This window comes from Acinonyx jubatus, chromosome F2 (assembly GCF_027475565.1).
Source record: "Acinonyx jubatus isolate Ajub_Pintada_27869175 chromosome F2, VMU_Ajub_asm_v1.0, whole genome shotgun sequence".
NCBI lineage: Eukaryota > Metazoa > Chordata > Mammalia > Carnivora > Felidae > Acinonyx > Acinonyx jubatus.
The window spans coordinates 40,898,445-41,042,183 of NC_069394.1; the positions used below are offsets into that span (position 1 = coordinate 40,898,445).

A 143,739-nucleotide genomic window follows, 5' to 3' on the forward strand; every position below is an offset into this window, starting at 1 on the left:
TTGCCCTTAATGCAGAAGTAGTACCTGCTCTGGTGTCTGGTGGCAGGCATGAGATGACTCCCCCAACCCTCTCCTCACGCCTGAGTCACTACAATTTATCTGATTGATCAGGTTTCCTTAAAAGATTCTGAGCACTCGCTTTTTAGAATGTGGTTCCAAGAGCAAGCACTGCTGGGCCCCTTTATCATTCCCATCTTAGAATTAAGAACCTAAGGGAGAAAACTGGGAGGAAAAAAGATGAAAGCAAAACTATTTTGAGAATTTGCCAAATGGCGAACTTTTTCACACCCCTCTCCCCCCAGCCTTTCCACAGAGGGTTGGTTTGAATCTAAACACTTCAAAGCTCTTTTGATATCTGTTTTCTCCTCCTCCATATAGCCCCCACCACAGAGAAATGGAGAAAAGATCCATATTTCGTTGTGGGGCCTTGGAATTAATTTAAAGCAAATATTTCCCCTAAAATGTTTCAATCCACAAAATGAGATTGTTTTTCAAGCTTTCATTTTACTTATTCTGTTTCCAACATGTTCTAGTGGCAGCCTCATGTGTAAACTATTGTGAACATATTAAATTAGAAACACATTTTTTATTGTTATCTTTACCTCTCCAACTTTTAGTCTTCCCTAAAATATCTTGTGACCTCTGTGGTACCACAACCCTGTCACATAAATTTTATGTCCCTTCCTCCTTAATTAGCCATGGTTACAGAGCAGCAATTATGTGGTACAGAATAGGGAAATCTCAGTATTTCCTCTGAGAAAGGGTTAAATAGACAAATATTTGGATCCGATTCCCCTAACACCTTTGAATTAATTGGATTTGAGGCTAAAAATAAATTACTTAATAGGTTAAAGTGAGGTAATGTTGAAAAAACTGTGTGAAAGGAACTACAAAAAATAAAAGAGCTTCACCATGAATAGTTAAGAGCATCTTGCAAAGGGAGGAGAAAACAGGTGGTTTCTCAACTTGATGAACACACTTCAGGACGTTTGCCATGTTAGCCCTGACACACTGACTGAAGATGTTGTTAATACTATCATCCCTTAGGGTAAGGGGTAAGCATATTTATACAACAGAAAAGGAAAATGTTCCTTCTCTTGGGGAATTTGACAGCCTCTTTAGCATTCTACTCTAAATCTAGAGTTGCTTTCTTCCTGGGAGATGAACTGAGCAAATAAAGGTGCATACTGGGGCAGGAAGGAGATGGATGATTTAGGGAAATCAGTTTAAGGAAAAACTGCATCTTCTATCTCCCTCTTGGAGATTCACTACATTATTAGCATGTCAGAGACTCTGAAAAGTCCTCCAATAAAGAAATTTATTTATATCTATTTAAAGCATAATTTCCCAAATGTACTTGACCATGAAACTCTTTGTATATCCACTAATAGCTTGCAGAACTAGGGTTCCTTAGAACACATCTGAGGAAACTGATCTAGGACTATTTATTGTTTTCTCATGTTTTGGTGTTAATGTTCCACCCACGAAAATAAATCTCCTGGATTTGGTCCACAAGTTTAAAGTCTTAGGAGAGGGTATAGGAGTTTGCTCTTCTAGTTCTCGTGGTGTTTTGGAAGGGCAATCCTCCCCCTAGCACTCTTGAAGCATGTTGGTGGTGGCTGATCTTGGCTACATCTCAACACAAGCATCAATACTGGTCTATGACAAATCTCTTCTCAACCTGGGCCACCACACCTGGAGTTGCTACAGAATATGGAAGAGGTGTTATGTGTGTAGACTCTGGTGTTAAACTGACTGACTTCAAAAGCTCTGCTCTGTGTTGATCATCTATGTGCCTCAGTTTCCTCACCTGTATAATGGGTGACAACATAAGTCTCTACCTTATGAGGCTACTGTGAGAATACAATGAGTTAATATAGAATTTTAGAATAGCTACTGGCACATAATTTGTAGAAGGATGAAAGAACACAACAAGAAATATGGGAGAGGCTGAGAGACAGAGAGGAAGAAAGAAAAAGGAAAAGAATCACAGACGATGTTTGGAGTTCCGGACATCCAGGGAACAAACACGGAAGGACCAAAGTCATGGAGAGAAATGGAACAGCTCTTTAATAGTAGCAGGGCAAGCCCACGATTCTTAGCGCCGGGTTCTCTGCCAAGCTGAGCTGGAATCTATACTTGAACACCAAAAAGGGCCGCCTCCTTCCTTTCTCACAGACCTAAAATAACTTTGTCTATAAAGCAGATATGCCTATCCTACCAGCTGAAGCACAGACACAGAGAGAGAGAGGACTTAGCCAGACCATGGAGGGAGCCAAGCCCAATCAGTCCTACCCACCTGTGGAGGACAGAAGAAAAATACCTCATAAATATGAAAGAGATGCCACACAGATGCAAGACAAAGTAGGCTAAGTATGTACCCTGTCTCCAGGACTCCAGTTTAGGATCCGCGCTATGGGATATGGACCGTAAAGAAAAAGTAATACCTTGCACACTAAATCTGTGAGCAATTAATCAGAATACTACCAAGATATTTACCAACTTATCAATGTTTACAGAACAGAAATGTATTTCTATAAGTTACCTTTTAAAATTTGGAATGTCCCCGAATCCCCAATAGCAGCATAGCTATACCAAAATTCTGGTCTTGGAAGTGTAAAAAAGTCCCAGGTGGGAAGGGAGGGGAAGTGGGGAGTTCTCAGATGGTGAGTGCCTCTGCCATAGCTGCCCCTGGGACATTCCCTTACCCCTCAGAGAGATGCATCTCTCTTCTCCCCTGGGCCACCTTTTCCCACTTTCCTGGTTACTGCCTTCTTACATCTTTTGAGGCCCTGTCTTCAGCTTTTGTCCCTGCAGTTCACCAGAGGGACATGGTGGAGGGGAGGGAAGAAATGGGAATTAAAGAACAGAAAAATAAATACTGAATGTTGGCAGAAGAGTAAGTTCCCATGTTGCTGGTAAATTCTCCACTATCCCTCTTCCCATCCACAGCTGGTTTTAAGACTTTCATGCTGGCTTATTTGTTCATTAAAAATCACAACTCACAGACAGAAAATTGCTACATCTTCCCAGAGCCAGTAGGTGGATTCTCAGGAATATTTCCTCTGATGACTAAAAGTGCTCTCCAATATTGTGACAGGGTGAGGTTTCCAAATGCGATGACCATGATCTTTCTTTTCTAATTCAAATTAACAGCTGCCTGGAAGGACCGCAGAATACAGAAATCTGTGCCTTCACTGCCAAGAGTCACCACAGGGCTACTCTATACATTTTCTATGCTGAGTATACATGTTCAAGTCTCAGATGTGCCAGTAAAACCCAACGATCCATAATTGAGTCCATGGCCCTCAGACCCCTACCACGTACAAGGGGTCTCCCAGCCAGTACTCCAAGTGACTCAGTCCTGTCTTAAGGCACTGACTAGGCCTTGGGTTACTTGTGACTAGGTAAAGCTAGCTTTGGCAAGTGTGTCCAGATGTTAAAAACTGCATACAGTTCTCAAATCAAGAAATGGCTGTGGGTGTCCGACTAGGTCATCCATGTACAATCTGAGTGTGGGCTCCCAGTCAAGCTGGCTCTCATTCTGTGGGTTAAAGCCCTTTCATTTCCCACATCCTCAGTGAAGGAGATTTTCATCCAAACAGGCCTGGGAATCTCGAGTTAACTATCATTAGATTCCTTCATCACAACTCACATGGATTTAGCTGTGTTGGGCATCCCTCACCAGGCAAAATGTAGCTCAGGAGTACCAGGGCAGCTGAGTCTCTGGGGCAGGAGGTATGGCTCCACTCAACGCTGGGAGGAGTCCTGCCCATGCTGTGGCACTCCTCCTGAAGGACATGTATGAAGAGCAGTGGGCAAGGCTAGACCTTCTGTCACTGCAGCCACAACAGGGGCTGGAGCAAAGCCCTTGCTCACCAGAAAATGAGGAAAGACAACCACCCTTGTCACACTCAGACCCCAGGTTCTCACTCTGCTAGACCTGGGTCATATATTCTGTAACTCTCAGTTTAAAATCCTAGGAGTGGCTCTGGCATGGATCATCTAGTGGATCTGACCCGGTCACCTCCCCTCAAATGACACCCACGTGCCTTACCCCAGCCCTTCTCGAGGATTTCAAGGTCATTTACCTTTCTGTCAGAATGGACACTTAGAGATTCTATAGTGATACCTCCTCCTATCCTGTGAAGCAGCTGGAGTTGCTCTCGCTAAAAAAGGGGGAAACCAAAAGTAGTATCTGAGAGGCTCCCTCTCCCCATTCCAGTGTACTATCCTATTATAAAAGGTTTTGAGCCCTTCCTCTTTCTCATTACGCAGACAAGTAATTTTGATAGGGTAATCAACCTCAGATCATCTGTCTGACAAACATAATTGCCTCCTGTTGGCAGGTACAATGCCTTACTCATCAATATATCTTCAGCCCATAGCACAGTGACTAGAACATTTAGATGCTATATAAACATCTTGAGGGGCACCTGGGTGGCTCAGTCGGTTAAGCATCTGACTTCGGCTCAGGTTATGATCTCGGCGGTCCATGAGTTCGAGCCCCACGTCAGGCTCTGTGCTGACAGCTCAGAGCCTGGAGCCTGTTTCAGATTCTGTGTCTCCTTCTCTCTCTGACCCTCCGTCTGTGTCTCAAAAATAAATAAACATTAAAAAAAATTTAAACATCTTGAAAATGAATGAATGTTATTTCTTCTGACACATTTTTTATTTAGTTCCTGTAAGAATGAGCATAAACTTCTTTGCCTAAACCTTTATACTTCTCTTGCCTAGGTTCATGAAGAGTCTCCTCTGCACATCTAAGATTGAATTTGTCTTCTGAATCCTACTTCATTAAGTTAGCATGTTAGCTATTGACTCCAGCCTCTTCCTTAACCACCATCTCCAATTCCTCAATCTGTTCTATAGTCTCAAATAAGACTTCTCAATAAGTCTCAAGTCTGTCCACTTCTTTTCATCTGCTCTACCATCGCCATAGTCCAAATCACCTTCATTTATCTCCTGGCGCCCTGCAAAAACCTCTTAACTAGACTCCCTGCCTCCAGTGTTACGATCTTGTTCAAGTATAAATCTGGCCATGTCACTCCTATGCTTAAAATAGTCTAATAAGAGAAAGATATTGAGGGCTCTGGAAACATGGTAACCTGAGTAAAATGTCCATCTCAGCATTCCCAGAACTACTTGCTTCTCCAGCAGCAGGCAGGTGCTGAGACTTGTGAGAGCTTGAACCCCAAAAAGTCCCTTCAGACAGAGCTGCTGTAGGATTCCCTTCCTATTTGATTGGACAGTCCACAGCAGAACAGGGTTGGTGGCTTGAACCTATGGGTATAGAGGAAGAGCTTTTCAGTCAGGGATTTGTGGAGTCCAAATACATCCGGCATTTCCTCAAAGGTGACTTCATGTGCTTGTGCTAAGTCTTTCAGACCCTTCCAAGGTCAAGATAAGGAAAAAAGGTATATAAACCTTCCCTTCTCCTGAGCTGAGTAAAGGGAGACCACAGGAATTTCTTTCAGGTCTCTCATCAGAATGCTGACATCTGCCTTTATACTACAACTTATAGGACCATAAATTCATTGGCTTTTCACCTCCTATAGGATTCCCACCATTCAGGACACTTCAACAACCAGGCCTGAGTCCTAAAGAGCGGATAGAGAAAACTTAAAACCCATCTGAGAGGCCCTAGCAACCAGAGAGAAAGATCAGGTAATCAAAATGAATTCTCAGTGAAATAGAACTGCTGGAGAAAACAGATGAAAACTTGAATGGAAAATAAAATTAAAGAAGTTTAAAGAGACTTTACTAACATAAGTTTAAGATCCCTCATTGGAAAATTTTATTAGTTGAATTAAAGGAGAAGATGAGCATTAAGACTCTAATCAGTGCTCTGAAACTAAATGCAACAAACACTTAGAAATACTGAACAAAAATGTAAAGTAATTAAAGTATCCAATAAAAAAAAGAGAAACTGGAAACATCAGCCAGAGTTAATACGAAGTTAATATGTGTTTCTATAAGAGGAAAAGGAACTGATGGAGGAAAGGCAACCATTCAATAAAGAATAGGAAAAGATTTCCCTAAACTGTAGAAAGATCCAATTCCTCAGATTAGAAGAGTATATATGGAGTTTCAAGGCTGGACTGGCAAGAAGAATCATGGATAAGCAGGCCAAAATTCTTGAACTTTAAGGAGAAAGTAAAAATCTCAAGCATGAAAACCATTTAAAACCAACCTACCTGCTACCAGGAGGAAAAAAATCTAACTTCTCACCCAGAACCTAGGAAGCTAGAAGTTAGAGAAAAGGATCTACAGACAACTGAATGGAAGGACTAGGAATGAAGAATTTCATACCCAGTCAAGATACATTCCCTTCTCAGATGGTTGAAAAATACTAAAAACAGGAAAAGACCCAAAAAGATATATTACTCAAGTTCCCCATATGAGAAAAAAATTAACACTCTAATAAATTAATCAAAGACTTTAAGATGGGAGAAGATAAAAACAAAAACTATTGGGGCACTGGGGTGACTCAGTTGGTTAAGCACCCAGATCTTGATTTCCGTTCAGATTATGATCTCACGGTTCACCAGTGCAGAGCCTACTTGGGATTCTCTCTGCCCTTCTTCTGCTTGTGCTGTCTCTTTTAAAATAAATAAACATTTAAAAATTTTTTTAATTATTAAACAATGATCCCTGATGTGTGTGCATGTGTATAAACTTGTATCTTAATGAAAATGCATATCTCTTTGTCTAATATATACTGTACAATTTGTTATAAATAAGGATCATTGAAATAGAAGAGATACTTAAGAAGCACTATCTCAACAAAACGTAGAAGTTGAAGGTAGAGGGTGGAAAGAGGAGAAAAGCAAAAGTACTCTCAAAGGGGTAGAAAAAAGAAGTTAAGCATAAAAGTTTTCTACAGAAAAAAAGCTGAATTAATAGACTGTGGCAGTCATGGAGGTCTTACATCTTTACGAGAAAACCTCCATGAGGAATGTAATTTGCTGACAGACTCAAAGGGCTGAGAAAGAAGGGACTTAAAAATCAATACCTTTATTCTAGAATAAGCTCTTAGGAATTAAATGGGGGAAAGATTTAAGAACAAAAGCTATGAAACACAAATAAATTTAACAAAAAGTATGTAAGAACTATATGAAGAAAATTAGAAATATTATTAAAACAAACAAGATAACCACTCCCTTGGATGGTAAGACCTATTACCATTACATGTCAATCTTTCCAAAATAAGTTCCTGGAAAGCAATCTTACAATATATGTTAAAATAAACAGTATCCTTTGACTCAGTAATTCTAGTCCTGGGAAATAAAAGCACTAATACCTAAGGACAGATGCACAAGTATACTTACTGCAGCATCAGTTACAGTTGCAAAAAGCTCCATAAACAAAATGAATGTTCATAAATGGGAAACTAGCTAAACACATTGTGATACATCTACACAATAAAACAGTATATGGCTACCTAAAAAAAATGAAAAAGAGCTATGCCAGGTGACTTGGAGGGAGTTCTACAGTATTGAGAAAAGCAAAATGTAGGAAAACATGAAGATAGTGCCATCTCGATAAAAAAAAAAAAAAATCCACACCACCCAAAACTGTGTGTATATGTGTATAAAGTAGATGTTTGGATTTCCTTTATTTTGAAATACCTATTTCTTTCCCCACACTGTAACATCTCTGAGAGGAGTTTGTACCTTCTAGTCACCAAATGCCATACGGTAGTCGTTACAGCATCCTCCTTGCCCTCACATGGGCATCAAAACATGTCTGCCCACATGCAGTGGGTGCTGGGGGTTCAAGGAACAGCCCCCAAAACAACTGCACTGCTGCAGGCCATGCTGCGTCACTAAAGGCTCTTGGCACAGACGATGGCAGTGCGTGGAACAGCACGGACCACGATGTCTAGGAAATGAGAAGGAATTCCAAAGAGCCAAATTTTAACATGAAATTCCAGGAATATCTTACCCCATTTATTCCACTTACAGTTTTCTTCTCATGCGTGCAAAAGAGTGACGTCTAAAAAGAGCTAAAAGAACTAATTCAGTAAGTTTAAAATAAAAATTACAAGGGTTAAGAAAGCACTGTGGCATGGTTTAACCGACAGCATTGGTTTCTATACATAACAAAGTAATTGTGGGTCTTACACTAACAGCATTTTAAGTGAAATAGGTGGTATAGATATACGCATATTACTATCTGTACAAGATTGTGTGAGGAAAGAGAAAATTATGGATGAAATGATCCAGGATACAGACTGCCACAACAAAGTACCACAGACTGAGGCGGGGCGGGGGGGGGGGGGTGTGTTAAATAACGGTTAAATAACAGAAACTTATCTTCCCACAGTTCTGGAGGCTAGGAGTCCAAGAGCAAGGTGTCAGCAGGGTCTGTTTCTCCTGCAGCCTCTCCTTGGCTTCTAGAAGGCCTCCTTCTCACGGTGTCCTCACACGGCTTTTCTTCTGTGTGCGTATCCCTGGTGTGTCACCCCTTCCAATAAGGACACAATTCCTACTAGATCAGGGCCCTACCATTATGATAATTTAACCTTAATTATCTCTTTAAAGGCCGCGGCTCCAAATACAGTCCTATTCCAAGGTACTGGGGATTGGGGCTTTAACATCTGAACTTGAGGGGGACACAATTCAGTCCATAACAAAAAGCTCCTCGAGGAGACTTGGGAAGACAGAAGAAAGACCAAGCCAAAAAGGAAAAGAAAAAAAGACTATACTTAAAAAAAAAAAAAAAAAAAAAAAAGAAAAGGCATATATTCATAGCCACTCACATAAAATCACACATATGTGTACATAAATATATAAAGATACCAAATGATTTTTAAAACATATTCAATGGTTTCTCATTGCCCCTAGGATCAAGTCCAAACTGCAACACAGCTTGTAGTCCTTCTAGAGGGGAATTTGTCTCCCTCCCCCATCTGTTCTGTGTCCTGCTCCCTGCACTTCTCTCTGCACCAGAAGCCTCAGGCTTTGTCCACTTCCTCAGGCACTCCCTGCTTTGGTTCAAGGTCCCTTCTCAGAAAACTCTTCTCCAAATCACCCATTTTTGCTCCCTTCAGTATCCAAGTCTCAGCTGGGTTTTACTTCCCTGGAGAGGCCTTTGTTCCACCCCACTGCAGGTTTCTCCTGGTTAGTCAAACTCCCAACAGAATCCTGTGGATTCTTGTTTAAAATGCAGAAAGCCTTGTTTTGACTTCACAGCTGCTGAGTAAGACTACTGTTGGGGGGAGGGGGGAGGGGGTAAGGATTCTTCCGCACCCTAAAGTGCTGGAATCTATGCCATGAATAAGTTAAAACCCCTTGCTGTACTCTCCCATAACACTTTGAACTTCCTCCTTCAAGATCCATCTCAAATGTGACTGTTTATTTAATGCAGGAGTTGGCAAACGTTTACTATATGGTCCCAGGTAAAATTTATTTTAAGCTTTGCATGCCAAGAAGTAAAATCAAGGATTCTGTGTAGATAACCTATATGACAAAATAGAAAACAAATGTCCACAAACTTTTTAACAACATTTTTTAACAAAATTTGAAATACAAGAAAATATAATTTTTCTTATAATACAAGTCTACAAATGAGAAGAATGGAATTTTTTGTTGGAATAATATTTTGCTTACTTAGGTCAAAGTTAATGTTTTCTAAAATTATAGTAAAAACATAACCTCAACCTTCTGTAAAACTTTCTCTTCCTTCTCTGGAGCACAGTATTTGAGTGGTCATAAATCAATATCACCTTGAAAAAAAAAGTGACACAAGGTACTGCTATGGATCATCACACATGTGTACACACAATTTTTTTTTTAATACCAAAAAATCTACTCAAATCAGCTTGTAGAATTTCACCGCTCCTTTACTTGTATGCTTTCTTTGCTCTGCCAGTCAATTCACTTCCCTATCTTTCACTGGGTAAGACAAAAGCAATTTCCTCTAGTGAATATATTTTAAAGTCAGTTTTCCAGGTAAAAATGGGCACTTTTCAGAGTTAGAACTTGAAGCTAAATACAAAAGATGACTGACTACATGTCCAAAGGAAAATACAGAAAGTCATTCTAGGTCCTGACATGTCAAGGTAAGAAAAGTGTGTGTTGGCCCTCCAAAATTTTACATGATTTTTCTTTGACTATCTTCCCGACTTTCCACACATAGAGAGGTACGGTAATATCAGAAATGCATTAGAAGAAAACACGATTTCAGAGAGTAAGATAAATTTTCCTAATCATGTGGTTCAACATTCAGAAGCTTCACCAAAAACAAAAACAACATAAAAGTGTAAGAATTTGGATAGCAAAGAAAAAATACACCACTATAATAGGCAACTAAAAAGACAAATGACAATCTATAGGGCTTTTTGGAAATATATATTAATGTTTTTTAAAAAGACAAATGACAAACTAGGAAAAATATTTGTAATTTATATATAAAGAGCCTCTAAAAATGGAGAAGAAAAATTTTGTTTAGAAAATTTCACTCAAGATACAAATGGACAGTTCACAGAAAGATAAATTCAAATTACTCTCAATTATATGAAAACATGCTTAACCTCTTTTATAATAAGAGAAATGCAAATTAAAACTACAGTTACATACAATTTCTCACCTGTTTTACTGGTAAAACACCAAAACTTTGACATCCTACTTGGCTGGTAAGACTTTAAGGGAACAGACACTCTCATAATTTGAATATGGGAATGCACAATGGTATAACCTCTAAGAAGGGGAATTTGGCAATATCTAGTAAAATGTCATATGTGTTTGCCCTTTGACCCAGCCATCCCACTTATAAGAATCTCTCCCACAGAAAGACTGGTGAAGATACAAAAAAAACACACCCACAGGCTACTCATTTCAGCACTATTTGAGCCAAAATCTACAACAACCCAAAGGTTTATCAACAGGGGGCTGGTAGAAGTAACTACAGTGTATCCACCTATAGGGGTACAAGACAGCTCTAAAAAGAATATACTCCACATACTACATATACTAATGTATAGCATACCTATATAAATATACTCCATAAACTACACAGACTCTTAAACTTTGATTCATAATCCCCTTAATGTCTCCATAATTTCTCATGGTATCCCTAGGCCAAAGGAAATGCCTAATAGTTCTATTTATTAATGAAACTAATTGAACAATTTCATTTATTAATGTAAGAATTTGTTTGGTCCTGGAGTAGGGTGGAGGGAACAAAAAATAAATTAGACTTCATTAAGTATTTCTTATTTGTAGACGTGTCTTTTGAACTGTAAACATATATTATGCAAATGAAAAATAAAATTAAAACTTCTTAAAGCAAGTCTTGAAAATCAAAGGCAAAAAAAACAAGTGAATTTAACTACATATGTAGTTGGTGGCATTAACCACATGGAAAGGAATTATTCCAAGTTAGTTTAGTTAGAAAAATTTGACTATACATACCTAATAGGATATGCTCTAAGGACAAAAAGAAATGCAAATGATAACAACTTAAACTGACTTAAGTAATTATAACTTTTATGTTATCGTTTGTTTTATTCTAGTTGTCTATTGTGGGACAAAGCAATTAAGCAAGCATGATGTTATAATTGAGAACCATAATATTCAGCATGGAGGAAGCAGATACAATGTAAGACTAATGAGGTTAAGTGAAAAATTGGCAGTCCTGAATTTGAACTGGATGTATCAGTACAAACTCATAACATATTTTATCTTCAAAATATTATATGCCTTGACAACTTCTGGGAAATATGATCAAGTAGGAAATCCTAAGTTTACCTCATCCCATGGATACAACTAGATAACATCCACATCTGTGTACATAACCCAGAAAATACATCTGAAGACTGGCATAACAGACTCTCCACAGATAATGTAGAGAGGAGGTGACATCAAAGGGAATATACAGGACTGAGACACTATGAGGAGCTAAATAGACCCTCAGGACTGTCTGTGGGAGGGAGGGACACTTCACACACAGAGAAGGAAGAGGACCATACACCCACACCAGGCACTCCGGGGAACAGGGGACCCAAATGGGTAAGATGAATGCCCATAACATTTGACTTTGAAAAACAGACAGGCCTAACAATCAGTGTGGCTTAATACCTGGAACTTTAAAAATAAGTGGGCTTGGATATGGGATTGCTGGGAAAGTGAAGTCCCCACCTTAAAAAGACAGCACAGCTAACACCTCCATTGAGATACAGCACAAAAGTTTGAAAAACACCTGAGTTATATGGGAAGGAGATTTATTACTAATCTCCGAGCATGTGCTGGAAGGGCAGGGATCTTTGGGAGACTTCAAGAACAAAAGAGCTCACAGGCACCATTTCTCTCCCCCTCCCTCCAGCCTAAATACACAGACACTTGTGGGAACCAGTACAAGATGAACACCCTCCACCTAACTTGCTAACAGCACACCCCACCACCAAGTGCTTCTGTGGATCCACCCCATCAAACCCCACCAGCCTTAGTAGGAGTTTCCCCAGGCAGCTACAGGTCCCCTACCCTTATCAGACCAACGGGGAGCTTGCAAGTATCAAGTACCCCCCACCTGCTTTCTCCTGCAGACCTACCCCTACAATAAGCCCTTGGTTGGAGCCTATCCAAAGTGGTGCCAGAGGCCTTTATATGTCCACATAATAAAGGCCATATGTGAAAAACCCACAGCTAACATCATACTCAATGAGGAAAAACTGAGAGCTTTTCCCCTAAAATCAGGAACAAAACAAGGCTGTCTACTCTCACCACTGTTATTCAACATGATACTGGAAATCCTAGCCACCGCAGTCAAACAAGAAATAAAAGGCATCCAAATTGTTCAGAAAGAAGTAAAACTTTCACTATTTGCAGATGATCTGGTACCACATATAGAAAATCCTAAAAACTCCACCAAAAACCTACTAGAACTGATAAATAAATTCAATAAGGTCATAGGATACAAAATGAAAACACAGAAATCCATTGCATTTCTACACAATAAAGTAGCAGAAAGAGAAACTAAGGATATAATCCCATTTACAATTACACCAAAAATAATAAAATATCTAGAAATAAACTTAACCAAGTGAAAAACCTGTACTCTGAAAACACTGATGAAGAAAATTGAAGATGACACAAATAAAATGGAAAGATATTCCATGCTCATGGATTGGGAGAATATTGTTAAAATGTCTATACTACCCAAGTAAATCTATAGATTTAATGCAATCCCTATCAAAACACCAACAGCATTTTTCACAGAAGTAGAACAAACAGTCCTAAAGGTATCACAATCCCAGATTTCAAGATATACTACAAAGCTGCAGTAATCACATCGGTATGGTACTGGCACAAACATAGACACATAAATCAATGGAACAAAATAGAAAGCCCAGAAAAAAAAAACACACACACCCAATTTTATGGCCAGTTAATCTTTGACAAAGGAGGTAAGAATATGCAATGGGAAAAAGACAGTCTCTTTAACAAATGGTGCTGGGAAAACTGGACAGCCACATGTAAAAGGATGAAACTGGATCACTTTCTTATCCTATATACAAAAATAAACTCAAAATGGATTAAAGAGCTAAATGTGACACTTAGAACCACAAAATTCCTAGAAAACAATAGTTTCTCTAACATCAGTCATAGCAATATTTTTCTAGATTTGTCTTCTGAGGCAAGGGAAACAAAAGTGGAAATAAATGATTGGGACTAGATCAAAAGAAAAGGTTTTTGCACAGCAAAAGACAATCAACAAAACCAAAACACAACTTACTGAATGGGACAAGATATTTGCAAATGACATATCTGATAAAGGGTTAGGATCCAAAATTCATAAAGTACTTATACAACTCCACAGCTACTAACAACAACAACAACAACAACAATCATCCAATTAAAAAATGGGCAGAAGACATGAACAGACATTTCTCCAAAGACGACACATAGGTGGCCAACATAAACATGAAAAAAAATGCTCAACATTACTCATCATCAGGAAAATATAAATCAAAACCACAATAAGATATCCCCTTATATCTGTCATAAAGGCTAAACAAAAACACAAGAAACAACAAATGTTGGCAAGGGCGTGAAGAAAAAGGAACGCTTGTGCAGTATTTTTAGAAATTCAAACTGGTACAGCCACTGTGGAAAACAGTATGGAGGTTCTGTAAAAAATTATAGAATTACCATATGATCCAGTAATTCTACTGGGTATTTACCCAAAGAATATGAAAACATCAGTTCTAAAAGATATAAACACTCTTGTGTTTATTGAAGAATGGCTTACAATAGCCAAATTATGTAAGCAACCCATCTGTCCATCAATAAAGGAATGAACACAGAAGATGTGTATATATAGACAATGGAATATCATTCAGCCATTAAAAAGAATGAAGTCTTGCCATTTGCAACAACATGGATAGATCTAGAGGATATGATCACAAGTGAAGTAAGTGAGAGAAAAACCAATACTATATAATTTCACTCATGTGGAAAGTAAGAAAAACAAATGAACAACAAAAAAAGCAACGAACCACAAAACAGACTGTCAACTACAGAGAACAAACTGATGGTTACAAAAGGGAAGGTGGATTAAACAAGTGAAGGGGATTAAGAGTACTCTTATCATGAGCACTGAGAATTTACAGAATTGTTGAATCACTACATTGTATCATGAAATTAATATAACACTATATGTTAACAGTACTGGAATTAAATTAAAAAAAAAAAAAAACAGTATCTTCTCATAGCTTTGTCTACTGAAAAAGCCTAGAAACTAGGACTAACCTCAGAAATCAGCATCTCTGCACCCAGATTGGGTTCTAAATGTCATTTTCCACTAGCAGGCCCCAAGAATCTTTGCAGAAATGGATGACCCCAGGTCTGGGGCAGGAATTAGGCAAGATGAGCCTAGACTATCTTATCATTCCAAAAGACAAAAGATGCAATCAAAGATCATGTCAAAAGGACGTGGAAGATGATCCATGAGAATGACCCAAGTTCCTCATTTCTGAGTAGTAGAAGCATTCATAAAGACAAGGGAGGTGGGGCACCTGGGTGGCTCAGTTAAGCATCTGACTCTTGATTTTGGCTCAGGTCATGATCTCAAGGTTCATGAGATTGGGCTGATAGAGTGAAGCCTGCCTGGGATTCTGTCTCCTGTCTCTCCGCCCCTCCTCCCACTCATACTCTCTCTCTCAAATAAACAAACTTTAAAAAAAAGATAAGGGAGGTTTTCTGTGGACATGTTAAGTGTGGGGATCCAGTAGAGAAGGCAATATCCAGTAGGAAGTTGTATTCCCTGCTCTAAAGTTCAGGGGGAGGTTTAAGTCTTAAGGTAAAGTTACAAGGGTGCATGAAATCGTTTTTGGAGAACTAAAAAATGAGGAGGGATAATGACCAGGGACAGAAGCCTAGGAGAACGGTCATCCTTTTCTTGATGAATTAATGCACACCAACAAAGAAGGCAGAGTTTATGGGAAGGAGAAACCTATGGAATCACCTGGACTGACCCAGCCTACTTGCCTGCAAAGACCTCTGAGAGGATATGTGGCAGAGGGTAATGTGCCAGGAAGCCACTAATAAGCGATACTAGTTGGAGAAGGAGAGGAGGACCAAGAAGGATGGTGCTAAAGAAGAAAAGAAAGGAGATGGTATCAAGAAAGGAGAAAGGAACAATTACTAGTGACAGAGAGAGCAAGCAAAATGAAGAATGAAAAAGGTCCCCTGGAGTCGGCAAATAGTGGGTTTAGTCAGAGTGAATTTAGTGGAGAGATGAGGGGAAAAGAAAACATGCAGATGTGTAACCTGCCTCACAGAGGGAAATGACCAGAAGATAAGCAGATGATGTCAATATGGACAGAGGAACATGGGGGCATAACCAGAAAGCACAATCCTAAATGGAGGAAAGGACTTTACCAAAAGGTAAAAGCAATGGTTTAGAAGTACAGGTCTACATGGGGTGCCAGGGTGGTTCAGTTGGTTGAGCACCCGACTTCGGCTCAGGTCATGATCTCGTGGTTCATGAGTTCGAGCCCCAAGTGGGGCTCTGTGCTGACAGCTTGGAGCCTGGAGCCTGCTTCGGATTCTGTGTCTCCCTCTCTCTGTTTCACCGCTGCTCACGTTCTATCTCTGTCTCTCTCAAAAATAAACATTAAAAGAAAGAAAAAAAAAAGTACAGGTCTACAATCCCTTATCCAAAACCATTGGGGATAGATGTGTTTCTGTATTCAGAATTTTCCAGATTTTATAAACTTGGTAATGGAACATATAGAGTTAATACATAACACTTCATAACCAAATACCCTGATATTTCTTCAGACAAGTGTATGAATATTAACAGCAAGTAGGACAAATAGCTTCACATCAATTCAGGTCTATCTTTGTCACAAGATACAAAGAGCTTTCAGGTCAGCATTTCTTTTTTTCAGAATTGCAGACTTTATAGCAAATAAACGCTAAGGGCGGATCTATGACAAGTTTCTGCTGAGCAGATGGTGAAAGGGACATTCACTGAGAAGAATAAAGGTCCAAGTGCCCAAGAGGGCAAAATGGAACATGCTGGGAAAGGGGACAGCAGAATAAGGAAGATGGAGAAGAAAGCTCTGGGCAGTATGCAGAGAAAAGGACTCTGAATAGAGGCTTAGCATTAAGGGAAAGGAACAAGATGTCAAGGATATGAGCATGGTTGAACTGACGGCACTTATGAATGCTGAGTCACAGGAAGTATCAGGATAATGATACTGGATGATGAGTCCCAGGAAGTATCAGGATAATGAGTTTAAAAGACTACATCTTTTTCTACTTCCCAAATGGAAAACTGATGAGAGGCTCTTCTGAAGACTTCTGAAGAGAAGTCTGACCAAAGTGGATAAGGGGTCAAGAAGACTTTGCAAATCCATCTTGCTTATGGTATCACAGCTTCTGGGGATGGTGAGGGGACTTATGGCTTTATGTTTATAGCACAAGACCTCTCCCCATGTGCTAAAGGAAGAGAAGGATCTTGTATCTCACAAGTGTCTTCCAGGCCTTAACACCCCAAAATGTGGGTGCTTGCAGTCTTAGAGCTCTGCTATCCCTTTCATGGACCTAAAGAAAAAGGATTACCAGGTTCCTTGCCTTCCTCCCTAAAGAAGGTCATTCCTGAGAACCAGCAGTTCATGCTTTTAATGTACTTGAACATCATAGATTAAAGGCATGTCTTAAAGTAAACATGTAACTGTATATGCCTATGGAATGTCTTTTTTCTACCATGCCTTCAAGGTTTAACAGTAGGTATAGAGATTATATTTGGCTTGTTCTAGTAATATTTAATACACTCCCATCGGGCTGGAAAGACTCTTCAGCCTCAGCCAAAGTTTTTCCTTACAGATTCACATGCAATGAACCCCAGTCAAGGTAAATCCCTGGCCAAGGAGGCAAGAGACCATGCACGCACTGTTTGAGGCAGAACCAGACCCCAAGTACAGTCATTCCTGCCCCATACACTTCAGCAAAATGAGCAGAGATTAACAAAACATCACATTAAACCACTCAGCTCCCTTTCACAAAAGTCACGGATGGAATGAGGGGAACACAAGGCTTTGGCTCAGGCCTGTCAGGATGCTGCTGGCCAGGATCCCCCGGGAAGGTAAGGGGTTTATGAACACCTGAGAGCAGGCATGTGAGCCGGTGTTTAAGCAGTTCCAACATATCATCAAGGGCTTCAGCCAAGTTAATGAGAACCAGAGCTCCAGACCAAAACACTTATTTTGGAAATACCTATTTTTCAAAGATTTTTGCATTTTAAATTAAACCATATGAGTAATTGTATCCTAGTTTCGTAGTCCATTTTGGAAAATAAAATTCTTGTCCCCTAACTTGGAGAAGAACATCATGAATTTGCAAAAGAACAGCAGCTAGTGGGGAGGAGAGTGGGGAGGAGAGTGGAGGGTCGATACCTGGGGCCACCTGGAGGAGCAGGGAAGTAATGCCCCTGAGAAGAGTTTCCAGACCACTACCTCTTCCTCCCCCCATATATCCAAGTTCATCTTGCAGGCTGATCCTACCTACACCTTGCTTCTATAGAAGATGAGAACTAGCTACAAACTACTGAATTTTAGGCATTCGAAATTCACGGATTAGAAAGAATTATGTAGGGGGCACTTGGGTGGCTCAGTCAGTTTAGTGTCTGACTTCGGCTCAGGCCATGATCTCACCAATCATGGGTTCAAGCCCCACATCAGGCTCACTGCTGTCAGCCTGTCAGTGTAGAGCTGGGAGCCTGCTTCAGATTCTGTGTCTCCCTCTCTCTCTGCCCCTCCTCTACTCACACTCTGTCTCTCTCAAAAATAAATAAACATAAAAAAAATTTTTTTTAAGAATTATGTATAATCCAAGCATTGCTATGGCCTTTAAATGGGACAAATTCATCTTGTTGGTATGGGTATTTCTTTTTATTTCTTCCCTGTATTTAATTTTGTTTTGTTTTGTCCTAGGAATTATCTGCCCTTTCTGGGTTTTAGGTCTTAGAACCGAAGAGTGCTCTAAGCAGCTATCTCCAGAAAAACTGCATACGGTTAAACTGATGATAGGCATTCAGACTACAGATTTCCACAGACCTAATTCTTTTGTTTCTCCTTTGACCTGGTGATGTTACACCCAAAACGATTTAGTTCTAGAATAATTATTTTCTTGTTTTTGAAATCAATTAAGGAGCCATCAGTAAAACTTGCTCATTCTGCAAGAGGCATTCATCTCCCCATTAAATCATTAAATAAGGCGATGATAGGAGGCTGCAGGGAGTGCCCATGGGGAACCAGATAAGTAGAGGGGTCTGATGGAGTCAAGCAAGGTTGCATATTTAAATCCTCCTTCTGCCACTGAATCTTGTGTGTGGCCATCTGCCAGCCTTGTGAATAGAAGTTAATATGCACAGAGCTCTACCACGTACTAGGCACTCTTCCTTGTATATAACCTCATTTAATTTTCACACATAAAATCCATTTCCATAAGGAAACTGAGACACCAAGAGGTTACTTTGGCTTGAACAGTGCCTGAGAACTAGAAAGTGGCAGAAGCAGGACTGGAATCAAAGTCTGCCAAACTCTAAAGCCCCTTCTCTTAGGACTTAGATTTGCAAACTAGGCCCCAGATATTTCACATTAATTCATTGATTTGCATCCAGCTGTGATATGAGGGAAAGAACAGGGCATCTGAATGCTTCTAAATTCAGACTCTTCCCCTTACTAGTAGTGTTTGTTTCCACACTGAAAAAAATAAAACTAATAATTACACTTACCTCCTAGTCTTATTGTCAGGGTCAGATAAGAAAATGAAAGTAGAAAGCATCTATCACACAGGATCTCAGTAGATTCTAATTAGGTTACTCAAAAGGAAATACAACAGAGTGTCTAAACACTTGGCCTCTGGCTCATTCTACAGGAATCAATCCCAGTTTGATCATGTAGCAACATCACCTTGGGCAAATTACTTTAGTTCTTGGCAAAATGGATATAATGTTATAAGAATCTCTGCTAGGTCCTAGGACAGTGCCGGACATAGTATTAAATGAATGGGTTTTTGTTAGAATTATTATCAATGTAAGTGAATGCAGACTCCTTGAAAATGCTAAGTAGTTTTACTACCACATGCTTGGAGAAAGTACTGCTACAGAAAAAAAATATTAATCTACAGTTAGCACTAAATGGCCCAAGCTAAAAGGCTAACACTTGGTAGAGACATAAATACATAGCTGTGACTCAGTGGGTGATAATAATGAATCATTTATGAAACACATCAAACACATTAATTTGATTTTTTCCACACCATTTTTGGACACATAGTGTGTTCTCAGCACCATGCTTGAACTGGGAATGCAAAGATGAATGAGGGAGGATCCCTGATCTTGAGAAGTTTATCCTCTGTGAAAGAAACGGACATGAAAACAATTCCAATTCAGGTACTAAAAACTACATCAAGGTTAAAAGTTAAAATGATTTTATATTACTTAGTGATACAATTATGCATGCAGAGTATCACCTTTTCAGGCTGTGAAAAGGGGTAGGCAAGAAAGAGAGGGAGACAGAGACAGAGACAGAGAAGCCCAATGTAGGAAATAGAGATTCTGTCATGGCTAGCAGGAAGAGAGACATGGATGGTCACAGCAGTCAGCCTGTAAGGATTCTGGTAAAATTATAGTGGTGGTATGATGGTGATGGCAACCAAATGTTCAAAAAACTAAATGACACTTCTAATTTCAAATATTTTAAAGCATTACTTCCAGAAGTATACAAATAAATGCTGCACCTACAAATTCCAATTCGGGGTTTGCAAAATATAGGCAACATAAGTCTAGAAAATAATGCCCATGGGGAGGTTGTAATTAAGGCCGAACAGGGCTAGTGGCTGGGGGAAAATAGCCATTGAGTGCTGAGTTCAGTTCAAGATTAGAAAAGGCAGCACCCAGCGGAGGCAGCAACAGATGATCCTTCCAAGTTGATGAGAAATCAGCCAGGAAAAGCCAGAGCCCAAAGGTTCTCCATTTCAGGCACTTAGTATAGTGCAGTTTAGGATACTTCTGAATAGTTTGCTTGCCAGTGACCTCTATGTTTGTTAATCTGCTGCATATGGGAGGAATTTCCTAGGAGAAATCTTCCAGAGGGAGACTCCAGACCCTCAAATATGAGATCAAAAAGACTAATTCAGGAAAACTGAAAGGGCTACTCCATCTAAGAGACAATTTGGGACTGGAGGCCAGCATGGGCAAGACCAGCAGGGAAGGGACCATCAGATCTAAGTTTCCTGGGCCATTCCTCAAGGTCCCCCAAAGCCCCCACTGACCCCCATGGCTTTCACCTGGCACATACCTTTCTCCCCAACCAGACTACAAGCAGGAATAAGTCACTGAGAAACCCAGGCTGTGGAAATTCCATCTTTTTTTTTTTTTTTTTTAACAGCAAGCGTGAACTACAGGGAGTGAGAGCATGCAGGGGAGAGGGGCAGGAGGAGAAGGAAAAAGAGACAGAATTTCACCCTACCTGTTCTTAACAGCTACGTGAGCTTGGGCAAGTTGTTTGTCATCTTGCTTCTCAATTTTTGCAGAGTAATAATTAAGTAATAATTAGTAATAATTAAGTGAATATGAGCACTTATAGTAGTGCACATACTTTGGTAGATATGAACAGTGATTTTCCATAGCCCAATGAACAGTGCATGTTAATTTGCTTTGCTAAGTTTTCTTATCTGAAAAATGAGGGCATAAGATTCAGTCTCACAATTTCTATCGAGCTAATGGAAGTTAAAAAACATGCTGAATGAAAAAATGCAATCCAAATATTTGTGTTTGCTGTTATCACTGCACATAGTAGGCACTGCAATCAATGACGGCTAAAACATGGAAACAAAATAGACACCAAGAGGTTGGACCAGACCCTCTCAAGACCCACCATCCTGAGATCTTACACAGGAAAGTTATTTGTAAACGTGAATGCCAGACAAGTGTTCCTTGTTAGCTATGCATGGGCCCTGGAGACCAGCACTGCCATGTGGTAAGAAGAGACAGACTCTGCCAAGTACAGCTCTGAGGCCATCCTTCACATGTGCCTGAGAAATAACTCCCCCAGAGGCCTCCTGTGAAGTGCCCCACCCCCATCTTGGCCACCTCCCCAAAGACCCCCAGCTCCTCCTCCAGCAATCTTCCGGACTTTGGCCATTCCCAGTTGGCATGGAAGTGCAGAGCTTGGCACATTCTTCACTTCATCCCCCTGGATTCACCCCAATGGGGTGGTTCTGCCTGGCTGTCCCACACAGCATCTCTAGGAGAGTTAGAAAGGAATGTGCTTAACTTGCCAGCACCAGGAGCAGAACCAAAGCCAGCATGGCCTGTCATACAAGGTAGTTTAGTGCTCCCATCATCACTGCAATATACACACACAGCAGGCCCCGAGAAGAGTCTGCACCTCCCCCAGAGCCAGAGAGGTCCAGAAAACCACATGGGAATGTGGGTTCTCCTGCACAAGCTGGGTCACTGATAATGGAGCCTTGAATTCCTTCCAAACATACATCTGACATGTAAGGGAAAAGAGGGAGAACTAGCAGAAAAACAGCATCTGTCCCTGAAGCTCTTGGATCCATATAAAACTTAGAATGGCATGTTTAATATCAAATCCCAGAGCTTTGCAAACCAAGGCCATTTGCCTACCACTGTGCTCACTGCTTGCCACAGAGTACATACTCCAGCCCATTTCCTCGATCACTTTAACCGAATGCTACAGGTGCCCTCAGACATGGACAACTCGGGGGTGATAAGCATGACATTCCCAGCACTACAGTCTCACAGTTATTTAAAAATGCTGCTTCTCCCACTTCCAACATGGAATCAGTCTATTAGTCCTTATTTTGCATAAGCAGGATTATGATCTTTAATTCAAGTCATTCATAGTCACTCATCCATTTATTCATTCAATTAACAAATACTTATTGACTGCCTACAATGTGCTAGACATTATGCTAGACCAGGAGTCAGAATAGTGATCAAAGCCAGAGATGATTCTTGTTCTTGTGGTCTAGTACATTGTTCTCAACAGAGGCAATATTGCCCACAAAGGGGACAAACTGGTTCCTATGTAGTGACAAAATCTTACTCATTTTACATGTAAAACATGGATACATATATATAGCACATACTATATACACACACACACACATACACCTAAGTACACATATAGTTGGATTATTTTCCTATTGTTGCTACAACAAATTACCTTAAACTACTAGATTTGTAGTAACACAAATTTATTATCTTCCAGTTCTGGAAGTCAGAAGTCTACAATGGGTTTCACCGGACTCAAATCAAGATGTTGGCAAGGCTGCATTTGTTCTGCAGGCTTTGCGAAAGAACTAGTTTCCTTGCTTTTTCCAGTGTCTAGAGGTTGCCCACATTCCCTGGCTCTTGGTCCTCCTCCAACTTCAAAGCCAGCCATGACGGTCCAGTCTTTCCTAACTGCCATCTCCCTCACACTGACTTCCTGTCTCCCTCTTTCACTTATAGGAACATTTGTGATTACTTTGGGCCCACCAGGATAATCCAGGAGAGTCTTCCCATCTCAAGGTCAGCTAATTAACAAAGTTTAATCCATCTATAGCCTTAATTCCACCTTTCCATGTAATGGGACTTACAGTTTCCAGGGTTTAGGATATGGATGTCTTGGTGGGGGGAGGGTGGAGGAAGGGAGCCACTATTCTGCCCATAACAGTATAACTGTAGTATTAAATTTTTCCAGGCGGAGGATTAGTAAAACATATCTTAAAAGGCTCTTTAAAGGAGCAAGAATGAAGCAAAGATTCAGAAATCTTGGTCTACCAGGTAGGCAAATGCAATGTCTTGGTTAAATCTGTACACATTGCAGTCAACAGGCCTGGGTTAAAATCCAACCTCTGCCTACTAGCTGTGTGGCTATGAGCAAGTTACTAAAGGCCTCAGGAAGGACAGTAAATTCCTCAGTTACTGTGAGGACTTAATAAGTCAATGCACTGAGAGGACTTAGAAACTGCCAAATACAGATCATCCTTGATTTACAATGAGGATATTTCCTCATTTGTAATTATGTGGATGGAACTAGAGGGTATTATGCTAAATGAAATCAGTCAGAGAAAGACAAATATCCTAGGACTTCACTCATATGAGGACTTTAAGACCCAGAACAGATGAACACAAGGGAAGGGAAGCAAAAATAATATAAAAAAAAAAAAAAGGAGAGGGACAAAACATAGGAGACTCTTAAATATGGAGAACAGAGGGTACTGGAGGGGTTGTGGGAGGGGGGATGGGCTAAATGGGTAAGGGGCATTAAGGAATCTACTCCTGAAATCATTGTTGCACTATACACTAACTTGGATGTAAATTTTTTAAAAAATAAAACAAAATGCAATGAGCCTCTGTCCTGATAAACTCACTGTAAGTTGAAAGTAAGTTGCAAATGCATTTTATACACCTAACCTACTGAACACCACAACTTAGCCCAGGCTACCTTAAATGTGCTCAGAACACTTCCATTAGCCCATGGTTAGGCAAAACCATCCAAAAGAAATCCAATTTCATAATAAAATGTTGAATATCTCATGTAATTTACTGAACGCTGTACTGAAAACAAAACAAACAAACAAAAAAACAGAATGGTTGTATGGGTGCAGCATCATTGTGAGTGTATGGGTCAGTTACCCTTGTAGTCACATGGCTGACTGGGGGCTGTAGCTGCCCCTGCCCAACATCAGGACAGAGGACCACACTGCTTACACTAGCCTGGGGAAAGATCCAGATTCAGAATTCAAAGTTTGGTTTCTACTGAACAGGTATCACTTTTGCACCATCATAAAGTCAAAAAATTGTAAGTCAAACCATCATAAGTCAGAGACCATTTATATACAGTAAGTGTTGGATAAAAGTTTTCAATAGTGTTAGGGGAGACAACAAAAGATTCAAATAATCACAGAAATCAATGTCCAAGTTCAAATGACGTTAAATGCTGGAAATGGAAAGAAGAATTGATCTTGCGGTATTGTAAGAGTATAAGCAAGGAGGTCTCACAGTGGGTAGGCGGGAAGAGTTTCCTACAGAAGTGACTTCTGAACTAAAATTGGAAGAAGGAGTAGGCATCAACTAAGGTCAAGAGAATGGGGGTAGAGAGAGAGTCAGAGGGAGTCATGGAGAGGTTCCCAAGCAGAAGAAACATCAGGAGCCCCGGGGTGGCTCAGTTGGTTAAGCATCCAACTTCGGCTCAGGTCATGAGCTTTAGCCCTGCTTCAGGATCTGTGCTGACAGTGCAGAGCCTGGAGCCGCCTTTGGTTCTAAGTCTCTATCTCTCTCTGCCCCTCCCCCACTCATGCACTCACTCAAGTGCACATGCACTCACTCTCTCTCAAACATTAAAAAAAAATTTTGTAATTAAAAAGAAAAAAAAGAAACAACATCATGAAGTTTCCTTGGGGCAGGAAGGGCCTGGCACAAACTCCTGGGACTGACAGCCCAGTATGACTGCCCAATGAAGAGCAGACGTACAGGGTGGATGCCAGGCCAGGCTGGAGACCAAGATGGGGCCAAACCAAGGATTTTCAGCCTTATCCTAAGAGCAATAGGAGGCACTGATTGAACTGAAGCAGAAATGGTGGTGAGAGTGAAATGATCCAGACTGGAGGGGAGAAACAGCAAAACAGCAGATGCACAGCAACTAATCAGAAGGTGATGGGGCTGGCGGGGGTGAGGCACATGGAGAGGGAAAGGTGAAGAGAAAGATACTTAAAAGGTAAAATCAACTGGATTTGTGAAATATGGCAGAGAGAGGTGGGTTATAGATGCACACATCTAGTTTCCAATGTCCCATGTGCAGGTTCTCATGCATCCATCAATGCCCAAAGCCTCCCCAAGCTTGTGGGTAGTCTGTCCAGAAAAAAGCCTGCCAAAATGACTGATCAGTCCTGCCCAGATGTGCAGTGACTTCTTGTTGCACTCCACACACCATTCTGTATCTCGGGTATAAAATAAACTTTAAATTGGATACAGCTTTAACAAAAAGTAGTGCTGGAAACAGCTCTTCTTTTAAGACCTCTGTTTACTATAGAGTGTTTTAAGCATGACATTTTAATTTCATTTTTTTTAAATATGTATTTTGTGAGAAATAAACAGAGATGACTTAACTGGAAATTGAATTGGGGTCTCCTGGCCCCTGGCCCACATTTCTACCCAGAGACGACTGTCTGCTGTAGTATAAATCCATCTCTGCAAGCTGCTGTATGATCGAAGTGAGATGTGCTTATGTTCTTCTTAAAAATGTATGCACTTCTTAGCCAGAGGGCCCATGCACCCAAGTATTGATCTGTTAGAACTTCTGCTTTAAGGAAGCCTAATTCAATTTGTGACATAATGATTCAAGGTTAGATTGTGGCTACACATATTGTCCTAAAAGTTCTCTGCATTTGCCTATTCAATATCCAGGACAGGACCACAGTTTACCAATCAACAGCTCTGAGTTCCTTAAGCCATAGCAATAGTTGGAAAAGAATCTGCTCAGAATGAAGAAGACTGGAAGAATATAAACCATGAAAGAAATTAATAAGGATTAGGGGTGAAAGAAGGAGAAAGGAGGGCTGTCCCTGTTTCTTTCAGAAATAATGAAGTCTAGTAACTTAGGTTTTGGGGTGCCTGGGTGGCTCAGTTGGTTAAGCATCTGACTTCGGCTCAAGTCATGATCTTGCTGTTCTTGAGTTCAAGCCCCACGTTGGGCTCTGTGCTGACAGCTCAGAGCCTGGAGCCTGTTTCAGATTGTGCCTCCCTCTCTCCCTCCCTCCCTCCCTCTCATTTCCCTCTCTCTCTCTCTCTGCCCCTCCCCCACTCACATTCTGTCTCTCCCTCTCAAAAATAAACATTTAAAAAAAAGAGAGAGAGAAACATGGGTTTTACTCCCACTTCTGCCACTGATTACCTATGTAACCTTTGGCAATTTAGTTCTATGCTCAACCAACAGTGAACAAATTAATGAAGGACTTCATCAGGCAAGTCAATTAGCCAAACACTGCAGGAGGCACTGAGTGTCCAAAGATTACCTAAGGATAGTACCTACCTGTGGAGAGTTTAAAAATAAGAGGTGGATACCTAAGCAGGAACACAACACCTAACAGGAATAAACACTGAAACAGAAGTACAATAAAGGATCATAAGTGATAAAGCATAAATATGCCCCAAAGGACTATGGGAGAGACAGATCCCAACCTGGGTGCAAGGAAGACTTCCTTGAGACAAAGACGCTTGTGCTTGTATCAAAACATGAGTCCAATAGGGGTGCCTGGGTGACTCAGTTAAGCATCCGACTTTGGCTCAGGTCATGATCTCACCATTCGTGGGTTCGAGCCCCGCGCCAGGCTCTGTGCTGACAGCTCAGAACCTGAAGCCTGCTTCAGATTCTGTGTCTCTCTCCTCTCTGCCCCTCTCCTTCTCACCCTCTCAAAAATAAATTAAAAACATTAAACAAGAATTAAAAAAAAACACGAGTCCAATAATGAAGCAGCAGAAAGAATGAAAGAAAGAAAGAAAGAAAGAAAGAAAGAAAGAAAGAAAGAAAGAAAGAAAGAAAGAAAGAAAGAAAGAAAGAAATCCCATTTGAAACTGCACCCAAAACAATAAGATACCTAGGAATAAAACTAAAGAGGTAAAATATCTGCACTCTGAAAACTATAGAGTACTTATGAAAGAAATTAAGTGTGGGGGGAAGAGAAGGAAACCACAAGAGACTCTTAATAACAGAGAACAAGCTATGGGTTGATGGAGGCAGGTGAGTGGGAGATGGGCTAGATGAATACTAAGGAGGGCACTTGTGATAAGCACTGGGTGTTTTAAGTGATGAATCACCGAATTCTACTCCTGAAACCAATATTGTACTATATCTTGGCTAATTAAAATTTAAATTAAAAAAAAAGAAAGAAAGAAACCCTGAAGTACATCAGGAGCTTAAACTGCCCAAGGGCCTACTTTAGACTAAAGCAAGTTTGAAAATAAAATTAGCACCAGAATTGCTATGACTCATGATTCCATGGTTTACTATTGGACTGAGAAGAGGGAGAGCGACAATGTATAATAAAGCCTTAAAAACTAAAAAAAAAAAACAAAAAACAAAGAAACGATGAGCAAGAATTAACTAGGTGAATAAAAGCGGAAGAGTATATTAAAATAAGCCACGAGAGAATGCTGGGCAGCTCACAGAACTGTCACAAAGGCTGAAGAATCATAGTGGACAGTTGTTACTCTTCAGCTCAGCATCTGAAATTCCTTTGGGGAATTTTTTTAAGTTTTGTGGGTTTCCCTGCATAGAAGGTGAATTATCTTTCCCCCATCCTATGCAATTAGGGACAGACATCTGACTTAGGCTTTGTTCGACAAGTACGTCCATATGCCAAAAATATTCAATTGAGAGCTAATGGCACAAGAAACACAGACCACAAAAAAAAAAAAAAAAGAAAAACATTTCTGGTACTGTAAAAAGCCATTCAAGGTCTAGCTTTCACAGACAGTGGTGCTGAAGGAGCCAGGGCAGTCCCCAGGGTCAAGATGCAGGCAGAGCAGGCTGTGGTGTGGGGGCCCCGGCAATGCAATCTCAACAGACCTGCTCCAGAGCACCATCTGACCTACAGTTTCAGTTGGGTAGCCTCTGACCCAGTTCTTCAGCCTTTGTGGTAATTCTGTGAGCTACCCAATGACAGTTTAATAAACTTCTTTTCTGCCTAAGTCAACTGGGGTTGGCTTCATTTTTTGCAACCAAAACATCTAACTGATGAAAGAATAACATAAGCACACCCTCACAGGTGAGGGACAGTTTGGTGGCTGTGGATGTGTAGTGGGGGCACTGCAAGCAGTTCAGTATCAAGAAAGCATAAAGAATGAAATGGAAAGGATGGGAAATGAGGCTAGAGAGATGTAGCTAGAAAGAGCCACAGAGTGGCTGGTACACTGGGCTAAGAAACTTGGAATTTCATCCTAAAGGTGATGGGTGCCTTAGCACAGAAGTGGCATTCGCCATATTCATATTTTAGAATGATTAATCTAACATTAGTAGCAAGACTGTAAAGTGGACAGGGGAAGATTGGGAAAGGCCAGACAAGAGGCTGTGGTGATAGGACCCAAAGAAAAGGTGATGAAGGCTGAGACAGGGCAGTGGTTGTGAGGAGAAAAGAGGTGGTGATGGCCTTGAGAAATATTTAGGCAACAGAGTAGAATGCCTACCTTCGCAAGGAGAGGAGAGAAGTCTCTTTACCATTCTGGTCCACAATATCTTCAACTATGTATTAGGAGTGAAGTCTAGGTATCTTACAAGGCATGTAACAGTCCCTGATTCTAATTACTGGAGATGCAGGCTCATTTGCCTAAAGACAACAGAAACTTCACTAAAAGAGAAAGAAAATTCCTTGAGGACAGGTCAAACAGGCAGGCATCTTCTAATGATTGAAAGTGTAGGATGAAAATTAGAAGTTTGTAGAATTGTGAAAGACACCACACGTGGTAAAGATGGGTTTGTTTACTGAAACTTATGCTTCTATGACTGAAAGCTTAAAAGAGCAGGATGTCCTTATATGAAAGGAAACACTTCATTATACAACAGGTGCACTGCCGAAGTATACTAACCTTTGAAAACCTGATACACTGTAAAATACACAATCTCCTTTATAAACCGATCTTTTTTTTACCCTTTATCCAGATGTTTCCCATTACATAGACATCAATTCATGGGTGGATGTGAGGTCTTAAACATTTACAGTGAATTGTTTCCTTCATGAGATTAAAGCATTTCTTGATTGACATTACTATTCTTCCAACAAAACAAATACCTGAAGGGCATCAAAACATACAAAATAGGATTCCCCTTTTAAGTGTGTGTATAGCTAAAATTTAAAAAGGCAACCAACACCAGAACCATAAAAAATGGACATTTTCACAGAATCTCAGAGTTTCTGTGCACAGGGAAAACATACTTCTGGTCCAAGTAGAATTACTTGCCTTTGCAATTCATGAGTTCTTTCTCCGCTACAAAAAAAAATTGAGTTACTGCGATTATAGTTTTGTTTGAAAATGTCAAGTCCTTTTATTTCCATGTAAATATTCTATTCACTTTCCAAAAGATTTCCCATACAATCCCTTTTGACTGGATTCTTTTTATCTGAGTGCATTTTTTTTTCAAACATTTCCTAAGTTTTTATTTTAATTCATTAACAGTGTTCTATTAGTTTCAGGTGTGCAATACAGTGATTTAACAATTCCATACATCACCCAGTGCTCATTACAACAAGTGCCCTCCTTAATCCCCATCATCTATTTAACACATCCCCCACCTACCTCCCCTGTGGTAGCCATCAGTTTGTTCCCTATAGTTAAGAGTCTGTTCCTTGGTCTCTGTCTTTTTTTCCTTTGTTTTGTTTCTTAAATTCCACATATGAGGGAAATCATATGGTATTTGTCTTTCACTGACTTATTTCGCTTAGAATACTCTTTAGCTCCACCCACATCATTGCAGATGGCAAGATTCCATTCTTTTTGATGGCTGAGTAATATTCCACTCACTATATGATACCTTATCTTCTTTATCCATTCATTATAGATGGACACTTGGGCCACCTCCATATTTTGGCTACTGTAAACAATGCTGCTATAAACATAGGGGTGTGACAACATCCCTCAGATGTTGGGGGAAAGTATGACTCCCTCATCCCAGTCCCTTCTGACCCTACATACCCTCCCCCAACCACAGGCAGAACATGACATTGGGCAACTTGCTCGTAAAGCCCCTTCACTGTCACAATTATTTGGCCCACAGAAAAGTATAAATTAAAATAATACTTATAATCATTGTCCATTCTAGTTTGTTTTTTCTGTCTTTCAAACTAAGGAATATTTGGCAAGTTTCTGATAGGATAAGTATATAATAAAACCCTTCCATACTCAACACACATCCATACACAACCATCCTTCATATACCCTTCCAAATTGGGCACACAAGAAATCAAGTTATGTCTTGAAATAGCCAGGAAGAGTATTTGCCTCGTATATTCAGCTTGTTATCTGTTGGAGGATAATCCCATTTTTGAAAATCACCTTGATTTGATGAAGAACAGATTTGTTTCTAAAAGTCAGTTTTAAAGAAACTAATGCACTCTTTCCCAAGCAGAGCTGAGTTTTTAATAGCTAAAGACATTACTATTATCCTTATTCCCTCTCCCAACCAAAAGGGATTTATAAAAATATATAAACCTGTGTTCCTGGAGACTTCCAGGTGTGCTTCCAAAGCCATAGCAACTTCTAAGGTGCCCAACAGTGGGGAGAAGTGCAATCCACCCCAGCTGGTGCAGTTCTTTTCTTCTCATATTTCTAATACTTCCTAAAGCCATGAACTTCAGTAAAATCTGCTATGTAGACAAATGTTAATATCTTGGACTAATTTGCTCAAAGAGAAACAAGTTGGCCATGGCTGCAAGTGGACAGGGTAAGCAGCCCCTAAGCTGTGGGGCAAATCCTAAGAGGGGTCTCCAGTACAAATACAGGAAGACAGCTTCTTACTACTAACCAATTCACCTCTGCTATGAAAAATCAATTAGAGGTCGGGAAAGCTACTTTAAAACAGATGTTTTTTTTTTTAACATCAAGTTACTTAGTATAATTTTCTTGCCCCTTCTTTAAGAAGTATGTCCTCACTGGCTGACAGGGACAAATTTCTCCCTACTCCCCAGTATAAATGCACCTCACCATCTACTTCTCCACATCCCTGTGGCCCTCAAATTGGATTCCATGATTAGTAAATAATGCTGCTGATGCCCTTGTCTTTATCTCAAACCAGAAAATTAACACAATTTCAAAAACCTGTTTTCTAAACTCCCAGTGACTGAGACAGGAAGGGGTGGCAGGGGCGGGGAGAAGAGGACGGGCGGCCTGTTTGTACACCCACTGGCACTGCGTTTTCCTCACCAGTGAAGCTTTCCATGGAAATTCTGGCTGCATTAGCCTTGGCTAAGCTTGGGACTATTTTTGGAAGCCTAAAAACCTCAGGGGAGTGACTTTTACTTTTATTCATGTACAGAGTCCTTACTTTTATTTATTAAAGAAACAAAAACATGTCTCCTGCTTAACTTCAACCAGCTTTCATGTCAAGTAAAACAAAACTTGTTGGCTGGTCCAATCGGCCATTGGCCAGGGTAGAGGGGGAGCCCCTGCCACAGTGCGTCTGAAGCATATGTGACCTGGGTATTAATCACCCCACAGAGAAAGGGAGGAGTTATGGTCTTTTGAGACTGTTGTACCAAAGGAACAACGTTGGGAGTGTGTTTGAGTCCGGCTGGGAGAGGAAAAAGTCTCTGGGCAAAATTCCAGCCAACTTGAGGTGTTTTCAAAAGCATTTCAGGTGGGAAAGAAAGAGATGGAAGGCTCAGTGCTCCCCCCAACTCCCAACACTGTGACACTGACATCGTAGAACCTAAAAAAATCAGCAGAGAGGATCATGGGGTGAGAATCACCCCACAGATTTAACTTCACCCCCTCCCAGAGTCTAAGTGTTCATTTTAACAAGTTGTGAAGGGCAGGCAGCCAACCCCTCAGCCTCCACAAGACAAATTGATTCAAGGTTTTTCTTCTTGAGCCTGCAGCCAGGGTGACTGCAACAATAGCAGCTGAAGAGGTGCTATTGTTTTATCTCAGTGGCAATTTGAAACTCTTACCAGGACTAGTGGCCCACCAGGCATCTACAAATGGGAACAAGAAACAGCAAGAAGTTCAAGCAAAGTAGAAGTTAAAGCTCTCCTAGGACACTAAACAAAGCTGCTAGTAGAGTCCCCAGGGAGTGTGCTTGGTGGGGCATTGCCAGGCCTAATATAAGCCTGACCCTCTATTACCTCAGCTCTTCCTTTCCTTCTATACCCTCTTCATTGCCCCCGACTTCTTACTCTAGCTGGATTCACATTAGATCCCAACATGTTGGACAATGGCTACAAATATCTGTGCCACAGTGGGCAAATCATTTCAGCTTCCCTGGATTTCAGTTTCATCCGGTTAACTGGGTGTGTGACAGGGACTGCCAGCTGTTCGCCATAAATCTGTTTCATCTTCTTCCTGGGCACACAGCTAGAGTACATAACCCCATTTCCTCTGTGGTTAAGCAGGGCCATGTGACCAGCCAACAGAATATGAACAAAAGTGGCGTGTGCCATTTTCAGGCCAAAAAGTTGGTGTGCCCCCTTTTCTCTTCCCACCAACTGGATGTGGTTAATGGTGGAGACCTAAATAACCACACACTGAAGATGGCAAAGCTGGAAAATATATCCCAGGATCACCCTGTGAAAGAAAACTTGACCTTTAACCAAAATACCCTATTTCATAAGGAAAAAAAACACTGATTGCACTGGGCCACTAAAGCTTTGTGGCCTATTACTGTAGCCTATCCTTCCCTAATACAATGTAATATAAAAAAATAAATAAAATAAAAATCCTTGCCCTGTCCTGTCCTGCCTATCTCAAAGGACAGTGGGAAGGATCAAATGATCTATTTTATGTGAAAATACATCACATCCTTCAAGTCTAGAGCAGAAATAACACCATCTATAGACAGCAAAGCATCCATAAATTAACAATATGTATTGATTCCAGCATTATACTATTTAAATATTTTGTAAGAATTTTCATTTAACCCACCTAACAGCATTATGAAACAGATACTATTGCCATTCCCACTAACCAGATAAGGAAACTAGGGCTTACAAAGTGAACGACTCACCCCACATTCCACTCGAGCTGAGCACAGCAAGCCTGACCCCAGAACTGATATCCTTAACCATGAATGTAGAAAGAAAGGCAGCTTCACATAAATGAATAATTGGGACTTTTAATTAGATGAGTGAAACTTTAAAAGCACTTTGCTTCAATTACCTATTTCAAAAGAAAGCCATCTTTGGCCTACTATTTGCCATCATGCTGACTCAGTTTTTCCAACTTATTTTCCATCTACACACACAGTTCCCATCTATGGCACCTGGTGTTCTTTCAAACAAATAATGCAGACTACCACCTAGATTCCTATCAGAAGTTTGGATGCAGGATTTGACGTTTACTAGGTGTATTTTAAAATCTCAGTCCAGTACATTTTTTTTATTCCCTCTAGAACCTCTTTTGTCCTCTTAAGTGAATTTAATATAAGCTAAAAGACAAAGAAATGCTGTTTAATGGGTGAAAGAGGGCAAGGGCACCTCCCAGGTATTAACTCATTTAAGAAATCTTAAAGCAAGGTTACCTCATGCTTCCACCATTAGCCAGAGTCCCAAAGTACAATTACCGAAGCCTAGTAACGAGACCACCAAAGGTAAACAGGCCATTATAAAAATTTAAGAGCTATTGAGTACTCCGGGTTTTGCAGCCGGTCAGCTCAGTTATTTAGCACATGTTTTTTCCATCCTTGCAATGCGTGGGGAAAATTCAGTATCCAACATCTCTCAAAACCACATTTCCACCTGTGTGGGGCAGTGGAATTAATAAGCATATAGAATAACCTCACAAATTTGGATCCCACTCATCTGGAATTCATGATATTTCAGTTACGCATATGTGGGCCTGGCCAGACAAAAAGGCTGGCAGGGGCGGAGGTCACTGCACAGAGTTGGAGTGAAATAAGGGCTGGCAGGGTCAAGGAAGAGAAATAGGGCTGCAGAGCTCAGAGACCATTATACATGCATGTTTTAATGATCAAATTAAAATCATATATATAAAGTCACTAATTATGTGCTGAGATTTACTTTACCCTTTGATATTAACGTGGGTTTGGGAAATAAATTTAAATGCTTTAATGAAATTGCAGGAGTAATGTTTCACCTGCTTGCTACTTAAACCAAACACAGCATTTTCTTGTACTTTTCAGAAATACATTCACAAAAGCAACTGGCAAAGCTATCTATTCACCAAAGGAAGGAAACAATGCAAGCCTTAGAGTCCTCCTCACATAAAAATGATAAAACTGGTCTGTAAGACATGGTTCTATTTTGAGACTTATAATAATTCTGATAACCCTCCTACAATCTCTGACCATTCTCACATACAAGCAACCTGTTGCCGAGTCTGTGAGGTTTGGCTCCTCTGCAGATAGAAAGTAGATAGATCCAAACACAGATTTGACTGTGGACCTACCAAGGTAAGGCCATGTTCGCTGTGCTTATTTCTGTCATTTAAAAAATAGGTAACATCATTGAGAAGGGCACCTGTTGGTATGAGCACTGGGTGTTGTATGGAAACCAATCTGACAATAAATTTCATATATTAAAAAAAAAATAGGTAACATCAAACTAGACTTCTAAACCACACTAGATTAACCATCGTGGGGTTCATTCTCTTCCATTTTATCTTAGGGAAATGCTCCCTTCCACCTTTTCAGATCTCTTGTAAGATAATGAACATAAGGCAGTTTTGCTACCTTTGAGGACGGTTTCCATTTTGATGCTGTGAGAAAGATAAAAAGTGTAAGTAGCCCTACAGAGACAAACATGCTCCACTACCTCCATAGGACATCAAAATACATCATACTCTCTTAAGGAAAATAAAACATCAGTATAGTATGGAAAATACCTTCCTATAATGGGCAGAACAAAAGTTAAAATAAAATCTCCATGTATCTGTTTATTGAATTGTCTTTTTTCTTAATACCAGAAAGAAAGTCACTATCTTAGGTTTCCAGGGCTGTCCCAGGACCTTTGCATGTATCACTGTCTCACCTCTTCCAGCCATTTTCCAGCTATTGATCATGGAAAACACACACACACACACACACACACACACACACACACACACACACACACCAATAACTGAAACTGTACTCCTAAGAAGAATACTTCTTTTTGTTCTGATTATTCTCTTTAAGCATTCAGAAAATAAACACAAATATAAAAGAACAAAAATCACCTATAATCTCATACCCAGAGATAGCATTTTACTGTATACCCTTTTAAACCTTTCCCATACATACATATGCATGTATCATTTTAAAATTTTTACCAAATGGTAAGGCTATGCATGCTTCTTTATAGTCTTTTTTTTTCCTCCTTAAAGAACACATGATAGTTACATTTTCTGATCAGTAAAGATCAACATTATCATGGTCAATGACCATTAATTTAACCAATCCTCCACTAATTTACATTTACAGGTTTTCTAGTTTTTGTCCATTATAAAGAATACTGTTATATACATTCTTTGTGCATACCAGAGTGAAACTGATTTAATAAGTAAATACTCTTTTTGAGCGCACACATTGTCTAAGGATTTCAATACCTATTGTCAAACTGTACTCCAAAATGTTCTGGAACACCAAGTTTACTATCCTAATACCAAAGTAAGCAAATGCCCACCACCCACCTTGACAACTCTTAGTATTTTTTTTGATGTTTATTTATTCATTTTTTTATTTTAAATTTTTTTTAACATTTATTTATTTTTGAGACAGAGAGAGACAGAGTATGAATGGGGGAGGGTCAGAGAGAGGGAGACACAGAATCTGAAGCAGGCTCCAGGCTCTGAGCTGTCAGCACAGAGCCCGACGTGGGGCTTGAACCCACAAACTGCGAGATCATAACCTGAGCCGAAGTCGACTGCTTAACCGACTGAGCCTCCCAGGCGCTCCATTATTTATTCATTTTTGAGAGAGAGGGAGAGAGAGAGAGAGAGAGACAGAGAGAGAGAGAGAGAGAGAGGAAGGAAGGAGGGAGGAAGGGAGATGGGGGGGGCGCAGAGAGAGAGAGAGGGAGAGAGAGAATCCCAAGCAGGCTCCATGCTGTCAGCACAGAGCCCAATGCAGGGCTCAATCCCATGAGCCATGAGATCACGACCTGAGCTGAAATCAAGAGTCAGATGCTTAGCCAATTGAGTCACACAAGCGCCCTGATGACTTAGTATTAATAGACTCTTTTGTTTACTTTTTGCCATTCTGATTGTTCAGTCTCTAGTAAAGCGAGGCAAGCATTCTGGCCATTCACATATCTTCCTTCATGATTTACTTATCTACTTCACAGAGTTTTCTAATGATATATTTAGCTTTTTCTGAATAATTAGGACACTCAACTGCTCTGAATTTGCTCCAAAGTTGTCCTTGCCTTCTGCTACAGATTTGTTGATCTCAAATTAAAGGTGCCTATAGTCATCTCTTTCCTAAATTAGTGTCCCTCTCTCCTAACAATGGCTTTTCAATGTTAGCTTTAGATATCTTAAAAGAGCCATGCTGTGTTTCTCTCTTGATTAAAACAGTAGGAGGTAGGACAAATTGCAATGCTATAGATGATATAAATTTGAAAACTTTAAACAAATATTTTCTTTGGAGACACCAGGACCACTCACTAGAACCCATGCCCATTCACTGACCCAGGTAGAATTATAGCAGAGATGAAAAAAAAAACAAAAACAAGAAAAACCCCTAACTTTTCATGTTCAATTTCTGAAGTTTCAACATAGATGTTAAAAATTCATAACAGAAACAAGAATGTGGAAAGTCCAAAAGTTTTGTGTTGTAAGAACAAGCTTTTTTAACAAACAAGATTTTTGAGAATTAAAAGCTAAACCATAAAGGAAGCAAAGCTTAGAGTTTATAAGCTTCTAGTTTTGATCTATGACAAATCTGACACTTCCCCCTCAAGCATGATGATGGTAAGAAGTGAGGCTGAGTTGGAAATATTGGTGGGGGCATTAATTATTCCAATTCCAATAGCACCCTCATTGAGAAATTACTCAAATTAATAAATTGAGGGAAAAACAAATGAAGAATCAGAGAGCATATACTGAGACCAGAGGAGAGCTGCCCAGCCTAGGAAGGGGGGGATGTTTGACCTGGACAAAACTCTGAATTTATGCTGAGAAGGCCAGAACTGGAAGGACCCCCAAAAGGAACTGAGTCAGCTTTGAAAAATGGTCCAGTCTTTTACCCAACAGAAGGTTATTCACCAGCACCAAGGATCCATATGGTGGCTGAGCCCAGAGCTGCAGACTATCAGTCACCATTCCCATGGGCATCTTCATCACTTGTGCTGAACATCTTAGCTGTCCTCATTTCTGCCTCTGAGCACTTCTTCCAAAAGCCACACACCGCTCAAGAATCTTCCTGGTCCATCTAAACTGTCCCAGATGGACAAGGCCCATTCAATAGCTCGTAAGTTTTATAAACCTCCTGAAGCCAAGGGTGGCAGTCCTAATATTCAGAAAGGCAGGAATTAGTGTGGAAAGGTAAGCCCCAGGCACATGATCTCTGAAGGGAGTGAACAAAAGCCCTGGAGACTCCCTCCCTGCCTCAATGCCCACCATGTCCTCTAATCAAGACAGCTGTGAAACGTAGCCCCATTAAATCTGCCTGGCCTCACTTGGGAGAAAAGTGAAACAGACGTGCCAAGAGTCTACTTGCTGAGAGTCTGAGAAATCTTTTAAGGAAAACACCTAAAAATGAAAGCAGCAGACACACAAAGTCTCAATACCCTATCTCTAACTTCCTGAGAGCAAGGACTCTATCTACCTTATCACCACTGTATTCTAAGTATCTGGCTCAATGGCAGACACCTCGAAGTTCCAGTAAATGGCTTCTGGAATGAATAAATGGATGGAATACAGCACAATGTCCCGAACGTGGATTTATCTAAATTACAAGGTGATTGAGAAATGTTAGTCAAGAACATACAGCTGTGTTTTCTCTGAACTCTCACTGAGAAATTAAGAAAAAAAGCAAAACTGTTTTCAGACCCTTAAAGCAAAAAGGAACAGAGAAGAAGACATAGCCATGCTTTCTACACCTGCCCTGAACACAATGTAACTGGCAAAGGAAGAGCTCCAGAGAGCACAGAGCAGGTGGGAGTTCTAGATAATGGTGGCCCTGCTGATGGTGACTGTGCCCATACTCACCTTAGGAAGCCACCTTATAGGCACATTACCAGGAGATGACTTGGAGATGTTTTATGAAAAAGCTGGGTCTTGAGACAAACTTTTATTACTTAGGTATTTACTGAGCATCTAGTTAGCTGCAGGTAGCTATGTGCCAACCTCAGAAAACTGGGGAGATTCTGAATGAACACTGAGGGGTGCAGGTGACTCCAAATTAAGAGAACAAAGTAATCAAAGACAGGAAGGCAACAAAAAGAGTAACTGAGAATGGGCTCACAATTTACAAAGCAATTTTACATATATCATCTCATTTAGAAGGGAGACAATAGTGAACAGATAGACAGGTCTAGGGTCAATGTGGGGCTGATAACTCTCAACTTGGGGGATAGAGACAATGCATGGAAAATAGGGAAAGGATATATTCACCCTCCCAACAGCTTTCTGGATAGAAGCAGGCAGTTAGACATTACTTAAAATTTCCATACAATGGTACTTCTCCTAGACCAACTGGACAGAGGCTAGAACTCACCTACCTTGGATGACAAGTTTCCAGGACTGTTTCCTTATGGCACATGTATTCCACACCACAGAACATTTTTAAATAGCAAATTTGGGTGAGGTTTTCAAACATAAAATTTTTAAGTGGTTTCATGACAGTTGCAAAAACTGGACTCAATGAATTTATTCTTCAGAGGATCCTGGGAAGTTAGAATTCCAGGCTGCTATTTACAAGATCAAGAATTAATTAATTCCCTTCTTGTATCTTATAGAGTTGCCACTGCTGCATGCCCATGGAGAAAATGCTGAATGCTGGATTCATTACTGAATGAACCAAACATTTTGAAATCAATGGTAATCTGTGTTTTAACTCCCGCCCCCAATTTCAGAAGGTGGCAAGGTCTGACACCTTTCCCCATCCAGAGGCAGATAACATGGAAAATAATGCCTTGTTTCCCTTTCCTCTTTTAGTACATCTCCAACCTATGCCCCAAACTCTGGCTAACATACCTCTTGAATTAATGTGTAGAGAGTTTCCCAAGATCAACACTGACATCTTTCATCAAAGCCTTAATTCAAGGCTAACTGGTATTTTAAGGTAACAGAACCAGCTGTGCATACAACATGTTTGCCTGAGACACCTCTGCAAGATCCAGGCTTCTGAATATAATCATTCAAGCATGAACGAGCCCAGCAGCTCCCTAGAATCTCTGACCAGATAAAGGCAGGCAGGCAGGCAGCTACCCCTAGGAGTTTTGCATTCCACATTGAGTCCAGCTGCCTTGACCCCTTGGGAATTTCTTTCGCTGTAATTCCAAATATTTGGACCCAGCAGCTCAGTCCTCAGCAATCTGACAGTTCAATTAATATTGTCATACCTAGAAAAATGGGACTATAAAACATCCATGTGTCATTATAATATGGTCTATTTTTAGGAACCACCCAAACTGGGACAGGGTCTTACAGGTCACCGAGGCCTTTGAATTCACGAATTCCTCATCAGAGTATGGTCCCTCTCCTACTCTTAGATGCCCTCCCTTCTCAGTTCCTTCTAGCAGATGATCAGTTACCAGTGTCATGGGTCAAAAAGGCCATTTATCTGCTGCAGATAAAGAGAAACTTTCTTCTCTAAGGAGAAGCTCTCCATCAGAAGCAAAGTGAATAAAATCTGAATACTGGAAGAAAATTCAGACATTAGATTGTCTGACCTCCAAGACAGCTTGAGAAAACTGACCCTCTGACAGACAGAAAACCTGACTGGGCAAGAAATACAAAGAGTTTCCAGCCTTTGGAAGTACCAAACAAATTTTATTTAAGAGAACTGCAAAAGTTGAAATGAACTGTGTTTCAATTAAAGTAAAATAACCTCATGTATTTACCACATTAGGCCCTGAAATTATTGGAGAAATAAAATGGACTCCTACATAACTTGAAGTCTTCTATCTTGAAATGATCAGGTGATTCTACTACTGTCATAATCCTTTTATATTTTAATATATGCTTTTAATTAGATTCTATTTGTGCCTATCAGTCGATTACTCAGAAGTACTCAAGAAGTTTCCTGTTTACCCGAAAAACAAATAATCCAGTAAAGAAATGGGCAGAAAACATGAATAGACACTTTTCTAAAGAAGACATCCAGATGGCCAACAGACACATGAAAAGATGGTCAACGTCACTCCTCATCAGGGAAATACAAATCAAAACCACACTGAGATATCACCTTATGCCAGTCAGAGTGGCTAAAAAGAACAAATCAGGAGACTATAGATGCTGGAGAGGATGTGGAGAAATGGGAACCCTCTTGCACTGTTGGTGGGAATGCAAAACTGGTGCAGCTGCTCTGGAAAACTTTGGAGGTTCCTCAAAAAATTAAAAATAGATCTATCCTAAGACCCAGCAATAACACTGCTAGGAATTTACCCAAGGGATACACTGCTAGGAATTTACCCAAGGGAGTGTTGATGCATAGGGGCACTTGTACCCCAATGTTTATAGCAGCACTTTCAACAATAGCCAAATTATGGAAAGAGCCTAAATGTCCATCAACTGACAAATGGATAAAGAAGATGTGTTTTATATATACAATGGAATACTACTTGGCAATGAGAAAGAATGAAATCTGGCCATTTGTAGCAACGTGGATGGAACTGGAGAGTGTTATGCTAAGTGAAATAAGTCAGGCAGAGAAAGACAAATACCATATGTTTTCACTCATATGTGGATCCTGAGAAACTCAATAGAAGACCAGTGGGGAGGGGAAGAAGGGAAAAAAAGTTACAGAGAGGGAAGGAAGCAAACCATAAAAGACTCTTAAATACTGAGAACAAACTAAGGGTTGATGGGGGTTGGGGGGAGGGGAAAGTGGGTAATGGGATTGAGGAGGGCACCTGGTGGGATGAGCACTGGGTGTTATATGGAAACCAATTTGACAATAAATTTCATATTAAAAAAAAATAAAGCTATGTTAATTGGAAAGTTTAACAACAACAAAAAAGAAGTTTCCTGTTTTGACTCTATTTTGTAGGGTGAGTTAGAAGTTTCAATGGACACTTCAGATTCAGTTTGTGAGTCTAAAAACTAAGAGTGGGGGCAGCAGTTTCCCAAAAGGTATATATTCTGTGGAATTTCATGGAGTTCATAGGAAAGTATGGAAGGATGGTTCATACCCCCTTTCTGGAACTGGAAGCAAAACCATCTCCTTCCGGGGAACCTGGCCTCAAAGCATAATCAAGAGGGTCTCTGAAATGCCGGGGGGAAAGGCCAAGACATTTAACAAAATAACATACCAGAGCTATACTCTCAGAATATTTGGGAACAGCCACTTTTCTTTATGACCTCCCATCTCCATGCAAGACCCAAAGCATACACAGAATCACCGCCAACCAGCTCCACCAGCATCCAGCTCCACTGAGAGGAACAAACAGAAGCTGGGAAGAGGAAACCTTAGGAAATGCAGAGATTATCATGAGAAAGAAGTAGTAGGGAAGGAAGGACTAGAGAAGAGAGATTTCCTAAGCCCATCTGTGGGCACTCAGTATAGACTGGAATAATCTGCAAGATAAATGATTTTCACCATCTTCTGTACTCTGAATGTAGTCAATCCTCTAAGAGTACACTTTGATCCTGCAGCAGGAAGACCCTCCAACACTAAGAATATTAAGTGAAAGACTGCACATTCCTGCCTTCCAGAAGTCAAAGGCATGACTAAGAGGTTCCATGTGGCTAAAAGTTATAGGGAAATCCCATTACACTAGGCTCATGGTTCAGAGAATTATACATTAAAAAATAAGAATAGGCTTCCCAGGCAAGATAGCTTCATGATGTGGTTTCGCCTCTCTTCCAAATAATAGATGAAAACAGAAAGGGATAAAATCCTAAGACATATGTAGGCTCAAAACGTCTATAAAAAATCTAAAGTCTAGGTTGAAGCTATGGGCCTGCTGGAGTCAGAAGCCCAGAGCTGCCAGAAGTGAGACAGGGTAATAAGAACTAAAGGTGCTCCATCTGCAAGTAGGTATGGAGCCAGGTTCTTTGCATGAAGCCATAAGGCTGAGGTTCCCTTGATTACTGACGGAGTCAAAAAATAAAAAAATACTGACCGAATACATTGGACTATAGCTTCATAAGAAGCGGTAAGCTGAGGGAAATGGAAGCAAAGAGACAGAGCTTCATGACAAGGAACCAAGTTTATCATCAAAGCTCAGTTTTAAAGCCTGGTAGCCCACATATAAAGGCAAAAATGGAACAGCAACAAAACAAAACAGACTGGACACCAAGGGAAAAAAAAAAACAGCAAAAGCTCTCACTTAAATCCTCAAACCAAAATTCTAAAACACAAGAAATCTAATACTAAGAAAGTTAGCCAACAAACATGAACAGAAATTTATTGCAGGTGGAAATAACTGTATGGAATTATTTCACAAAAAATAAGCGTTCTTAGGATGCTCGGAAAAATAAAGATCCTATTAAAGCAAACAAAAATTTATAAAACACATAAAAACAAAAAAGAATACATGTGATTTTTAAAAACTTATCTGAAATATTAGAAATGAAAAATACAGTAATTGAAACTTTTAAAGATTAAAAATATGTGATGACCTCTAGCCTAGAAACAAAGAGATAATTAAAGAAATGAGAAATAAGGCAGATCAAGCAGGATGAGCAGAGTGTCGATACAGGAGGGCCATCTGGCCTGAGAAGTCAGAAACTAAGCAGGAGGAAGCTACGTGGGGCAGTCTGGGTGTATGCACACATATGTACACGCATATATGTATGTCTATCTATTATTATTTATAAAGGTACATACACACATATATTTCCTAGCTCTGTCCACTGAGAGGGCCTTGGGGCAGGGACACCACAAGAACAATGAGCACACCTAGTGCCCAATGCTTGGCTCCTAAGTACTTTTCTCCACTCCAAGATCAGAGTTCCTTTGAAAAACAGATGACTCCAAGACTGGGGTAGGGAAAGTAGAACACCTTGTCACACCAGAAAGTAAGGAAATGTTTAAAAAACGAGGGAGACGTGTCAAATGAACACAGAACACAGCTTGGATGGATCCCTACTCATCTTGGTGATGTTTAAGCAGAATGTGAGGAGACAGAAACAGTAGCAAAGTCTCCTGCACCCTAATGGTTCCAGCACCACATGGTACAATAAGATGTCAGATGGTTCTCGATGAGAGAGCACATATTTGACCCAACCAGTTTAGTTTTCGTCTCACACTGTCTGAAGTGCTCAGTGCTGAAAAGCGACAATGATTACATAATGTCCCTCCTACTGTCTTCCTGTGAACACCAGAGTTTGAAACTTTAAAATCCCAGATATGGGCATGAACTTTAATTCTGATTTTTGTAATCAAGCCAGCTCCAAAATGGTCTGCTTTTAGGAGATATATGACTAATGTTTTCATTTCACAAAATCATAGAAATTAGAAATGGAAAAGACTTAAGTCATCTTATACTGGTGTCCTGCCAGACATTGTTCCCCAAGGTTTGTGGGCTCCAACTGTGTCCAGGCATGCTTGCCATGAGGCTGCAGTCCCCTACCTTGGACAACGATCACATTCTGATAGTTCTTCCACTCAAAAAGATTTTCCCCTGGGATTCAACCCCACTAGTCCTTTTGTAATTTTTTTCTTTTTCCATCTTATTTTTTAATTATAGTTTTACCACTCTCCCTAGAGTAGGAAAAACGTCTTTTGGCTCTATAACCCTTAAAGGATGCTGAACCTAAAGTGCTGAGTGAGAATTGTTTTAGTTTAACCCAGGGAGACATTTCTGCTATTTGCCCAATGCCAATGGTGAAAATAAACAAAAGTGGGGGAAATACATAGTGAGTTACAGGGCTCCTAACATATATAGAACTTTGTATGATTCAGAAGATAGACATTTTGTGAAATCATTATAGAGCTCCCATCAAATTATCAAAGAGTGACCCCAAAATGTTTAAGAACTGTTGCCCCAGAGCAAGGTCACAGAGAAGAAATGGAATGAACTCTTGACTTGGGAGTACATAAGCTGTGCATTCTTGAATCTGCTGACAACTAACCACATGGTCTGAACAAGTTTCTTAACTTTTCTGGGCTTTGGCTCCTATTTCTAAAAAAGAAAGGCAGGGAGGAAAATATGGCAAAAGATAAAGCAGAGGTTGAATTAGATTATTTCTAAGGTTGCTTTCCACTCATAGAATCCTATTTTGTGATGAACACCACCAATCCTTACGTTCTGGTTCTAAAAGCTTTGCCCATGGGCTGACAGCTATTAGTTCATTCTAACTCTGCCCCTCTCCTAGATGAAGATCTTTGACATAGGTGTGCTATGTGTAAGTAGCATCAACAGACTTCAGTACACATAAGCATGAACCCCTACCCCAGCCACATCCAACACTACAGTACCCCAGCTTATGAAAAAAGTTCCATGGACCATTACTCAGTCACATAGTCCTTGATCTTCTGAATTGCTCCAAAATGGAGGCCCCAGTGCTTTACATGGAGATTGCTGTGACAAAAGGCTACTCAAACTTTCTCCTGTTTCTTCATTTATCCCACATTTACTGAGCAGCTACTACATGTCAGGCACTAATCTAAATCCTGAGACACTACTATAAATAAAACCAGTCCCCATCCCCAAGAGGCTAAGGATCCTAACACCACTTAAAAGCCCTCTCCATGGAGCTGTTCGTGGTCCAGGTATAGCTACTGGCTTGATTCAACTGAGGAGAGAGAGAGAAAGAGTTAGAGCTGGCATTTAAATAAGGGGAGATAGAGTACCACACACCTACCTATCTAGGGAAGAGTGATGCTGGCACCTTCCCAGAAGTGAGAATGATAACCCAGCCTAAGGTGCACTATGCCCCTGTGCTTGGTCAGGAAAGATGCTAAGGTTTTGTGTTTTCAAGTTCTTCTTCCACCAAAAAGAAACTAACTACCATACTAGATTAGCACATAAGTATTGCTCTCCCAAGGAGCATGATCCCTCAAGACTCTGAGCCAGCTAGCTTCATTAGAGCACACCTAGTAACACTAATCCTAGTGTGATGTTTCCCACAAGGGAAGAGCAGACAGCATTTGCCTTTTCCCCAAATGGCTAATATTTCTTGCCTATGTTCTTTTCAAATTGACATCTCATTCTAGTGGAAAGCATTTCTCTCATTTAAGGCAAAAGACTGTCAAATATAAAGCATCCTCTCATGGCAATACCAAAATGCACAAAATTCTGTACTTAATTGTTTACCATTTCTTTCTGTTGGGGATACTTGCCTGGGCCAAAACTGTAAGTCTACAAAATAAACGCAGGCTTATGGCAGTGAATGAAGTGGTCATTGCACAAACAATACCAATACCAGCAATCCAGAAGTGAGACTCAGCACCACCATCTCCCCCAGAACCCCAGGAAGATATTCCTCTCCCATCAGGGACTCAAAGATAAAACCCCATCTCACTTAGGGAGAATATACTGCCATAGCCACCCACCTGCTCCCCACCCCCTATAGCTGGATAGTAGTAGGGATGTCCTATGTGAAAGCCAGAATGGAAGATATATAGTAACAAGGATAGAGAAAATCATACTCATGCACTGTAAATACATAATATGTAAATAACATTGACCACTTGAGGTAAAGAGGGAGGAGACCCCAAGGAGCACACTGAAATAAACTCACACTCAAAGATGGTCACTAAGTCACCTTATAAATGGAAAGGGTCCCATTGGCTGAAGGGCCCTTTGTTTCTGTGTTCTGTTTGCAGTTAGATGCTAGGACAGGTCTGAACTGCTTGATATTAAAAAAGAGGTCAGGAGTGCAGAGTTACCAAAATAAAGAGGAGGTAGGATGGGGGACAGGCCAAGATGGTTGAGGGTCAAGAAAGGGAGGAACAGAGAGTGGAGGGGAGAGGGGGAGAAGGAACAAGGCTACATAGGGGACTGGAGAGAAAACAAATGCCTAGTAAGGGATTTTAAGTTGTTTTGAGATGATGAAGGTATATGCCCCCAGTTTTCATCTATGCAATCTACAAAAAGTTGACAGAGCTCACTGATGTTTTTATGCAAGTGGGTTATTTGGGGTTCAAAGTCAAAACAGGATAATCCAGACACAGGACTAGAAGATGAAAAACCACATAGTTCATTTAACTCCATTGCACACCCACTACACCCATGGCCCTGTGAGGAAGCCTTCAGGAAAGACAAAGGAAAGACAAAGTCCCATGCAAGATCTGTGTGGGAGCTCACCCATACCCAGCAAGGTCTACTCTCTGGAATTCAGTTCTGTAAAGTGTCTGTTATTATATGCCCTTCCTGCTGGAGGTAACTGATCAAGTCCCACCTAGAAATAGCCATACTACTCAAACTACAGAGGGAACAGTGCATGGAGTCAGCAACGTCATTTACCTCCTGAAGGTAAATGTTCTCCGTGGTTACCAGGGCCAGCTTCATGGGTGTGTGACCTGTGCACACCCACACATAGAAGGGCCTATACTTAGTTTAATGCTCTCCTACTTCAGTCTTGAAATTCCTAATAATTTTTGAGCAAGGCCTACTGCATTTTCATCTTGCCCTGGGTCCTGCAATTATGTATCCAGTCCTGGTAAATTAGACCATTTAAACAAGAGAGTCAGGGAAAGGTCAACCACTAGGGCTAAGGGCCTCTGACATTGTAAAAGGAACTCTGAACTTGGAATTGAGACCCAGGTTCAAAGACTGACTCTGCCATTTTCAGCTGGGTTCTCTTAGATAAACATTATAATGCCCCTAAGACTTATTTATTCACTGGTTCCTTCAAGTGGGAAAAACAATCACAAGAAAAACTATAATAGAGCGTGATATACATTTTGATAGGAGAAATAAATAATGCTAAAAAAAACATGAAGAAGGGGTACCTGATCCTCTGTAAGGAAAGAGAAGGAAAACTGGGAGGGATGGATGAGGAAGGGGAGTGAGCTTGAAGGAAGGTCTCCCCAGTGCGGGGATTCCACCAGCTGCTAAATAAGTCTATTCCAGTTATGCATCCAAGAACTGGGGAAACAACCACAGGATGGGTTTAGGGGTTGACTGGGTGGAGGACCTGAGCTAAAATTCCATTGATCACCTGCCCTTCCCTGCCCTACATTAAGTCATAGGCCACAGTGACATTTTGGGGTCTTCTGAAATTAGAGCCAGTTCAGAGTTAATGTCCAGGAATCTCTGAAAAGTTTCTTTCCTTTGCCACAGTGCACACTGACCCCCACCAAACATCATAGGTCTTATAGGAAAGAAAGGAAACCTGCACTTCTACAAAACTGTTCTATTCTTTTCTGATCAACCAACACATCAGAGCTGCCATGAGGATGGAACAACAGAGCCTTTGGTACTAGTGAGTGATTATTCAATCAAAAAAAAAAAAGAAAAGAATTGTGACAAGAAAGGATGTTAGTTACAATATGGTGCACCTCCCTGGACATGAAACCATGGCCATCTCACCTGCTTTTCTTTTCCACCTCCAACTGTGATCATAATTTAAAACTCTATTAAGACTCTCAGACTTGGTGTAAGATCATCACCAGGTTTCAATTTCCAAGATCTCAACTTGCTCTAACTTCACCCTAACTACCCCTTTTCTTCAAATCATAAATCTAAGGCTGGTTACCAGACATCAAGGGTATGACAGAAACATTCACTGCTCACTGAATATCCGTGAGCTCAGCCACATTTCCTAGCCCCTCTCCCCTAGTAACTGGGGGTGGGCCATGTGACTAGTTGTGGCCAATGGGCCCTAACTGAAAGTGATACATCACTTCTGGACTGAAATTTTGAAGAAGCAGTGCATGACCCTGTGACTCCATCTTCCACTTCCAAAAGCATTACCAAGATGTCAAGCAACCTCTATCTCTGAGTCAAGGTGCCCTGGGGAACTGCCAAGCTTTTCTTGAACAAGAAATAAACTCTCTATGTCAAGCCACTGAGATTTTTGAGTGTGTTCATCAAGGCAGCAGAGCCTAGCCTGACTAATGGGACTAGGCAGCCAGAAGCACCTACTGCTCAGTGGGACTCAACTCAAAGTTGGGAATAGAACCTAACAGCCCCACCCTCAGATAAAGGCGCTCCTTCCTCAAGATTATCTGGGTCAGAAGCTACCAAAAATAGTGGCCATCTAACTGGTAATAAAAGTGGAGAAGAGAAGGGCCAAATAAAATAAGGACAGGAAATGAAAGTCTGCCCTCTCTTGTGGATATACTGGTCATCCCAAAGATGCGAAGTTGGGAAAGATGTTACAGGGTAGGGCTCATGAGAGGGTGGGAATGGAGGCCATACAACCAGCATGGAAGCTCTGCTTCTCAGCCAAACCCCAAACTTTTATGTCAGGCCAATAGGAGGGTAAATTAGAAAGCTGAAAACCTAGGCAGCCACAGACAAAACTGTAAAGTTTATTTTCAGAGCCTGGTATCTGCCACATGGCTGACACAATCGATATTTCTTGAATTATTTGTTCATTCCCCTGGCCCTTTTCCCCTTTCAGCAACTTGAGCCCCATACTTCAGCCACCCAGTGTCCAGTTCTTTTGAGGCAAACTCTGAAGCTATCCCATCAGCATCCCACCCCCAACATCTTCCTTCTCCCCTACCTTGTCTTCTTATCAGTCTTAAGTCCAATTCTCTTCAGGCCTGGGCAAACCAGTGCATTAATTTATGCAAGCCAAGGCAACACTAGCCACTTTGGGATTAAGGCCTTATGCTCCCAGATAATTACATTGTAAGAGGCAACATTGCTGCTATGGTTGAAATACGTGACTGTCTGAATTTCAGCCCTCAAAGGCAAATCCAAGGAAGAAATCTTTGGGACAGCAGAAGCCTTTCAGGGCTTTTCAAATCACTCTGGGGACATAGATGACAGTCTCCTCCACTCACCTCTACCATAGGGTCTGGCATTGTAGCCACAGACCTCCCTTGCTCTGTCCTGTCAAAGCCATAATCTCCTCCACCTCGTCCCGATCACAGACACTCTTATCCTGAACTCCCTCCCACATCTACTTGCAATGACACATCTACATCACTCTCACTGTGACTTGGGAGGAAAAGAAAGGAGCAGAGAGACACCTGGGTTTTCTGCCACTGAAACTGGAAAACAGTCCTTTAGAAAAAGATGTCAAGGTCCAGTGGGACTTATTTTTCCATCAAAACACTGTAAAATGAGTAGAGGTTTCACATGACATGCACGTCTTGGTATGTGTTTGTTGTTTTTAGAACAGCAGGCTGCATATCTGAAGCGATACATGCATATATGATATAGGCGTTACCATGGCAAATGCCATGCATCTTTTTGGTTGAATACAAGGGTAAATAAGGGCATAAATATTGCATTTTCTGTTGCTATGGAGATGCAACAATTTGGGCCCTCGTCATTGTGGAAACTTTTTAAGTTTTTGGGTTCACTCCCTGCTGTGAATATTCCTATCAGAAAGTCTCCAGTCCCTGCTGCTGCTCTAATTATGCTTAACCCAACCAGCATTCTTGGCTTGTCTTTTCAGATGGGATACGGCTTGATCTGTGAGGGAGAAGATTCATTATCTGGTTTTCCTTTATTCCCAGATGTGAAATCTATATTTTTAATATTAGAAGTATTAATATTAAAAGCATATTTTAAAAAGTCAAGATTCTGTAGTCTACCTGGCTACAAAAAACTCTTCAAAGTCTTAAAGAGTTTTTGATCTATTTTTTTGATCTAGACAAGGAATGGGTCTAATACCATTTGAACTCTTACTGAACAAAGTGTTTTAATTCCTAACCCTAATATGTCAGCATAGAAAATGAGTGTTTTTAACCTTTACATTGTCTTAACATCTCCATCACACCCATTGATTTACAAGTTTCTACCATCTAAGCTTGATCTATGATGTAGTTTCTGCTAAATTTATGTCTTCAAGGAACAAAAACCTAGATTTAGAGACTTAGAGTATTTATTCGAAGATAAGCTGGTTTATTGCTTACCAATGAATCAATATATTTAACAATCATTAAAACAGTTAATGAGCACTTACTATGTGCCAGCCATCATACAAAGCATTGGAAATTCAAAAGGGATTAAGATCCAGCCTCTGCCTCCAAGTTGGCCTCACTGATAAAATACCAACGTGTTTGTGTTAGGCTGAAGTTGAATTAAATTCTAAATTAAATTCCTCAAAACCTAAGATTATGAGCTTATTTGTTTCTATACTAAAGTTTAAGACAATTAATAGTAACATTAAAAATTTAGAGTTTGTTTTCTCAAATTATCTCAAATACATATAATCAAGTCTCAATTATAACAGCAGCATTCAAAATTAATTGGAAAAGTTTCTAAGCTCCTTTGCAGCCATAGTGTCAGTGGGCCCTTGTCAGCTCTGGGTTGTCACTTGGTCAACTGGCTGTTGACATGGTCATTCTGGTCATAAAGTAAGAATACATACACCTAATCTGTTCTTCTATGACCCTCGAAGATCCCATCCTAACACAAGCAAGGTTTTCCACTTCCTGCCTATCTACCAGAAACTTCCCTCATGCCAACTGCCTCCTTTCCCCAAGCTATAGCTTTTGGTAAAAGCTCTACGGTCTGAGTTGGCCACATGTGGATCTTGACATGGACTGAAATGCTTTTGAAATTTATAAAACCCTTTTGTCTCATTAAAAAAAAAAAAAAGCCTGGTTTTGTCTTGCTTGGACTCAAATCTGATTTAAAACCCAAAGCTAATCAATAACCACTTAATTTTAGGCTTTCCCTTAAGCAATGACATCATTAATTCAACAGGTAAGGAAGCTATGGAACATTTAGGATCCACAATCATTGAGAAATTCTTTGCTTCATTACCTTAAGCCCATTCTCGCTGATCAGTATTTCTGTTTCCCTCACCCTATCTCACCCCTGGACCCAATATAGACTGAGAAATTTAGGGAACTGTCCAAAAGAGAGAATATAAAAAAGGTTTATATTTGATTCAACCAGAGAATTGAAAAATGGATTTAATTTCCAATTGTATGTGTTTTCAGAATTTTACAATTTGTTTTTAATCACAAATGGGTGGAATGGACCATCATCTTTTTGGTGTTAGGATATTTGAAGAATTAACTTGACCCTTCCCCATATATTCAAATGTTCCATACTTTTACTTCTGCTTTTCTCTAAGAGGGTAGATAGTACTTATCAGGTATGCATCTGGGTAGACAATAAAGGGTCAGGATCCAGAACAAAACCATCTGCTGAGGAAGGCAGCCGGGGACAAACCCTGAAGAAAAGTCTAGGCCCACAGGAAGAACACAACACGTACTCAAAGATAAAGAGAACAATAGGTAGTAGCCTAAGTAGGTGGTGACCATCATGGAGTGGGACAGGACAGTCTAAATAAAACAACTGAGGTGTCCCCACAGACTGAGGAAGTACAACACTGGAAAATCCAGGAACAGGTAAAAATAAATTAAGCAGGTAGGCTGACCAAAGAGTCCATCAAAAAGTAATCGAAATTCACCATTAAAATTGAAGCCTTGGCAATCATCAAAAAAACAAGAGGACAGCAAGTGTTGGTGGAGGATATGGAGGAAAAAAGAACTCGTGTGTGCCATTGTTGAGAATGTAAATTGGTGCAGCCACTATGAAAAACAGTATGGAGGCTCCTCAAAAAGTTAAACTTTTTAGAACTACCAATAATCCAGCAATTCTATTTCTGAATATTTATCCAAAAGAAATGAAAACAAATCTCAAAGAAAAGAAAGATCTCCCATACTCACTGCAACATTATTCACAATAGCCAACATACAGAAAGAAAGTGTCCATCAATTGGCATATACATATGAAATGGAATATTATTCAACCATAATTGCCACTTGTGACAACACAGATAGAGACTCAGGGCATTATGCTAAGTGAAATAAGACAGAGAAAGCAAAACATTGTAGGATATTACTTATATATGGCCTCTAAAATATCCAAACTCCTAGAAACAGAATAGAACAGTGGTTACCAGGGGCTGGAGTTGGGGAAAATGAAATGATGTTGGTCAAAACCTTCCAGATATAAGATGAATAAGCTCTGGAGATCTAATATACAGCATGGCAATTATGGTTAATAATGTGGTATTATGTCCTTGAACGTTCACCTGTGTGGTTATCTTCCTACGATGCCACTTTCAATCTATAATTTCCCTGATCAAGCACCTTTAATGCCTCTAGCAGAGGCTGACAACTAGAAGCCTCTGCGCTAAATCCAGCCCCAGATGGCTTTTGTTCAGCTCACAGCATTTTTTGAAAACTTTATCTTAAAATGTTGTATCTAAATCAAGATTCACATGTATGTGTATATGTGTATGTGTGTGTGCACACACACGTGCGTGCGCACACACACAACCTCTGGTTTCTCTTAGAAATTCAGAATGTCTGGCAACTCTGCGCCTGTGTTACCCCCTGGCAATAATCAGCTGATGCTGAGCAGTCCTGGATGCCTGTCCCTGGCATCTGCTCTCTACTATCCACAATGTCCCCACCAGCACCTTTGTTCCTCTCCTGGCCTTTCACCCACTGTGGTTCCCACTGGCACTGAGCAGTTTTTAGAATTTGTTAACCGTTGGCCTATAGGATGAATTCTAAACTCCTAGCATTCGAGATTCTCCTCAGTTTGGTCATGCCATAACACTACTGTCCAACGTCTGAACTCTCCTTTCAAAAATTTCGGATATCCCTTAAAAAGATCTTCTTCTCCTTCTCCCTTCATTAAAAAACATTACTGTCTGCTGTCACATGCTAAAGAGTAAGCAAGACCCACACAGAACCTGCCTTCAGGAAGCTGCTATCCAGTGTCTGTTGTTTTATAAACACAGGGGAAAAAATTCCCTTTAGGATAGTGGACATCAACACTGACTGCCCCCTGGAATCTGGAAGGCTTTAAGAAAAACTGATATTCAGCCTGTCTTATTGGAGGCTGATTCTGTCCAGTAGGGTAGACTGGCATTTTAACCACAGGATGCAATAGAGAGTGTCCACTACTAGGAGGCTGGCAGGAGAGAGAAAAGTAGCTCACTCCAAGGGAACTAACCCAGTCTAGAGGTTTTCTGAAGAGAGTCACATCTAATACAAGGTAGAACAAAGTGGCTGAGGAGGGAGTGCTCCATACAAGAGCCACAGATATAGCAAGGCCAAGAGGTGAGCAAAAAACCCGAAAGGAGTTGGGCTTGGATACAATGGGCAGTGAGAATGGTCTCTGTGGACCAAGGAGTATGCAAGCTAGAGCTGGAGAAGGATGTAGGCACGATCACACAGACTTTATCCCAACGGCACTTGGAAGCATTTGAAGAATTTTACAAAAGGGAGTGGCATGCTCAGTTCTGTGGTTTAGAAAGAGCATCATGACTGCTTAAGGAGAATAGATTGGAAGAGACAATGAGAGAAGATGGAAGACATGTTTAAAAGACTATTATGAGGCCAGACACAAAAGGTCACATATGTGTGATTCCATTGATATGAAATATGCGGACTAGGTGAATCCTTAGAGACAGAACACAGATTCCTGGTTGCCAGGGTTGGGGAATGAAGGGGAGGGTGTTGCTTAATGGGGACAGGGTTTCCTCTGGGGTGATGAAATGTTCTGGAACTAGACACAGGTGATGATCGCACACACTATGGATCACACACTAGCAAATGAGCCATTTTATGTTTTATGAACATTTTAGAGTAATTTTGTGTCTATTCTAAAAAGAGGATTATGGACTCCAGGCAAGAAACTTTAGGAAGAAGAGATGTCATGACATGAACTCCAGCCTCGCCCATGCCATTCCCTTCACCCTCTGGATGCCCTTTCCTCTCCTTCCCACCTCCCTTGACTGACTGACTCATCCTCCAGCTCCATTTCACTGGCTACCACCTGAGACCTACCCAGCTGGAGTTCATCATTTTCTCCTCAGAACTGGAGGCCATGCCTCTCCTCACACACTCCCTACCGCCTCTTTATCATTTCTTCATGTCTGTGTTCCTCATTTCCTCAATGTAAGATAAGCTCATGAATAATAGCATCATTTAGTGAATACAGGATGAGAAGGTCGATGCTGAGATCACTATGTGGCTTTTCAACAAGGACAAGATGCAGGCTTTCTGCCACCTGGATATGAGATTGCAATAGAAATTATATATATAATTATACAATCTACTCATATATAGAATTTCCATTATAATTCACAAATTCTGGGGACCTAATAGAGAATATCATAAAAGTATTTTTAATTTTTATTTATTTTTGAGAGAGAGACAGAGAACGAGTGGGGGAGGGGCACAGAGAGAGAGAGAAGGAGACACAGAATCTGAAGCAGGCACCAGGCTCTGAGCCATCAGCACAGAGCCTGACATGGCGTTTGATCTCACTGTTTGTGAACTGAGCCAAAGTCAGACACTTAACCGACTGAGCCACCCTGGCACCCCGAAATATTTCAAAGTGATACACAATTTTCACATCCTGTCAAAGGACATAAGGGGCATCCGCAGAAGCAGAATTACAGTTTTTCCAAATGATCTGTAAGTCTAAATTTCCCTGCTTCTCACTGAGGGAGGTTTACTCCATGATGAGCTGACTCCAGTATAACTACGCTGTATCATCTAGCTCCTCCATGGCTGCTCAGAAAGCTGGAGTCCATTCCCATGGAATGGCACTATATCCCAGTCCAAAAGTAGACACGCACCTAGTGTAGATAGGGCTGGGGTGCTAGGCATGAGGGAGAGTCCGCCTAGGCATGGAGCTCAGACTCCTGCCACTCAGGGTGCTGGGCAAAGTCTCTGGCAACACCTGCACAGAACAAAAAGCAGGCAGCACCTTCAGGAAGGAGGGGACAATGAGGAGGCAGCCAGCTTTGCAGCCGGTACAGTGACTCAGATCAAACAATGTGCTCCGAAGAGCTCTGCAATATAACTGGCATCAATTTATTCATTCAGCATAAAGTCACTGAAAACATACCACTAACCAGGCACTGTGCTGGGAAAACAATGGGTATCAATAAAGACAGTCACTCCTGATGCTCTTAATAGGGGATACAGACCAGTCAATGGGAAACTATACATGTATATAGCACTAAGATAGGGTCAGTGGATACTCAAGACAGTACACAGGGAAAGAAAATAGCAGAGACTATAAGCTTGAGTTCATGAGTCTCGCTGCCCAAGTTCACATCCTAGCCCTGAGCAACTGTCTGAATTACTTAATCTAGTGATGGCCCCCAAAAAGATATGCCCACATTCTAAATCATGAAACCTGTGAATATGACCTTATTTTGATAAAGAGTCTTTACAGATGTAATTAAGTTAAGATACTGAGACAAGGTCATCCTGGGTTGTGTAAGTGAGCCCTAACTCCAATGACAAGTGCTTTTATTAGAGACAAAAGCCATAGACACAAAGGAGAAAGAAGGAGCAAAGCAAAGACTGGAATGATGTAGTCAAGAAACACCTGGAACCTCCAGCAGCTTCAAGAGGGCGGAAAGCCTCCTCTGGAACCTTCCCTCACCTTGATTTTGGACTTCTAGCCTCCAGAACTATAAGAGAATAAATTTCTGTTGTTCTAAGCCACTAAGCCTATTGTAATTTGTCATGGCAGCCGAAGGAAACTAATACCCTAAGCCTCTCTGATCTTCAGTTTTCTCAACCCTAAAATATGGGAAAAAAATAGTACACATCTAACTGGGTGATTAAAATGAGATAAGGCACAGAAAGCCCTTGGCATAGCACTTGCTGTGTGGAAAGGTACTCAATAAGCATTAATAGGATTACCAGGGTGGTTCAGTTGTTAAGCATCTGACTTTAGCTCAGGTCATGATATCCTAGTTCCTGAGTTCCAGTCCCACGTTGGGTGAGCTCATGCCTTGTCTTCCTCCCCCTCTCTCTCCCCTCCCCGCCCCCTCCCTCCCTGTCTCCCCTCTCCCCTCCCCCACCCTCCCCCTCCCCCACCTCCCACCCTCTTCCCTCTCTCCCCTCCTCCCCTCTCTTTCTCCCCTCCCTTGTTCCCTCTCACACTGGCACCCTGCTGGCTCTGACTTGCTCATGCTCTCTCTTGCACTCTCTCACTCTCTAGCTCTTTCTTTCTCTATCTCTCCCCCCCTTGTGGGATTCTCTCTGCTCCTCACTCACTTACACCCTCTCTCAAAAAAAAAAATTATGATAATAATAGGATTACCATTACTTGTAGTAATGTAGAAGTAGTATACATACAAGTCTAACCCAGGTTTGTGGGGAGCCTCCTGAGGAACTGGCATCTAACTGAGACATAATGGATGAGAAGAAGGGATTAGCTGAATGAAGGAAAATGGGAGAGGATTTAGAGGGGGCGGGGGATGGAAACAGAGATGTGGGGGTGGAGTTTCAAAAGGAACAACATGTTCAGAGGCTAGGAGGTAAGCGGGACCAGGAAACATCTGAGAAATTGAAAGCAGTTCCTACAAATATTAAGTGGCATACAGAAACAGCTTCATTTCTATGATGTGCCAGCATCATTTCAAGTTAGTGTGAGCATAGGGAGGCTTGGTGTTATTTTACATTTACTCCCAATCTGATATCCTGTCAAATATTCACAAACAGATCTTCTCCATCTCTAACCTGGGTACAGGGACAAGGGTTTTCAGAAAGCACAATTAACCTATTTTCCTTTCACTCTTGTGCTATAAATCTCACACTCACAACTATCCTAACTCTTTTCCCCTAAACCCTTTTGTACTTAGGCACATATGCTTCTGGCACATAACCAACAAATAAGTATTTGCATTTTGTTGGGGATATAGGGATTCTTCACAGGCCAAGTCCATGGGGACTTCCAGATGATGTGCCTGTCACAGACCAATTTGCTCTCAATCCATTCCCAACCTTTCCCCTCCTCTGCTCTCTGCATTCCTTAGGCTTCCCTGTCCTCTGGCTTCCTGGTAGTCCGACCAATGGAAGGTGCCTCCTTAAGTCTAAATTTCCAAGAAATAATACAATGATCTTGCAGAGCTGCAGTAACTATTAAATGAAAAAAACATATGTTAGGTGCCTATGGCAACAACTATTGCTTTTCCCTCATTATACACTTTCTCTTTCCTCCAGTATAATAGCATTCATAGCCGAGCATGAGCATTCAGAGTAAAACCTAGATTTTCAACTTCCCTTGCAGCTAGATGTAGTCATGGCCTAAGTTCTGAAATGTGAAAAAGAAAAAAAAAGTGTGTGATCTCTGGGCTTGCCCTCTTTTCCCACTTTCTCCTTTGCTCTGGCTGGCGTGTGATGTGATGGTGACCACCTTGGAATGTATGAGCAGGGACAACACCCAGGGGATAGCACAGCAACAAGATCAAAGAAACTTGGGACCTTGAATGACTGCAGAGCAGAGCCAAAAAGCCAGCCAGACTTCCACAACGACAGAAATAAACTTCTGTGTTCTTTAAGCCGCTGTTACTTTGGAACCTGGTTGCACAACTTAGCCTATGTCTCATCTAATTTAGCACCCAAGAAAAAGTGTCTGGTACACAGTAGGCACTTAAGGAGGAAGTTATTGGCATTGCAACAAGGTACCTGCGGAGACCAACTTCGCTTGTTTGAAAGCTGAAAAAATAACTCCCTTCTCAAAGTAACAGTTTCTGCCTTCTGGATGCAACCCAGAACTTGGCTTTGAAGTAGTCTATCCCTTTGTTCTCAGGGCAGTAACATGGTTGAGCCCTTTTAATTACACAGTAAGGAAGTTGTCTTAAAATTAGCTAGGGAATTTTTGAGAGAAATGAATTTCCTGCAATTAGGCGAATGGGTATTTGAGAAAATTAATTTGGGATATTAAAAGAAAGCATACTCTTATTAGTAGGACACAGACTAATAAGGCTGGAGATTTACTGGTTACGCTAGTTACTACTAATCTTTCATCATGGCCAGCCCTGGACCGAGTAGATCAGCAAACATCTTAAGCAGTATTTGGATATAATGCCTCTAAAAATTTTCTTTTAATGGTCCTTTTATACAAAGTCCGAAACTCTTATACAAGCTTCTCTGTCTTCCCCCAAGTCAACCTTCCCAGAGTAGCAGTTCTATGCCAAGAAAGCTTCTTCCTGTCACTTCTTACCCTTCTTTGCAATACACATAAAATATCCCCCACAAACAACTGTGTTGTCTGTTCTCGCTGTTCCCTTTTTTCAAGAATCCACATTTACCCACACTCTCCAATTTTTTCTCCTTCATTTATATCCTAACCTCTTTCACCATTGACCTCCTCACACACACTAGTTTTTCTCCAATTGCTATCCATAATGGTCATTGTAGCTCAGTTACAATCTTTCAACAGTCACTATTTTATACTGACCCAGCACAGCCATTCAGTGGTGGCCCAGAGTTTGAGTCACGAAGCTTAACTAGAAATCTGATAACCCTGTTTCATTTTTTTATTCTCAAAGAAACTGGCCCCTACTGAGGATCTCCTCTAGGCCAGGAGTTGTACTAACAGCATCACAGCATAGGATACGGCACCAGTTACTAGAAGGTGTTTTCCGCCTGATCATTAATTGTAATTGTTAGAAGCAGCAGTATTAGAATGAAAAGAACAGCCATGTTTACCCCAAAATTCCCATTTGTGGGCGGGGGGGGGGGGGAAGTTGGGAAAATTCATTTTGATCTTTATTTCCTCCCCTCCCCCCTTCACTTCCTTCTCCTCCTCCTCCTCTTCCAGTTTGCCACAGCCATGCCCAACCCCACCACAGCCACCACCATTACTGCCCTGGTCATTATTTTCAGAGAATTAAGCCGAGCTCTGGAACCCCGGGCTCTGCACCTAGAGCTGTCTTGCAGGCACCAGTCTGCAGCGTGTGGGATTGGGAGCAGGGGAAGGACTGAAGGAGCCATGAAGCCCTTTATACCCACTCTGCCCATCAGCTCCCCCATTCCATGGAAATGCCTCTTCCCACCTTAGGCATGGAGGCTGCTCTTCTCTGGCTCCTTTTCCCTGCTAGCACTTTCTCTCCGGGTGCTGTCGCCCAATTTTCTATTTGTAAGAAAACAAGGAGAAGCTATAAGGGCAAGAGGCTGCATGCAGAGCACTGTTCCAGCTGAACCCCCTAAGACAAATCCCTCTGGAAGAAAAGTGTGGGGCAGTATGTGTGGGGAATGGAAAATCTACAGGATCTATAGGCATTATAGCTATTTATTTGGGGAAAAGACAAAATTCTCAATTCTGCCCCCACCCCACCCTTGTCTTCTCCCATCAAGGTTCCCTCCCCAACGCATTAGAAAGGGATTATTTCAAGGAGGTTTCAAGGTTTTTGGCTGCTGCTTTCTTTAAGAGGAGGACTGTCCCCATTGCCACCTGTCTCTCCCTAAACAAGAGGCTCTGGCAAAGCAAGAGCAGACCCCCAGGAGGCTGACAGCTCCAGAGTTCCGGGACTTTGCTCTAAGCACTAATGCTTTCAAGGGCACATTCCACTCCAGTTTATTTGTATTTGGAAAATGTGGCTGCATCAGTTCACCACCCCTGCAAAAGAAAACACCTATAAAAGGAGAATCTGGCCTTCAAGAGGACAGTGAAGGTGAGATTCAACTTGCACAGGGCATTAACGGAAGAATCACAATCAGCAGGAAGCGGACCAGAAATAAAAATGGATTCCCACCTCCTACTCACCCAAGTTAAACTTGAAAGGAGATGGAAGTAGCCACAGCTGGGCTGGCACAGCTCTGCCCTGGCACTGCCCTTGGCACTGGCATCTACCCGGTTCGCTCTGAGTCTTGCTCAGGGTTTGGCTGGTCAGGAGGTGCCCCTGCAACCACCATAAAATAACACACGAAATTATGTTTTCAGTTCCCATAATGTGTACTTTGACCCTGACTCCTCTGCTGGGAAAGAAAGATAAAATTAGAGTACTGGATGGAACTTTAGAGATTATCAAGATGAGCAGTTTTTCCATGCTTCCATTCCTGCATCTAGGATGGGAAGAAGAGGTGGGTGCCTTTTCTGACGTAGGGGACCAGCCTCCTTGATCCCATCAGTGCTCTTCAGCCTTCCATGAGGTTGCTTAGCATTGTGGCACTTTCCTTTCATGACTCTGTATGATAAATTTCCCCCCAAAAGGCCACAATATTTTGTATCTCCTCCCATCAATCCCACATCCAGAAGAACCCATTTCTCCACTCCCTGAACCTGAGGTTGGTCATGTCACTTGCCTTAGCCATTTGGGACATTAGCAAATATGATACAAGAAAAGGCTTGAAACATGCTCATGCTGTGACACTTGCTCTCTCTTGCTACACTCAGAACCTTGAGATTATGTGAACGTGCCCCAACTAGCCTGCTGGAGAACCACCAATGTACCCCAGCCATGAGGCCATCCTAGACCATTCAGCCCCAGGCAAGCTGCCTGCTGACCTGCGGGCGTGTGAGTGAGCCCAGGAAAGACCAGAAGAACTATCTGTCACTCAACAGAACAGTGAGCTAATAGTATCAGTTATTAATTCAAATTTTATTAAGTCCTTTCATCAAGATAAAAAGCTTCTACACAGCAAAGGAAACAATCAATACAACTAAAAGGCAGCCTATGGAATGGGAGAAGATATTTGCAAACAACACATCTGATAAAGGGTTAGTATCCAAAATCTAGAAACAACTTCTCAAACTCAACATCCAAAAAACAAATAACCCAGTTAAGAAATGGGCAGAAGACATATACACTTTTCCAAAGAAGACATCCAGATGGCTAACAGACACATGAGAACACACTGAACATTGCTCATCATCAGGGAAATACAAATCAAAACCACCTCACACCTGTCAGAATGGCTAAAATCAACAACACAAGAAACAACAGGTGTTGGCAAAGATGCAGAGAGAGGGGAACCCTCCTGCCTTGTTGGTAGGAATGCAAACTGGTACAGCCACTCTGAAAAACAGTATGGAGAGTCCTCAAGAGACTAAAAATAGAACTACCCTATGATCCAGCAATTGAACTATTAGGTGTTTACCCAAAGGATACAAAAATACAGATTCAAACAGGTACATGGACCCCATTGTTTATAGCATTATTGACAATTGCCAAACTATGGAGAGAGCCCAAATGTTCATTGACTGATGAATGGATAAAGAAGTGGGTGTATGTGTGTGTGTACACATGTGTGTGCATACACACACGTTATGTTTTCAGTATACACACATACACACACGCACACACAATGGAATATTACACAGCCATCAAAAAGAATAAAATCTTGCCATTTGCAATGATGCAGCTGGAGCTAGAATGTATTATGCTAAATGAAATAAGTCAACCAGAAAAAGACAAATACCATATGATTTCACATATATGTGGAATTTAAGAAACAGAACAGATGAACCTATGGAAAGGGGGATGGAGAGAAGAGGGAAACAAACCACAAGAGACTCAATGATAGGGAACAGAGGTTTGATGGAGGAAGGGGGTGGGGGATGGGTTGGATGGGTGATGGGTATTAAGGAGGGCATTTGTGATGAGCACTGAGTGTTGTGTGTAAGTGACGAATGAATCACTGAAGTCTACTCCTGAAACCAATATTTTACTGTATGTTAACTAAAATTTAAATAAATTTTTAAGAAGTGTTATTAAGTCCTTATATTTGGGGTGGTTTGTTCAACAGCATAAGCTAACTGATAGACTTCATTATGTCAGAAGCAGATTTGCTTTCCACCTGAAATACACACACACACACACACACACACACACACACACACACACACACACACACACAATTTGCTCTGGAATGCTCACCATAGAGTTCTTTCCACTATAAGCCACTTACAATGTACCAATGTCTTAGGTTGAATTTGTTCACTGAACACTTGCACAATTGTTAGATTATCTTGGTTTATTAGGGTAAGCTAAATGCTGAATACCCAAAATGCAAAGCCTCAATCCCAAAAGAATTAATTTTTCATACACAGAACAGTCTAGAGTGGTTCCAGACTGAAGGAGGGAGGTCTGTTCCATGTAGGTATTCATGGACCAAAGCTGACAGCAGCTCTGTCATCTTCACCATGTTTCCAAGGTCATCCTGGGCATTGCCATTCCAGTTGTGCAGAACAGAGGAACAAACATGGAAGGTTATGGCCAGCCCAAATGGGTCTATACCATATTCACACACATTCCACTGGCATGAATTCAGTTACATAAATACATATAACTGTTAGTGAGACTGGGGATAGAAGGAAACAATGGACTCTTGGTGGACAGCAGCAGTCTCTACCATACTTGTGTGGCATGTAGAGTTTAGAAATTATGACCTCAGAGTTAGGAATCCAAGAAAGAACCAGGGATTCTGCATTGATGGAGTTCACAAGAAAGAAGAGACAGAAAACCAGGCAGATTCATTATGGACAGAAGAATCACAGTAACTCCTACTCTGTCTTTTCCCAGGTGGAGGCAGGGCCAGGTAGGGGTAGTAAGACTCTGTTCTAAACATTAAATAGCTCAAGAGGGAGGTTGCAAAGCAACCTCTGACGATCTGCTGACTGGTTTTCAGAAAAGGCCACTAATGTCAAGGCTGACTGTCAACAGGGCTTCCATTCCAGCTGGGATCCTGTCTCTGAACAGAGGCAAGGAAGTACTCTGAGCACTTATAAGTAGGTTTGAGCCAGACTTCATTCCTCTTTGCCCATTTACTCATGTTAAATATGTTTGGAAAGAGGAAACAGGCCCATAAAAGTGTCATAACCCAGATCTCTTCCAATAGAGAGGATATTTTCTAATATGGAGGGCCACTACTCACAGAAAAATAATCAGTGACATAAGTTATATAAGCCTTCCTCATAATTAGGGGTGTTCCAAGAAAGACAGTCATATAATGTTCTATTTGATTCTTAGATTAAGAGCAAAAAATACAAATGGTGTATAATATAATTAGAAAAGTATGTGCTGCAGTTTGATTTTAATGCTAAATAAGACAGACAACAAGTGTTTATAAAGATAGAAAATCAAAAGACAGACAAAAACAAGGGTAAGAGGAAATAGGGGGAGAGAAACAGAGTAAGACTCTTAGTAATACACTCAGAGACATACCTGAGCAGCCACAGACACACTCACATGTATGTAACAGTTTTCAAAACTGATGTCAACATTGTGTGACCTTTTAAGATACTGTCACCACAAACATTTAAAGCTCCATTGTATTTTCCCAACTATAGGCATAAATGAAATTGTCTTTTCATACCAGCCAGTTAAATTGATGGAATTAAATCATGGGATAGAAAATCCAACAATGAAGTTCTATTTTCTTTTTCTAGGTAGCAATAGTATTTACCACAAAGTGAAGGATTAATGTAGGAAGCACCAAGCATCCAGGAAAGGAAATAGAAAGGATATATAAACCGTGAAACTCAAAGAAGAAAAAAATCCTAAATTCAAAAGAAGCCATTTTTTGGTTTCCCTAAAATACTCATTACTGGCTCATTGAAGAGTACACCGTTTCCTTCCTACTCCTTGATAACACAGTAGCACTTCATTTAGGTTTTTTAAATATTGTTTTAAACAAACATTTCTTGAGTAACCTCTATAACGTAAACACTGTTAGGCACTAGAGCTACAGAATGACTGAAATATGACCCCTTTTACAAGGAACTCACATTTTAGGGGGATAGGCAGAGAAACAAATATTACACCATTGGTGCCAAGTAGAAGTATGCACAAGATATGGTGCTGCAATCCCTCAGAGAAAATGTAAGTGTCCACAACCCAACTAGAGTGTCATCATCCGCAGCTGTTTCCATAATTGTTCCTTCTAAATGGCCTGCCCAGGTGTCATGTGACTCAAAGGACACATGTCTCCAACCATGTTTGTTAACAATTACCTAGTGCTATGTAACTAATCATTCCCAAACTTGGTGACCTAAAATTTATTTGTTCATAATTCTATAATTTGGGCTGGGCTCAGCTGGGTAAATTGTCTCTGTCTGCTCCATGAATTCTCTGGGTTCATTCATGTATTTTCAGCCGGTTGGCAAACTGAGACTAGAGAATCCAAGATGGCTCTACTCACAGTTCTGGCACCTCACCTATGACAGCTCATAGTCATTTATCCACCAGGGAATCTTCCTCCCCAGCTCCTCTCATCCTTAAAAAGGCTAGCCTAAGTTTCTTTACATGACAAACCACAAGAGTATTAAAGCGGACTCTGTCCCAGAACTTGTACAATGTTTCCTCCACCAAGTATTATTGGCCCAACAAGTCATTAGACCAGCCCAGGTTCAATTCAGGGAGGTGTGATTTACTGGAACCACTTTGTAACAATTTAATACAATGTTTTTGTGACCAAAAGTTTTCATTGCATCATAAGGAACAAAATATTCTAACCCCAACTTCTAAAGTGTCAAAGTATTCTCTTAAACAGGCAAATATCCATACCCTTTGATTTCTCACTGTTAGGTTAAGCAAGATCTTGATAATGTAGTATTTTTAACAAATGCTCCAAAGCTCTACTGAATGGTCCTTCTGCATAAGAACATCAATGGTAGAAATCTAAAGTAGAAAATGGTTTATCACGAGTTTAAAGATTCCTGTTTAGAACCACTTATGGAGTCCCAAAGACCACAGTCTAAGTTCCACTTCCTGACAATCATTTGGGGACAGTGGAACGTGAAATATTCATCTCTCAGTGTCTCCTAAAGCTCTTTTTATCTCTGAGATGGTTGTTCACAAACCACAGAGGAAGACATGCCTCTGAAATGGTTGTCTTCCTGCAGACACAGCAGGTGTCAGGACCTTTTAAATAACAGGAAAAGCTTAATTAGAAAAGCAGAATCCTGCCCCAGCCCACTTCAGATGCACTATGTTTACAGTAAGGCTCAGGTATTTGAATAGTACACACACCACACTAGTTAACTCTGGTAAAAATGGTTTGCAGGCTGCCCTTTGAAAACACTGCCTTACAGCAATGGGGTTTTCACACTGGCCTTTAAGAGGCAATTCTCCAGTTTACTCTGTCCCACAAAGGTGTTGCTCTTAGAATTTAACAAAACACATACCCTAGCTTCTTTTTTCACATTCAGTAGAGAACATGAGTTGCACAACTAGAAAAATTCACAGAGCCAATTTGTGTGAATTACCAGCTCTTTCTCAACTCTTAGCTATTCACAATAGTATCAAACTGCCTCCTTGAGGCAGATATTAAAACTGAAGACATAATTTAACAGACTGAAACAGCTTTGTAAGCAAGGACTTTACTGGTCATAACCTTCCTCTTAAACATGTCCTCCATATACAAGATTCATCTGAAGAATCCAGGAATCTCCACAGTATGCACTATAAGCATAAGCACTCAAAAGCAATGCCCAGGCTGGAAGCAAACTTAACCCTAGAATTTGTTTCTATGGTCCCTGAAAGCCCAGTCACTCAAGGCAATGTCCCCATTAGAGAGATCTGGCATCCACTGGCCACTGAGGTAGACGACCATTCTCTAAGGTTCTGGGCTCTGCTCTATGGACAGCTGTAAATAATTCTTTGGGGGGAAAAAAGGGGAATTCTCTCATCTGTTGGGAAAACATTCAAAGATGCAGTGTACTTCACTACACAAAATGTGGAAGTATAGTTAAGAAAATATAAATAAATACTTTTTTATTATAAATTAAAGGGATAGGTTTCTTTTCTCCACTTTCTTGAATAATATTAATGACTCACTGGTCACAAAACTGAGGTTGATGCTTTTCTTCTCTTGAGATTTTCAAGAGAAAAGTTAAAGAGGCAATAAAACCAACTTGGAAAGCATATGAATGAAGTGCCATGTAACCCCAGGGCAGGGTGACAAATCACACATGCTCTTTTCAGCTCTTTGATTCTAGGATTCTTCTGGATGTTCCAAAGAAACAGAAAGGACTGAAGTTTTAAGTATATTCCTAGAAAAGAATGGCCAAAAGTTTCTTTTTATTCCCTATTCTGAAGAGAGCAAGGATGAAATGACCATTCATTCATCCACTCAATAAGCATCTCGGAGCACCACAGTCAAGATAGGATGATTAAAAGTCTAATTAAAAGCCTATCCATTTCTGAAGCATCCAGCTAGAATTATCAGTATCTTGAATCTATTTTGCTTTCTCTTAAGTGTTCTGGTTGTATATTGTCTAATAACAACCCAAAACTAGAGTGGCTTAAAACAAAAACAGTCATTTATCTTGCTCATAAATCTAGTTAGGGTAGAGCTCTCATGGAGTAGAGATGGTTCATCTCGGCTCCATGCAGCTTCAGCGGGGGAGGCTCATCTGGAGATGGAAGACTGACTTCCAAGATGATACACTCACCTGTGTGCTAAGTTGATGCTGGCTATCATCTGGGAGCTCAACCCGGGCTGTCATCTGGGACTTTGGTTCTTCTTCACAGGGGCCTCTTCTTGGGATACTTGGACTTCCTCATAACATAGCAGCTGTATCTCAAGACTGAATATTCAAAGAGGTCTGGGTCTACATTCTTTTTGATTAGGCAACCCAGGAGTAACAGCCCAACTCAAGGGGTGAGCAATTAGATTCCATCTCTCAAAAGGAGTAGTAGCAAAGAATCCGACTCCCCTTTATTCTACCATAACAAGATTAAGTCTCACAAATTCTTGCTCACAGTTTTTTCCCCAATAGTTTTAATGAGAGCTTCTTTTATATGTGCCTGTAGAAAGAATGAACCTCTTAAGATTCCCTCAGAGGAGAAGTATCCAGAAGGGTGCTGTGTAATTGCCCTAGCAGCCTACTAGAAGTAATAGGAACTCTAACAAAGTAAAACACAAACTTACTTTGAGATTAACATTTTTCTCTTACGTTAGCACACACTCTTTCATTAGTAAATATGGTAGACATAATTGTTTCCCACATTCATTTCACTTTCCTCTTCTGAGCAAGCCATTTTGTTCAAAATCACCTTCTCTAAACAGCCATGTTGCTTCAGAAAGATGTATATCCCCAGCACCAGGCAGTGGATTAGGTTTGGTTTAAGTCCATTATCTCGATTTCATTACCCTTTCCAATAAATGGTTAGGCCTGTGACATACTCCTAGCCAATGACAAGTAAGAGGGAATCTCTCAGAATGTTTCAGAGAGGGGGTTGTTTGTTTTTTACCAATAGAAGACACAGGAAAAAATAGTTTCTCTTTTGTTGTGTCTGAATAGGATGTTCAGAACTGCCACAGCCACTTTGCAGCCATGAGAAGGACGGGTCTAACGATGGACCTTTCGGTGTCTTTCCATGTTTCTGAGTATCTCCTATGCTGCATTTTAGATACAGAATGTATAGACATTTAGACTGATTTGTTTTTAACCCTCGGGACAATGACAGAATCTCAGTGTAAGAAGCTGTGTTAAATGGTTAGGATAATCAAATTCTACGGAACTATACAATTAGAGACATCCATGAAAATTGAAAAGGCTGATATATAACAGAGCCTCATTTTTCATGGATTCTATATTTATGAATTCATCTACTCACTACAATTTGTAACCCCAATATCAATATTCATCCTGCTTTCCCACTCCTACATGCACAGAGTAGGGGGAGATTTTGAGCTGCCTGACACACACATCCCCAGCTGAGGTCAAACAGTAGGACACCCTGCCTTCTTGTTTCAGACTTCAGACTATATAGAAGTATCCTTTTTCATGGTATATTTCGTGTCACAATTTTTGTTTTGTACCTTTTTGATGATTTCACTGTTAAAAATGGCACCATAGTACTGAAGTTCTATCTACTCCTCCTAAGCACAAGAAAGCTATGCTATGATAAACACTACAGAGAAAATACATCTTAGATAAGCTTCACTCCATCATGAGTTCTAGTGCTGTGGCCAAGAGTTCAGGGTTAATGAATCAACAATATAATAAAGTATATTTAAATAGAACCGCACAAAAAACAAGGTTATATACTAACCACTGAAGAAAATGTGACCAGAGGCTCACAGTTTAAGTCTGTATTTCCTCTAGGAACAGTTCAGTATTTGTTAATTCAGTGTTTACAGAATCTTTTAGAACAACACTACCATGCATAATGTAAATTGACTAGGTTTCCTATTATATGCTTCTTTCTTGCACAAAAAGTATAATGTTCAGGGGGCAGAAACTCTGGAAAATGAGTACCATCAATCTCCGTGAATCCTTCTCTTACAAAATCCAATGACTTCACAGTTCTGAATCCAGCCTGCCTGGAGCCCTCCAGCGGCCTGGCATCATAACCAGATGACCTGAGGTAGTTCACCTCCACATTCCAACCGTTGTCAGCAAATCACAGCAGGCTACAATGAAAGGCTCACACTCTGTAGTCAGAGAGGGACATTAGAGGAAAGTTTTGCCAAAAGCAGATGTTCCCACAAAACATCTATTTTCAACTTGGACCTGATTATTCTGCCAGGTTTCCTCACTTGAGGTGATGGAACATTCATTTGTTAAAGTGGTACTTTGATCTGGGGTCTCCTCCAGATCTGTATCAGACAAGAAAAAAATGCTCTTTCCAACACAAGCATTTGAGCCCAGCCTGCCAGGGAAAGCCAGCTTCCTTCTGAGTCAGGCTCTAGCTCACTTTCCAGAAAGAGCCTGGCTGCATGTTTCCCAATCCCTCATGTGTCATCTTCCCTGGGTGGTAAGATCTTTCTGTCACCCACGGTGAAGTCAAGACCACTGAATCCTACAGAAACCTGGCCAACATAGGCCACTTCCATAACTGCAAAACTCAGCCAATGCAGGAGACCTCCAAGGTTAGTTCCTGCATCCAACTGAAGGCCATGACCAAGGGAGTTACAGCACTCTCCACTGCATGCAAAAGGGGATTTAGATACATCACGGCTAGTCCTTATTGACTACCCCACACTTGTCCCAGAGGTAGCCTGTACTCCTGGCTGATATCTTCTTCCCTGAAAAGCCAAACTCCTCAAATAATTTGTTCCCACCTAATGCCTCCCTCTTTCCCCACTCTCCAAGTTGTCTTCAATCTCTACTATGCCACCTAAAATTTACAAAAGTTTTCAATCACTTCCTATCAGTTGGGCTTTTTCAGTCTTAGCATTCAAGCACTCTTAGCAGCATTTGACACTGCTGAAAGACACCCCCTTGCCCGCTCCTCAAAGTACTGTCTTTCCCTTGCTCCCAAACTTCTGCTTCTCTTATCCCACTCCATCCCAGGCACTGTGACTCACTCATCATCTTCAGTCTGCTCTTGGATTCCTTGAAAACCTGGAGTGAGGCCATCTTCCTTCCTTACTCTATACCCACTCCCAAAAGGGCCTCATCCCACATGCAGCTTCACTTACCATTTGTAAACAAGACCGAAATTTACAGAAGCAGCCCAGATTTCTTTGAGTTTCAGACTTCTTTATAATAGTAACAGTGACCAACATCAATATAGTCCTATTTCTGTGCCAGGCACCAATCTAAGTTCTTCATACATGCTGGGGTGCATGGGTGGCTCAGTCGACTCTTGATCTTGGCTGAGGTCATGATCTCACAGTTTGTGAGTTCATACCTCACATCGGGCTCTGCACTGATGGTGTGAGGCCTGCTTGGGATTCTGTCTCACCTTCTCTCTGCCCCTCCCCCTGCTTGTACACTCACATTCACACATATAAAATAAATAGGCTTAAAGAATAAGTTCTTTATGCATGCTAAACTCCTTTGGGCCTCAAAGGAACCTTATAAGGTAAATACTGTTATTATAATCCCCATTTTACAGATGAAGAAACCAGGGAGCACAGAAAGATTGAGAAACTTTTCCAAGGTCACACAGCTGGTAAGAGTCAATCAGGGTCCACAGACCATGCTTTTAACCACTACACCACCACCTTTCAATCTGCTTACTAAAAATCTCTATTTGAATATCTTATAGAAAATAGGAACCGAAGTCCTAATATTTATCTCCAAATTTGATCTTCCTCCAGTATTCCCTGTCTTAGAGAATGGTCGCCACCACCCCAACAGCCATTCTGCTGCTCCCTTACCTGCCTGTCCCAACAGCTCCCAAATCCTATCCAATCCACCTCAAACATATTTCTCATATCTAACTTCTCCCCAACGGTAGTATCTTGCCTGGGCTTTTGCAAGAGCTTCCTTCTGTATGCACCCAGGGCTGCCTCCAGAACTTTCTCCCATGACAGATAAGGCAACTTTTTAAAACTCAGACCTGCCTATGTCAGTCACATCCTACACAGTTTCCCATTGCCCATGGAGGAAAGTTCGGAATCTTTCCCAGGCCTACCAAGCCCTGTAGATGGAGCCTGCTTTCCTCTCTTGCACCCTCTTGCCCCTTTCCTCCTTACTCCGCAAAGTCCCCTTTCAGTTTCTCACACGTGCACCTTCTTCTTCCCAATGGTCTGTTCCCCTTGTGTGACCACCCTCCCCTTCCCCACTCCCACCACCTGCAACCTCACTTGATCTAACTTTTGCTCATACTTCAGGATATCTTTCAGAGTTCAGCAAGCCTTTCCGGACACGTCACATTCCTGTAACACACTTTCCAAACACGGTGCTTCTCCTTTGTAGCACATCACACAAGCGTCAATAAATAATTTTGTCATAAGCTATTTAACATGTCTCCCTCAGAATATCCATGATGACTGAGGCACTTCCTGTCCTTGTCACTATGTTCACAGAACCCATCAGTGTCCTGAGAAGGTTCTCAAATGTTTTTATTTCCCACCCCCATCTGCCACCCCCCAGGGATAGAGTCATATTAGAAGCAGCTTAAAAGCCAGGTTGAAAAATTGGCACTTTTTCATCAGACAATGAGAACTATGGCAGTGTTTTAGGCAGGGAAGTGGTAGGAATAAAGTGCCATATTAGGAAATTAACCTGACAGCATAGTAGAGAGTGAACTGCATTACACAGATGAGCAGTTGGTCCAGTCATGGTAGATCAGAGCCTGGGCTGGCAGAGTGGTATAGAAAATGGAAATAAACAAGGGGGCAGAGTCAAGAGATGCTGCAAAGTAAAAATCTGCAGGATGTGGTAACTCAAGTTATGGACCACTTGTAAACCGGTCAGTTTATTTCTGCTACCTAGCAGAATGGGGCTCTGTATTAGATGCCTATGATGTAGTCATGTGCTCATAGAAGACCAGAATGTAGGGAGTCAATAGGAAAGACTGTAGGAAGGGTGCCCAAATTCCCATCCTTGTACCCTGAGAAAATGCAGATAAATAAGACAATTACATTTGCAATAAGTAAATATGAATTAAGACAAGGGCAGATAACTAATACAATTACAACTCACTCCACCTTATCTAGTATCCAAAAGACTCATCTGTTGTTGCTTAAAGCAGGTCAACCTGGATGGCAGTAATAAAAAGCCTTTCTGCTTTGGCCATGCTCTGTTTTCATCACAAACAACCATTCTTTACATCTGAAACTGAAGTTTCATAACCTTGTTATCATATTTTAAAACATCGACTTCCTCTTATGAAACAAAACTTTGTAAAATAGGCCAAAAGCATTCCAAGTGTTCTCTGATAATAGACAGAGACAAGCATTATCAAATAATCTGGCTGCATTTACAAATGTATAAAAATATTTAAAGTCACTAATCTGAGTGCTTCTACCTTAAAGGCCATTATTTACTTCTAACATTAAAGAGCTTTCCATCATCCACACATAATAAAGAAATGGAAATTCTGAATAGCCCCACAAATGAGATGCCTCTCTATCTCTTAGGTTTTGAGGCTTTTGTCTCTCCCTAAAGATACCAAAAAAATTTAAACTAACTTTCAGGAATGGCTTGGCCCTAAGTGAGATATATGTAAGTATATAAAATGTCAGACTGCATTTCTCAATCCTGGCCTTTTGTACTGAACTTCTAGTTCATGGGAATAAAATGGCACTCAACACCACTACGCTCTGCATAAGTATTTTGGGTGCATCATATGACTTCTCAGCCAACAAAAAGCTTGTCTGAATCAAAATGCTTTGGAAATTTCTTAAAAATGTAACACTCTGTGCAAATCTATACATAAACTCACAGCTCCTCCCCATTTACCAGCAAGGCTGCAAATGGATTGAAAAAAGGCAAATCAGAACCGTGGGCTAAAATGTGCCCCCATTAACCAGTTGTAGAGCACTGGCTTTTCCAAGCCTCCATGTGCTGACCAGCATTCCATGTTTGTGTTAGTGTCCCTCTTATCTTAAAAATCATGATTTATCTCGACAAACTTTTAATAAGGTCAGTGGTTATGTCAACAAAAGAATAGTATTTGGTCTTGAAATAGGAGGAGAAGGACTCTAAGCAAAGTGCAATTAATGACAAAGCAATAATCCATTCAAACCAAGAGGAAATGGCTTGAATGAAAACAAATGACTTGAATTTTTAAAAAATAAACTATTTTTAAGTTATACAAATGCAATTTCCCATTTTTGTTTACTTTGGTTGTATTATTTTTCTATTTACATGTAAGCCAACCAGAGCCTGATGGCTGATTTCATCACAGAAAAGAACAGCAGAGGGGTGCCAAATTTCTTGGTACCTGCCACAATAGAAATTGTTCCCATGCGTGCTCACTGGGCTCAGCCTATGCAACTACTGGAGATCACTGTGATACAGGACTTCTTTTCTTGATACAGCACTAATTTCATCTTTGCAACAAGCCTGTAAAATCAGTACTCCTGGGCCCACTTCACACATAAGCAAACTGGGACAGATTGGGCAGTCAGAAAGATTATCAGCTAGCACAAGGATGATAGGTCACATAAACTCTGGTCATTTGACTCTAGGTCCATTCCCCACACACACTGCTATTTGATAAACACAGATCAAAATTTCTGGAATCTCTGGTACATGCCCAGGGCCAACCCAAGATTCTTTAAACCCCATGTTAGTCCAACAACTGTACCCCTTTCAACCCAGTGGGTAGAATCAAGCCTGAAATAAACAGCTCCACCTATTAACCTTTAGAAAAAAGACTCAAGAGGAGCACCTGGATGCCTCAGTCAGTTAGGTGTCTGACTCTTGATTTCAGCTCAGATCATGGTCTCAGTTTGTGAGATCGAGCCCCACATTAGACTCTGCATTGACAGCATGGAGCCTACTTGGGATTCTCTCCCTCCCTCTCTCCCTCTCTCTTTGACCCTCCCCTGCTCGCACTCTCTCTCAAAATAAACATTTAAAAAAGACTCAGGGCACCTGGATGGCTCAGTCAGGTAAGTGCTCAACTCCAGCTCAGGTCATGAGCTCACAGTTCATGGGTTCAAGCACCGCATCTGGCTCTGTGCTGACAGGGCAGAGCCTAGACCCTGCTTTGAGTTTTGTCTCCTCTCCCTGTCCCTCCCTGGCTCATCCCTCTCAAACATTTTTTTAAAAAACATGTTTTTAAAGACTCAAGACAAAATATCTAGATTTCCTTCTATAAACTAACCACTGACCACATGCATTGAGTATTTCAATACCTGTAATTGACACACACACACACAAACACACACACACACACACATCATTTCCCCTCTAGACTTGTCTGTTGCGGGCAATCATGTTCAAAACTAGCTGTGGCCAGAACTAAAGGAGGCAGTAGAGTCAAGTGAACAATGTTGAGCTGCCTCATCTGGGTGACCATTCCCAGCACCCCATTATTTGCAGCACCAAGTTGAACCCATAAAAATCTTATGTCCAGACTTGTTCTGCCACACCAGTAAGCCTCTTCCTTCCATCAAAGGACTGAAACAAATACTATCTACTGTTTATTCACTTACCTCATTTAACAAATATTGAATATGGAAAATCAACTGTGTGTCAGGCATTCTGATAAGTAAACACAGTCTTACTGCTCAAAACCGAAGTGTGGAGCTTAGAAAACAATGTTTTGAAGTGTGTTAAGAGGTACAGTAAAGAAGAATAGTGTCTGTGGACAGTCTATAGACTTAGAGATCAGAGAAGGTTTCCTGAGGGAAGGCATGTATGAGCAAAACTATTATGGATAGAAGGGAGTTAGCTAAAGGAAAAGCCTACTATGTGCTGGGAATTTTCTGTCTTCTCTTTTAGTCTTTTAATAACTTTCTAAGGTTATCATCACCATATGACAGATGGGAAAACAGGTTCTCATGATTCTTATAAGGGCCACCTAGTCTCAGAATTCAAATGCAGTTCTGCAAACCCCAAAGCCCATGTGTCATTACTCTCACTACTCTGCAAACGAAACACCTTCCCACAGGTCCTGTAGGAGCCATGAATGGGCATCATTGTCAGTCTAAGACCCCCTTCCTTTGTGTTATTAGTCTTCTGAAAGATGCACAGAAAAGGTTCTCATGCCAACTGCTGTTTGGGCTGCTATCTCAGGCACCACAACGGTGGTGCTGGGTCAGAACTAGGGATTGATTTGGGGGGGTGGGAGGGGCTCTGTTGGGAATGTGTCCTTCCTGAACCACAGCGGGGGGCCTGGGTTCTGCAGCAGGCTGCATTCACAGCACCAGTGATTGATACACCCACAAACCTCTCCATGACTTCATCTGTCAAAGCCACACATTCATTTGTATCAAAATTACATCATTTTATACAGCTTGGTCAGCTGTCTTCTTCCCCAAACTTGTTACCTATAGACACTGGGAGGTTTTCACCAAACTCATCCACTGGCAGAAGAGAATTTGAATCCATCAGGGATATTCAGAAGAAAGAACCACAGGCCCTGATAAGATTATGGGGATGGATTACCTAAATAAAACTGTAGTGTACATTCCTACATCAACTACTTTGACTTAGTGGGAAAACCCATCTGAGTGTGCAAGTTCTGGTGCGTTGGTTCAAAGAACAGTCTTATCACCTTTCTGCTGTACCTTCACTGGAAGATCTAACTTTGGTGAATGAGAATCTTGCAAGACTCCAGAGTTCTCATTCTGAAAGTAATTTCTCATTAGCAAGATGCAGGCATTGTAGGCAATTTGCTAGATCTAAAACTTAGTCCCTATAACAGCCCCTATAAATCCTAGATGCCAGCTTGCTCTCTCCTGCTGCTTTCTCTTAATTGCAGACTGTCTCAAACAGATCAGTTAATTGGGAATTCTGGTGAATTATGTTCCATGTGGTTGAAGTGTCTTTGAACCGAGGTTAATTTTATGTTCATTGAGACCTCCTAGGTGCTGGCACCATTTATGTGCAGCAGAGGACCTCCTCTTCAAGAGCAATTACTCACAGTCACAGACAAATATGGTCATTTCACTGACAAGTCTCGCTCTAGTCTAGGCATCAGTCATGGGAGGAAATCCTCCCTTGCAAGTCTGTCTTCACTATCAGAGCAATGGCACTGTTCTCCGTCTTCCTCTTCCTCCCTTTCCTACTCTCTCTCCTCATAGCTCCACGTGGCCTCATGCTGCTTCTGGCTGCCCACAACCTCCTTCCCAGGGTACTCCTCATGGAGAGCAAAGGTCTCCCCAAAGTGGCATCTTCCCAGGGGATTTCTGTGTCCTCCAAGCCAGTCCCCCATCCCATTCCCTGTTCTATTTCCCTCAAAGAGATCACCTCAGGTAGACTGAAAGCAGTTTTAATCTTTTAAAAATGATTAATATAATAATTACTAATATGAGTGAAATAAATGATACTGAAACATCAGTAGATTTAACTCCTCTGGAAGGGGTCTTCTCCATTTTAAGACTTTATCAACCTATGCTAAATGGGGAGACACAAAGTTAAGTGGGGACAATCTGTCAACAGTCTTCCTCTGTGACAAAACTTCAGGAGAACCTTGATCAGCACTATACTCTGACACTTCCAGTCCACCATTGGCCTTTGCTTTAACAAACAGTAACCTCCAGAGGATGGAATTTTCTCCCATGCTCAGGCAAGAACTAGCTAGGTGTCATCCTGAAACACAGAGGAGTGATGAGAATTTTGTCTCTCTGCATCATCTGTTAAATCTTTACTGAAGGAGTCATTTATTAAATCTTTACTAAATGTCTGTCATGCTGAGTATAAAGGCTTAAGAAGGTCTCCATCAAACTCATGATTTTATGTTCTGGATACAGACATATATACAAAAATATATACAAATAAGGAAAGCATGGCATGAAAGATGCTCCCCTTACTAGAGCCACACATGGGAGATTTACAGAAGACTAATATTCTCTCAGTTATATTTGGGAGCAGGAAAAGGGGAGAGTATGAAGTTGTGGGAGGGCAAGGCCAGGAGTTCTGTCCAAGTGCAGAACACTCAGCCCTTACCCACAGCCAGGCTAACTTTCCTACCATTTGAAAAGAGGTTCTAGGGACACAGCCAAATAGTCTACCCTGAAAAGATCAGTGAAGAATTAAAATCAATTGTCCAGACAACTCAAGGGCTGATAGACCGAATGAAGTAACATGGTGTAGTAAAGAATGGGGGGGGGGGGGGGGACTGGCATGGGTGTGCATATTGGTTTAATCACTAATTGCTAGGTGATTTGAGGCAATTAAATTCTCAGAATTTGGTTTCCTTGTCCGTAAAATGATAAAATATACATTTCATAAGGTTGTCTTAAATATGCAATTATAGAGGTAGTATATGTGAAGGACCCAGCACCCCAGAAGAAAAAAAATCTTACAGCGCCCTTACTTCCTGATTTCCTCTCCAGGCCCATATACCTGTGTGGAGAAACTAATCCCAATCACAGCAGAATGAAACAACTTCTGGAACCCATGGGCAGGGGAATGACTCAGTCAGGTAAGCATCAATCATAACAGAATTGAAACAACTCCCATGACCCTTGTGGGGGCTCAGTTGGGTGAGCGTCAGACTTGATTTCAGCTCAGGTCATGATCTCATAGTTCGTGAGATGGAACCCTACGTCCGGTTCTGTGCTGACAACATGGAGCCTGCTGGGGATTCTCTTCCTCTCTTTCTCTACCCCCCCCCCCACCACCACCACCACTCTTCCATTCACATGCCCTCACGTGCTTGCTCTCTCTCTAAATAAAATAAACAAACAAACAAAAAAAAAGAGGGGCGCCTGGGTGGTTCAGTCAGTTAAGCATCCGACTTCAGCTCAGATCATGATCTCATGGTCCGTGAGTTTGAACCTCGTGTCGGGCTCTTTTCTGACGGCCCAGAACCTGGAGCTTGCTTCAGATTTGGTGTCTCCCTCTCTCTCTGCCCCTCCCCTGGCCATACTGTCTCTCTCAAAAATAAACAAAATCGTAAAAAAATAAAATTAAAATTAAAAAAATTTTAAAACGAACTCCCAGCATTCAGGTCTGTGGTCTCAGAAAAGCAATGGAGAAGTAGACATAAGGGTAGGTCTTATTAGACAGAAGAGGCCAAAGTGTGCCAGAAATATACCCAAAGGCCACAGGCACGCTATTTTGCAATGACCCTGAACATAGTCTTTAGCTCCCATATCCACCCTTTTTCTGATCTACCTTTTTTCCATTAGCACTTCCTTGAGCCCTTATTAGCTAAGATTCTGGTTTTCCAATAATACCTTGAGGGACAGTCAGCTTTTGGACAGGCAAAATCCAAGGATGTATCAGACAGCTGGGGAAAGCAATCAAGAGTTAAGGGATGGGAGCAGGAGGAGAGGGATGGATACCAGGGAAGGAGGTAAATGGGCACAAGAAAGCATCACTCACTCCATATCCTTGTTGAGGATCAGCTCTGTTGTGCCAGCATCTCCTAAGCATCAAGAATAATGTTGTTCTAGTTAAGTCCCAGAACTGGAAAAGGACTTTCAAAATCATCAGGTTCATCCTCTGCCCCCAAAACCCAAGACTACCTAAGAACTAGAGCAAATACAGAAACAAGTCTAATTATTAAAGAGACCTTCATTTCTTATGAGCCACCATGTGAATTTTGTTTTCTCTTTACTACCTCCCCAAACTCAGGAAACACATGCATATTGACCTCAACCAGCTCTGAGTGACAAGCAGAGAAAATAAAGCAGAAAAGAAGGTGGGGGGGAATGCATCCAATTAAATCAGTAGGATTTAATTGCCCATATGGAGTTAAGCTGGACAAGGGTGATATCAGAGGACAGCTGGAGGTGGGAATGTCTGCATGCATTAGGGGCTGAGTCTGGAGGCTAGGAAGGCCATGAGACCATTTAATCCATTTTTCTTCCTAATGTTTATTTTGAGAGAAAGACAGAGAGCACAAGTTGGGGAGGAGCAGAGAAAGAGAGACAGACAGACAGACAGAATCTGAAGCAGGCTCCAGGCTGCGAGATGTCAGCACAGAGCCTGATGCACACTCAAACTCACAAACCGAGAGATCATGACCTGAGCCAAAGTCAGACTCTTAACCAACTGAGCCACCCAGGTACCCCTAAGCCATTTGTTTAATCTTTGGGCTTTGCCAACATTAATACCAATTTACCCCCATGTTAAAATACCAGCTAGATTGCCCTCATAGGAGACTAGAAACAAAGCAGTGACTTCAATTCATTCACTGATTCATTGGGCACCTACTGTGTGTCAAGGGTGCATCCAGGCCTCCATCATGTTGAACTCCTCAGTAAGTTGGGTGGACATATGAGGGTTATTGACCTTGATAAGAGCAACCCTCATAACCTGAAACTGACACCTGTCCAGCTGACCCTCAGTGTTTGTTAAAGAACTCATGTACCCTGCTACCTCTTTTCACTGCTGCTGTCAAAACACAGAGCCGGGCACCCTGAAGGTGGCTTGATAAATTCTGTTCAACCCATAATGGAGACGACAAGTTCCCTGACCTCAGGGTAGCATTGAATCCACTAAAACAAAACGTTTTCAGAAAGGCTTATTTTATGGAGTAGATTCCAAAGGACTATGTGCTCAGAATAAGTAATCTGACATGATAAAGGCCACGTTCAGTGTCCCTAAAATGCGGGCACATGTGGTACAGGCCACAAACAGACTCCAAGCTCGCAATTGCTTTGTTTTAACCTTGGCAGCCCTGCAGCTTGGCTCCCACATTCAAAGGGATGATGTATTTTCCCATATTTATTATTTGCACTGGACTACTGAGGAAAAAAAGCAGGGCAGCAGGCCGATGTGTCTCAGTATTCCTGCCAGGAATAACAGAGAGGCCTTGCACCAGCGCCTCATTAGCTTATGGAAAACAGTTCCCTAAGGAAACTGCAGGGTGTAAATAAATTTAAAACATTTCAGCTTTTTGAGGCCTGCAGATGCCAAATTTGTAAAACAGTGGTGGCTCAAGAACGCTGTAACATTCTGTTGCACGTCTCATAAATTTAGCATAAGTTCTGTAGTTGTTAATAAGCAAAATAATGTGATATCATGGACATACTTTTTAAATACAATATGCATTACTTTGTTATTTGTAAGCAAAAATTTTGTTGGTAAATTCAGTCCAAAAGGACAGGACAGTTGTATAGATCCTCACGCATATATGTTCCTAACTCAGGGCCCTATTTAAGGAACTATCCTCTATGGACACTATACCATGCCCTAGTATATGGGCAGAACTTGCTACAGCTTCATAGATTATCCATGCTTCGCACACTGTGCTAAAAAGCATTATATACAAGAAAAATGGGTGAGGTTTAAACCTACATCTCGAACTGAATATTTCCGCTAATTGTTAACAAGATACACACAAAGAGTGGGCTTTTAAACTTATGTCACAGACAACATCTAATCTAATCCCCTCATTTTAAAAACAAAACACTGAGTGCCGGAGAATCAAAGCAATTTATCAGATTCCCACTACAAGTCAGCGGCAGAGCTGGGAGAACACAGATTTTTTTTCTCTGTTCACTGTTCATAAGTCTAATAGGACCAGAGCTGCATAGCACATGGCACCCTGGCACATGGGGAGCATGAAACAAAAGTTGGCTGTGACTGTCCCTGTTGCTACTGTCATTATTTCTGCTACTCCGAGGTGCTAAGTAATACAGCTTATTTTCATCTTTGCCAACAGTAAGGACTTCTGAGAAGCTCACACTAAGACTAGGCTTCATATATGTTATCAAGATATTTTAAAGCATTAGCCCAATTTCTTTCATTAGGTGAAATAATATTCCTCCCTCCCCAATATTAACTCCTGGGTCCAAGAAGTCTCATATACTCTTCATTTCATTTAACAACACATGATATATTGTTTCCCACTAAGTCGTGATTTATTCATTGAGTACCAACAGACTATAGACTTTCTAAGGGCAGGAACCACATCCACTTTTTCATCTGTAGCCACAAATCCTAATGCCTACTGACAGTAGGCTCTCAATAAATATTTGATGGCTATGGTACTCAATGATGGGGACTCAAAGGCAAGTAAGACATGATCTTTCTTACATTTCACAGTCTGATGAGGCCCATTCTTCTTGAACCTATTTCAGTTTTTAGTCCACTCCATCCATATAAATTGTTAAGTCCATATAACCCATATTCCTATTAATCCAGGAATAGTCTTCAAACAAGATTTCATCCAAGATTGGTCTTCAAATAGCCCTAACAATAACACACCTCAAATATACTAGATAAAGGTGATCCTTAAGAGATAAATGGATACGTGGGCTATATACTAAAAGAAAGCTATACAGATTGGGCAAAATAAAAAGTCTACATAATTTTTTAAAAGAGGAAACCTAAATTCAATTCAAATAAGATAAAATAAATCTCAAGAATTCAGTTCTAAGAAGCCATTTGATCTATACCAAGGGCTTACAGCACATGAGCTATCAAAGACCTTTGGCACAAGGTTACTCAATCAGAATATGCAAACTAATGCAAGTAAGTAACACCTGGCCAAAGGCTAAGGCTAGCCCTAAGAAGGGAGTAGCTAGGCAGCCCAAAGGTTCACAATCAAGGTCCTGATTTATGGAGGGTCTCTTCAGTGTTTCTCAAACATTAATGTGGATCAGAATCCCCTGGAGGGCTTGTTAAAACACAAATAGCTAGCTACCCTCAGAGTTTCTGGGGCAGAACCCAAGAATTTGCATTTCTAACAGTTTTCCATGTCATGCTGATGGTACTGGTCCAAGAACCCCTAGTTTAGAGAAAGCACAATATACACGTCCCAAGACTTGTGGACAGTAAAATATCAATGCCAGTGACCTGTATAGTATGAACTAAGTTTGCCTTTTTTTAATTCCTTGAGCCAGTCAGCGATCGTGTGTGCCATACATCTGAGTGACTCAAGCCAAAGCAGAAAATGAATTAAGAAGCCATTCCAGTTATGGGACAAAATGTAGAAGAGTAGCCTGAGATGGAAACCCAAAAAAGGAAAAAAAAGTTCCTCAGATGTAAAAGCATCAGAACCAGAGGCAAGGAGGTGGTGAGCAGAAGAACTTGACAGAGAGGGGGAAAGTGGATGAGGAGAAATTGCACCACTGGAGTAGTGCCAAGGAACTGGGGCTCCTCCAAGCTCTGACTGTAGGCTTTGTGAGTAACAGCCCCACTTTTTGTGCATTTACCATTATTCCAGGCTCTGTCCTAGGAGATATGCAGGTCTCTCTGAAACCTCACAACATCCTCTGAGGTAGTTCTCTCTCTTTTATAGATCTGGAAACAAAGACTCTACAAGATTAAGTAATAACAGCTAGTAAGTGGTAGATTCGGGATTCAGATTCCTATCTCTCAAGTTTGACTCTTTTCACCCACCCAGTCTGCCTTCCTATTCCTCTTCTCTGAAGATGAAGCCTAAAGGCGAAGGCACTGAGGGAAACCACGAATAGTGGCTAGAATAGGGCTAGAAAGAAGTAGAACATAGAGAGGAAGAGGGAGTACGGTGCAAGGGCTCACACTCTAGCTTCGGGACTAGACAGATCTGCACTCAGACCTGTGTTTCTCTACTTAGGAGATATGTGGTCCAGGACAAATCACACAATCTGACCCCAATTTCCATGTGTGCATAAGGATATTAACAGCTACCTTCCAGTGTTACTAAGAATATAGATATATTTTTATTTTAGAACTAGGGGGTTTTTTTTTAGTACATTTGTTAGCAAATAGATATTCAACAATAAAGGTGATAGTGGGTGATGATACGGTGGAGAAAATCCTGAGACCGTAGTAGTCAAGGAGCCAGAAAGAGAACATTTAACAGCTTTCAGTAGGTTTCAAGCCCCAGGTTTGAATAAAACCTATACCCAATACAAAGAGAATCTGCCACTGTCCGTTGCCAACCAGGAATGTGAAACTGGGGAGGTATGTGAAAAGCAACTGAGCAACTTTTGATCCTATTTTCAAAAACAGAATAATATATATATATACTCCAGAAACCCTAGACTTTCAAGCTTATGGTTGAACCTATATGTATACAACCTTTGGGCACCGCAACAGAGCATTCCTTTTTAATTCAGAGACAAAATAAACAAGGCTACCTCCCCTGAGGGTTATCCAACAAAAATCAACACTTAATGCTGGAGTTGAGACCAGAGTATTCAAAGACACCTTGAAGAGACCAAGTGATGCAAAGGTTCCAGTAGATTTCACTGAAACTAATGAAAGGTATTTATAGCACTAAAGGAAAGACACAAAGAGGAGGCTGACAGGAAATAAGACAAATGCGGGAAGGGATGAATGAATGTCAAATTGTCAGGAGCAGAGCAGACAGTAATTCTTTACTAAGAAGAGTATGCTCTAGTCCAAGTACCTGAACTAAAAGCTCCTTGAAGACAGGAACTATTCTTTCTCACCTTTGCATCTTCAGGAACTAACACAGTGCCTGGCACAAAGTAGCAACTTAATATGTCAAAGCCCCACTGTATGCTTTCTGGGAAGCCAGGACTATCATGATTGCCTTCACAAAGGATGTGCTGTTCCCTGTACTCTGCCTTACATGTCAATCAAAAATATTCCCTGGTTCTCTGTGACTCTTAGTCCAAAGCCCTAAGTCCTGTTAGTGTGGTATTTCAGCCCCATTCCATTTTCCCTTTCCAGGGTAGGTTCCCATTCCTTCTCCTAAGTCAATTCTCTCTTCCTGCCAAAATGATCTATCCAAGCCTAAAACCAAGCCACCTTACATTCTCTCAACACTTTTTCCCTACATGATTTGTCTCAACCATAAATGCTCTCTGTTTTTCTGTACCTTTTAAGGTCCCGTCTCTAGAAATGTCCCCTGGACACCTCAGGAGAATTTTCACTCTCCCACTTTCAAACTCTTTGAGCTCTTGTTTCTCTACCACTCATTCAGCATTCACCAAATACCATCTTGTGTTGACATTTGTGTTTTTTCAAATGACTGTCTTACCTCCCCTGATGAACTACAAACATCACGTCTTATTCATCACTGCATCCTGCCTTGGGCCTTGCACAGAGTTAGCACTTAATAAATGTTTGTTGCTGCTATTAATGATGAAAAACAAATGCTTTGGTAATTCTGAGGCATCTGACATGCCCAACCCACCCACACTCTATGTCATCATTTCTTCCACTGGAGGTAAACAATGTCTCTTCCACCAGCAGTTTCCACCCAGTCCCTCCCTGTGCCCTGGCTAACCGGGGACAAAAGGAAATACTTGTTTGTCTCAGCCTGGATGGGAATCTCCAGCCTGTCAGAGGCTCACAGACTCTCACATCCCTAGCAGCCACCTCTCTAGGCCTGCTTTTGGTTGTCAACCAGCTACAGGATCTTCTAAAAGGCATTAAACAGCCATGCGGCTCTGGCCCTAAATTTCATTGCCCTTTCACATAAGGTTGTCATTAAGATAAACGAGATCATAGATCTGAAAATGCTCTGAAAAAAATCAAAAGTTATACACAAAAGAAAAGTGTTTTAAGGAACCAACTTAGCCTTTTCTGCCCTTTAGGAGATCACTTGGTTTGGTACCCTGGCAACCCAACCACCTAGAACTGTCCCCTTTTCTTTTTTTAATGTTTGTTTATTTGTGAGAGAGAGACACAGAGTGTGAGCAGGGGAGGGGCAGAGAGAGAGGAAGACACAGAATCTGAAGCAGGCTCCAGGCTCGGAGCTGTCAGCACAGAGCCCAACACGGTGCTCAAACTCATAAACCAGGAGATCATGGCCTGAGCTGAAGTCTGACACCCAACCAACGGAGCCACTCAGGTGCCCCAAATTGTCCCCTTTTCTTAGAACCTAGTGTTGTGGGGTTTTTTTGTTGTTGTTTTTTTGTTTTTTGGTTTTGTTTTAATCAGAGAAAGACTGAAGTATTAGAGACAGAGTGGCTCAGAGGAATCCTCGGCCAGGAGGGTATTTTAAGAGTTCCCTGTGTTGTGTTCATTTTCTTCTGCAGCCTAATTCTGAATTTAGACATCCTGAAAGGGTTTCTTTTCTCTCAAATGCTTCAGAGGATAGCCCTGAATACAAAAAGATTGCTTAAACATGCAAGACAGCAGAGAACAGAAGGCCAGTCCCCCCAGATTTCTCCAGTTCCACAGGCCACATTTAAATGGCCAATAGCCCTCAACTGGCTGGGAGAGTCAAGAGAAAGCCACACTCCTTGAATCTCTGGTAGTTGTTTCTTCTTCTAAGAGGTTGCTTAGAGAACAGAATACCCCAAAGAAATGTTCTTTCTCCTCTACGGGATATTCTAAGCAGGCTGCTGATGGAACAGACACTGACACGCTCAACTAAGTCATCTTCCAACATCCACTGAGTGCTCACTGTGTGCCCAGCAGCACCATAAGTCTGGCCCAGCTCCAGATGATGGGAAGGACTTGATGCTTGGCATGCCACAGTTAAAAGTTCTTTGCCCAAAACCCTAGTTCTCCTTTAATCTTCATCACTGCCCACCATTTCATGCTGCTGACTTTCATGAGAACAGATGCTGATAGGTAAAAGGATGTGCAAAGAAGCACATTTAAAATAAACAAGGTACAGAAAACACAGTAAGACCTTTCCCTGAACCTTCAACACATAAAAACTGGGAAGCCTGTCTTAATCAGCTCATGCTGCTCTGACAAAATACCACAGACTAGGTGGCTTAGACAGAAATCTATTTTGTCACAGCTCTGGAGCCTGGAAGTCCAAAGTCAAGGTGCCAGTATGATTGGTTTCTGGTGAGAGCTTGGTCCTGGACTGGAGAGAAAGAGAGCAAGCTTTCTGGTGTCTCTTCATAGAAACACACTAATCCCATCATGACGGCCCCACCCTCATGATCTCATCTAAACCTTTCAAAGGCCCCATCTTTAAATACCATTACAAAGAGGATAGGGCTTCAACATATGAATTTGGGAAGACATTCAGTCCATAAAAGAGCCCCAGAGAATGTCCAGAATCCCTCCTCCATACCACTGGAAAAAAAAAAAAAAAAACCACAAAGCCCCATGTCTGTTACTCCCTCAAAGATAATGGTCCTGGGTCTCCCTAGCCTGTAATTCCATTGGCTACCAAACCTTTAAATGACTCACACTGGTGCACCCAAAATATGAGTCCTGAATCCCTGCCCTCAGCCTTATTCCTTGATTTATTTTACAGTCTTAGAGATTGAGAGTTTATCCAATATTCCATGCATACATAAACATAATAATCCATACAGTTTTGTTTTTACACAAATACCTGAAAACTACATGAAAAAGAGAAGACTGAGGGTGCAAAAAAGCCCAATGGGCCTCTCCCTTATCCTACTTTTGCCCCAGGGGCTCCTTAACCTGAATCTCTCCCCAGACTGTACTCTCACATACAGACATGATACCTGAAATGCTTCTCAACCAACAAGACAGCACTCAGCCAAGGGGTGGGCAGGGCGCTAGAGGCCCCTGCTGTGCCCAGACCATTTACCAATCATTTACAGATATAGCCACACAGGTGTGTACTGCCTGAGACTTCACCCTGCCAGTGTACAATCTTCCCATTGAAAAGCAGCTGTTCCCTAGAACTCTGGCTCAGGTACAGAGGCTCATCGGTGCTTAGCCCTGTCAAGGGCAGCCCACTGTATTTGCTCCCTTTCTTTTTGGATGTGGTCTGCTCATTACACTAAATAGTCAGCCCTTTGGAGAACTCCACCTCACAGTTTCATCCACTGCCCACAGGTCTCAATTCCTCACTTTGCACACAATAGGTTATTAAGCAACACTAAATAAAACCTGCACTGAGCCTTCAGAGTGAGCTGGACATCACCACTTGACAGACAGCCATTATGGACTGGATGTTTGTGCCTCCCCCATTGCCTCCAGACCTAACCCTCAATATGGCTGTATTTGGAGATGGGCCTCTAAGCAAGTAATTAAGGTTAAATGAGATCACAAAGATGGAGCCTTGACCCAATGAAATTAACGTCCTTATAAGAAGAGACACCATAGAGCTTCATCAATCCTGCACTCTCTCTCTGCCACACACAAGGAAGTCACATGAACACACAGCGAGATGCGGCCACCCATATGCCAAAAAAAGCAGCTTCATAATGAAGCCTACCTTGCCAATACCTTGATCTTGAATTTCCAAGGCTCCAGAATGAGATTACATTTAAGTCCCCCAGTCTACGGGTACTTTGTTATAGCAGCTCAAGATGACAACACAACATGACATTCTGATTTTCATTCTCATGACGACCCTGTGAGGTCAGTACTACTACCTGCATGTAAGAGATACAAAAGTCTAGGAAGAGAAAGGTCACCTAACCTGTCCTCCATCACAGAGGGCAGTAAACCCAGCATCAAGCTCAAGTCTACATTCAATGGAGTGAAAAGCCCATATTCTTAACCAGTAAGCTAGACTGCCACATGGATGCACTTCGCAATGGAAATAACCATCATTGCCACGATAGTAATAGCTAACAGATATGGAGCACTTACATGTTGCAGTATCATGTTAACCACTTCTCAAACATACTTCTTCCTTGCAACAACCCTTTGAGGCAGGTGCAATTATTACTGTCATTTTAATAGTACCTAATAAAGAAAACAAAGATGTCATGACTCCCTTCATTTCTAACTCCTGTCAGTATTCTGTTTTATCCCTTGTTCTTCCCTGAAACAACCTTCAACAAATATTCATGATGAGTCACGTGCCATCTGGTTGGGCCATGTGTGATTTTCCAAATGGACTTAAATTCTTTCTGGAACAGGGGAGGGTGCACCCTAACTTTTCTTTTAATCCACAAAACAGCAGGATGTCAGGGCCCCACTGGGCTCACAAGGACCATGTCTGGAAAAGAGCCAGGTAAGAAAGTACCAGCAGAAAGCGTCTTATTTTCTGTCAATTCAAACGCAGCCCGCGCTCTGGTACTGAGGGAAGCAAATCATATCCAGGCACACGCCCAGGAACAGGTCCAACCCCACTCTGCTGGCAGAGCGGCAGCCCCCACCCTACCCTCCTCACAGTTTGTGAGCAGGCTGCCAGCACCACACTTCTCGGCTTCCACTGAATGGCGGAGGGGCCTTCACTGCAGCAACAGATGTGGGCCAGTGTGCTGCCATCCATCTTCCCCAGCCATCTCCAGGATGGTAAGGAAAGTGGTGCAATGCTTTTCCATGACAGGCCAGAAACACAAGCTCTGCCTTCAAGCCTGGCCTCTCCCCCAAAAGTTCCTAGAATTGACCACATCTCCCCTAGACTCCAGGCTTCCTGGGGTGGCTTCACCCCTTTGCAAGGCTTTGCAGCAGAGTATGACATCATAGCATGCCCAGAGTGTGAGGTAATAAGTGAGTCATGCTCCAAGAAAACGTCTGTCTTCCTCACAGCCCCCAGGAGTGGCCTGAGGAAGGGCTATCTGAGGGAGGATCTGCAAAGCTTAGTGCCGAATATCTGGTCACCTAACTGATTTCCACTAGGGAACCAGACAAAGTAAGATGGCTCCTCAGGGGGCAGCCCCATGGCCAAGTGCCATGGCTGCCTGGAATGCGAGGAGAAAGGGCCATGGGTTTTGTGTTTTGGGGGGGGGGGGGGGTTGTTTTTGTTTTAGAAGAGGGAACACTGTTTCAGTGGTTGTTTATCATACCAACTTTACCCATGGTGGTTTTCTTCATGTGTGTAAAACTAAAATAATGGTATTGCTGTTCCCTTTTGATTAGTTACTTCTAAGGACTTGTGATTCCTCCACAGTCCCTGAAAGCATCCTTTTTTTTTTATGTTTATTTATTTTGAGAGAGTGCACGCATGCAAATGGTAGAGGGGCAAAGAGAGGGAGAGAGAATTCCAAGCAGGCTCCCCGCTGTCAGCACAGAGCCCAACACAGGACTCAAATTCATGAACCATGAGATCGTAACTTAAGCTGAAATCAAGAGTCGGATGCTTAATCGACTGAGCCACCCAGGCACCTCTAAAGCATCTTCTGATACAGGAAGGTTTGCCTTGCCCATACCCAATACAGTCAGGACTCATCTGGTTTGACAGGAGGGGTACAGAAAGAACCAGAGGACGCAAATCTCTCCTCTACCAGCTTACAGATCCTCTTGTGGGAAACTCCCACCATTCAGTTGCTCCTCGAGGTAGGAAATCCAACCAGAATAAACTTAGAAGGCAGAATCCAACATCATAACCAAAAGGGGCCTCAATTATTTTTTCTAGTTGGTAACAGGTATTGAAGGACTGAAATCCACACACTACCACTCCAATGCACAAAACTGTTCCTTCTTTTATTTTTCTAGATCTGAAATGAACCTGCCAAAAGCTCCCATTCCCAGACAGAGCACAGAAAATAATCTTGCTAGTTAAGCCTATTCAGTCTCTTTCCATTTAAAGCGGTATCATTTGGGATATTCTCTCAAAGTTTGAACTCCTTTTCAGGGCTGTTTTTATTCCTCTAAGTGCCACTCCTGTATCCCAACATTGGGAGTATGTACAAGGTGTCATTGTTGCATTCTAAAGGCACTGAGAGAAGGGGAGTCCCTTTTACCCTTCTCTTTAGCACTGTTACATTTCCTAATACCTGGGTGTTGGCCTCTGTCTAATGCAAACCCTTCTCAAGTATCAGCAGTTGGGTACCTATATGCCCTTGTTCCGTTGGCCAGGACAGGGCCCAAGAACCCCCACTGGCTGAATAACACCCAGCTTGACTCTTTGCTGTCCCTCAGAGTGTCAGCCACACCCTTCCTCTGATCTATGGACTGTTCATCTCAAACCCCCTTGGGTATGCTCATTTTGCCACCCACCATAGCAACCCCAGGGGGGCAAGTTCACTAGTTCTCACCTCTTGGTTACTGAATCCCCACTAAAGGCACATAATCCAACTACTTCTCACCTCCCAAACTGCCGACTAGTCCAAGCCAAGTGGGTCTATTATCTGGATTACTAGAGTGGCTACTCAACTTCCCTCCCTGCCTCCACCTGAACATGGTCAATTCTCAACACAGCAACCAGAGGGAGTGATCCTCTTAAAAGAAAACTCAGGTCCTAAACTCCTTGACTCAACACACTCCACTGGCTCCTCCTTCACTCAGAGTGAAAGCCAAAGTGGGAGGCTGTACTGAGCAGACACCCATTCCCTTTCTGACCTCTCTCCTATCCTGGCAAGTGCTTAATCCACTGATCACTCTGGCCTCCTTACTGAGTCCAACTTAGGGCTTGAAGGAGAAAAGATAGAAAAGGAAACAGAATCAGGAAAGGAAAATGGTATAGAAGGAAAGGTCAGAAGGCAGGGGAAGATAGCACATGTGCATTTAGCCTCAGAGTGGGCTTTGGCAAACAACAGGAGTGAGAATACCAATAAGCTGGGCCCTACATTCCATCACTCTCCCACTGCATGCACTTGGCCAAATTCTGGTCTCCTTTATGCCCTTGGTCACCCCTCACCCTCTTCTTGGGACATCTGATACTACAGTCTGCTTCCTACAACCTCTGGTACTCAGGAGTCCCCTTACCCTAGTCTACATTTCCATTTTTCCATAACATTTATTATATAACATTCTCCATAAGCTACTTATTATGGCCCTTTATGTATCTATCTTCCCCCACTCTCTCACCCTGCCTCATTCCTCCAGAGCAAGGACCTTTGTTTTGTTCACCACTGCATCAATGTCATTTGACTACATTCTAAGCAATTCAATGTGAGCAAAAGTGATGTGTGCCACTCTGTGTCTTGTTCCTAAAAGAATTTAGGTGTCGGCATCCCTAGCCTTTCTTCCTTCCTATTAGCTGAGAGATGATGATATATGGAGTGGTCTGATGACGACAACAGTGTTTCCACATTCACCCAGATCTTCTTACCTACAAACTCAGAGTTTGAGCTTCTAGCTAAGAGAAATGTGCTTCTAGATCATATAAGCCATTGTGTTTTGGTGTCCCTTTGTTACAGCAAATTATTTTATGAAAATCTATTTCATTTAGTCCTTTCCATATAAGACATCATTATTTTCATTTTCAAAGGGAAAAACTGGTTCAGAGGAGCTAAGTCACCTTGCATGAGATCAATTCAGTTAAAATATAAAGCATTCCAGACACAGGCACAATGGAAAATATTAAGGCACAGCACCCATCTTAGGTAGACACAATCTGCTAAGGCCAGAGTTAATAGATGAAACAACCACCATCTAAACATCTGGTGTTAGATGTGCTCCTCTACACCAAGTTGTCCACATCCCTGCCTTTCCTGGAACCAGCCATAGGAAGCAAACCTGACTGTCACATGCACCTGGGTGGTTCTTCTGAAGAACAGTGTTCAGCTCAAGACAAGCTGGTTGTTCTCTCTTTGCACCATCCAGGTGGGAGTTCAGAGGAGATACAGGATGAGCAGTACCTTCATGCACATAGCAAGGGGAGACTGAGCCGGGAGGGAGGACCATCTGGCAGAGGTCTCTCTTACAAACCTCTCTAACTACAGTTGTGCCCAAAAGCTTCTAAAGACCATTGATCAGAAAGCCCACAAATAATAGTAAACAGTGTAATCCAAGGTAAATTATTGGCTCTCTGTACCAGAGAGATGTGCCTCATCTCTCAGAAGACAAGGAAATGCTCAGAAGACAAGAGTGGATATGTGCTTCCATGTTGCCCACAGAAGGTTGGGAACAGGCCAAAAGATAGAGAGGTCATTGTCAGCAAGATTTACATTCACCCAGCAGGAGTGGAAAGGCTGCAAGAATTATGTGACTCACTGAAGTTCGGGGTTAACAGATACATCGAAAGAACATAAACCAGTGATTTCTGAAGGTGACCATTAAACACAGCACTCAATCTTCTAGGGTCTGGAAGCCATTCTTCAGAGTGTCCTGTTAAATGCCTTTTTATTATCAGCAACTGGTCTTCTTTAAAAGATACATGCAGCTAACAGCCTCCTATAGGCAAGACAGACTCCAGGAAATCTGATTTTTTTTCCCCTTACAAAAGTCATATTAATGTCACTTCTTTTAACAAAACAAAGAAAGAAGAAAAAAAAACAAAGAAACAAACATACAAAAAAACAAAGCCAGGTATAGGAAATTCTCATTTAAAAGCTGGGCCCCTGGTGCTTTAGCAATGCACAATCACAAAACCAAGCTCCTTAAATCTGGGTTAGCCATGGACTCCTGCTCATTCAGTACCCTGCTGGGGTCCAGTCTGATCTGTACCCTGAAATATGTGCTGTGTCTCCTCAGAATTAGGTGACATATACTCCACCAGGGAAAGAAAGAAAATGAGTTTTTCTGAAATTCACTGTGTAAGGACCAGGATACAAACAAATATCTCCCAATATCACCAGAGGCGATCCTATAAAGGCAGCAGATACTGGAAAAAGAGAAAAAAGAAGCCCATTTTCATGAAAAATGCAGAGGAAATCTTTCATAGCCACCTTTGTGCAAGCATCTCCTCTAAGGACCTACAGTGCCTGCAAACACCTGCACACACACAGCAGTGGCTATGCCATCACCATTCCCAGTCACCTCTTGCTCAATCCCACTACAGAGACTAAGAAAAACCAGATGTTCTCCAAGCCTCCCTTGCAGCTAGAGGAGTCCAATGACCTACTGTTGGTCAATGAGAAACATAGGAACATCTGTTGGGAGTCCTCTGCAAAAGACTTTTCCTCCCTAATAAGAAAAGAAGGGCTCATTCTTTCAAGTCCAAGCCTTGATGACTAGAACGACATCGTCATCTTGCAACCAGGAGGGACAGATCAAGAAAATTCCAGATATGCTAAGCCAGCATCAGGGCATACTAGAGGTGTTCAACCAGTCTTGAAACCACCTGTCTCCAATGTGCTAAACAGATAATCATCCTTTGGTTTGATCACAGCTTGCTGGCTTCCCTGTCACTTGTAGCCAAAAGCATCCTCCAGAACACAACAAATATCCTCTATTCTTTCCTGAAGTTGGATTTGGCACTTCACCATAGCTCTTAAAAGCAAATCCCATTCTGCCAAGTATTAGCACTTAATGCAGATTTTTGCTGAAAATCTAATGGGAATATGAAGGAATAGGTTAGATCACACATTACCCAGTGAAATTTAATAAAAATCCAGACTAGATCAATGTTTCCTTCTAAAGACCCAGTCTGAATTATTCCTCTTGACATTTTTTCCATGCAGATTTTTGAGACTTACCATCCCAGTCTTCACTGCCTCCTGGAAATTCCTAATTCCCAGCCCCTTTTATCATCCCCAGCAATTTAGCTCTCTCCTGGATTCCCTAATCATGAATCCTCACACTCGTGATTCTTCTGGTAAACAAGAGGCATTACCTAATAGAATCTGTCCTCTTTAGAAGACAGGGTCTATGAATAGTAAATAGCAAATGATCTTCCTTTTTTGCAAGTAATTTCTTACCACACTATACCCTCTTCCTGACCAAAGTTGATTGGCTAACTAGGAATAATGGAAGAAATAGATGCAAAGGAAGAGAAAGGGGAAAGAGAAGGAAATGAAATAAAGACATCCCATCAATGCTCACTTTCCACCATTAGCCCCCTATCACTCTCTTCTTAAGAAAAAGAACTGAAGGAAAAAACACAACACTTTCTTCTATTTCCCCCACACACACCTATCTTCTACCTTTTGGATCTCCTCCCATTAGCTAGAAATAATTTTGAAAGGACAACCTATATTCCCTATCTCCCTTTTGTTGCTTCTCACTCACATCCTCACCTGATCTATGGCTTCACCCTGCTGGCACCACACTAGAACTGTTTAGATAGAATCTAAAACGCTTTGGTGCTCAGATGACCCATCCAAATGAAATTAAAGTGCCATCATGATGATATGGTACTATTTCATTTTGATGTAGGTTCCTACAAGACAAGGTACGACCCCATGTTAAGGTATCTTTGGGCCACAGATTAAAAGACTAAAAGTATTACCTTTTAATCCCCCTTTGCTATCAAGGTGCACACACACTCCAGAGTCACTGCATTCCTGCATAAAGCTCTGCCCAATTGTGACAACACAAGCTTAGGCCCCAGAAGCCAGGCCACATGCACTGAAAAGGCTTGTAGGTGAAAGCCAGCACCAAAGTGATGAAAAGTGCAATCTATGATACAACAGGTGGCAAGCGATAATGGTTCTGAGCAAACATGCAAGTGGGCTTTGAAGTTTTCTGAGATGCTTGTTGCTTTTCACCCCATGCATAAGGCAAATATGCTATGTACAGACAACGTCTAGCACTTTTTCACGGACTACAGCTATGGATGCCAATGCTGTGATCTCCTATGCAGCACAGAAAAATAAACCCCAGGCTTTAAGAAGTTTTTGCCATTTTAACATTTTTCCCTAAAAGCATAAAACTTTGTTTTCAAGTTCAAGAGATCTCCTACCCATTGGGGTTAAAAGCTGAAAATGAGGAATGGCTCTATCCCGCAAACCTCACCACTAGCTGCCCATGGTGAGCGGAATGTGTGAGGTTGCTGAGCTTCCTTCCCTGGGCTTACCAAGGGTGCTTCAGGATGGGGGCCTGGATTCTGGAACATTCTTTTGTCTCACAATTGCAAATGGCATGAAACTGAATCATGTGGAAAGGAGGAGGAGGATAAAGAAATTGTGGTTTATATACACAATGGAGTACTATGTGGCAATGAGAAAGAATGAAATATGGCCCTTTGTAGCAATGTGGATGGAACTGGAGAGTGTGATGCTAAGTGAAATAAGCCATACAGAGAAAGGCAGATACCATATGTTTTCACTCTCATGTGGATCCTGAGAAACTTGACAGAAACCCATGGGGGAGGGGAAGGAAAAAAAAAAAAAGAGGTTAGAGTGGGAGAGAGCCAAAGCATAAGAGACTGTTAAAAATTGAGAACAAACTGAGGGTTGATGGGGGGGTGGGAGGGAGGGAAGGGTAGGTGATGGGCATTGAAGAGGGCATCTTTTGGGATGAGCACTGGGTGTTATATGGAAACCAATTTGACAATAAATTTCATATATTTAAAAAAAAGAAAGAAAGGAGGAGGAGGAGCTGCCAGAGCTGCAAGACTCTTGTCTTACTGCAGCAACCATGGCTGAGCTTAGAGCTAAATGCCTTTTCCATCCCCTGGGGTCTCGGCATGATCAGGTGACATATTGCTGGCCTCATCTTAGCCCAGCCGTCACTTTCGGCTCGATTTTTGTCAGGCATCATGAGGCCAAGAAAAAGGCTAGAGGGGTAAAGCAGGCATCTGTTTATTCAAGTGATTTTTGTTCAAGTTTTGTTTTGTTTGGTTTTTTCATTGCACTGTGCTCCTTCCTAGCCCCACTTGTAGAAAGAGCACCTTTGCCAGAAAACCTGGTAGCACCAGCTGCTTCACAGGAGAGGTGTTGTAAAGAGAGCCCAGAGGAAGCCGATTACCTACCTGCTTCTTTATTCACCAGTATTTGCTAAATGCAAGCTGCCTTGGAGGGAGCACAAGGGCTTGGTTGATTTGCTTCTGTATACTTGTACATATGACAGGAATTCCTCAGAAAACACATCTTCAGTCTAGTCACTGTGTGCATTACAAAGCTGTTTTTCCACCCATGTATGGGAGGAAGGGGACACGGCCTTTCTTGCTAATTTAAAAGAAAAAAGAAGTGCTAGGGATCCATAGCACTTTATCCTAGAGCTAGAACACACGTCTCACTTGCCTTACTTTTATCACTGGCTACCCCTCTCACTCCTCCCCTGGCATAAACCAGGCCTCCAAAGTTTGCCCAGGCCCTTCCCCCAGTGTCAACACTGCCTCCTAGGAAGGTACTAGGAATTGGGGGGAGGGAGGGAACTGGTTCCTATCTTTATACAGCAGAGTCAGTCCCATTGCCAACTCTATCTTACATGAATCCTATTTCAGTAAAACTATCAAAACACGTGGATCTTCCCCTCTAGATCACAAGCCACATGAGGGCCGAGACCACGTCTCATTCACTTTCCGATGCCCAGCCTCTTTCTTGGCACACAAGAGTCACTCTACAAATGTTAGTTTAACTAAACTGGTCATTTTGTAGAATTAAATGGGTTGAGTTCTCATTTTTCATATTCACCAAGCAAAGTATCAGGTATCAGCTTTACTCGTATATTGAGGAATCTCCATCAAAGCAATCAGGTTTTCTTCAAAAATTTTGCTTAGGTCTCTCTAGGCCAGCTCTAGTTTACTACTGTTATTTTTTTTATCGTTTTTTTCTTTCACTCCATTAGTACCTCAGTTCAAACTGTAAATTACAGAGTGATCTGTGTTGGTCTGGCCCACTGAGAAGCAGATACCAATCTTGGATTACATGTGCAAGGCCTGTATTAGGAGAAGTACCTTTACAGAGATGAAATGGGGAGGAGCTGGATAAAGCTGGAGAGTGCTCAGATCACTGGGCATGTCTCAAGAGGGAGGAGAGGGTAGGTGCAAGCTTCCAAGGTGGCTGAGTAGCCTACAGGTTTGGCAAGACCATCAGTGAGCTCAAGAGCCAAGGTTGGCCTCCAGAGGATATATATGTTCCCCCCCACCCCATAAATAGGCCTGCCTCAGTCTCCCTGCCACAATTAGCCATAGGCTAGGAGCAGCCCTCAGGAAGTGACCTCAGCACAAATTTAGACATGGATTTCAAAGCCAATGGCCTCCTACCCAAATGAAGCCTCAAGGTTTGGGATGACAACCACCACAAACAAATCAGCTGTCCTCCAAGAGTTCAGGAGGACCCAGGTTAAACAATGGTTCACCTTCCCCCACCACAGTCAGGCCTGGGAAATGACCAGAAGAAACTAAGAGGTACAACAGGGCAGAAGCACCATCACATTTTGGCAAGCGGTTCTCTGTAAAGGAACTAGGCATGAACTGGCAGAGCCACTGTCCCAGAGGCAATGTCACACTGCAACCCACATGGCTGGTGTCTCCTTGGGTTGTATATGGCATTAAGCTACCTGGAAGGGCTATGCCCAAACCCCCATAACCTCTGTCAGACCCTCCAGAAAGTCACTCCCAATAAACACACGTTCCAAGTAAAAACCAAGGTCCTTACTCTGCCAAACATATACTGCTGTCCCCATGTGAAATCTGAAGGACTCACAGGGCATAGGACAATTCAACCCCTCTGCACTTGCCAAGCAAACAGCCTTGCTAAGGGCGAAGAGCCCCTCACACCAGAGTCTAACAAGGAATCATTCTGTTCCTGATTTGGTTGTGTCTTTAATTGCACTGAAAAAAGAATGGGGCTGGCAATGAGAAGGGCTGGCAGTCAGCACTCCCCATGCCCCTGCCTTATTACAGACAGAAAAGAGACAATAGGCTATCCTACATAGACATTTCTTCCCCACCCCACCTTCTTTGCCCTGGCAGTCAACCTAATACCAGACCACACAACCTTCCCCTAGAAGAGAAGGCCTGAGAGAATTTGGTCATGAGCTCTAAATTCATCTTGGGGTCTAGGTAGAAAATTGCCCCAGCCCATCAAAATGTCCATTTGGGGGCACCTGAATGGCTCTGTCAGTTAAACATTCCATTCAATTTCAGCTCAGGTCATGATCTCACTGTCGTGGAATCGAGCCCTCCATCAGGCTCAGCTCACAGTGCAGAGCCTGCTTAGGATGCTCTCTCTCCTTCTCTGCCCCTCCCCCACTCATTATTCATTCACTAATTCTCTCTCCCTCCCTCCCTCCCCCCCCCAGCTCAAAATGAATCTTTTCTTGAATCTTTTTAAAAGACATCCATTTTGTTCACCATGGAATATACACATGGAGTGACAATTACCTCAGCTTTTCTTCTGGCTCTCTCTAGCACACTCACTCACCTAGGTATCAGTGAAAGAAAGTGTTTCCTACCATGTCATCCCCAGAGGTATAGACTCTGTTTTTAAGCTGTGTATTCTGTTCACACATTTTGGGCATTCTGACAAGTCATTCATCTGTGTACCCTTCAAATAGCCTTGCACATAGGAGACGCCTGATACATGTTTGCTGAAATAATTGCCCATCCCTGCTTCAACCCAGCTATACACAATATCCAATCTCCTCATGCTGCCCACTTGTACTGAACGGAAACAGGAGTGGGCCCCTCAAAAACCATATTTGTACTATATGGTCATAGCTGATTAGCCAGATTGAACATCTGACCCAAATTTGGCAACTCAGATCATCTGTCCTGGGAATTTGGAATTAGGATTTAAAGACTTATGATAGGATTCATATGTGCAGCTAGGAGTGGTCAGAAGTCAGATTCCACTAAATGGAGAAAAAACTGGCCTGCAGAGACAGAATATAGGAGATAGAAACCGATACTGTCAGTGCCCTGCTCAGATCCTTCATACCACTTCATGTGCACTAGCCAACCACAAATGGCCAGCTTTATCCAAAGCCTTCCTCAGCAGCCCTGAAAAAATGAAAAATTAGTGCATAGATACTCCAACTCCCTCAACCTCTACATGGGATAACTCTGAGTGTGTGTGCTAGAACACTGGTTATCAACCAGGCAATTTTGTACCCGAGGAGGGCATTTGACAATGTCTGCAGACATTTTTGGTTGTCAGAACTGGGGGAAAAGGAGTGCCATGACATCTATCAATGGAGACCAGGATGCTGTTAAATACCCTACAATTCTCAGGAAAGCCCCCTAACAAAGAATTACCCAGCCCAAAATGGCAATAGCATCAGGTGTAAGAAACTCTGCTCTAGTGGAAGAGATTGAAGACTAAGCTCCCCAGAGCAACTAACCAGCTTACTAAGGTGTCCTTTACTGGCCACCTTCTCTTCCTTCTCTCTTTCCTTACCATTGCGTTCCTCCGCCTCCCAGATAAACTACTTGTACTTAAATCCTTATTCAGGATCTGTCTCTGGGTCAGCCCAAACTAAAGTGCTGAGCTTAACAGATGTTCAGTTCCTGGTTCCAATGCTTCTTATGATGCAAACAATTTAGTCCAAGAGCAAGAGCTTGCTAACTATATAGTATTAGAGGGGCACAGTCAACCCACAAGATTGCTCACTTCCGACACCAATTGCAGGTTCAAGGGGTTACCAAAACCACCCTCAGTTTTCATCCAAGGGATAAATCAGGCTAGACCTGCTCTCTCTATGCAGCTTTCTTCCATTCAAGGACAAATTGCATTCTCTAATCTCTATTAGGATTAGAGTGATCAACCATCCTAGTTTTCCCTAAACTGGTTTCAGCAACACAAGTCTCACTTCCCAGAAAACCCTTTAATCCTGGGCAACATAAACGGTTGGTCACCCTAATTAAGATTCAGTATTTGGAGGCTCTTAGGTTATTGAAAGCTTGCCTCATATCCAGTAGATACGTGGTCTCCATAGGAAATCAATGTTATATGCTTTACATTGGGGGGGGGGAGGGGCGGTGGGGGGCAGGGTGGGAATGCGTGGCTGGATCCAGGCACACTCCCCACCTCATAACATTACTGAACACCAAATCTGCAGACTGGCTGGACTGAGAGACCTCCCCTGGGCCCACATGGAGCCCCATGGCAGTGAGGCATCACAGCTTGGTGGTGAGATCATGCCTAGAAAGGCTTCTGAAAATGTGAACTGCTGAGAGTCATCATTAATTATATATTAGAGGGCACTCAACCAGGAGAGTTGGCATGCACACCTAAGGAAAACCCCAGTGGTCAGCAGCTGGAATTAAGAGATTGCCTCATGCTGGGACTGACATCAGCCATCTCAAAAAAGGGGGTGTGGCCCAGAAGGCTGTCAGCCTCAGCGGCTGCAGGATCACAACATAGCAATCGTGTGCTTGGATAACATGGAGACTGCTTAAAGAGAAATTCAAGAGTTACCACATGAGCCATAAAAATAAAACCGACCATCCCTCAATATCAAATCCAAGAGAATAGAGTCTTGCCTTATGTTTCTTATGCTCAAAATCTTGCCACAGAGAGTCAAAAAGAGCATAACATGCAACTACCACAATATGTGCAATACACCAGGAGTTCTCTACAAGTATGTGACATTCATTTGCTCTGTAAGTGTTTATTGAGCATGTCAGGTACTGTACTAGACACTTGATACTCAGGAAGGGAAAAGTCAGGAATCCCTGTCCTCATGAAATACATATTCTAAAGAATATGAAACTTCTGATGACATAATTCTATAGTGAATAAGTATTTGGTAAACACTGAGAAGAATGAAAGTAATACCACGTGAGCACTAATATTGTTTTAAGTCAAAAAAAAAAAAAAATGAAAGGTCAGTGTTATACCTCACAGGTGGGACACCAGGGAGGATTATAGGGAAAGGAAGCCTTGACCAGACAGTCTCTAGAGGGCAAAGTGAGTCTGGCAGGAACTGACTCAACCAAAAAAGCTGAGTCTGGAGAAGGCAGCAGGATGGCTCAGGCAACAAATGATGGAAAAAGGCTGGCAGCCACCAGGAAAGCATTCTGGGTGCAAGTCTGAGAGGGTGACTGACCCAAGATTGAGTGAAAGGAGTTAAGGTGTGACTGGCATGGTGTGGAAACCACCTGGTAACTATACCTGCTATATGCTGTTCTCACCTTCCTCCTTCATCCAATCATCCATTAAGTAGTTGAGTCTCCCCACCACATGCCAAGCACTGTGCTTCATGCTGGTTTCACACAGTACTCAAAGAGATACAATGTCTTCCCCCAAAGAACTTTCTGCCTGGAGGGGTGCTAGACAAGTAAATAAGAAGTTATGATGGGTACGGTAATGCTACCATGGGGTATGCAGAGACTGTCAAGCATGCTCATCTCCCCCACTAATACTTTATTCAACTCCAGACCTCCTCAGCCAATCAGGATTCCCTCACTTTACTTGAATGCTGGAGGTCATTTCTTCTCATAGTGTTCTTTCCCACGCTGTTCTGGACTCTTGGAATTTCCTCCTGCTTCCCCACTTGATCAGGCTAAGTCATACTCACATTCTACAACCATCCCATTCATATATTCTGCCTTCTCCTTTGCTCAGCCATGGTACATACAACATTCCCTTCTAGAACACTTACCACACCTTATACCAGTTCTTGGCTTATTTATTTTTCTTCTCTACCAGACAGAAGAAAAGGGCTCAACCATGTATCATTTGTGTTGTTCCCAATTTATTCATTCAGCACAGTAATGAAGATTTCTGAATGAACAAATCAATGAAATGAAATGACAAAAAACTCTAGCTTCTAGGGGTTAAGAAAAAAAATCAGTAATTAAGCATGAGGTTGATAATTCTGAACAAAGAGACAAATATGACTGTGCCCTTTGGTAGAATTTTTTTTCCAGTAATTTTCCCCTTTATTCCAGCTTTTTAAACAAAAAAAAAAACACTACACATTCAAAGTATACAATCTGAGGAGTCTGGACATATACAAACACCTGTGATACCATAACAAGCAAGGTAACAGATATATCCAATACCTCCCAGAGAGAAGGCTTAGCCAGCTAGGCCACTTTGCATCATTCTTTCTCCAACCAGTGGGCCAGGAGGCCAGGAATATCCCTCTAGCTAGTGGAGTTTCCTTTACCAGATGTAAGAAGTCACGGGAAAAGTTCTTCCATCCCAAACACCTCCCCAAAATACTAATCAGAAAACCACTATTAGAGAAAACCCATCCTCTAAAAGATGTTGACTCCAGACTTCTACAGGAATCTAAAGATTGTGATCTCTACTAAAACGCTTCCCAAAAAACCTTCCAATAAACTCTAATAGTTTGGTTTTCTTCTGAGACTTGAAGACAATCCTCACATCACCCTGATGATCTAGGTTCATTACTAATGGATGAGTGATCCACTAAGGCAAAAAGAAAGAGGGAGGAACAGGAGAGAGGGGGAGTGGAAGAGGCAAAGAGGTAACAGAAGGGGAGTGAAGAACTGTGGTTGGGGAAAAAGGAAAAAGAATGTCTAGAGTTGGTCTTTTGAGCCATTTAGACTTTTAGGTTCAATCACATTACACCAATCTGTGATATTTACAGTCCCCAGGTGCATTTCACCTGATCAAAAATACAAATATCCTTTTGCATGCATAGGTACGCATGACCTGCTGTTTAGCCTTTTAATCATAAGAAAAAAAATACATTTATTCACTCAGAACTACAACATCTAAACTCCTGAAGCACTACATAGTTCAACATCTGGAATTCATAACCAAGGTTACACTACTCAAACAGCCAGCATAAGGGAGATAGGCTAAACCCTACAACTTAGGCACACACAGAAGTGGGCTGAGGAAGCATAGGTTACAAGTCCGTCTTCAACTTCATTTTGCTCCTACACAATTAGTTCACAGGTTGAATGGCATTTACTAATAGGACTAAGGTTGGCAAAGACATTGAAAATATATTGAGTTAGAAGCAAAAAGCCAAGGGAGGTTGAAAATCTGAGAACAATCTAGTACCTCTCAATATATTGCCATTTTTAGACTTAAAGGTTTTGGTCCATTTTTGTCAAGTGGTTTCTCCTTCCCTATAACCAGAATCTTAGTACACTTTACTGTAAAATAATCAGGATAAGGTTCTCAGGGCAGCCTATCTCCTTGTCTTATGCTGAATCCCTCAGGAACTCTGCATCCTGAAGGAGCTTGTAAGTGATGGGTCATTTACCATGCATCAGACTGTCCTGGGCCAAGCACCCATACTTAGTGAAGCATTTGTAGCCCAGTTAAGGACTTAAGTCACCTTGACAGCTACAGGACTGTAGCTACTATAGCTAAACCTACTTGTGACAGAAAGTCTCTCCACTATGGAAGAGCCATCTGGGGATGAATGGGGGGTGAGAAAGCCCACAAACAGAGCCAAGAGCCACTCAGAGGGAGAACCAAGAGCAAGGACCCTGGAGTCAGAGCCAGTTTTGGATCCTGACCCTGTTTCTTGAGAGCTGAGTTGCCTTCTCTGAGCCTTAATTTCCTCATTTTTAATATGGTAATAGCAGATGCCTGGGTGGCTCAGTTGGTTGAGCATCCAACTTTGGCTCAGGTCATGATCTCACGGTTCATGGGTGGGCTCTCTGCTGTCAGCACAGAGCCCACTTCAGATCCTCTGTCCCCCTCTCTCTGTCCCTCCCATGTGCACTAACTCAAAAATGAAACATTTAAAATTTTTAATACAATGATAATAACAGTATCTACCTAACTGAATTGAGATTTAAATATTCAATTACATAAAATGCCTAAAACAGAGCCAGGCACTTAGTAGACCTCAGTAAAGGAGTCTTCCTTATTGTGCATTTGACAGTGTGTTCCATTCAGTAGTTGTCCAAATCCCTATAGTTGTCAGTTTTATTTACAGCCTCCTGAGGACAGGGAACATGGAAGCCCAAGATCTGGCCAGTATATAGCCCCCAAGATTTGAAGACTTTGGGTACTGATCAGATTCCCAAATGTTATAACTAGAAGAAAACTAAAGAACTGTCTAGGCTGAATACTTTCCAAATTCTCTTTTACACACAGAAGCCATTCTTCAAACAAAAAGTTTCTACAGAAATTCAATACAAGGGGTACCTTGATGGCTCAGTCAGTTGAGTGTCTGACTCTTGATTTGGGCTCAGGTCATTATCCAAGGGTTGTGGTATTGAGCCGCACATCAGGCTCCATGCTGACCATGGAGCCTGAAGATGCTCTCTCCCTCTCCTCCCACCCCCTGCTTGCTCACATATGCTCTCTTAAATAAAGAATTAAAGAAATTCAATATAAAGCAGAGCAGAGCTAATTTAAGTGGGGGTGGCAAAGCACAACAAACCACTTGCTATTCACAGCCATTCCTGCAGTGATGCCCTTGAAGCACATCCACCAGACCCCAAGTCCCCAGATAACATAGTTAGAAAACTACTGGTCTAATACACCCTGCTCTTTTAAAAGCAGAAAAACTGAAGCCCAGAAAGGTTAAGTCTCTGCCCCAATGGTACTCAAGGATCGAGTATAGAACCAGGTCTAGAACCCTAGACTCTTTGCCACAAGACAATGGTCAGTCCCAGTGGTATCACCCACAAGGGGAGAGAAGAAACGTGTCTTGAGTGCTCCTCCACCTTCCAGGCCATTCATTTAAACCTTTGCCAAAGTTTTCCCATCATTCCTGTCTCCCCTGCCCAAAATATCCCACCCTCCAAACCTTTCCAGTCTCCTCTTCCTTCTCAAAACTTACCCACCCTCTCTTGTTCCCTCAAGTCCCTGCTCACCACTGTTCAACATGCTGACAAACCAATCAGTAAAGAGAGATTCTTGGATGCTTATATATTACCTGAGTGATGTCTACAAGTATACTTTAACAAGAACCTTCTAGAAATCTTTAAAAAAAATCTCAAAAGAAGATTTATGTTGAGCACTAGAAGGTTTTGAATAGAGGTTCTTTTAAATCATACCAAGACTTACCTTCTAGTAGGGGAATCACTTCACTTCTGTACGCCAGAGATGAAAGGCTACAAGGGGAAAGTAGAAGTGGGTTAAATACCCCAAAAGGAAACCTGACACCACAACTCCAACTGAACTTTCCACAAAAAAGACTCCCCATCCCCTGTTCTCAGTCACCTGAGAACCTAAGCAGTGCAAATCATAAGCACTTCAATCAGAGTGCTACAAAAGTAACTGACAGTCAGAAAACCCAATTTCTAGCCCCTATTCTGCCATTAACTAGCTGTGTGGACTTGGAACATTCTCATTACCACTTAACATCCATGTCTCCTCAGCTGTAAAATGGAGAAAGGGGATATAATGGCTCTAAAGTCCTCTCAGATCCTATGTTGAACAACTCTGTCATTCTTCAAGCTGTACACTTCATGGGAGAGAGGACGGAGACAGCTGGTCTTCAAAATTGTGCTCTTTCTTCTATAGCTTCCCTTTCTCCACTCAGAAGCAGCAGCCTACCAGGAACTACTTGCAGCTAGTGGGGCCATGTGACTTGTTCTCCCTAACAGAACATGAGTGGAAATAATGCCTGTCACTTCCAGGCAAGGTGATTAAGATGCTGATGTCCCTTTTCCACTTACTCTTCCCCTATCTCTGGCTGGATGTAGAGGATTATAAGGCCTAGAAGAGGCAGAGCCACAGGAGAAAAGGAGCCTGGGTTCCTGAATCACTGTGTGAAGTGGCCACTGACCAGGAACATGCACAATGGACCATTACATGAATGAGAAGTCAACTTTTAGGTGAAGCCACTGAAATTTGGTGGTTTATTTGCCACAAGCAGCTAGCATGATGTTAACTACAAGTAGTACAGAGTTCTAAGAGATTTGGAGCTTCATTACAATTTGAAAAAATCTTTATGCAAAGCAGAATGCTAAGAGTTGGAGAGATTGAACAATGAGAAAATATATCCCTTCCCTAGTACAGCATAAACATATTCAAGTTCCTATAAGGCAAAATGAGGTGAATTCCATAAGAAAGCAACAATCTGTAGGAGGGAGAATGAATAAAGGCCACCCAACTCACCTCACTGAAGACTTCTGGAAAACATCCAAGGGAACCATTATTAGTTCCCAGATGGACTTGAAATTATGTTCCAGTTCAGTTAGGCCTCCTGATACTCAGGATGACCCACACTGCCCTCTGATTAACACACTTTGGTTTGGGGGTAATGGCTGCTTCCCCAATACATCAAGACTCCCAGCATTCCCCAGACTCAGCCCAGGCACAAGGATGTGATTTGCCCAAAGCTGTAGTTCATCCTTTCTTAACTCTAATTCTCCTAGATGAAGGAACAAGGTATGTCAGCCCCACTGACTACCCAGAGGGACTGGGAAGAAACACAATTACCAGCATCAGAAAGCATGCTAAAAGGCCCAATCCCAAGGAACATTAAATTTGCTAACACCTCTGAAAAGAGAACAGTTGGATATCAGGTAGTCACTAGCCACTGAAAGTTACTCTAAACTTCTCAGAGGTTGAGAATATTGCCATTTATTACTTGGGGACTTGTCAAAGTATTATTTTCATTACACTAATAAATACTGTAAATGTCAAAATAAAAAATACTTTAAGTTCTGGAACTTGTCTTATCTAAATCTATATGATCTGGAAATATTTAGCAAGGGAGCCCTGTAATACAAAACAGATACAGAAAGGGTCCCAAGGAAAGCCCTTGGGAAATGCCAAACTATTAATTACATGTTAAACCTAAAGTCTATTTAACAGCAATTGCCTATACTGCAAAGAACAAAGCCAAATGTATTCCAGGGGATGGAGCAGAGAAGTCTAAATTCTTTGGCTTCTTTGAGTAAAGGCCTCTAAAGATGAAACAAAGTTGTAATGGGTATTTGAATTTTGTTTAGATTGTGAGGAGAAGGGAAAAAACTTGGAGATTTTTGTTTCTCAAAAAAAAAAAAAGAATTTTGATTTTTTTGCTTTACTATAATAAGCCTAAACTAAATCTAAATAAGAACTTGTACGTCAAAAACTCTAAACTGGAAATTTTGCCAAGAAGACTCTCACTTCCCTACAAACCTGTCTATAAGCCCTCTTCTCACATGGAATCCATGTCATTTATCAAAATATTTTCACTTTAAATAAAAAAAAAAGTAACATGAACATTTAAAGGGGAGTTTCACATATATATGCACGGACAAGTGGGTCATACTTTTTGAGGGTTTCTGCTTTGACATCATTTGTAACTACACACAATGTGTTCTCTGAATTCTTCACAAAAGAGGTGTTACAGAATTATTAAACTGCAACACTGATAATGTAGATGTATTCAAATTCAGAATGAAGATGAATGTGGCCAGCATTTGGACGGCACGGCGTGACCCAGTTTGCAACTGAATCATAAAAAGATTTCAACCTCCACATAAAAGTGCAGCAATTTACCTGCACCACCCCAGCGAAGACCAGCACAGTTCTACATTTTTCCAAGAGCCATAACCACCCACAATGACACATCCTTGGGCACTTGCAGAGGCCCCTAACAGCTAACACACTACACCAGGCCTATAAAGCATGTTTTTAAGTTTGTTTATCTTTATTTATGTGAATTCCACCCCCTCCCTCCCCAACGTCTTCGATGAGGCCATTAAGTGCTTGTTTCTGAAGCTGGTGCAATCCTTGTTTTTCCTGTGGCTTTTGCTCTTCAAATCTGGGTCTCCGCCCACAAGTCCTTCTTAGCCAGCTGGCTCTTGGGTACTTGCTTGGCAGAAACCACGTATCCTTTTATTCCGTGCTACCTGGCTTCTTCCTGCCGCAAGGAGGTTTTCCCCAAAGCGGATGGAAGGCATTTCACACAGGATGAGCAATTATTTGTGCTGTGTTTTGCCACCAAGTCTCTTTATTGCTCTCCCAGGCAGATCTGATAGAGTTCCTCTGAACAGCTGGAAAGGATGTGAACCTGGGGAAGTTTCTAGTCAGTTACTTCATTGGCTGTGATTATGGAATTGATAAATTTTAGTGGTTCATTTTTTTTAACCTATTCATTTCTCCAAAAGGTGTTTCTGCCACTTACAGATTTTTTTTTATTTATAATAAGATGTTAATGCTAAAACAAGAATTAACGTTTAAGATTGTTGAAAACACTTTTCAGACCCATCCAATTCATTACATGTAGGTAGTGAGTAAATGCCAAATGAGTTAAGTAAACTTAATATGAATTGCTTTCATATTTCGTTTTAAAACTAATCTTACCTTGAACAGCCATATTTAAAATTATAGTAGATTCACAGTGCAAAGCATATAAAGCTTAGGAAGGCTTATTCTTCTATCAAAACACCAATACACACACATACACCACAAACTTCAGGAAAGAAAATGACAGGCTCACATAAGATCAATTTATATCATGTATTTCAGAGAACTGGACATGGAGAAACTTCCTTGACATAAAATCTCTGCTTATGATCTGGTTTCATGCTTCACCCAATGCAGAAAAAATAAGCATTGAAAAATGTATCGAAAGCAAGTAATGCTATAAAAGGGGGGAAACTAGCTATAACATTGCTAATTTGTAGGATACATTTCAGGATACTCACTAATTTTAGAAAACAAGATAGCATTCTGCTGAAATGCTCAGCTGTTTCCCCATAAATTTCTAAGGAATAGCTATGAGGGAATCAATTTCACAACAGAATATTCTTCAGGACTTGTAAGTTTTAAATCAAACTTGAACCTTTTGGGGTTCAAGTTTGTTTGTTCTCAGTGATACATGGCTTCCTATTTATAAGAAGAAAAAAAGAGGGTCACCTAGGGGGCTCAGTCGGTTAAGCATCCAACTTCGGCTCAGGTCACGATCTCGCAGTTTGTGAGGTCGAGCCCCGGGTCGGGTTCTGTGCTGACAGCTCAGAGACTGGAGCCTACTTCAGATTCTGTGTCCTCCTCTCTCTCTCCGCCCCACCCCTGCTTGCGCTCTGTCTCTCTCTCTCTTTCAAAAATGAATAAACATAAAAAAAAAATTTAAAGAAAAAAAGTCCTTAAAAAACCTTTAAAAAACTCAAAAGGCTTCTTGGACCTTGAATCACTCTTGCAAAACATTTTGATGATTTTAGTGTAAATAAATCTGAAACATATGATTAAATGTCCATTAAAATGTACATGAGTTTAAAAATTATGAGGAAAAAAATTCTGACCAAGACAAGCTTTATGTTTTTGCTGACCTCCTAGCACTTGAAAAGTGGTTGGATACATCCAAATCACTGCTGTGTTTGCCATGAGTGTGTGAATATACCTTTCCAAGTTTCTAATGTAATGCTCATCATTTTAGTGCACCATTAATCACCCCAGAGCTTTGACACAGAAACAGGTGCCAATATGGTCTTCATCTGACCATATGGTATGCTTCCCTTAGCATGCACCCCAGAGTCTAGCCCCCTACCTCCTGAGGGAATGAGTCCAGGCCAGGATGTGCTAATCCCAGAGCTACCCTAGGAGTTAGGAGCTATTCCCAACAGCTCATAAAATGCTGAAGTATATGTGGTGAGAGAGTGGGTGGGATGGGGACTCAGCCCTCCACACCCAGGAGAGATCTTGAGACCTCCTCTCCACCATGAAGAAAAGAACTAGGTTTTCAAAGCATTGAAGTGAAAGGACTTATTTTTTGTCAGCTGTTCCTCTTTACTCTAGCCTGAATCCTCCCTTTGGTTTGCTCCAGCAAATACTGGCAGTACATCAAAGAACTGTTAAGACCATGAATCCCATTTTCAACATGCAGGTAAACAAGGAGAGCCAGGACATAAGGATCTGAAGCATGATAGTCATCCTCTTTCCTAAGGGACATGTTCCTTAGGACACCCCACACTGCCTACATTATGGAAAGAACCCTCAGGAGTTTCCAAAAGTCAATGTTAGTGTGTCCAGGTGCTCCATAAAATATAAGAATTATAGGGCTATGAGGGGCTTTACAGGACTGTCGTCTCTAATGAGCCCCCACTTTACAATAAGGAACTGGAGACCCAGGGAAGCTTAAGAGACTCACAGACATCACACAGTTAGGTGGTAATAAATCTTCTAAGCCTGAGTCCAGAGCTATGTTCACTGTACCAGGCTTACAGTTTGCCCCTGGTTCTTTGGTGGCTTATCTGTTTAAGAGTCACAGATATCACCTCATACTTGTTAGCATGGCTATTAATCAAGAAGAGCTAACAGGTGTTGGCAATGACAGAAAAAGGAACCTTTGTATATTGTTAGTGGGAATGTAAAGTGAATAGTCACTGTGGAAGACAGAATAGAGGTTTCTTAATAAAAAAAATAGGGGGTACCCAGGTGGCTCAGTCAGTTAAATGACTGCATGTGGAGCCTGCTTAAGATTCTCTCTCTCACTCCCCTCTCTGCCACTCCCCTGATTGTGCACACATGCAGTCTCTCTCAAAAAAAAAAAAAAAAGAAATAAAAAGAAAAGAAAAATTAAAAATAGAACTACCATATGATCCAATAATTGCAATACTGGATATTTACCCAAAGAATACAAAAACACTAATTTGAAGGGACATATGCACCCCTATGTTTACTGCAGCATTATTTATTTACAAAGCCAAACTATGGAAGCAGTCCCAAGTATCCATCAACAGATGAATGGATAAAGAAAATGTGGTATGTATATATATGTACACATACAAATACACACAATAGAATATCATTCGGCCATAAAAATAAAAGAAAATCCTGCCATTTGCAACAATGTAGATGAATCTGAAGGGCATTCTGTTAAGTGTAATAAGCCAGAAAGAGAAAGAAAAATACTGTATGGTATCATCTATTTGTGGAACCTTAAAAAAAAAAAAAGTTTAACTCCTAGAAGCAGAATAGAATGGTGGTTGCCAGGAGCTGAGAGGTAGAAGAAATGGGGAGAAGTAGGTCAAAAGATACAAACTTTCACTTAAAATGAACAGGTTCCAAGGATCTAATACACAGCATGTGATTATACTTAATACTGTATTGTATACTTAAAATTTGCTGAGAGTATAGATGTTAAATGTTTTCAACACACACACACAAACGGGTGGTTATGTGAGGAGGTAGATGTGTTCATTAACTTGATTATGACAAATATTTCACAATGTACACATCAAATCATTACACTGTATACTTTATATACAGTTTTGTCAATTATACCTCAATAAATGTCGGAGGTACTAAAAGAAAAAAGTGACCAGATAAGAATTTGCAGCTAAATGGAGAATCATCTGAGTTAAATGATGGTACAGGCAGCTTCAGACCACCTGCAATAAGGAAGAAGCAAAAGTCTGGAGGACTCATAGCAGGTGGCAATTCAAATAGAGATGCTATTTGTCCTGAGAAGACATGATGGGATTTGCCAGCCACAAGAGCAAATCTCTTTCAAAATTAAATACAATGTCAAGGCAGAGATAGGTATTTATCAATGAATGGGTGAAACACAAGCCCTGAATCATGCTGGGTGGCACTGAAGAATGAAATTGGCAGTACACACACACAAACACACACATAAGCATATGCATGCATTAGGAAGTGATAAGAGACAAGGTAGCCCCTCTTGCTCAAAGAGCTCTCTGTTGAACCGTCTACAGCCAACAATAGAGTCCAAGGTGATGATATGGCAAAACCTACAATGGCCAAGGTCTAAGATTTATGCTTTCCTACTTACAAGTCAGCACCTTTGATAAACTGCATTTACTTTTCTAGAGAACTATTTACGAAGTTGGCTCTAAGTTTAAGTAAAAATAGGTCCCTGCCTTTTTTAAAGTCCCTAGAAAAACTCCTACATCAAAAATACCTCTTTCACCCTGATCTAATGCCTGGAAACTGGCTCATAAACTTGTTTGAGTTATCTATAGCTGTATAACAAACCAGCCCAAATATTAGCAACTTAAATAAACAATAATTGTTTTATTATCTGTCACATTCTTGGCCAAGCTAGCCAAAGCAGGCATGTTCTTCACATTGGCTGGGACTATAGTCATCTGGAGCCAAACTAGGCTGAACCATTGACATCACAAGGCTGGCAGCTGAGGCTAACTTTTGACCAGAGAGCCCACATATAGCCTCTCCATGTGGCTTGGGTTTTTATCTCACCACAACTGTGTTCTGAGTGAGGATATGACAAGAATGAATATTCCAAGAGGGGGGATATGGAAGCTGCCCATCTCCTCTAGGGCTGGGCCCAGAAGAGACAATGGGTCACTTCCACTGTGTTCTATTAAATAGCCACTGGTCCAGCCCAAGTTGAAAGGGATAGAGAAATTGTCACTCCCTGAGAGGAAAAGTCTAAGAATTAGTGGACATCTTTAACCCACCACAGAGCCTCATTCCTTTTCTTCTATATTTTTATCTTATAAAAGCAGCCATGGTGTTGGCAATGCATTCTCTTTGCACAAAACAGTCACTGTAGCTCACTAGAAATATTACTTGAATCCTTTCCTGAGAAGTAGTTCTATGGGAGGAAGGGTATAATACATCAAAAGCATGGTCCTAACTCTTCACCTTTTTCTAGATCTGTGCTCTTTGCCATGTAATTTGGCAATGTCCACCAGTCTGACTCTAGGCTCATCCACATGGTTTGCTTTGGCCAATGAGATGTTAGCAATTCTGACACAAGAAGATTTGAAAAGTGCTTCACAGTTGAGCTTAACCTCTTTCTCACACCTTGCCAACACCATAAGAACATGATTGGACTCAACTGCCAGAAGATGAAGACACCTAGCAAAGGTCAGTTGCCCCAGCTGAGGCCATCTTACTTAGACCATTCAACAGCCCAATACCCCCCAGATGAGTAAGCAAGCCCTGCCAAGATCAGCAAGACCCTCTAGCTAATCCCCAGCTGACTCCAGAATGAGGAATAAATGCTAATTATGTTGCTGAGGTTGCATAGTTGTTACTCAGCATTACTGTGGCAGTAAGTAATCAATACAGAAAGTGTAGGACTAGAAATGTTTGAGAATGGTCAAGGTAATCAAGAAAGAAAAAGTAAACCTATCAAACTTGACACTTTGTTTTTCCCTGTTGCCATGTAGAATTATTAAATATCTAATTGATTATCCTTTAATTATTTCACAGAAGTGATTCATTTGCAGCAGGGAATCATTTGGCACCAAGACAATGGGGCTTCTAAACAGCGTGATGACAACAGGAAAAGTGGAGGGGAAAAAAAAAAAAAGAACTCCATTGGGTTTTGCTGGAATCAGTCATATCCATGGGCACTTGGGGTTGGATGCAGCTCAGCAGAGCCCAAAGCCAAGTGACAAATGAAGCCACTGGGTACATGTACACCAGAGGGAACCCTGGCCTTTGGCTATGGTTCATTAACGAGATTGAGCTTTCTCCTTGAAAATCTGGTCAGCAGCTTTGAGAATCCTTCAAGTTAAGCCTAACAGGCAGATGTAAAGTTTCCTTTTGTCTGAGTTTGGGTGTTTTGCAAGATTTTAACCACTGAGCTTATTTATTTTCTTTGCTATAAATAACAAGTGTAATGTGTGCATGTAATATATGTATAGAAGTATATAGCTATATATACATCTGTGTGTCTGAATATATATCTCAATCCATGGGAGTATACTGGAGCAGGTCCTATAGGAGCTATAATAAATAATGGGAAATGCATGGAGCCCTTAAAAAAAATGGTAATAATCCATGATTCACATTGTCTGTCACAGCCACATAGAAATTATAGCCTCCTTGCAGGTGCAGTTTTACAGATATTGTTATCTTTTCTTTCCAGAAAAGAGCCTCTGTTATCATGATGATTGTAAATTGTCTTATTATGTAACACACTGGTCTGAGTTTACACAACCCAGTTTTAACAAGAGGTTCTCAGCAGTAAATGGGTGTTTTCCATTGTACACATACCCCTAAAATGTGTAACAACCATAATGCATAAGCAAAAACATAAACATAAATTTAAGAAAAGAAATTGAATTCTCATGGTAACGTTAAATTGTTGCATTTGAGCTCCCATTCAAAAATCTATAATTAAATATGTATGTAGTCACGCAGATGAAAAAATGATTATGCAATCAATTAGGAGATTCACATTCATTTTCCAACTTGACAGGTGTGTTTTATTTGGTCCATGGTCTACAAGGTGACAAATACAAACACAAAAATAAATGTAAAGGATCTAAGAACAAGTTATTAACATACCTAGATGCTTACATATTTCTAAAAGTATCTAACATTTTATAAAACGTCCAGAGTTTATATTCAACTATATGATGGCTGTGTCTATGCATTTTAATTCAAGCTATCTTCTAAACTGGAAGACAGTAACCAAAACATTTTAAAAGAAATCATTTTTGTGGGTGGATTCCAAAAATAGACAAATTTAGTCAGGTACTCCCTCTCCCCGAGCTTTGAGTAAGCTGTGAGTTTGGGTTGGAGGAGGGAGAAAAGTTGGGTCACTTCCAAAGACCTGGTCAGCTTTACAAAAAGTTGAGTTACCCTTATGGAGGCCATGCTGTCTACACAGAAGCCTAGATCAGAGAGGAGGGAAGAAACTGATCAAACTGGATTGAGGATTTTCATAACACTCAAATTATTCATTTACAATAACCTTTCCTTTTGGTTTTGGAAAGGTACCATGTCCATGGAAAGATTTTTGCAGCCTCAAAATTCTTTGGAACAATAGTTCATACAAAAATATATATTATTAAGAAACTAGATCATTTCCAAAACAATACAAATTTAGAAGACTAACCACTTGTGCATCCATACTGATACTTATTTTTTTTTAAGACTCAAAAGCTGTCTGCATCCAAAGGAAGAACTAATAGATCACATTCACCCCTCAATACAAGGCAACACTCATTTCCACATTTAGTTCTGAATTCAGTGCTGGGACACCTGGGTGGCTCAGTCCATTAAGCATCCAACTTTGGCTCAGGACACTATCTCACAGTCCCTGCGTTCAAGCCCCACATCAGGCTCTGTGCTGACAGCTCAGAGCCTGGAGCCTGTTTTGGATTCTGTGTCTCCCTCTCTCTATCTTCCCCTCCCTCACTCACACTGTCTCTCTCTCCCTCCCTCTCTCTCTCTCTCTCTCTCTCTCTCTCTCTCTCTCTCTCTCAAAAATAAATAAACATTAAAAAATAATAAATTCAGTGCTAAAATTTCTCTTCCACCCAGACGCAAGGAAAACCCTTCTTTCCCTCAGTCCCTTCTCCATTCCTCAATCTTGATGCATTCTGTGTAGCAAGTCTCCCTTTTCCTTAGAAATCTCAGAACAAGTACACTAAAATTATGTCGAAGAATAACCTTAGAAGGTGCCACGAATTAGTGCTTCAATGAATTAAACAATCATCTCACCCAAACCTTTACAACACTACAGCCAAAGACTGTACTACCTCCTATTTAATGGATGGGAAATGGAGGCTTAGTGAGCCTCATGGATTACAGTAGTCATCCCTCTGTCCTAGATGGTAGTGCCTTAGATCATCAGCCAGCTAGGAAAAGACAGAGCTGGGATTAAATGTAGATTTTTCTGCCACCTGGCCATATACTACTCCTTTACACCCAGGTTGCTCCTGGAAGACTCGCAAAGGGTGGGAATGAGCCAGCACTGAGGGAGAAAAAGAATGCCAGCCTCCCTAAAAAGAGTGAAAGCCCATCTCCTCATACTCCAAACTCTCCTCCTCCCTTCCTGTCTCCTCTTGAAACCTTTATCCCACTACCCAGCATCACCAAAACCTGCTAGAGCTGCTTTCTACATTTCCATGTGAGTTCAGGCCCACTATAGAAAGGGATTCTGTTTTCCTGTGTCACCTAAAGATGCCACATATGTACTCAGTGTCATCCTGCTTTTGTTAAAGTATTTCCAACTTTTCCCAAGCATTTAGGGTTTGGTTTGGACAAACCTAAAAGACATTTTGCCTGATGCTTTTTCCCATAATTTTAAGCTTAAATGTATTTTATGAGAAATCTAATCCGTATGTTTCTGATTAATTTGTAAGAGCCATTTGATGTCCAAGGGCCTTTTAAGTTTTTATAAGCCTTTTTAAGACTTTCCCTTAAAGATGTTTTGCCAAAAGAAAATGAACTTAGATCCCCGTAGTTCAAGTTTAGTCCCAATCTCAACAATCACAGGATTCGCTGCTGAAACTATATTGCTTGCTGCTCTAAGCCAATCGTCCACAACTGCCCTGGGTGCAATTCATCATTTACACCTTTGCTCAAGGTTCCCCACTGAGATGTTGCTTTATCTTATAAATGGGATGATGATTAAGTTTCACTGACAAAAACATACCTCACAACTTAGCCTAGGTCTATACCCAGCTACCAAAGAGACTCTGGCAGCTGAATTGGATGAGTGACTCAGTAAGGCATTAAGGTTAGTCCCCATAGAAAAGGTAAAGATTTTTTCTTTGACATAAAGGATTATTTCTGGGTTGGAAATCTGGCTTGTACTCCCAGTTCTATAATTTCCTAGCTGTGAGCATGGACAAGTCACTATCTTGAGCCACAGTCCCCCTTAATAATAAAGTAGAAATTATCTCTTTAATCTTGAAAATGGCGATAAATTATAATGCCTGTCAAGTGCCTGTCATATAGACCAGTGATTCCTAAATTGGAGTCTGTATACAGATACATAGATAAACATATATAGACAAATGCAAAGATTAAAATGAATGTGTTATATACAGAAATCATCTGAGGGACATGTTTGAGATGCAAAGTCCTGAAACTCACTCTAGAGTCTGCTTCAGTAGATATTAACTTAGGCCCAAGAATCTGCATTTTGACACGATTCTTGGGTAATATAGGTGGCTTGAGGACCACACTTTGAAGAACAATGACTTACTATAATGCGAGGGAAGAAGAGAGAATAAAATGAAATAAGGATTGTAATAAGATGAGGATACTAATAAGGAGAAGATGTTAGAAGGCCAGGAAACACTTAAGGAAAAATGAGGCACTGCAGTTTGTGGATACCTGCTTATTTGCATTTCTCAGAGGAGAAACATAAGCATACACATAAAACTAAATTAATGGGTGTATTCTAGTTAACATTCAGAATGGGTTCCAAATTTAACAATCTTTGGTAAAAAATATTAGTTATAATGCAATCTAGAACCATAGACAAACTATTTCATTATGGATAGAGAATGCTGAATTTTAAATTATAAGCCAAATTTTCAAATTCAGCCTTAATTAAAGTTCAAATCAGAAGACACAGATTTCTACTAACAGGAAAGTTGAGAGATCAAGAAACCTTAAATTACTGACACAGGACTTCGAGAATATCAGCATACTCAAGGCAAGAGGGAAAAAAGAAACAACTTTATAAGATTCCGTAGACACTATTGATATGTGGAAATAAAGCAAGACCAACCAAATGAGAACAGGCGCAGGCTATTTATTCAGAGCTTGCTATAGCAAGAGAGTCAGTCACCATACTACAGTTTTGTCAAAGACTCAAAGGCAAGCAGAGGAATGGGGTATTTCATAATGGAGAAAAGGGAATGATTTAGGTATGCCCTGATTGGAGGTGGTGGGGTAACTAGAAGTGGGGCATGATATGTGACTGATTAGGGGGCACATTTGGCTTTCTCCAATTGCTCCTAAGTTGGAAGCAGGGGCAAAGATTAGGGAAGCTGTCAGTTATTAATCAAGTCCTGATTACTTGGGGCCAAGTGTTACAGAGGTTATTGTTTGGCTGCCTGGATTATTACTAAAAATAGCTGTCTGACCTCCTCCAAATCTGATTTGATAACATTCTGGCTTCCTAGGCTGGCTATTAATTTTAAAAAGGAGGAAAAAAAAAAAAAGGAAGAAATGAGTTTCCTAGGCAGGTTGCTGCAGGTTGTGGGCCAAAGTTCTATTTGTATATATAGTCTGACCATTGTCCATGTGTACATTCAGTCTCTCAAATACAAATTTTAGCTAGGGGATAAAGCTCTTATTTAAAATAAGAATTTGTTGGGGCGCCTGGGTGGCTCAGTCGGTTGAGCATCCGACTTCAGCTCGGGTCATGATCTTACCGTCTGTGAGTTCGAGCCCCACGTCGGGCTCTGGGCTGACAGCTCGGAGCCCCGGAGCCTGCTTCGGATTCTGCGTCTCCCTCTCTCTCTCTGACCCTTCCCCGCTCACGCTCTGTCTCTCTCTCTCAAAAGTAAATAAACGTTAAAAAAAAATTAAAATAAATAAAAAATAAAATAAGAATTTGTTTTATATCTTACTGTACCATCTCTCTTCTAATAAGTACTCCATAGTACACTTATCTATTTTCTCATTGGTTACAAGAAAATTTGTGTAGCACTGTTTAACCTACTTACTACTCTGACAAATTTTATAATTCAACCAAAATAAAAACTATTCCTATCCTCTTAAAGATGGGTGAAAAAATCATCTTTTTTATCAATCATGGCATAGGTAGAAACATATGGTGACTTCAGTAGAAACGTTTTAAAAACAATGGTATCCTTCAATTTCTTCACAATAGAGAACTACTTCAGGGGCAGTTTAAATCTTCTCTAACTGGAAACATATGAACAGTAGACTTTTTGATATTTTTGCACAATTTGGTTTATAAGATTTACTATTTCTGCATGTGATCTAAAATGAGTACCTAGTAATATATACTGATGGCTCACCCTAAACTCTTCTGGGTAAAGGGCGAGTGCCATGGAACTAACCCAATGGAGATCTGTGATCAAGCCAACGGTACATGGTGCCATGGATCATTCATGGCCATAGAGAACAGACCACAAGAATCTTCTCAGCTTAAGGCCAGAGTCAGGCTGGGAGAATGAATGGCTATTAAGGGAGGCAGTTGGGAAGTCCACTCATGGAGTTCAAAAGCTGTATCAAGTTGAGGATACCCCCAAGCAACAGTATGCACTAGGCAGTCCAGTCAGACAAGTGGAGCCCAGTGGGGGAACTTAAGCAGCAATAAAAGCTAGAGCTCCCTCAGGCCAGCAGGTACCAATCAGAATATCTGTGCATGGCTACAGGGCAGGTTTGAGTCAAGGCTCTAGTCCCAGAACAAGTCTCAAAAGAGGAAGGCAAGGTACCAGACCAGGATCTGTAGTCACAAGCCTGAGCATATGACCAATAGAACGTGAACAAAATTAGACAGTGGAAATTATATCTGACAGCATTCAACTGAAAAAAACCAAAGTCATTCTAGCTATCTTCAGGAAAAAGGGATTCAATACAATCAAGTCCTCATTGCAATATCATTAGAATGCTGGATAAATGGGCTCAAGGCTGACTCCAACAAGGACTTGTGAAACAACAATGCCAAATTTGCCTGCCAAGGGAGTCGCTTCCTCTGCCTTCACGAAGAAGGTGTAGAATCAAGAAGCTTCTACCATCTCCACAACAGCCTCTTGCCCCCATGACACTAGGGAGTAAACCCTGGAATGCTTCTGCAATCAATGAAATCAGTACAAACCGACTGCCATCATCACTACAGTCACCCCTTGACCCTCACCAAGGGGTCAAGTGGTAGAATCATTGCCACAAAAAAAGCCAGCATCTACTCTACCTTTTCACTAACAGATAGTTAAGCAGTGCTCCAAATACCACACAAGTGTGTCTAACTGGTGGAAATGGATCTCATCCAGAACCCCAGGTTTCCCAGCTTCCACCATACAGAAAGACATAGTGGAATAAGTGAGTAAGTAAATGCTGAGTGCAAAACCTCCAGTCCCATTGGAATGGAGAAAGAAATTGCTATTCCTCTGAGTTGCAAGTATCTGGTGGTCATTCCTAGAGTATCCCAGGAATGTTTCACAATAGGGCAACTCAAGAAGCAACATGGAACACCGTAGTAGTCCTAATTACAAAGAAGCTACCATTTTCTGAGCAGTAAACCCAAATTGTACTTTAGGTACACTTCATAAACAGGTCCTGCAAATAAGTCATGTAAGGTATAGATTAATCTCCATTTCACAGGTAAGGAAAGGAGTTTTAATTTAAGCAACTTTTCCATACCTACAACTGGTAAATGACAGAGTAGAAACCTGAGGCTGGACTCTGAACACAAAGCTCAGAACCCTTCTACTGTACCACACTGTTTCCCAGTGTTAACTGAGCCACCAGTTCCCAAGTCTTAAAGGAAAATTTAATTTTAAGTCCTGCCAAGCGTTGGCATCACAGCTGTTGATAAGGCCTGTCCTGGATCAGGACCTGTGTCTACAACTGGAATTGCCACAGCCTTCAGGTAAAGAGCCCACTGAGACAGGAAAAATAAGTCAAAATCTGGGTTTATACAAAGTTGGTTTCTGTGACTGACCAAAAGAATGGCTTATAGGTTTCAAATGTGTTATTTAAAATTATTTAAAACATACATATAGAATGAAGGGATCAAATGGACTTTTATCTAGGAAAAGGATCTCACATTTACTGTAGTTTATTCCCACAAAACATTAGTTCCATGTTCTGCTATTGTCTGCCTTAACTCTAGTCTTTAAAACAAGGAGCCAGAGCGGTGTCTGCATGGCTCAGTCACTTAAGCATCTGACTCTTGATCTTGGCTCAGATCATGATGGTGCGGTTTGTGAGTTTGAGCCCCTCACTGGGCCATGCACTGTCAGTGTGCAGCCTGCTTGAGATTCTCTCTCCTTCTCTGTCCTTCCCCTGCTCACGCTCTTACTCTCTCAGAATAAACTTTAAAAAAATGTTTTAATAAAAAATAGAAAGCCAGAGCCCCTCAATACTATATCAGGTCCCATAGCTCCATTTATGGCAATTGCTCAGAGGCCTCTTTTGCTCTCTGTGTACCCTATTTGGCCTCCCTTGTTCCTAAGACAACAATGCCATTTATCCTCTGGCTTACCTCTTACCAGTCACTTGGGACAATTATCCCTTCTAATTGGGTTCAGGTCCCTGCATTCTAGGCTCCCCTCAACTAGTAACAGTTGGTCCAAGGAGCTCAACTCAGCTCAACTGCCTCAATAATGACACTTTGCTAGGGGCAAAAGAGAACCTTAGCTTAACATTATCCCAACCTTGAGGACCCTGTAAGTCAACTTGTTTTATTTCAACTGCCCCAAAATATATGCTGGCAATCACACTCCAAACTTATGGCCCCCCACTATACATCTGAAGGGTCTCATGACTGAAGTTTTATTAAATGGTAATAAATGGCATTTCCCTATCAACAGCTAGCCCCTCAAAGTCTTGGAAACCTTTCTTCCAAAATTCCTTAGAGACTTACTCTATCCCTGACCCCCTGGCAACCTAAGGGTATATAATGAGTTACACGTCAGGACCCCAGTGCAGTTCTTCCTGCACCTGTGTCCTGTCCCCGTGCTTTAATAAAATCACCTTTTTTGCACCAAAAAAAAAAAAAAAAAAGGAGGGCACTTGTTGGGAACATTGGGTGTTATATGGAAGTGATGAATCACTGGGTTCTACTCCTGAATCAGTACTACACTATATGTTAACTAACCTGAATTTAAATTAAAAAAAACAAACAAACAATGAGCACAGCTACTGTTCGGATATGGATTTCTAAGTATCACTCTCCAAACTCTTCAGTGCTGCCTGCAGAGGTGTCAGCCATCTCCTACTCATCATCACTGCCACCCTCAGACCTCTGGTAAAGCTCAACATGGTTAAAAAGAGGACCAAGAAGTTCATCCGGCACCAGACTAATAGGTCAAAATTAAGTGCAACTGGCACAAATCCAGAGACATTGACAATAGGGTACACAGAAGACTCAAGGGCTACATCTTGATGCCCAGCATTGGTTCCAGGAGCAACAAGAAAACAAAGCACATGCTGCCTAATTGTTTCCGGAAATTCCAAGTCCACAATATCAAGGAGCTTGACATACTGCTGATGTGCAACAAATCTTACTGTGCAGAGATTATTCGTAAGGTCTCTTATAAGAACGCCAAATCCATTTTAGAAAGAGCAGCCCAGATGGCCAGAGTCACCAATCCCAACACCAAGCTGCACAGCAAAGAAATTGGATAGACAAGCTTATACACACATAGTATTTGTGTTAATAAAACCATAAAACTACAAAAAAAAAATGTATCACCCTCCACTAAAAGAAACAAAGGCTCCTTGGAGGAATGGCTGATTCTCAGACTAGGGCAGAGAAAGACCAAGATGAACCTGGAACACCAGTCTAATGGGCGAGTAAGGAAGTACTCCTAACATGAAGGAGAGGTATCAAAAGAACACAGAAACCAATTTGAAAGGTCTCTTCATGGTCAAGTCTGGGACAGTTTGAGCACCAAAATAAGTAAGGATAGTAATGGATTAAGACCCACTAAACAAATTGGAATCCAGTAGTTCATTCTCCAAATATAGGTGAAAAAATAAGTGGAAAGAAAAGAAAGGTCTTCCTTAAAGCAGAATGTCAACAAATACAAAATTGTGGCACCATGAAATCATGTTTTTCAACTAGAACTATAATAATGGAGGCAAGAAACCAATGCATTCTCAAACTAGTGGGTCAAAGTGGAATGAGGAATGGGTTTTACAGTCTCAAACTATACGTCCACAAAATACTCATGAATTACATCAATAAGGTGCGGGGAAGGAAATTTACAGTGGAGAAACCTGGCAGACACCATCTTCACCAACTGATAAAATTAATAACCACCAGTAATTAGTCAATAACATATGCCACATTATGTTTTATGAAGAACACAGACTCGGGGTGCCTGGGTGGCTCAGTCAGTTAAGCGTCTGACTCTCGATTTTGGCTCAGGTCATAATCTCACAGTTTGTGAATTCAAGCCCCGCATAAGACTCTGCTCCGACAGCACAGGGCCTGCTTGGGATTCTCTCTCTGCCTCTCTCCTGCTCGTGCTTGTTCTCAAAATAAATCAACTTAAAAAAAAAATGGGGTGCCTGGGTGGCTCAGTTTAGGTTAACTGCCAACTTTGGTTCAGGTCATGACCTCTCAGTTCATGAATTTGAGGTCCGAGTCGGGCTCTGTGTTGACAGCACAGAGCCTGGAGCCTGCTTCCAATTCTGTGTCTCCCTCTCTCTCTGCCCCTTTCCCACTTGTACGCTCGCTCACTCTCTCAAAATATAAACTTAAAAAATAATAATAATAACACAGATGCATTGGGTCTAGTCATAAGGAAACATTAGAAAAACCCAGATAGGGGGTGCCCGGGTGGCGCAGTCGGTTGAGCTTCCGACTTCAGCCAGGTCACGATCTCGCGGTCCCTGAGTTCGAGCCCCGCATCAGGCTCTGGGCTGATGGCTCCGAGCCTGGAGCCTGTTTCCGATTCTGTGTCTCCCTCTTTCTCTGCCCCTCCCCCGTTCATGCTCTGTCAAGGGAAGGGGAGGGGGGAGGGGGGAGGGGGGAGGGGGAGGGGGGAGGGGGGAGGGGGAGGGGGGGAGGGGGGAGGGGGGAGGGGGAGGGGGGAGGGGGGAGGGGGGAGGGGGAGGGGGGAGGGGGGAGGGGGGAGGGGGGGAGGGGGGGGAGGGGGGAGGGGGGAGGGGGGAGGGGGGAGGGGGGAGGGGGGAGGGGGGGAGGGGGGAGGGGGGAATATATTTATCATGAAAGTCATTACAAGACTGAGGTACTATTCAGATTCAAGCACTCTAGAGAGACATGATCACTAAAAGTATACATGATTCTGGGGCACCTGGGTGCCTCAATCAGGTGAGTATCCAACTCTTAATGGCTCAGGTCATGATCCCAGGGTCGTGGGATTGAGCCCCACATCTGGCTCTACGCTGAGTGTGGAGCCTGCTTTAAATTATCTCTCTTTGCCCCTCTCCCCTCCCTCTTGCTTTAAAATTTAAAAAATTAAAAGGCACACATGATTCAGACCTCAGTCCTCTTGCTATAGAGATCACGGAGATAACTGGCAAACCTTGAGTAGGGTCTCTAGGTGAAGGATATATGGGAATTCTCTGTACAGTTTTTAAATTTTTCTGGAAGTTTAAAATAGTCTCAAGATTTAAAAAAGTGTTATTAAAAGGCTTAATTTTTAAATATCTACAGATTTTTTTTTTTAAATCAAAAGCAAAGTCAGAAGATAAATGACAAACTGAGGGTTGCAGAAAAGGAGGAAACAGACACTACGAGGAAACACAACTGCTCCTAAGTGTATTACTTGGGATCATCTATTTGCAAAGAAATACTGTATACAATGAATTAGGATTCTAACTCAGTGTGACTGTTGGCCCAAATTTAAAATGGACCATCTTAACTAAAACACAGGGCTCTAAAATTCTAAATATCACTATATCTAGAAACATCTTCACAAAAGCTATGCAATTCAGTCTTATTAATTCTCTACCACATTATAAACAGTTCTTGAATTCAGCTCCATAATCCATGCCTCAGGAGGTAAGTTTTAGGAAATAACATAATTTTAAAAGGGGGGAGGAGAAGAAGTGAGATTTATACCGGCCAAGTTTGTACACAGATAGGAATGCAGGGCCACTTTATATGCCTTCCAGATTTGCTTGTCCTCATACTCTTTCAAGCCATCAGGCACCATGGCCTCATCCCCTAGCACTGCACCACAGGCTATCTCAGCCTCCCCTGGAGTGAGAATAAGGCTTTAACAAAGCCATCACTGTGTCCTCTGCAGAGGGTCCATAGGGGCTCTGGTGGTCAGATCTAACAGGGATCCAAGGCCATGTTGCAGAGCAAAAGATCTACCTAGCCCAGAAACTGTCCAAAAAGGCCAGGTAACACAACCCCTAAGTGCAGTGGCTTTAACACTTCATGGGTAAACTTCAGTGGGAAAGGACTCCAGATAATTCCAAGGTGTGGCAGTTCCACACAGCCGATCTGAAAGACACAGCCCTTGCCTGGTGTGGTCATAAGGTGCTCCCACTGATGAAGCTGTGACTACCTGGGTAACACAGGTAGTCTAACATCTGCTTTCCCTGTGTCACTTCCCTTTTTGCTTCACTCTTACTGCCCTAAGATTGCACCTCTGATAAATCCTTAGGATGCAAACTTTGGCTCAGGCTCCATTTTCTAGGAAAACTATTAAATAGTACTTTTTTTTTTTTAATTAAACAAGTTTCTTTACAGTACTTTGACAAGCTTTTGTACAAGCCTTTGACATGCTGGTGTAGGTCATGGGTCTCCAAGAGTGACATTTTACGTGCTGCAAACTAGAAAATTTTTCTGGAGAACATTTTTGCAAAAATAGTGCTCTATGGAGTAAATATCTTGGGAAAGCCAAGTGTTGTAGACTTCCATTATAAAGTAACTCATTACATGAATCTGAATGTGCCACAAATTTAATCTTATCTTTCAAAACCTAGCAACACAATAAAATGTATAACTAACACTTATTCTTGAACTTAGGTTGTAAAATTAATGACAAATATGAGGCCTCTGTTGAGGGTCAGGGGAAGTGAAACTACTTCACAAATTACAATTACATACTTATAACCTAGAAATTCCTACCAGTCTATGGCCATACCACCCTGAACATGCCCAATCACATCTGATCTCAGAATCTAAGCAGAGTCAGGCCTAGTTAATACTTGGACAGGAGAAATTCCTACCATATGACAGACAAAAGTCAGCCTTTACATACTACCCTGAGGTAAGCATTTTTATCATCTCCATTATATAAATGAGGAAACTGAGGCACAGAGAAGTTTGTAACTTGCCCAAGATGACATAGCTAGGGAGTATCAAGTGAAGGTCGTGATCCCAGAGCCTGCATTCTAACCACTACATCATCTCTACATTAGGATTAGTTCATACATTACACTCACCCCTAGCAAGAAAACAGGGCATAAGATTCTTTGTTTCTACTCAGCTCAACAGGATACAAAGAAATCAGACTGTTGAAAGAATCCCAAAGCTTCAAAAGGAGAGCCTTCTTTGATGCCCAGAATTGATACTACCCTTATCTTGGACTAGTTCTGCCTTTTGAGCAAAATGGCACCAAAGAAGGGAATCTCTGTTTAGTATGATTTGTTCTGGTAGCTGTGCCTCTAGGTTATGCTCTGCCATGTGGCTTCCTGAGCCTAAGACTCTTTCCTACTCAGTTGGGATCTGCTCATAAATACCATATCCCTTCATATGTTTACCAGACAAGCAGGTAAGAGGGCAGGAGGGAGTAAAAGGAACAACAAAGAAAAGAGTGGTAAGTGGAGGGAATGCCTTAGATCCAGCAGAAGATGGGGCAAAAATCCTAGGCAGATAAGAAGATAAGGAGGGAAGCAAAGTCTCCAAAGAGGCAGGTGTATGGTTTAAGGCATCTGAACAAGAAGGTGTTAGGGGGTAGAAATGAAGACAAGGTAGGGTCAGTCCTTCTGGCAGTTAGGTGCCTCTCCCCTTTAATAGAAAAAATGTCCTGACACCTAGAAGAATCGTAAGTACACAACAGGAGAATAATCAGGGCACAGTGCAAAGACTCTCCACCTTTTTTTTTTTTTTCTCCAAACCTAAGTGTGACTTATCTGTAATGTAGGAATGTTGCACTGGAGAGGCATAGAACTGGAAAGCTCATTAAAGTAAAAAAAAAAAAAAAAATTCTCCAAAGGACTTCTGGAGAAGGGGTCCAACCTATCCGTCTCATCACTGTACAATTCTGAAAAGGCCTTGAAAAATCCTAACCTACACACGTATCCATCTCTGAAACTGTTTATACATACTACCTTAACTATAATAGATAAAATGATTTGTGTTTCAACATGTAAATGTTTGTGCAGGATTACAGTAGCAGAAAACAATGAAATGATCTGACACATATATTTGCTCTTTATGAATGTTTGCTTTTGAGAACACATCAGAAGCCATTCTGTATAAGGACAAGACAATGAAAGAGAAGTTACTGGTGCATACTAAATTATATTATAATATACACTTACCTTTGGCAACTTCATATCTGAAGGCAATAAGGAAAATGAGGGATTAACCTTGAAGATGAAGACATTCAAAAATGCGGGAGATAGGATATTTTTTATATGTGAGGCAATTCCACATTCCTTGGGCTCCGTGCTGCACATTAATACCCCACTCCCAGATTTCAGAAATGTCCCCAATGAGAACCACTGATCTACAAGTCTTCACCGGATGGGTGATGGGCATTAAGGAGGGCACTTATTCAGATGAGCACTGGGTGTTATATGTCAGTGACAAATCACTAAATTCTACTCCTGAAACCATTATTATATTATATGTTAACTAACTTGGATTTAAATAAAATTAAAAATAAATAAAAGTCTCCACCTGAAAACAGGCTATCCTTTTGAACTTCAGTGTAAATCCACCTTGACTGATGTGGAAGTTGGGTTCACAGGCAGTGTTTCTCAATTATTTTTGGGAGGTGAAGGAAAGGGTTAAACCTATACAACAAATACAAACTGAAAAGCTGATTATATACTACCTACTACATGATTATTCATAAAACTGAAACCGTTTAGTAGTACCATTCTTTTACTCAATTAGAAAACTTAGTTTCTGCCCCCAAAAGCTCAAGATTTGCATATTCTGATTATAGATAAACAGATAACTGCAAGTCTTTCATATCACTGAACACCTTGCAACTTGGACCTTTTATGCTAAGATTCTTGGGAAATTCAAAACCTTAAGAGTCACAATTCTTGTGTTGGAGAAATCCTAGAATAGGAAAACAAAGATATCAAACTACTATTATGCATCAGCCTCTAAGTAGGTGGCTTTACATATAACTAAGAAGTCTACTGTGCTCATTTAATCCCACTGCAACACTATAAAGTAGGAAATATCTTCTTACAAATGAAGAACCTGAGGCTTAGTAGGGTTAAGTAATTTGTCCAAATCAAACAGGTAGTTCATGTCAGAGCCAGGTTCCAGGTTCCCATTCAGGTCAGACTCTAAACCAATGCTAACATCAACCATCACTATCACCAAGGAATTGAAGGGAAGTCATTATGGAAAATAGTACACAGGTCCCTCAGAAAATTAAAAACAGGACTACCATATGATCCCACTTCTTGGAAATGAAAACAGGATCCCAAAGAGATATCTGCACCCCCATGTTCACTACATTATTCACAATAGCCAAAGAACACAAACAACCTAATTGTCAATAGATGAATGGATAAAGAAAATGTGGTATATATTAACAATGGTATTCTACTCAGCCATGAAGAATGAAATCCTGTCATTTGCAACATGAACGGACCTTGAGAACATCGTGCTAAATGAAATAAGCCAGATACAGAAAGACAAATACCATTGCAATATCACTTATGTGTGAAATCTTGAAAAGTCCAACTCCTAGAAACAGAATAGAGTTAGTAGTTACCAGGGGCTAGAGGAGGGCAGTGTTGGCCAAAGAGTACAAACTTCCAACTATGAAATAAGTTCTGGGGACCTAATGCACAGCATGGTGATTACAGTTAATAATACTGTATTATATACTTGAAAGTTGCTAAGTGAGTAGGTCTTAAATGTTCTCACCACAAAAAAAAAAAATGGTGATTCTGTGATGTGATAACAGGTCTGCTAGCATTACTGATGAAAACATGTGTAGCATATAAGCATATCCAATCAACACGTTGTACACCTTAAACTTACATGATGTTATAGGTCAATTCTAGCTTAATAAAGCTGAAAAAAATTAGTAAAAAAAAAAAAAACTGAAGAGAGGCTGACATTTTTTTTAAGGCCTCATCTATGTGCCATCTCCAGAGGTGCATATTCACAATCACCATCTTTTCAACCCAAAGACAGGTAGACATGGTCCTCACCAAGATGAACAAACAAACCCAGAAAGACAAACCCTTGGTCATGGTCACATAGCGAGGGTTTATCAAAGGTGTGATTTTAAACCCAAATCATGTGCTTTCTACTACATCATGCATCAGTCTCTGCAAGGAGTGTCCCATCCATGGTCATTAACTAGCTAGAAGTTATTTCAGACCCTTGCCTGAACCTACAGGAGAGCTTAGAACAAAGAGCTACAGTTATTTCCTAGAAAATGTTAGATCATCTAAGATGACAAAACCATTTTATTATTCTCAAATAAAAAAGATCGCTGTTTGCAGAAGACTATTATTTAAACAGCCTTTTTGGCTGCGTTGTCTACAAACAGTCATTCAGTTCACCTTGGGTAATATCCTGACATTAAATCGTAAGGACTGGGGTAAGATTTTCAAAGTGCATGGAAGTTTTGAGTCATACTGTTCCCTTTCTCGGGATCGAAGTGATCTTGATTTTCCTGCAGTTTATTGTAGTCTTTTTGCAATGTAGAGATCTGGTCAGTGTGAGCTTCATGTTGTTCAGTCTTTTGAGGCTTATCACACTCCTACCACCCACAGTCTCTGTACAGGCCCCATGTCTAATACAAAATATATGAGCCTGGTTGCACACTGTCCTGTCAAGTCATGTCAGGGAGACAAGATATGAAAGTTACATGGACTGAAACTCTCCTACACAGGTGGTAAGCATGTAAGTGGGTACAACACATTTTGGTTCAGAAGTTCCTACTGAAGCCAAACACACGTATGCCTATGACTCCTAAGTATGTCTCCAACAAAAATGAGTGGGTTTGAACATTAAAAGACCTGAATAAGAATGTCATTAGCAGCTTTGTCATAGTAGCCCAATACTGGAAACCAAAATATTCATCAATAGTGGAATAATAGATTATGATCTATTTATATAAGATATGACAGCAATAAGAAAAAAAATACTAACTTTCAACAACATGGAGGAATATCAGATATAATGTCAAGCAGAAGCTGTACTCTATAGAATTCTATATGTATGTTTAAAAATAGTTGATATGCATCTATGGTGATAAAAGTCTAAATAGTGGCTACTTTGACAGAGATATTACTAGTGGGCACAAGGCAATTTTCTGGAGTGTTGGAAATAACCTGAGTGGTCATTACATGGCTATACACGCATGTAAAAATTAATCCATAAATCTTAATCTTAAAAAAGATTTAATCGATAGGAAATTTAAAATGATATGTGCAAGTTACAGTGCAATTTAAAAATGGAAGTTCAATAGCTGTGTGAGATTTAGCTTAGAGATATCAGAATAAGAAGAGTCGCCAAGAACACTATACAAATACGCACTATGAATGCAAACAATGGCAGGGCACTCCCTGACCAAGGTCGGACTTGAAGGGATCTATCTAAAAGGTAAGCTTGGAGCTAGGTCTCCAAGCATGTTTATAGTTAACTGCCAGTTGCTGCATAAAAAGCCTAAACAGATAGAATCTTGAACCTCATGTTCTTATACTCCAGAAGAGCCCACACCTAAGGGAACTAACCTCCAGAAACATTAGGCACAAACCTTTTCTTCTTTTTTTGGTTGAAACCCTGTCAACTAATTCTGTTAGACAAGAATGAGAAGAGACCAGAAGAAGAAGATAGCCAAAGAGGCTATCACTTCCTTCACAGAGTGATAGGAAGCAGTTATAGGTTCTCAGAAACACACATATCAATAATGAAACCATTCTCAGTAAGGGTGAGCCACTGGCAAGCTCAGTTAGTGCTCTGGGAAGAAGAGGAAAGACCATGATTGAAGCAAGTTCATCTGGAGAACAGAACCCAGTGAAAGATCAACTCTCCTGAGTCAAGAAAGGATTCACTAAGTAAGTATTTTAATAGCTTCCTGGAGGAATACCTCCTAACTAGGAGATATTACAGGAGACTCACTTAGCTAAGTTTTAACTATTTTAGCATCTCTAACTATAAAATATTAAATCTTTTAATGTTTATTTTTGAATGAGAGAAAGAGAGAGCACGTGCGCATGGGGGGGGGAGGGGCAGAGAAAGAGGAAGACACAGAATCCAAAGCAGGCTCCAGGCTCTGAGCTGTCAGCACAGAGCTGACGCAGGGCTCGAACTCACAGACTGCGAGATCATGACCTGAGCCAAAGTCAGATACTTAACCGACTGAGCCACCCAGGTGCCCTATCGAAGTATGAAATATAAAGTAGCCATAAATATTGTTATATTCTTTAACCAAAAAAGATGACTGGTTGACATAATAATCAACATAAAATAATCAAAGAAATTTGTTTGTCACTGTGCCTAAAGAACACACATCCAATTGTGCATAAAGAGGCCAATTCCTGTGTCAACTAGAGATGGTTATACTAATCTAAAGTGAGAAGCATGTGCAGGGATAAGCTCAATATTAAGTACCTGGCCTAATAAGGCAGAGGCATCCTGGCTGGCCACTCACAGGCAAGGGAATAATGTAGGTACCAGGAGACAAGTAAAGGGCTCCTCTCTGGCCTAATCATGCAGCTGTCCAGACACTATGCTGGGTACCCCAGCAGGACATGTTGCTGAGCTGTGTATGTCCCTATGGGGTTTCCAGAGGGCAGTGCAGCTAGGATCCCTCTAGGAGAGCTTTGGGGCTGCAAAGGGGGTACAAGAGAAAAGGAGAATTAGGAGGTTTGGATTTCTTTTTATTATTCCCTTCCCTGTACCCCACCTCCACATAAGGCAGAATCACTAACCTCATTTCCAGCAGGCTTCTCTTGACCTACCTGTAGTATTAAGCATACATGCTAAGAGAAGTGAGAAGGCCCAAGAACCAAAAATAATCATTAAGGCCTAAAGAAAATGAAGCCACTATCAGCCAAGAATTTTCACCAGAAGGAAAAAGTTTAAGAAGTGTGCTATACTTATCAGAATGGGTAAGAAAACAAGACCCATCTATATGCTGCTTACAAGAGACTCGTTTTAGACCTAAACACCTGTAAATTGAAAGTAAGGGTATGGAGAACCATCTACTGTGCTAATGGTTGTCAAAAGAAAGCTGGTGTAGCCATACTTATGATCAGACAAACTAGATTTTAAAATAAAGACTATAGCAAGAGATAAAGAAGGGAATTCTATCTTAATAAGGGGTCTATCCACCAAGAAGATCTAACAATTGTAAATATTTATGCCCCCAATATGAAAGCACCCAAATATATAATCAATTAATCACAAACTCCTTGATATCACTACCATAATAGTAGGGGACTTCAACACCCCATTTACCACAATAGATCACCAAAGCAGAAAATCAACAAGGAAACAATGGCTTTGAATGACACACTGGACTGGACGGACTTAACAGATATATTCAGAACATTTCATCCTAAAGCAGCAGAATACACATTCTTCTCAAGGTCACATGGAACATTCTCCAGACTAGATCACACACTGGGTCACAAATCAGCCCTGAACAAGTACAAAAAGATCGAGATCATACCTTGCTTATTTTCAGACCACAACACTATGAAACTCAAAATCAACCCCAAGAAAAGATTTGGAAAGACCACGAATACTTGGAGATTAAAGAACATCTTACTAAAGAATGAATGGGTTAACCAAGAAATTAAAGAGGAAATTAAAAAGTACATGGAAGCCAATGAAAATGATAACACCACAGCCCAAAACCCCTGGGTTGCAGCAAAGGCAGTCATAAGAAGAAAGCATAAAGCAATCCAGGCCTTCCTAAAGAAGGAAGAAAGGTCTCAGATACACAACCTGACCTTACACCTTGAAGAGCTGGAGAAAGAACAGCAAATAAATCTCGAAACCAGCAGAAGAAGGGAAATAATAAAAATTAGTGCAGAAATCGGTCTTGGGGAGGGTGGGGCCAAGATGGTAGAAGAGTATCGAAGTTTTTTGTGTCTCGTGTCCATAAAATACAGCCAGACTAACACCAAACCATCCTGCACACCTAGAAAACTGATTGGAGGATTAGCACAACAATCTGCACAACATGAACCACAGAGTTCAGCAGGTATGCAGTGTGGAGAGGTGAACTTGGGGAGCGAGAAGCCACGGGAAGGGAGGTGCTTTTGCAGGCAGAGAGAGGCTGGGGCAGAGGGAAGAATATGGGAAAAGCACCCCTCCCCAAAAACAGGTGGAGAAAAAGTGGAAAATTGGAAACAGCCACAGGGACTACACTAAAAAGGGAGAAAGGAGAAAGGAGAGGGTTTAAATTCCATTAAGACCGTAAACAAGGGGAGCGCAAAGTCTGTAACGCCACAGCTCCATACCAGGTGGTGTTCTGGTAGGAAGGATGAATCCCCAGGAGCAGAGTGGGGTCCGGGAGGTTCTTGAGCCACACAGGGAAAGCAGTTCCACTGCTGGAAGGACATTTGATAGAGACTGTTGAAACCACCTGGTCCCAGCAGACCCCAGAGAACTGCCACATTTCCGGGTGCTGGAACAAGGTCGTTAAGGGTGAAGTCCGGTGCCAGATGTGTGTTGTGATTTTCCATAATCTCTGAAAAGGTGCTGCTACACTATCTCATGAACTTTTTCTGGGGTGGGCTGGCACCTGGCCGCGGTCTCGGGACACCGGCAGCAGCAGGGTCCAGCAAGTGTTCCTGGGTACAGCCAACATTCAGCCGTTGCTCGCTGAGACCCTCCCGCAGAGGGGCGGAACAGGTCAAAGCTGCAGTCCTTCAGAAGTAAAGGGCCGGGGAAAACAGCCGCATCTGAGACAAAACTCGGGAGAGAGGTACTGCCTGGGGCCTGGTCACAGACAGTGAAAAAACGGGGAGTGGACAAAAGCTAAAGACAGAGGATAGGTGCACAACTGCTGATCCGGGAGAACAGAGCTCCGATATTAGAGACTGGGTACTGGGTGATGCCATTTTCACCGCTCCCGCACATGCGCAAATGCACCTACGAGCTCAACAACACTCCACCCCAGTAGGCTAGCAGCGCCATCTAGTGGACAACGGAGCCATTACACTGAGCCCCGCCCAACTGGGCCAACCTCGCTCTACAAGAACACAAGTCTCTCCGCCTGCTTGGTTTATGGACTATAAAGCAGTTCATAGTCTGACTTCTGGGGAAAAATGAAGTAATTTTAGTCCTATTTCAATCTGTTAGCAGGTCCATCTGTTCAATTTTCTTTCTTTCTTATTTTTTCTCTTTTTCACTTCTTTTCTTTTTCTTGAATAAAGAAAAATTTATTTTTATTTTCAATTTTTATTAAAAATATTTTTTTTACTTTAATTTTTTACTTTTGTGTAAATTTTTTCAAATTCTATTTTACTTCCATCATTTTATTTTAGTCAACTTCAGTGTATTCACTTTTTCAAATTTTCAAATGATTTTTTTCTTTTCTTTTTCTTGCAGAAAGAGAAAAATTTTTATTTTTAACTTTTATTAAAAATATTTTTATTTAATTTTTTCTACTTTTTTCTACTTTAATATTTTTCTTTACTTTTGTGCAAATTTTTTCAAATTCTATTTACTCCCATCATCTCACTTTAGTCCACTTTAGTGTATTCATTTTTTCAAATTCTCAAACGATTTCATTTTCCCACTGCCCTTTTTCTCTAATCTGTCAAACCACTTTTGATACCCAGACCAAAACACACCTAGGATCTACCATCATTTTTTTTTAAATTTTTTTTCAACGTTTATTTATTTTTGGGACAGAGAGAGACAGAGCATGAACGGGGGAGGGGCAGAGAGAGAGGGAGACACAGAATGGAAACAGGCTCCAGGCTCTGAGCCATCAGCCCAGAGCCTGACACGGGGCTCGAACTCCCAGACCGCGAGATCGTGACCTGGCTGAAGTTGGACGCTTAACTGACTGCGCCACCCAGGCGCCCCAAGATCTAGCATCGTTTATTCGATTTTGTGTGTGTGTGTGTTTAATTTTTTAATTTTAATATTTTAATTTTAATTTTTCTACCTCATTAATTCCTTTTCTCCCTTTAAAATGACAAAATAAAGGAATTCACCCAAAAGACAGAGCACAAGGAAACGACAGCCAGGGATTTAACCAACACAGATACAAGCAAGATGTCTGAACCAGAATTTAGATCATGATAATAAGAATACTAGCTGGAGTCAAAAATAGATTAGAATCCCTTTCTAGAGAGAGAAATGAAGTAAAAACTAGTCAGAATGGAAATTAAAAATGCTAAAACTGAGCTGCAATCACGGATGGATGCCACGACAGCAAGGATGGATGAGGCAGAACAAAATCAGTGATATAGAGGACAAAATTATAGAGAATAATGAAGCAGAAAAAAAGAGGGAGATCAAGGCAAAAGAGCATGATTTAAGAATTAGAGAAATCAGTGACCCATTAAAAAGGAACAACATCAGAATCATAGGGGTCCCAGAAGAAGAAGAGAGAAATAGGGGTAGAAGGATTATATGAGCAAATCACAGCAGAAAACTTTCCTAACCTGGGGAAAGACACAGACATCAAAATCCAGGAAGCACAGGGGACCCCCATTAGATTCAACAAAAACCGACCATCAACAAGGCATATCATAGTCAAATTCACAAAATACTCAGGCAAGGAGAGAATTATGAAAGCAGCAAGGGAAAAAAGTCCCTAACTTACAAGGGAAGACAGATCAGGTTTGCAGCAGACCTATCCACAAAAACTTGGCAGGCCAGGTAGGAGTGGCAGGATATATTCAATGTGCTGAATCAGAAAAACATGCGGCCAAGAATTCTTTATCCAGCAAGGCTGTCATTCAAAATAGAGAAATTAAAAGTTTCCCAAACAAAAATTAAAGGAGTTCATGACCACTAAACCAGCCCTGCAAGAAATTTTAAAGAGGACTCTCTGAGGGGAGGAAAGACCAAAAAAAAGAAACAAAACAAAAAAACAAAAAACACTGACCAAAAGCAGCAAAGACTAGAAAGGACCAGAGAACACCACCAGAAACTCCAACTCTACAAGCATCATAATGGCAGTAAATTCATATCTTTCAGTACTCACTCTAAACATAAAATGGATTCAATGCGCCAATCAAAAGACATAGGGTAACAGAATGGATAAGAAAACAAGATCAATCTATATGCTGTTTACAAGAGACCCACTTTAGACCTAAAGACACCTTCAGAGTGAAAATAAGGGGATGGAGAACCAGCTATCATACTAATGGTCAACAAAAGAAAGCTGGAGCAGCCATACTTGTATCAGGAAATCTAGACTTTAAAATAAAGACTGTATCAAGAGATGCAGAAGGGCATTATATCATAATTGAGGGGTCTATCCACCAAGAAGACCTAACAATTCTAAACATTTATGTGCCAAATGTGAGTGCACCCAAATATATAAATCAACTAATCACAAATAAACTCATCGATAGTAATACCTGAATAGGAGATTTCAACACTCCACTCACAGCAATGGACAGATCATCTAATCAAAAAATCAACAAGGAAACAATGGCTTTGGATGACACACTGGACCAGATGGCCTTAAGAGATATATTCAGAACATTTCATCCTAAAGCAGCAGAATATACATTCTTCTCCAGTGCACATGGAACATTCTCCAGAATAGACCATATACTGGGACACAAATCAGCCCTAAGTAAGTACAAAAAGTTCGAGATCATACCGTGCACATTTTCAGACCACAACGCTATGAAACTCGAAATCAACCACAAGAAAAAATTTGAAAGGTAAAAACAGTCTTGGAGACTAAAGAATATCCTACTAAAGAATGAATGGACTAACCAAGAAGTTAAAAAGGAAATTAAAAAGTATATGGAAGCCAATGAAAATCATTACACCACAACCCAAATCCTCTGGGACGTAGCAAAGGTGATCATAAGAGGAAAGTATATAGCAATCCAGGCCTTCCTGAAGAAGGAAGATTGCAGATACACAACCTAACCTTATGCCTTAAGGAGCTGGAAAAAGAACAGCAAATGAAACCCAAAACCAGCAGAAGACAGGAAATAATAAAGATTAGAGCAGATGGGGCACCTGGGTGGCTCAGTCAGTTAAGCGTCCGACTTCGGCTCAGGTCATGATCTCACAGTCTGTGAGTTCAAGCCCCGCATTGGGCTCTGTGCTGACAGCTCAGAGCCTGGAGCCTGCTTCGCATTCCGTGTCTCCCTCTCTGTCTCTCTGCCCCTCCCCTGCTCATGCTCTGTCTCCCTCTGTCTCAAAAATAAATAAAGACATTTAAAAAATTTAAAAAAATATTAGAGCAAAAATTAATGCTATTGAATCCAAAAAAACAGTAGAACATATCAATGAAACCAGAAGCTGGTTCTTTGAAGGAATTAACAAAATTAATACACCACTAGCCAGTTTGATCAAAAAAAAAAAAAAAGGAAAGGACTAAATAAATAAAATCAAGAATTAAAGAGGAGAGATCACAACCAACACCACAGAAATAAAAATAAGAGAATATTAAGAGCAATTATATGCCAATAAAATAGGAAATCTGGAAGAAATGGACAAATTCCTAGAAACATACAATACCAAATCTGAAACAGGAAGAAATAGAAAATTTGAACAGACCCATAACTGTAGGGAAATCGAATTAGTAATCAAAAACCTGCCAAAAAACAAGAGTTCAGGGCCAGATGGTTTTCCAGGGGAATTCTACCAAACATTTAAGGAAGAGTTAACACCTATTCTCTTGAAGCTGTTCCAAAAAAGAGAAATAGAAGGAAAACTTTCCAACTCTTTCTAGGAGGTCAGCATCACCTTGATTCCAAAACCAGACAGAGACCCCACTAAAAAGGAGAACTATAGACCAATTTCCCTGATGAACACAGATGCAAAAATCCTCAACAAGATACTAGCCAACCAGATCCAACAATATATTTAAAAAATTATTCACCACGACCAAGTGGGATTTATACCTGGGATGCAGGGCTGGCTCAGTATCCACAAAACAATTAACGTATTCATCACATCAACAAAAGAAAGGACAAGAAACATATGATCCTCTCAATAGATGCAGAGAAAGCATTTGACAAAATACAGCATCCTTTCTTGATAAAAATCCTCAAGAAAGTAGGGATAGAAGGAACATATCTTGAGATCATAAAAGCCATATATGAATGACCCAACGCTAATATCATCCTCAATGGGCAAAAACAGAGAGCTTTCCCCCTAAGGTCAGGAACAAGACAGGGATGTCCACTCTCACCATGGTTATTCAACGTAGTATTGGAAGTCTTAGCCTCTGCAATCAGACAACACCAAGAAATAAAAGGCATCCAAATTGGCCAGGAGGAGGTCAAACTTTCACTCTTCGGAGATGACATGATACTCTATATGGAAAACCCAAAAGATTCCACAAAAAAACTACTAGAATTGATTCATGAATTGAGCAAAGTTGCAGGATATAGAATCAACGCACAGATATCGGTTGCATTGCTATACACCAACGATGAAGTGACAGAAAGAGAAATTAAGGAATCGATCCCATTTACAGTCGCACCAAAAACCATAAAATACCTAGGAATAAATCTAACCAAAGAGATGAAAAATCTATACACTGAAAACTATAGAAAGCTTATGAAAGAAATTGAAGAAGACACCAAAAAATGGAAACTTATTCCATGCTCATGGATTAGAACAAATATTGTTAAAATGTCAATACTTCCCAAAGCAATCTACATATTCAATGCAATCTCTATCAAAATAACACCAGCATTCTTCACAGAGCTAGAACAAAGAATCCTAAAATTTGTACAGAACCAGAGAAGACCCCGAATAGCCAATCTTGAAAAAGAAAACCAAAGCAGGAGGCATCACAATCCCAGACTTCAAGCTATACTACAAAGCTGTAATCAACAAGACAGTATGGTACTGGCACAAGAACACTCAGATCAATGGAACAGAATAGACAACCCAGAAATAAGCCCACAAACGTATGGCCAACTAATCTTTGACAAAGCAGGAAAGAATATCCAATGGAATGAAGACAGTCTCTTCAGCAAGTGGTGCTGGGAAAAATCGACAGCAACATGTAAGAATAAACCTGGATCACTTTCTTACACCGTACACAAAAATAAACTCAAAAATGGATCAAAGACCTAAATTAAAGACAGGAAGCCATCAAAATCCTCGAGGAGAAAGCAGGCAAAAACCTCTCTGATCTTGGCCGTAGCCAACTTCTTACTCAACACGTCTCCGGAGGCAAGGGAAACAAAAGCAAAAATGAAGTACTGGGACCTCATCAAAATAAAAAGCTTCTGCACAGGGAAGGAAACAATCAGCAAACCTAAAAGGCAACTAACAGAATGGGAGAAGATATTTGCAAGTAACTTATCAGATAAAGGGTTAATATCCTTAATCTATAAATAACTTATCAAACTCAACACCCAAAACACAAATAATCCAGTGAAGAAATGGGCAAAAGACATGAATAGACACTTCTGCAAAGAAGACATCCAGATGGCCAACTGACACATGAAAACATGCTCATCATCACTCATCATCAGGGAAATACAAAGTAAAACCACAATGAGATACCACCTTACACCTGTCAGAATGGCTAACATTAACAACTCAGGCAACAACAGATGTTGGCGAGGACACAGAGAAAGAGGATCTCTATTGCATTGTTGGTGGGAAGACAAGCTGGTGCAGCCACTCTGGAAAACAGTATGGAGGTTCCTCAAAAACTTAAAATAGAACTACCCTACGACCCAGCACTTGCACTACTAGGCATTTATCCAAGGGATACAGGTGTGGTGTTTCAAAGGGACACATGCACCCCCATGTTTATAGCAGCACTATCAACAATAGCCAAAGTATGGAAAGAGCCTAAATGTCCATTGATAGATTAATGGATAAAGAAGATGTGGTACACACACACACACACACACACACACACACACACACACACACAAAATGGAGTATTGCTCAGCAACCAAAAAGAATGAAATCTTGCCATTTGCAACTATGTGGATGGAACTGGAGGGTATTATGCTAAGCGAAATTGGTCAGAGAAAGACAAAAATCATATGACTTCATTCATATGAGGACTTTAAGAGACAAAACTGATGAGCATAGGGAAGGGAAACAAAAACAACATAAAAAACAGGGAGGGAGATAAAACATAAGATACTCATAAATATGGAGAACAAACTGAGGGTTACTGGAGAGATTGTGGGAGGGGGGATGGGCTAAATGGGTAAGGGGCACTAAGGAATCTACTCCTGAAATCATTGTTGCACTATATGCTAACTAATTTAGATGTAAATTTGAAAAAATAAAAAATAAAATTTTAAAAAATTAGTGCAGAAATCAACAATATCAAAATCAAAAAAAAAAAAACCAGAACAGATCAATGAAAACAAGAGCTGGTTCTTGAAAGAACTAACAAAATTGACAAACCCCTAGACAGACTCATCAAAAAGAAAAAAGGACCAAAATAGATAAAACCATGAATGAAAGAGGAGAGATCACAAACAATACTGCAGAAATACAAACAATAAGAGTTACAAGCAATTATATTCCAACAAATTGGACAAGCTGGAAGAAATGGATGAATTCCTAGAAACATATCAATTACCACAACTGAAACAGGAAGCAATAGAAAAACTTGAACAGACCGAAAACCGGTAAAGAAATCGAATTAGAAATCAAAAATCTCCCAAAAAAAACAAGAGTCCAGGGCCAGGTGGCTTTCCAGGGGAATTCTACCAAAATTTAAGGAAGAGTTAATATTCTCTTGAAGCCATTCCAAAAATAGAAATGGAAGGAAAACTTCCCAACTCTTTCTATAAGCCAGCATTGCCTCCATTCCAAAACCAGACAAAGACCCCACTAAAAAGGGGAACTATAGACCAATTTCCCTGATGAACATGGATGCAAAAATCTTCAACAAGATACTAGCCAACCAGGTACAACAATACATTAAAATAATTATTCACCATGATCAGGTGGGATTTATACCTGGGCTGCAGGGCTGGTTCAATATCCACCAGACAATTAATGTAATACATCACATTAATAAAAGAAAGGACAAGACCCATATGATCCTCTCAATAGATGCAGAGAAAGCATTTGACAAAATACAGCATCCTTTCTTGATAAAAACCCTCAAGAAAGTAGGGATAGAAGGAGCATACCTCGAGATCCTAAAAGCCATATATGAAAGACCCAACACTAGTATCATCCTCAATGGGGAAAAACTGAGAACTTTCCCTCTAAGGTCAGGAACAAGACACAGATGTCCACTCTCGCCACTCGTCCACTCTGTTATTCAACATAGTATTGGAAGTCTTAGCCTCAGCAATCAGACAACATGAAGGAACAAAAGGCATCCAAATTGGAAAGGAGGAAGTCAAACTTTCTTCTCAAATGACATGATATTGTATATGGAAAACCCAAAAGATTCTGCCAAAAAACAGCTAGAACTGATCCATGAATTCAGCAAAGTCACAGGATATAACATCAATGCACAGAAAATGATTTCATTTCTATACATCAATAATGAAGCAACAAAAAGAAATCAAGGAATCAATCCCATTTATAACTGCACCAAAAAAAAAAAAAAAAAACCCAGAAAACAAAAAAAACAAACACACACACACACACACACACACACACACACACACACACACACACACACAAAATACCTAGGAATAAACCTAACCAAAGAGGTGAAGAAGTGTGCTATACCTACTTGGGCAACAATCTGGTGACTATCAAAGACAAAGTATTTAACCAGGCATTTTGGGGAGATGGCAAAGCCTTAAACAAGACAGTCCCTTGACTGCCCTTGAGTTTACACATCAGTTTACGTAAACACAGTTAATGAAAAATATTAGTGAATATACCTCTATTTTTAATCACAAAAACCAAGAGACCTGTTAGAATGACCCTCAAAACCAAGTTTATTCCATCTAGAAAGATGGACCTTAACAGGAAAGGTCAAATTCATTTAACAAAATAGAGAAACTCTGGCAGAATACAAGAGCTTTGCCATCAGAAGGGTAGATGGGTGCTGGGCTGGAGAAGAAATTATAAGGTACAAAAGAAGAGACAGTGGGCTTGCAATTAGGAAGCACACTGTTGAGGTCCTCAGAACTATTCCAAGAGAAGAAAGGAATGTACTCCAAATGATACTTAGAAGAGCCAAGTCTCACTGCTGAGAGCAGGACCAATTAGAATGTAGATGGCTAAGAGCAAGCTGGGCAAGAATGAAAGTCAAGGTGTTAAGGCTTCATGCTAACTGTTCTCAGTTACCTGTGAAGGGGCACAAGATCCCCAGCCAGTAACCCCCTACCCTCATTCCCTTCATGTCACTGCCCCAACTCTAGGATCTACAGGAGCTCTGGATTATCTTTACTAGGAGGTATAAATGTGCCTTCACTATCCCCCTGCCAAAGTATCAAACTTCATCTCTCACTCCACCCTATGGAGGACCTCCCTTCCAGCCAGGGAAAGCTCCCCCAAGCAAGTCTTGCTCATTTGCATTCTTTGGAGTCAAGTAGACTAGAATTTCATTATCAACTTCAATATATGCTCTTTAAATGACTTCAGTTTTAAATAAAGGCAAAACCTCCCATACTGTAAATTAATAGAGATTAAATGTTTGATGACATGGTAAGGCATTTAGCAAAGTGCCTGTCCAATAGTATTTGGTTTTCTTACCAACTGGCTTTTCCATGCACATCTCTTCTCAGCTATCTTCCAGCCTAGAATTACCACTTCTCACCATCTATTCCACATAATCCACATAAAGCCTCAACTCTCCTGTAAGAAATATACCCTGGCAAAGCCTTTATTCATTATACCAATTCTTCAACCCTCATCCCAGAACTCAGGAATGTACACACAGTGAATTCTCAGTAACTGCTTGGGTGATTTTAGTTGATGGATATGGGAAGAACTGTTGAAAATACTGAAGGATAGTAACAAGTACCTGTTACAGTAAATGTAAGAGAAGGATTTAGACATTTGAATAAACCATCTACACTTGAATGACCATTAGTCATGCTTTCCCAAGCACCACAAAAGTAAAACATCCCTTTTGCTAAGTTACAAGAGTAAAGAATTATTAGTATAATTATCCCATTACAAATGCCAGAAGTAAGTGATTATCTTGATTTAATTTTATAGATACTTTCCAAAGTGTAGGTAGAGGCTATATATTCTAGCCTTGAAAAAAGAAGAAAAAAAAAGGGTATGAATATTTCTCAGATTTTTACTAATCCATGAACCCCTGGGAAAAATATCCTGAGTTTATCCTATAATGGCAAGTGGCCACCTTTTCTGTGAACATGAAAGAAATTCAATTTCTCTAGACACTTTTTTCCTCTGCTACCAGTGAGCTCCAAGGACTGGTAAACTCCTAAAGGAAAACCATGAAAAAAAAAAAAAAACCATAATCCAGAGAAAACAAAATCGAGCTAGTTAAACTATCACCAGTAAGAAGCATAAACAGGAACAATTTTCAATTGCTTGGAATCAAAAGCTCAATTTTTAAAAAGCTTCAAAACAAGAGTTTACTGTTTCCTGGACATCTGCAGTTGAAAATACACACACACACACACACACACACACACACACACACACACACACACAGTTCTGGAAACTACTGTAGTTTACTTCATACTGAGTGATTTCCAGGTGTGAAGGGGGATAGTGGGGCAGAATAAAAAATGAAATGAACATTAACCAAAAGTTTTACCAGGGCCATATTCACATACACCTTTCTGGTTGGTAACTCTTTGCACATAAAGGTAACATGTGGCACTATGTGCTACTTGTTCAAGAGAAGCCTTATGCTGGGGACTGTTTCAGGCAGATTTCCTCTGGTAAGTCCCGTACAAGACTTCTAGCTCAGAGACCCTTAGGGGAAGGGCATGGCTTACTATTATTTGTCACTGTTCTTCTATCTGGAGCAGCAAGCAGAGTAAGAGCCTTTGATGGTGAGTGCCATAGCTTCAGGAGCAGAACTGCCAGGCAGCTGTGTATGCTTCCCAGACTGTGGAACAAGCAATAAAAAGAAAAAAGCAAGAAGAGAATTGCCAACTTCTTGCAACATGGAGCCATAACTGTAAGAGCCAAGCTGGTCATTTTTCCACTCAGCCAGCCCCAAGGTTGGCGTCTGACATCAGTGTGGAGAATGACATCAGAGAGTCTCCAATCACCTGCTTGACTGACAGCCTTGCTCAAAAAATGCCAATGAGACCACAGATGCAAGAAAAGAGGTAGGAGGGGGAATTAATGTTGTCAAAAGGCCCTCACTTTTTGTTAAATAGACCACTATTTCAACCAACTGAATAAAGCCAGACTGGCAGAGCAAGATGGAAAAAAGCGGGGGCGGGGGGGGGGGGGGGAGTGATTTTTCAGAAGGATAAAGTAAGACTAGCAAATTTAGGTTTAGGTATATCTGCTAAAGTTCCTCATTTCTAAGCCAGACAATAGACTTTACCTGATGTTATAGACAAAATGTTTCTGGTCCTCCAAAATTCGTATGTTGAAGTCCTAGTCCCCAGTGTGTATTTGAAGGAATTTAGGTTAAATGAGGTCATGTGGGTAGAACACTGGTTAAACAGGATTCGTGTCTTTATAAGAAGAGACACCAGAGAGCAAGCTTGCATTCTCAGTGTGCATATACAGAGGAAAGACCATGTGAAGCCAAAACAACCATCTACAAGACAGGAAGAAAGTTCTTACCAAAACCAAACCCCAACAGAACCTTGGTCTTAGACTTCCCAGCCTCTAGAACTGTAAGAAGATAAATTTAAGTCATGCAATTTGTAGCATTTTGTTATGGCAATCCAAGCAGACTAACTCCAGCCAAAGGAAACAAAGGACTTGCAGAACTGATCAGAAGATGGAGAACGAGCCCAGAAACTGGCAGGATCCAAGTCAGCTCCAGAGAATGAAGAATCAGGAACTGAGCACTGGTCAGGAAGCTGCTGTTGGAATAAGGAAATTCCAACTGTTTCTAACTCCCAGGAGGATGTGTCCAATTATTTAAGCCTGGGCCATGTGTGTGGCTCCTGGTCATACCAGGAGGGACAAAGTATCTGGTCCTTCCCATTTCCGTAGTGGCTTGCTGACATGTGTATTATCCCCAAGCATCACAGTGGGGCCAGGTCTTGACTCAAAAGGAAATCAAGATGTTTCTATGAAGGGAGATTAGATGCTAGGTAGGCTAAGAATTTTTAATGTCCATTACACTAAATAACTTCACAAATTCCTGATGGGCTCACCATTCTCCCAGTATGCACATCACAAGTCTGTGAGTGGGATTTCTATGGTGCAGATTCAGAAACAGTAACTTCTAGAGGGGTACCTGCCCACTGGTAGGCCTACAGGGTCAAACTTCTCTGAGCTCCAGGGAAGCTGTCTCTCTAGCTCATTTTGAGTCAGCAACACATGGTACTTGGAGGTCCTTGATCAAAATGTTGATGCTAAAAAG

General features: G+C 41.2%; 1 long non-coding RNA gene and 1 pseudogene across 1 annotated transcript; both read left to right on the forward strand.

The window, feature by feature from the left end:
- The first annotated feature begins 62,521 nt into the window (after positions 1-62,521).
- Positions 62,522-83,475, forward strand: LOC128312842 (uncharacterized). Its single transcript, XR_008292659.1, has 3 exons — positions 62,522-62,734; positions 76,832-76,920; positions 81,296-83,475. It is a non-coding gene; the product is annotated as an uncharacterized LOC128312842 (long non-coding RNA).
- A 3,985-nt stretch (positions 83,476-87,460) lies between these two features.
- On the forward strand, positions 87,461-120,628 carry LOC128312816 (60S ribosomal protein L32-like; annotated as a pseudogene).
- Positions 120,629-143,739: the final 23,111 nt, after the last annotated feature.